The following is a 144,179-nucleotide window of genomic DNA, read 5'->3' as shown; positions in this document are numbered from 1 at the left end:
ACATAACAGTATGGTGCAAGATGCTAGCAGGCAAGGCATACATGGAACGCCATAACCAAGTGGCCGGCTTAGTGTACAGGAACATCTGTGCCGAGTATAACCTGGAAGTCCCGAGGTCAAAATGGGAGATGCCCCCAAGGGTGGTGGAGAATGACCGAGCTAAGATCCTGTGGGACTTCCAGATACAGATGGACAAAATGGTGGTGGCTAACCAACCGGACATAGTGGTGGTAGACAAACAGAAGAAGACGGCCGTAGTGATCGATGTAGCGGTTCCGAATGACAGCAATATCAGGAAGAAGGAACACGAGAAGCTGGAGAAATACCAAGGGCTCAGAGAAGAGCTCGAGAGGATGTGGAGGGTGAAGGTAACGGTGGTCCCCGTGGTAATCGGAGCACTAGGTGTGGTGACTCCCAAGCTAGGCGAGTGGCTCCAGCAGATCCCGGGAATAACATCGGAGATCTCTGTCCAGAAGAGCGCAGTCCTGGGAACAGCTAAGATACTGCGCAGGACCCTCAAGCTCCTAGGCCTCTGGCAAAGGACCCGAGCTTGAAGGATAAACCGCCCTCAGGGACGTGCTGGGTGTTTTTATTTATATATATATATGTGTGTGTGTATGTGTGTGTGTGTGTGTGTGTGTGTGTGTGTGTGTGTGTGTGTGTTTGTTTTGTTTTGGTCTTTTTCCATCAAAGACCATATTAATAAGCCCATTAAATATTTAGATTAAATTTTGCCAAGAGTTTAGGTAACAACAATAATTAAATCAAACAATAAATAATAGCATCATAAATAATTATAATAAAATAACCTTCTGAGAAAAGTTTTGAAGATAAGTGTGCTTAACAAGTAGTGTTAAATTATATGGACTGAAACTCAGATAGCAACTGATTATTATTTTAATTTATGATATTAATTCATTGATAGGAGGTTGTAGGTGCAGTAGGAGGTTGGTGAATAGTTTTAAAACTGTATTACTTTTTACATTTTTATCCTTTTTGTAGGCTGAGCTCTGTCAAGGAAAAGTCAAGGAAAGCAGCCAATGAAAAATCATATCAGTGGAAATGGTCTTCAGCCAATGTCTGTGTCTAATGTATTGTCAATCTAACTGAAACACACAGGCGCGTGGACAGACACTCAAGGAGAGAAAAAAGAGGCACACACGTACATGCTTTGGAGCGCTGTGCACACTGTGATGAGACTAATGACCATTTTGACGGACAACACAGCATAGTGATAAGGGGGCAGATTTCCATTTCTGTGGCTGTGTGTAATAACGTAATTTCAACTTTACAACTAATTACTAATAAAATCCCGTGGATCACAAATAATATATGATAAATTTTTATATTCTATATTTGACGATAAAAATGGGTCAGTGCTTTTTTAATGTTCTTTCCTGCCTTCAAGCTCAAAACATTTCTCTACCTCTTCCCTCCCTTTTCTTTCTCCTTCCTCTTTCATCTTTTACTTCCTCTTTCTCACTCATGTTTACACCTCCTGCCTGTAGTAAATCTTTATCCTGGCTGCGAGGCTCTTTAGAGAAGCAGATAGTCAGTGACACTCGCAGTCAGGTGGTCGGCCTGACACAGGCTGCTATTGTAAAGGAAACTAGAAAACAGTGTCATGCACACACTGCCACAAAATTTCCTTCTGATAACTGACTGCGTGCACTTGTTGTCAACCTGTTGGCACAAAAGGAAAAGAAGAAAACATTATCAAAGTCTTTAGGATTCACGCTGTGGGCATCAAGAATTTCATGGGAAATCGATCTAATGGTTGTTGAGACATTTCACTGGAAAACAAAATCAAACTCGGGATGCCACAAGAGGAAGAGATTGTAATTAGGTCATCAAAAGTCATTGGAATTCATCCTCTAGGTAAAGACTGTCCTCCCCAACAAAACAACCCCTTTGGTTGTTTGTGGAAGCTGCAGTTACGGTGTATAATTATGTTTTAAAGCGTCCTCTTGAGGTCGGGTGAATAAATGCATGTAAAATGTGCACAGGTGTTGTTATTTCCATGGGGAAGACGTTGGCACCCAGAAAACTGTGAACATTTAGGTTTAGACTGTGCTTTAGTTTGGATGTGCTCTTTTCCTAACCAAAGTCAAGTGGTTTTGTACCAAACAGCGAGTGAAACTCAATCTCATAAAATAGTCCCAAATAAGGATCAAACTGCAGTCTTCTTTTTTTTAATTAGTACTTTATTTATCCAGGTAAAAAATCTCATTGAGATTAAAAATCTCATTTCCAAGAGAGACCTGGCATCATGGCAACAAAAGTCACATACCACATAGGTATATAACATTTAAAACAAATACAATATCCCATACCAACATGTGTAAAATATACAATAACAGATCAAATTAAGAGTACATTAAAAACAATCACATTAAGTAAAAGAGAAGGTCGAGACGTGTGGCCTCAATTTCTGGTCGAAATTGGGGTATGTTAGTCGGTTCCAATCTGTCCGAAGGCCTTGTGTTCTCTGGGTTGTCTTTCTACCTAGCTACTCTAAATTTGATATGACAGATGCAGGGTCACTGCCTTCATTTATAATATAGGCAATGAAAAAGAGAACAAAAATCATGCCCCAATTACTGTCACTTCATGGGTGAGCTAGCTGTGTGCTAACCCTAGGCAGGCCTTAGGTAGCCCTAAATGCAATGATGATTCACTGACTTTGAGCCTATATGGGGACAGGAAGAAGCCTGTTTGTGTGTGTTTTCCTTATTCAGTGAGTAGGCTGATGCCATGCCAGAGGGACAAAACATTACCAGTGGGAATGTAGAAGGACACATTCAGAAAGAAGCAGTATACTGAGCAGAGATCAACTGCTTTGCACATGATGGTGTCCATGCTATATCATTTAGCTGTGTAAAGCTGCATTACTTGTGTCTTATTGTGGATTTGTCTCTATTTACCTTGGTAACTAAAACTATTAGACTATCTTCTTGGTCTTGAGCTGTACACACACCTTGTCATAATCGCAAACACACAGACAGATACAAAGGTATGTTGAAAAATGTACAGATGGCAGGTCTGTGAAATAGAAAAAATCAGCAGGAGAGATAAATGAAACTCAGATACATTCTAAATAGGATTCTTAAGGTTATCAGCTTGCTGGGTAACTCATCTGCAAAATGTTGTAAGCCCTTGAATTCTAATGCCCATCACTCTACCACAGAAATCCAGCATTTTAATCCCAGATCGGCTAAGTCCAGCCATCTGGAACAAATAGAATGTGATGGCTGACAAGAGGATGGGGAAAATGCCGAAAATCCATAGGAATTCTATATGCTTGGAGTGAAACCTGATAGCAACTGCCGATTAGCACTGCGCACGTAAAACACAGCAGATGCTGTGACAACATGAGTGGCCCTTGGATTAAAGTACATTTACAGCATAAGGAGTTACTCTTATTTTAGCTGGCAAACTTAGAGTAAAAAGATAGAGGGTATTGAGGGAGCTGGTGAAGTCCCATATGCATAATTCGCCTGCTTTAACCTCACCTGTTCTCTGAGGCTGAAATTTATCTAGCAGCTCCTGTGAGGAGGGGGGGGGATAATATTAGGAACGCTTGAGCTGAGGGTTTTATCTTAAGGTCAGGTTTTACATATCATATCCACACACACAGAAATTCCGCAAACACAGTTGTTGAGAGTTAAACACATAAATAGCGTACGTGTAAAAGTTGAGGGGGAAATTTTAAAGGGGTATTCATGTTCACACGCATATATGTGTTTGTATGGATGAGGCTTTGGAGCTAATCACGCACGCATACTCACATACACAGCACCTATCTGCCACCCACAGTAACTGACCTGGGTTAAATATGTAATGACTGCTTGTCCCACACTCAGGATTAATGGGCTGTGGAAAGTAGATAAAGGCACATCATTACCTCACACACACAGAGACACACACACACACCCTCAAGAAACTTCATTTAAAGTTGGAATGTTGTGATTTATCTTTGAGCTACACTACAGTGTCCATTAAGATATTTTACATCTCTGAGGGGATATTTTGTTTTTAGCAGATTATTGTACTGTGCTTTTGGTGGTTTGCCAGCAAAGTAAACAGTGTGTAAAAGATCGGAAAATCCAATAATGCGGTATAATACAAAAATAATTACAGAAAAACTGAAAGGTTATTCCGACTGTGGTCCCAGGGGAAAAGATAACAGCATACTTTAAAATCAATTAATTTCTGTCAGCAATACTAAAAAAATGAAAATTCTTCCTTTCTACACAATGAGCTGATGTAAAACCTAGATGAAAATCGGATGCATTTATTTTTTATTTATTGATATTACACAGCATGTTATCTGACAGTTTTCAAAAGAAATCTTGCCATGTAGATTCAATTATAAAATGATATTCAAAATGCCACCCTCATTTCATACCATCTGCCCAATTCACTGTCTTAACTTCAGTTCACGGCTTTCACCACTTGTCAACAGCAATTCCTCCATTATTGTGCAGTAAATGTGATTTTTACAACTACAACAAAAAGTTTGCTCTAGAGGGGGATAATGTTTAAAATATTATTATTATTAGTATTATTATTACTACTACAAATTGATAAGAAAAAAACTACTAATTAATAAAAAGAAGGTATGATGTAAAATATCTAACAGAGATTGGTATTGACCTCTCATGAATAGTCTATTCTAAATAAAGGCCTTGCCACAGCACAATGATTATATAAAAATGCTAAAAAAATGTTCAAATCAACTTACAGTTACTTTATGTGTACATTTTTACCTGGGTCTTTAGAATATACAGATGCTGTTAATAATAATCAATGATAAGCCTACATCCATGCCCTGTTTAGTATCTTTCCTCATTTGCCGGCTCACATCAGAGTTTGTAAAATGCATTTTATTCCTGAGTATGATAGTTCTATGGTTCCTGCCAGAAGGAAAAATGCACAGTTAACTACTCCTCTTATCTTAAATCTTTGATCTTCAGCCCACATTCATCACATTTCCATGCACACATGCACAAACACACACACACAGTCAGTAGGCTATGCACACACAGGTTTATTCTGTGCTGATTCATTTGTCCCTGTAGACGTGGTGTGTGCATAATCTCTTTTAATAATACATAACAGAAAGAAAGCTACTTCTTCCATTATTAACATTTGGGTGCTAGGGGATACCCATGGTTTATTGTACATCATAAGCTGATATGCGGCATGGTCTCCCATACGCACACAACTGCAGACTCTTGTGGAAATTCATTCTCAGATATGCGCATTGATATGCATATATATTCACAAACACTGATATGATTGCTGATATGAACAAAGAACACTGTCGTGACCGGGAGGTATTTGATTGCAGATGAGCATGTGTAATTAATTCAGGAGATGATGATGATGATGGCTGTCTCCTTGTACAACATCTTCTGATCATAAAGAGCGTGAGAAAAAGTGAGCGGAGGTGACAGTCTAAGAAATTTTAGAGGAGGACCTCGGAATATGGCCTTTCAACTGATTATACATCCCTGTGCTTTTTAAGCAGCCCATATTTATTTGATTAATTAACACAATTAGAGATGCATTATACAATGGATAATCTATATTGACTCTTAAATGTTTCTGTAGAATAAATCAGCCATAGCCTAAGCATATACTATTCACAACAGATTTTTCTATGCGGAATAAAGAAAAAGGAGGAAAGAGCAAAAGTTCTGCAAATGCTTTTCTGCATGATGAGCCAAAAAGTGAAGGCTAACGTGACAAATAAATACAACCTCTTGCCTGAGATATTCAAGAAGAACGTTATATATATATATATATATATATATATATATATATATATATATATATATATATATATATATATATATTAGGGGTGCAACGATACACAAAATTCACGGTTCGGTTCGATACTTTGGTGTCACGGTTCGATATTTTTTCGATACAAAAAAATGTTCAAGCATTTTTAATTTGTCATTTATTAAAATTATAAATATATATTTTAACTCAAAAGTACAGTTTTTAAATTTAACCCTAACCCTTGTGCGTGTTTTTTATTTTGACAGCGAATGCGCACCTGCGGACCACTTATGTGCAGCCCTGGTTATTTAGCTCGTCATATTGCAGCCACAGAAATTCTTTTGTCCATGAAACCATAAAGCTGCACTTTCTTTTTGCCTCATAGTCTGATTTGTCATAACTTCTCCGTTTTGTGGTAAGCTTTTCTTTGGCTGTCACTTCTTCACCCTGACCTGTCTTGTTTGGCTCAGCAGAACTGAAATGCTTTTACACACGCACTCACATAAGCTCAGCGATTCTCTGCGCGATCAACCTCTCACATGTTTAAGCTGCGGGAGATTTCACTTGTCATGTTTGCATAGTAAGCTAACGATTAATAAGACGATGTCAGAGGAATTGGTGCACAAATTATCATCACTCACAGATCAGTGCTGTCGCTCTCTATACACAGTTCGCACGATTGCAAAGTGAAAGCAAAAAAACAAGCGCAAATTCAAACGCGACTTCAATATGTCACATATTGACAGTGGCTCACCGATGCCAATGACATAATTACCCAGCTACATTTCTGAAAGAATGCAAAAGCATTGACATATATTTTTCCTACAATAGCCCGACGGGCAGGGAAGAGATAGATTTTGGTAGCCCGACTGAAAAAATCGCTAGCTCCGGGACGTCGGGCTAGCGATATTGCAAGCCCTGTATCTGATTGAGGAATCACTCATCTTTGGAAAAGAGAGTTTATTACAGAGAAATGTCTCTTTCCAAAATAAAAGCTATACTATCCGCTTCTTCTGGGCTATATTCTCAGCAGCATAAGGAGAATCATGTGCTAACAGCTGTCTAAATGACTCGGCTAAAGTTAGTAGCATGCTTGCTTTTTTTTGTCTGCTTCCACTTGTCTTTGCACTAGGATGATGTCGGCGTAAATGTGCAGTCATATTCGTTGTGTTCCCACTAGTGCTTTCAGGTTAATCTCGTTGAAATGACCTTAACGCCACAACACGGCAAATCTCCGTTAACGAGCTACCGCCAATCGCTCCGTGCATGGGGCTAGACGGCCAACACGTTAACGAGCTAACTGCGCTAACACACTAGTTCTCACCAATGTAATTGAGCATTGCATGGCACATCCAACATACTGTTTTACTTTAGTCCATGACTCGCTTACCTTCAGGGTCATACGTCACATGAAAACCAAAATAATTCCAAACGCCAGATCTGAATGAGAGTGGGGGAGGTCCATGTTAAAAGGAGAGCTTAACTTCTGTCTCGCTAGCTTGCCCTGCGCTCTTCCTTCTGACTATGCTGTCTGTGTTGAGCGCTCAGTGGATCTGCGCTGGACAGTGCAGCCTAGGCGGAGTAGTCGAACACAGATTCACTGAGCGCTCCACACAGACAGCATCGTCAGAAGGAAAATTGATAAAATAAATTACAAATGTTGTATTGTTCGATACATATGCGTACCGAACCGAAAGCACTGTATCGAACGGTTCAATATCGATACGAATATCGTTGCACCCCTAATATATATATATATATATATATATATATATATATATATATATATATATATATATATATATATATATATATATATAAATCAAGGTTTCAGTGCATATAATCTAGTTTTTGAGTGGTGGGTGGAGGAATTTTGCTTCCTCTTTTGCAAATGAAACATAAGAATTACATTCCAATATAATGCAATAATGTTATGGCATGCATTTTGTTGTATCTAACATTTTTATGAATTCACTGGATGCTATTATAGAAAAAATATCTAGAGAGAAGAAAATTGTAACAAATATTGATAATTTATTGGTTTTCTACACCAGCAGAAAGACTCCTTTATATGCCAGTAGTGTGTTATTCTTTAACTTTCAAAAAAGAACAACATATAAATTGTTAAATTTCTGAAGGTGATGATGGCCCTTACATAATTGTGAGATACATTTTTTAAACATAAATGAACTCATCAAATGTAGCAAATTTAAGCCATAGTCAATGGTTTGAGTTAAACCTACACAGAGGGAAAGTAAACATCATCGCCAACTTCCTGCTACAACAAGGCGCTTGGGAAATCTGCATGGTAGCACTGACAATGTGTTATTATTACTATTTTATTTATTATTACTGTTTGTGTATAACATGCAACTTATCTGCTGGTGTTTATCACAGCTCATTACCACGACAACGAAAAAGTCAAATCCTCTTATGCCAATGAGCTGCGTTTAGATTTACCCAAGTGCTCTTGAGAGAAGAACCTCATTCAAAGGCATGTGCGCATCAAAAAAAAAATACACATGCTGATAGGTTACACTGAGTGTTTAGATTCATCCCAATACTCTAGGGAGATTCTTACTCATTATGCTGTGGATATGTTGGCTGGTGAGTTGCTTAAACTGAGGCCAGTGCTGTGAAGCCACCAGAGAATTTATTCTTGGCTCCTTCATTACTTCTTATTTACCCAACTCAGGCAGGGACTGACTAAATCTGATAGCAGTCTGGCGACCTAGTCATTTTGGAGCTGCAAAATCAAACACATCAACATGTTTTATGCATAAACACATAAACAGAGCCACACAGGCAGCAGCCAGCACCCACACCCACACAATCCCATACACAGTCATCTGAATGATGAAAACACAGACTCAGGAGAGTAAAGGTGGACGAGATGAGATGAGTCTGTGCTGTCATCGCCCATGAGCCTGTCTTATGGCTAGACACGCACAGATATTGAAAAGTACACACATACACGCAGTTTTGGCTCAGATAAGCAAGAAGATGGCACCTCTCATTGAATTGATATCAATATTTGGCCAGAGAGATATTTACACTCCCCTTTAATCAGGGGGAACAGATGGCCCCAAGGTCTGTGAACTGTGTCCATCCCTTTAACCAAGCACCAAGTCCTGGCTGTGTTTACATGCAGTGAAAGAAGAGAAGGCAACAGACCGGGAAAGGGGAGATGAGTAAAGGCGAGAAAAACAATAGTGGTACCCCATTGTTTCAAGATAGACACGCTAACAATCTTAACAAGCTAATTAAGGGAACTAAGTGTAGATATGTTTCACTCAAAAATGTAATGCAAAATAACAGGCAAACTCATTAAAGTTCATCACAGTTTACAAGTGACATTTTTACAGATGACAACAAAAAAAAAATTTATGAAGGCAGTTAAAGGAATAGTGAGGTAGTAAAACAGCAGCAAAGGTCCCAGACACTATTGTATTCAGATAAATTGACTTGGTTATCGCTCTAGCTACTGCTACAGCACCTCTGGTAAAGTGTGGAGTTTTGATTTTTAGTGAATGTAGTGCTGTCATGCTTACAGGCTTAAAAGTTGTTCTAAAATAAAATAAAATTTAAAAAAAAAAAAAAAAATATATATATATATATATATATATATATATATATATATATATATATATATATATATATGTGAAGGATTTCTATCTCTGCGCCCCGCTATTTCTTAAACGTCAGACATTGCAGACTATTTGAATATAAAAGAAACGATAACACAAAAATGAAATAATCAGATACAAAATGGCTCAGCAATCGTTCCAGTGTTCTCAGAAGAGAGAAATATCTTTTATCATTTCAAGAAAAAACAGTTAAAACCATCATGACCAGTTTTTCTGAATCAGTTTATCAGCACATAGATTTGCATATAAAATTTCTTGGTAAAACATGAAAGATAGGAACATTACTTATCACAGACATTTGGCTTACACCTACACTTCCATGGTGGAAGCTTAAGCAAAATCCTGAGTTCATCATTACTATATTTGCCACCTGAAACTTTCTCATTTTTGACATACTGTAAGTGCACCACAGTATATAACAAGCTCTAAAAAAAAGAAGATATTTTAATGTCATTAGTACACAAGTAGAATTTATGGACGGAGATCATTCCTGATGATGAGACCCAAATGCCTAACTTTGGTCACCATATTTAAAACGTTTTGTCCCAAAACTGAATGAGGTAAGAGGCTGAAGATGTGGGCCAGATCGCTCTCTCGGGCTGACTCTGCTGGGTACAATGACGTTCTGTCAATGTTTGCTGTGCGGCAGGCAGGATGCAGGACCCAAACGCACGACTCATACACGGGAAATTTGATTGCAAGCAGCAGCTTTATTGCTCGAAATCACCACTACAAATACAAAATAAATCTTAAAACTAGAAACAAGAAAACCCAAACTAAAACACACCAGAAAATAAACCAGGAAAAGAGACCTAGGAATTATGGAGGGAAGAAACACGACATAGTGAGGGTATGACGCCACAGTGACACTGAGACATGACTGACTCGGGAACAGAGAGAGCATAGAGACAAGGGTGACTAGACATGAGTCGAGGGACCAGGACGGGCACCGAGAAAACATGGGAGCAGAGGCTAAACACAGGCTAAGAAAAATACAAAGAAAAGAAGAACTAAGATCACTAAGCACAAACGAAAGATAAGCAAAACCAGGAATATAAATAATCAAAGAATATTAAACCAAGATTTAAAACACAAATACTGGGTTGCAGACCCAGTACCGTGACACACCTGACTAATACTGTGATGGTCTCCCTTTTGCTGCCAAAACAGTCGTTACCCAGAAAGTTCGACACACCTGAAGGCATCCTCGGCACCAAGAAGTTGGCAACAACCCCCCTTAAGTCATCTAAGTTTCGAGTTGAGGTCACCATGGATCTGACTCGTTTGTTACATGCAGACTGCAGGACACAAGGTTTCCCAACAGCATATTGCCTAAACTACAACACTGACTCCACTGGCATGGGCTCTATAGTGTGTCCAGGTGCCAGGTGTTCCCCAGGTAAGTGACACACACACCTGGCCATCATGTGATGTAAAAAAAAAAAAAAGGGATTCGTCAGACCAGGTCATTGTCTCCATTGCTCCTATGTCCAGTTCTGATGCGTCCATTGTTGGTGCTTTCAGTGGTGGACAAGGGTCAACATGGGCCCCCTCTGTATGGTTTGTGGCTGTGCAACAAACTGCTAGATCTGAGGGTGTTTCTATCAGAACCAGCATTAGCTTTGTTGACTAAGTGAGAAACTAATCTACTGGATGGGTTCAAACCAGCCAGTCGTCTAGCTCTCACAATCTGGCTCTTGTAGGACTTGCACAAATTCTCACGCTTGCCCATATTTTCTACTTCTAACACATCAACTTTGAGGACAAAATGTTTACTTGCTCCCGACTAAATCCCACTAACAGGTACCATGATGAAGAGATGGTCATAATGTTATGCTTGATCGTTGTAAAGTCTTGTCTCCTGTTCTTGGAAACCTCTTTCAGAGCACTGATGCACAAATCATTGTTGTGCTTACTTTTAAAATCTAATTGCCATGGTTGTTATATATTATCAAAGCCAAACCCAAATAATTTGTTCTAATATTATTGACAGTATGTAAGCCAAAGCAACTGGCCTGTAAAAACACTTAGTTTTCAATGCTGAATATTTTACCAGTTTTGCCTTTGACTGGAGGCACCAACAGAGCATTTAACACAGTTCAATAGGATGCCATCTTTAATAATCCAGGAAAGCACAATGCAAGTGATACTGAGATTCTTCTCCAGGCAAATGGCAGACTTTTAACTGTTATTCCATAATGGCCACGTGTTTGGTTACTGCCAAGTTCTCAGCAGTGCAGCTCACTTCCTCCAGCCTAATAACAACACAGATATTGTTTGAAACCTGAACAACATTGAACTTATCGCTTAACACAGTTGAAAAGACCCCTGTAATGCTTTCTTCACCTTTAAACAATATTTTCAGCCTCAGTGACCCCATCGATACTGGATGGCAAAGGCATTGTTACGATTTGCTTCTTTCCAAAATTCATTAAAAAATGTCTGCAGCAGCTATTTGGCCATGGACTTAGCCCTCATGGTCTGCCCATTTCTTTTAATAAACCACACAGATTATTTAAATCTTGCATTCACATTTCTCTTGTTCTAATTCTGGTTCATGTCTAGCTTTACTGGATAAAACCCAGTTTTTAGAGGTTTTTTGGCTTGTATATAGAGTTCAAAAGCATATTTATTCCACTCTGGATTGGGATTAACTGTTTTACGGAAGAGTGCTTCATTGGCATTATTTAAACATTTTAAAATATAGATCATTATTATGGCTGGTTCTTACCATTAAAGTTTTCACACATAATATCTAATATCTATCTAATATCTAATGGTATATTGCTATTACTTAAGCTCTTATCAATCAGTAAATTGTAAAGCCATAGATCATTTTCTTGTAGAGATTTAATCTCTGGATGCCTTCATATTCTCTGTCTTTTTCTCTTTGCATGTACATATGTGCATGTGTGTGCCATCTGCCCTAAGGAGTTACACTCAAAGAAGGAATTTCATGTTTCCATCCTTTCTCAAAGCACCCGCTCACACTTGGTTGACAGTTGCTTTGAGGTATTTGCCGCTTCACACAAGCTCACAAGCCAGACCAGACCGATTTCCAGACCTCACACACATGAACACACGAATACACAAATGCACACAAATAGATGCCAACACACACTAATCCTAGCTGGGATGTTGAAATTGCAGTAATACAATTCTATAGAATTGCTCAAGATGGCAAAATTGCATAAATGCAACTTGGGAGAAAACCTTTTCACCGTTCCGGGGATTAAATCTTCCCTCTAAGCCCAGATCAAATATCTGATTGTTCAGCCTGCTGCTGCTTCAAGGTGAAGCCCAATACACATACACACATAAATGCATACACACATTTTGATGATATAGATTAATCCATTAGATTTTTTTTGGCCTCATATTCCATATTCTCAACTTCCATTGCAATATATTTCTCTCACTGCAACAAGAAAGCTTTAATTGCACCTGCAATTAAACGTAAGCCAATATCTCTGAACAAAATCCTCTTTAGTTGGTATAATACAGGTATCTTAATGCCTGTATAGAGGAGGAGGAGGTGGAGAAAAGTAGGATTTAATGAGGCAGAGATGATTAGAGTTATTTCTCATGAAAAAACCTCATAGATTTAACACTTGTCTCTTTGTCCGTCTCTCCAAGTCTCCCTTTTCATGGCTTCTTTTGTCTGTATTTCTATTGCTGATTTTTTTCTCCCCATATAATTGTATCTTTGCTTTCTGCATTGTCTAACTGCTACACAAATCCTTATATTTGGTATATAATAATGAACATTTATTGGAACAACAGACACTACCATTCTTGGGCAGGAGACAAAATGTGTAGTCTTCCTGTTCCATATTTTATTACCCTGAGAAGTTAATGCACTAACATACATGTGCCCTCCATAATAATGTTAAGTGTTCAGTTAATTCTACAAGACTAAGAAGAAGAAGAGTTCTGGCTAAGAAGGCTAGACAGCAATTTCCAATTCTGTAACTCTCATTATTCAGGCTTAATAGAAATATATATATATTTTTCCCATTTTCATATCAGCACCAAGCTAAATTACACCACAGATTAAACCCAGAACAGAGTATGAGGTCATAAGAAATAGGTCAGCTCTGTTTACCCTATTAAACCAATAGGCAATTGCATCATTGATTTTAGATTTTTAACTTCTGCTGGGGGGGATGTGACTGTCACAGGGCAATAAACTACTGTACTCAAAAAGGGACTAAATTAAATATTAGACAAAAATAACGCAAGTAAACACACAAAAAAAAAACTGTTTCTAAGTGAAGGTGTTTTTCTTATTAAGGGGGAAAAATCCAACCCTACATGTCCCTGTGTGAAAAAGCAATTGCCCTCTGGACCAACTGACTGGTTGGACCACCCTTAGCAGCAACAACTGCAATCAAGTATTTGCAATAACTGGCAATGATAAAAAATAAAAATTAAAATTAAAAAAATTAAAAAACAGCAGTACTGGAAGAGATTCAGGGTCCAGTAAAGCAGAAATTGGTGAAATGTAAATTAGTTACATGTAGTTACAATATGGGTGTCTAAAGGAGTCTATGCATTCAAAATCAATACAACTAAGTCTTACTAACAGCACGTATCCTCTAAGGTACACTTGTACTTGCACATATTTTTTCAAGTCATTAGCAGTTAGGTTTTTCAGAAATCTAAGAGAAGTTGCCTCTTTCTCTTTTTTTCTACAGGACTGAATTTGTCTCAGTCTTAATGTAAATCCACATCAATTTAGGTGAAGTCAAGTCTTTTTTTTTATCTCTTTCTAGACTAGTAATTCTCTTTTTCTCTGAAGATAGTTCTTCGAGTCCCTAGTTATATGTTTTGGGTCGGTGACTTTTTTGGGGAATGACTGGACATCATCTGCTTGTCAAACGATGCCATGTTGATAAGCTCCTATAGTGTGCATTAATCCTGTTGTATTTTTAAAGTGTCGCATTGCTGTGTATCTTGTTTTATTTCATATAAACAATCCCCTAAAATCCCCTAAAACTGATCATTATTGTATTCTCTATCTTTTTATTACCACTATTCCTCTGCAGCACACCTTTAAGCTTAGTTCTTAAATTCTTACAGTGTAGCTACAGCCCATGGGTTCATGGTTTGCCAGAAACCAAATATTTGAAAGGTTTAGAAAAGAGTCACTCCAAGGCTAACTAAGATCTCAATGGTAACATGAAGCTTGGGATCTGGAATTTCTTAAATTGAGTCATCCAAACCACAAAGCAGCATATTAATGACTAACCTTGTGTTTTGGATGAATCATCTCAGATTTCTCTTGATTGATGTTAAGTCCGTTGTCAGTGTCCTTTCCCTGCCATATGACTACATTTGTTTCTGCCCAGTCTCGTGTTGACTTTTATTAAGAGGAAAAAAGTTTATCCTTATCCTCCATCTTCGCTCTGCTAAAGTCTTTATATTAACCTAACCATAGCTCTGTAGGTAGCCATGGGGTTCCACACCATTATATGCCTACTGATCGTCTTTACCATGTTTCATTATTGTCCACAGACCACTTATTGTTGTTAAGTCCTTCAGCTAATACATTACCTTCCTTAAAGGGCAACCTGGATTTTATTCTGTTTTTTTTTTATTCATAATAATAATAATAATAATAATAATACATTTTATTTAAATAGCGCCTTTCAAAGCACCCAAGGACACTGTACAACAGATAAAAACTGGAAACATACACAATGATAAAAATAGAAGATAAAAGTTAAAACATACAGAAATTTAAGAATAGGCAATTTTAAACAGATGAGTTTTGAGGGTGGACTTAAAAAGAGAGAATGAACTAATATTTCTGAGGTCCGGGGGTAGGGAATTCCAAAGTCGAGGGGCAGAGCAGCTAAAGGCCCTCCCTCCCATTGTGATCAGACGAGCAGAGGGAACAGAGAGAGAAAGAGAAGATGAAGATCTGAGGCAGCGGGATGGGAGCTTCATCTGTAATAAGTCAGAGAGGTACGGCGGAGAGAGAGAATGAATAGCCTTGAATGTATACAGAATTATTTTAAAATGGATGCGAAATTTGACCGGGAGCCAGTGAAGTTGCTTCAGGATTGGGGAGATGTGGTGGGTAGAAGAAGTCCTAGTAATAATACGGGCAGCAGAGTTCTGGACACGTTGGAGCTTGTTGATAGATTTTTGTGTAAGGCCAAATAATAATGAGTTGCAGTAGTCAATTCTAGAGATAACAAGATTATGGATGAGAATGGCAGTGGCGTGAGGTGTGAGGAAGGGGCGGAGGCGATTAATGTTACGGAGTTGGAAATATGCTGCACGTGTAATATTGTTGATATGTGAGTTAAAGGATAATGTGCTATCGAGAATGACACCCAAGCTTTTCACAGAGGGAGAGATAGGGACCAGCGAGTTATTGATGGTGAGAGAGAAATTGTTAATTCTGGATAGCAGTCGTTTAGTGCCAACCAGAAGAAGTTCCGATTTATTGCTGTTGAGTTTAAGAAAGTTGGAGGAGAACCAAGAATTAAGTTCAGCTAGACAGAGGATGAGGGAGGGTGGAGGAAGAGTAGAGTCAGGTTTGGTAGAGAGATAGAGCTGGGTGTCATCGGCGTAGCAGTGGAACTGAATATTATATTTACGAAAAATATGTCCGAGTGGAATATATATATAATATTTCTTGGAAATGAATGTTTGAAAAGCTGATGGATGATTTATGTTTAAGAGAAGAAGGCTAAAATTCAGATGACAAATTGAATTGCGGCTCTCTTAAAAACACAATACACATCACACTGTGTTAAGTAACTGAGAAGACTCTATGCTCTCTGTCTCTGTCCAGTAGTAGATGGTAGTGAGTTTGAATCCTGTTTTCTTTTTTTTTCAAGTATCTGTAAGTAATTGTGAGTAATAATTCATCACAATGAATTACTGTGTGTCCCAGTAGCACAAACTTGGGCCTTACAGAGCATTAAGTCTACAGCTTTTCATGACAGGAAGAAGAAGTTTTTTTTTTTCATGCCCGGGTGAATTTTGTGCATGTGAGGTGATGGGACACTGCTGCATCTGCCACAAACAAAACATGCGTGGTGCTCATTTTAGAAAGAAGGATTATGTTAGAGATATGATTGAGTTCTGGATGGGATCTCGGAGCAAGGACTGTGCAGCATTGATAGCTGGTGCTGTTTCTTCTCCTTCACTCATAATTGTAAAGCTGTGTGTCGTATGCATACTGATTTTTCAATCATCTTCAAGGTCAAAGCTACTGTTTGCCTCTATATTTCTACTATGTAACATTGACCTTGCACAGTTTCACTTTCTTTATGTAACCAGGTTCTAGGTTTTTGAGCAGGGGCTTTAACTTTGTCAGAAATACAGCTTTTATCTTGTTTAGATTAGATTAAAAAGAAAAACTTAATTGAGGAAAATTCACTTAGGATCTAACTAACTAAGATCTAAATAACTCCAGATTTTGAATTTTCAGTCCAAAGCAGCTGGTCCCATTTTCCACAACACGATTTGTGTGTGTTTCTTGGTTTTGCTGCCGTTGGTTATTAGGCTGCACAAAAGTCCTTTGTTAACCTCACTTCTCCAGACTTTATATAGTCCTAAACTGGATTTCCACAATTTACCCAACTCCAAGGACCGCTATCTAGCAAGTGGCCTGTTATCTTGCTGCTTCTTCAACAACAGAGCATATTTCACGATTTGCAAACAACAGTGCAATCCAAAATATTTTTGCTTACTGACAGAAAAGGTATGCAAATAACACACATATAGCAACAAATTTAAATACATCTACACAGCCATGATGCACAGTACGAATGTGGGTGTAACAACATGGAGAGTGGCAGGAAACTAAGTTCCCTACTGAGAGAAATAATGAACAGGTGTCCAATGTACAAGCTTCAATTAGTGTGTGTGCATGCGTGTTGGCATGTCTGCTTGTGTCTCTTCATATGGATGCTTTTTTAGTGTCCCAGCATTTGCTAACAAATTCTCCTCTCAAGTCTGAGGGAGTGCAGGCCTGTTATATTGTTCTTGACAATGAGGCAGGGTGACCTAAACTTCCCATTCACATTCCAAACATGATTAGTATGCAGTCAAAACAAAGGCAAATAGACTATAAAGACTGTCACAGAGTCAGAATTAACAACCAGTATGACAGAGCAGTCACCTAACAGTGGAAAGATTGACAGCCTTTGATTGCATTATTATGCATCAATCACATATTCATCTCCATACACAACTTATTCCAATGAAAAAGAGAGATATACATTCATACAAACACAAATGCTACACAACCTGGCACATGCACATACAATAAAAAGGACACTAAGCATCCACGTAACGTCAAATGCAAACACAATTATGCAGACTCAGTTGCTTTCATACTTCTGTGTCTCTGCCTTCTGCCTCTTGTACCTCCACCTATATTCTGTGATCAGCTAAGTTCTGATGCCGGAGTACTAGTAGTGGATTGGCAAAGTTCCCCAGTGCATCAGGCTAGAATTTAGCCAAATACTGACACCTGACAAATTGTTGTTGGCACTGGTACCAAGAGACTAAAAGAGAAAACTAATAGTGTCTGTAAATCAGTTTTTTGTGGGCCATTTTTGTGTATACACTTCAGTTTCTGTTAAATCTGCCAATATATGGTCTTTGAATTTATATCTAAAGGTAAAAAACATGGAGGTGTATTTATGTAAGCCGTATAGGATGCAGGCATCATTATTACTGCTTCAGTCTGTATCTCTATAGCAATACATTTTTAATACCTATCCAGCTCTCAACAGGGATAAGATATGTAGGAAAGAGGATTATGAAATGGTGGTAAATTATAAATCAGGGATGTTCAAAGTCATCACATTACATTTTGTAATTACCTCTTTAATTATTTATTAAATCCAAGATTGTCCACACACACATGGACGAAAATGAACATGGGGGCGTTTTTGAAGTACTTAGCAAAGGGACAAATTGAGGTGACACGTTTTAAAAACACACTCAAACAGGCACATGGAGGCTCCTCTGGTCAAATTGAGATGTTGAACTATCTTGACAGAGAAAATAAATTGAAGAAGACTCAGAAATTATTTTGGAAAAAGTTTGTTGCAGGTCTCCATTTAATTACTCTCCCTTGGGATAATCTTGATAACCCATAACAAAATTAAATTACTTTTTCCAATTGACTTTGCCAGTTTGGATCTGGGGACTGATGTCCAGCAGTGAAAATGCATATTTAGTACAGAGTCTATTCAGTACCAGCTTAGGGGACTTCCTTGGTCTTGCTAAACTCCTGCAGTCGGCAGGTCTTCTTATATTAAAGGAAAGTTAATGTATGACTCTTTGCAACTGTGTGAACAGCTGTTCAGAGAGATTGCTTTTTTTGGCCTATATTGGACCTCGTGAAAAAATTCACTGAATTCCGATATAAAATGTATTATGATCCAAGTTACCGTGTACTCTGTGTCTGCTTCCCATTAAACCCACAAGTTTTATTCTTTTAACCACCAGGATCCGACATTTTACACATTTCACTGGTTTACTCCTCTCATTAAGTTTTATAGCAATCATTTCAGTTAATAAGCTGTAAATCATGAAGCAATTTTCTGCTCCAATAGAAGAAAAAACAGAAAAAGGAGTGTGTTCCTCTCGTATCACAATGACGTTATGGGTGATGTCAAATTATCCGCATTATGTAGGTGTGTTGGAACAGACTTGATGGACTTTCATGAACTTTTGATTAAGAGCTTGAAAGTTCAGGTTACTGTATCTCCTTTTCTGAGCTATAGAGCATATCACTAATTCAGATTTTCCAGATACATATAAGGCATGGAATAAATTAAGACATGGGTCGTTAAAGAGGTGGATGTACTGTAGTTGGAAAGAGTCAAAGGTTTAATGGGTAAAGCGCTTAAGAAATGATAAAGTAAACCCAGGCTGGCTTTAATACATCCCAAAATGGAAGGCATCAAAAATGATAAAAATGTCACTTAATCAAGGTTTTCAGATGTTGCTCACCTTTAAGTTTTTCTTAAATCTTACTCCATTTATGGGGAATTAAAGAGTAAAAGTAACTGAGTATGTTAAAAGAGAAAAAAAACTGTATGAAACCATTTGGATTTCTAAAGGAAGCTGCACAAATTCCAACAAATTGCCGGCCCCTAGGGAGTCACGGTTGGTTGAGACTGAAGAATACAAGTTGAAAAATGAATGAGAAATTTGGATGTGGAGTGAGAAAGAGGTGAGCTTACAAGCACACTCCAGCCTACTCCTCAGCTCTGCTTGAGGCCAACAGCTTCAGGCAACATTAGCCGCTACAAGCAGAAAAGCCCCAAATCTCTGACTCAAGTAGGATTGTGGGTAATGTACGTGGGATGTTTAGACAAGAAAAAATAATTAATGGTATGAAAAGATTTTTTATTTTATTTTGTCAGTCAGTTTTGATTTTTTATGCACAGTGTCACTGCTTCTTACACTACATCTGGCACTGATATAGAGCAATGCAAAATATTTTGTAATACACTGAATGAAATAGTTACAAAAGCACAATACAAAAACAATTCTGATTTCCAGTCTACTTAGTAAAGGTCTATATCTCCTATTTATTGATAACAACAGCATCACTAGTAGATGTACATTTACGTTTAAATAAAAAACAGGCATTACTTCTGCACACACAAAATAGTACTTTTGTTATTGGAGGGCAAATAGAGAAAAAACCCTAATAAGGAAAAAATACTATATGTTTTGCTATTGCAGCTAAAGTAGAATTACTAAAACAAGTCCAGAAGGACTTGAACAGCACTTTTCTTTTTTGTTGTTTTTAATACCAATTCCTAATGCAGTGCAGTACATTATTAGTTGGGCTATCATATTATCATGTTATGGGCGATCTGGCAGCATCCAAAATCCCATTTAATTTAATGAATTATGAGACAGATAACAACGTAACCAGTAGCTTCAAAACATCGTTAAAAATACCCTCAAATCAGTTATTATTCAAAACAGTCTCTAACATATTTATTCATCTTCCTCTCTTGCCTCCTTTTTTACTGTCAATTTCTAGGAGTGAAATTATCTTTCCCATGTTGCTGTCTGTGTTTATTGTGCTATGGTGTGTTGATATCTGTGCATTCCCGTATTATCCTTCTGTGTTACACATTTCGATGTTTGTTTTTTTTCCTCGCTAGCCTGACCTGTCTCCCCAATGTGATGTTTGTGTATTGTATGTACGGTCGGCAAGGTCTGTCATCTCGGTTGTGGGCAAAAGACCTGCAACTGACAAATAAAGGCCATCTCATCTCATCTCATCATCCATTAACACATTCAATAATATACTCTACAGAAATACTGTACTTTGAAATGGCATCAGGTAAGCAGAAGTGTAGCACATGTTGGCACATGAAACCTAAACAAGAGCGTGAAGAATCTGCAACCGATGTCTCGAAGCATTCACTTCCAGAGAATAGACCCAGTTATTACTATCTTACAGTCTGAGGCTCATTTTCACCTCATTTTGTTTCAGCTTGTCACTCCACATGTACAGTCAAAACATAGGGTTTTCGGAGCTCATAATTTGTGGCAGATAACAGCTAGTGGCAGGTGGCTATTAGTCCTAATAAATTATGAATCAGCTTTATCACACTTACTGTCTGTCTCCCGCAGGAAATATTTCATTCTTGGGTGGCTGCGCCTTTAGACTGTACACATTTGTGTATGTAAAAGGTAATTTTTTATTCACTGAGTGATGGTATAATTGTGCATGTTTTTCCTGTCTGTTTGAATTCCTTTAAATCTTAAAGTGTGTTTGAAAAGTTGTCATTGTGAATGTTGGTGTTACACGTGTCATGAATCTAAACTGAAGGTTGCAGCTCGACCCGGCTGAAATTGCACGTGTATATCTGCATGCCTTTGTTAGGCTGAGAACCTAGACGGCAATGGCTGTCTCCTTGAGGGAAATTCTGATTGTGTATGATAAAGACAAATGAGCTGACAGCAAAGAGCTTTTCTCAAACCACTAGACAATATACACGCCTCCATCTATTCTCTAATACAGACACACACATTATATATACACAAACACACACAAATGACACATTTACCTTGTGCTAACCAGAGTCCATGAGAGAAGAGCAAGGTGGGCTCATATAAAGGTCTAATTAGAAGACACAGTTAAAAGCACGGGGGGAAAGTACTAGCACTGAATGTTAAACTTGTTTTCCACTGAGACCTTACTCCGTTTACTTTGTTTTTTTCCCTCAATGCCATTTTCATTTTTAATCAAAGTCAAAACAATATTTGTGGCATTGCAAATGCAGTGAAATGGTCTGTACAGATGTTTGTGCCTGCTGCATTTAATCTCAGAGACCTGACTTTGATATGTTCCATCAAATTTCATTTCGATGATCTGATACTTGCTCACATTCAGAAAACCACAGATGAACAAACAGGACAAGAAATATAATAACCAAAATGGGCATCAGCATGTTGGCATACACAGTGGAATTGCTGTATTATTAGAACAAAGTCAAAAGCATTAGTCAGATTCAAACACTGGCATAGGTGCCTCTACCTTTTTCTCCTCGATTCTACAATTTAATTTTTGAATAGATGTATTCTTTTCACCATCAAAGGTATTCTGGGGGTCCACAGGCCCACAGCTGTATTTTCACAGCTACAGTAGTTGGATAGAGGCTATTATGAGCTGAGAAAGAGGCAAATGGGAATTATGGAGATACATAAGAGTTCCCTCATGTAGGATGGAGCACATATGATGGCAGCAACAAAAAAAAGGCAATAGTGAAAGAGAGACAATGGCATCCCAGTCTTCTAAATATGCAGTCAGATTTTCTCTGGTACTGACTACGCTCAGCAGCGCTCAAACCTATGTCCATCACTCCTCTGTCCATTTGCCCGTTTGCCATTCTGTTTATTTTCTGATACACTGTGGGGAAAAATGTAGGTATCGAGTGGCATCAGATGATAATTCTACAGTTCAATGGCAAATGCTATCTGTCGGCTAAATTGATATCATCACTGGGGGGAAATTGCTATGGGAAGGTAGATACAGCTGCACAAAAATCGCCTCACAGAAATACGCACACACACATGGATTGAAGTGATTGCTCACTCAGCTCAACCCTGACCTCCGCAGTAATATCTGGTCCTCCTGCCGCCCACTTTCTCACCATGGAGACGTCAATCACAGGGTTGCATGGCGAGAAGGTTAGAGACTGTCTGTCAGTTCCACAACTTTAACTGCCTACAGGCACCAAGCGTGTACAGACATGCAATGTCGCTCACACCACCCAGCATGCTCACGTTGGCTTTTCCAGGGCCCAAATGCAAAATGTGCAGATTCCCAACTAAGACAGTGTATACAGTGCATGATTTTAACTCGCTACACCACCGTAGTGGCTTTCACATTAAACATTTATTGTATGGTTGAGTGCAGATTTTCAGCTTTAATTCAAGGGCTTTAACAAAAACATTTTATTTTGCTGTTTAGGAGTTAAAGCAGCAGGTTCAAAATTAATAAAACGAATAATATAATTTTATTGTATGGTTAAGTATGGTTTTTAATACATGGATGAAAATCCTTTGCAGTCAACGATTGCCTGAATATCACATTTCTTTATCTTGAGAAATTCTTGGGTTGCTTTTGCTGTATCCTTTGGGTCATTAACCCAATTGTGCAGCATTTGCCTGAATCTGAAAAGAGAGTATAGCCCTGTGTACATCAGATTTCTATCTGGAGCCACGTCATGAGTAAATACTAATGATTCAGTTCCTCAGGCTATTCATGCCACAACATTGTCTCCATTTTTGACAGATAATGTTTTGTCTGTCATGAGCTGTTCCTTTCTATCTCCCTATTTTGTTTCCCTCACCAATCTGTTAATCTTGTTACAGTTACTCTTTTCATCTGTCCAAAAATTTTATTTTAAACTGGACACACTCCTTAGATGTTTTCTGACTTTTGGTAATGATATGCCTTCCTTCTTGAGAGTTTTCTTGACTTGGTTTTGTGTTGCGGAGGGTTTTTATTAAATACTTCTCAGTTATCCGTGCTAATTGTCTTGTATGGTCTTTGGTGCATTTTGGTGCTGCTGAGCTGCACAATGCATTGTTTCTTCTGACTTAAAAGAACTATATGTATACTTAGAACTAAGGATAATTAGTCTACCCGAGTATGAGCATTCTCATATTGCACGCTCTTCTGGTATAAATACCAGTTTATGTGTATAATGAATTCAGGCTTTTTGAGTGCACACATTATTTTTCTGTCTGGTGCTTGGTGTCCATGGTATGATTTTTCTGTCAGAAACAATTACAGAACTTCATAAAAAACTACATTACATACAAATAGCACTGAAACTACAAAACACTAAACTAAAGCTAAACATTTTCAAACTAAAAAAAAAGCTAAATTGAAACACGAAACTCCACTCTGGAAACCAACTGAAACTAAACTAAATTAACAACGTGCAAAAAAAGTCCAAAATAAAAAAAAAAATAATAATTACAAAATACAAAACTCTAAATACCCATACAAACAAATGGAGATATTTCCTAATGTACAGAAAACGTTTGGGGCATTAAAAACAATTTTTAACTTTGAGTAATAAAGATTTTTTGTTTTTGCTTATTAAAAAGACATTGCAGTAACAATAAATATCTCATATCACACTTTGGAGACAGTATGGGTTCTTCTAGGTACACTTGAGGTACTCTTGCACACAGGTTTTCAACTTAGTTTGGTAGGTGCTATAACCCCCCCCCCCCCCCCCCATATCCCTTTCTGGTATTAGGCCCTTGAGTTTACCTCTTTCCCTTCATAGAATCCCACACTGACTTCACAATGTTGAAATCAAGGCTTTTTGGAGACAGTATTTTACTTGTTTTGTTATGTTTTTTGCTGAACTCACTGACATGAGCTATATGACTCACCTCCCTCACTGTATTGCTGACTGATAAGAATTTAAACACCGACAAGGACAAATTCAACACAGCTGCATAAATACTTGAAATCATGCACACAGAGTTTCTTTAACCATTTTTTTTAAAAAAACTATTAGCATTTCTCTCAACCCCTCTGATATTTGCATGACTAACTAGTTATCCTCCCTCCACTTGTTCATTGTATCATGAGGATAATGGTGTTGTTATTATCTGCATCTTCACATCCTCTCATTTACTATGGACAGTCTTCTCTGTAGTTTGCACAGGAAAGTACTAAAATGGAAGAGAGCTTGCCAGAGGCAGTGTAGCTTTTGCAATTAACCCCCAGAACTGCAAAGTAAGTGAAATGAGACTTTACTTCAGCTTTAATTACAAAACAGCAGGAACTTCTGCATGCACGTGCTGATAATACACACATATTATACAAACAATGTGCACACATGGACAGGAAACACAAACGCTAATGCATTTATGCTGTGTTCATGTTGGCAAAAAAATAGTATGGCAAATATCCTATAAATAATTAAGCAGCTTTAATGCACAACATAGAAACACATTCCACCAAATCACTGTAATGTTTAATTTAAAATAATTTCTAAATTTTTTTTTCAACAAATTACTCAAAAATGGTGCTTCGGTGTAATTTGTCAAGTCATAAGTCCCAGATAAATTTGCACAGATACATAATATATTCATTCTGAAATATTTCAGCTCCAAATGAGACACTGCAGTTTTAACAAATATTGGTATGCATATTTCATGTTTTGATTAAGGTCTTGGCAAGCTATATCTCAGCATCTTTCAAAGTCCTAAAATGCATAAATATTAATAAATGTAAGCCCACTGTCTTCGCTTTGCTCTTTTTGCATTGTGAATGACATCACATAACATTAGGTTGCTGGGTAATGATAAGAGAACAGCGGTGCTGGTTTGATGAGTTATGCATGAAAGGACTTCTTTCAACCCTCCCTAGTTTCAGTCTCAGCAAAGCTCGTTTGCTTAAAGCTATTTTGATGTGTGCCTTTGTGAGACCTTTGTGTGGGCCTTTTTGACTTTCCAAACTTCAATCTCACAAATTTGGAATGCATTTACTTAGAGCTTATTTTTGCTTGTGCCACGTCACTTCTGCTTAAGGATGCCATTCAGTGGTTTTGCATAGTACAGTGTTTTGCTTTGTTTGTTCGTTTGTTATGAATCTGTGAATTGGCACTCACTATCTTACTACTTTATATACGAATACATTCATATGGTAATGCTGAAGATGCTGAACACAAAGAATAGGACAATGTGGCTGTTTATACTAAAAGCACGTGGTGATGTGTGTGGTTGTTTGCCGACAGTTTTATTTTTGGCAGTGTGAAAAAGAAAGGGTCTGAGGAAGCATTCAGTTCACCACATAAACACTACAATTAAAGCCTTATGCCTAAATGCATTGGCAAACCCATCATATTATCAATCAATAAAACTAATTCTGATATAATGCCATGTTCTCTACATGACAGTGCAATGATTCAAATTTTCAAATATGAATATTTGTGCCAAGAAACTATGAATGCTAAAATCTTAGCACAGAAGGTCTATTACAGTCCCCGCATTTGCAAGGCTGGCATCAGTGATTACTACTACTAAATTAGTATCTAAACTCATGTGGAATCCATTCACAAGATATTTCTGAATAAAGGTCCAAATTACATTATAAAACATTATGATAGTGCAGTAAAGATCATTTTTAACCTTTTAAATATAATCATGAATTTATTCTGTTAGACATTTCCATGATTATAAGGGCCTAGCATGCCTGTAACATGTTTTTCTTACAGAGAAAACAGCTACCTCGACGCTTGACTGCATGTTTGAATCCATAGGTGAATGTTGGTTTCAGCTGTATTACAGTATATTACCTTCAATTACGAGGGTAATTGTACTGTCAAAGTGTCAGGAATACACAGTAAATTGCAAAGCAAATGCAATATCTATAATGGAAGAATAAGCAGAAATAAAATATTCATTCAATTTTAGTAATATTTTAGTCATTTAATCTGTTCTCTGATTTGCTTCCCCCTGCTGTGTGCCATGTCTGAATTTGTTCTTCTTCACTCCAACTTAGTTAACTTCCTTTCAATACCCTAATTGATTTGATATACGCCACCATGAGTCATGAGGTAGTGATTCTGGATAAATGATATTCGTGGGGGAATCCATTTAAAGTGCCTGCATGTTTAGATAAATATTCTATCAATAACTGGTGCCAGTTTACCAATAATGTGTTACAAAAGGAAGCTCGCATGATATATTGTTGTGTTGATATTTCGCACCACCTGTAATCACAAAGAGTCGTTTCTCCAATTTCTTCATCAACAGAGGCCTTAATTCACATCCTTTTGACTAATTATTATGATAAAATTACTCTCCTGCGTTTATTAATTGAGTCACAAATTAGAAAACTGATGGCAGAGAAAAAAAGTGCCTGATCACAATGTAACAAAATGAACATGCAAACAAAGAACATCTAATAGTGTGTTAGAATGTTTTTGTCTTTTATATATTGACAAGGATTTGACAAAGTTCATTATACTGAGACAAAAATGCCATATCCTGAATTTGACATATCCTTCTTTAACCCTGTTTTAATTAAATTTGTATTATTATTATAGCAGTAGTAGCAGTCGTAGTAATACCAGTAGTGGTATCCTAGTAAAATAGTAATAATAATGGAAAGGCGGACTTTCTTGTGTCTATGAAATGCTGGTCCTCAGTCTCATGACCTTTAGATCACAATTTATTTCTGCCACCACAATAAGGGTCAACGTAGAGATTCTCTGTCTTCTCTAATTCACTCCTCTCTGTCTTCCTTCCTTCATTTACTACGACCTCAAATCCCAGACAGCTTATTCTATCCCTTTCTCTCTGTGTGCATCCGTCTGTCCTTCTCTTCTTCAGCCTTTCTTTCTGACCTCTGACCCTGACTTCTCAAAAGTTGTTAGAAGTTTCAACTCTCCACTTCCCTTGTCTTGTCAAAGAGAAGGACTCGGTGTAATTTTCTCTTAATCTCTTCATCCCATCCTCTCCGGAAAAGAGCTCTGTTACCTGCAGACGAAGAAGGAGAGGGGATGGAGGGAGTAGGAGGGGTGGGGGACGCGGAGAAGAAGGCAGGTAGAGGGACAGGAGGGTGGCCTGTGACTGCCCCTAATCAGGTTTCCCTTTCCGTTCTGTCTTTATGTTCTTTTTTCCATCCTTTGCTCTTTTGCTCCATCTTTCTCTTTTTATCTTGTTCACTGGATTTGGAGACTTTGCTTGGTCTTTGATTTGAAGTGCAGGGAAGATGCATTAGACATAAGAAACAGAAATTAAATGACATAAAACAGCCGCGGTTCATTAACGAGAGTCCTAGAAAGATTGATCTTCACCTTTTTAACTACATGTCAAATTAACTCCACTCTTTTCTTCTTCTTTTAACTTCAGATTAGCAACACTACCAAGTCTGACGAGGAGAAAATGAATATATATATAAGAACTGAGAGAGAAGAGAGAGTCAATATGATGGACATTAGCTGAAAAGTCTGGCCTTTCAGTAATTGTGCCTGCTGCGGAGCAGAGGTTAGAGGTAAATGCCACACATGAGTATGTCCTACTATAATGAGTGGAAGAGGGTATGACACATTCACAAACACATTACAGACACACACTCACACACGTGTCATTTTGTAGAGGTATTAGCATGCAAATGTATTCAACTACAAGCGCACAAACATGTTTTGCAACACACAGGACTGCCGAGGTTATTTTAGAGGTGCACACTATCACGGATACTAGTTACCTTATCAGGGCTGTAATCATTAATTTCCTCCAACACTGATAATATATTTTGATATCTGCCAGATATATATTGTGTATATTTGACTTTCTCTAATAAGTTCAAGTTATTGACTTACCTGAGCAATATGAAAGAGCAGTTTGTTATTAAAGACGGGATTTTTCTCAAATAGAGTAAACATGACAAAAGCAGGAATAGTTGTTCGTCTATGCGTATATGTTCTCATAAATTATCAGCACAGGTTCAAAAATGGAAAAAGAAAACAAAAAGTCGCAGGAATTATATCACTGGTTTACACAGAGCATTCATTTCTGCCAGATTTTCTAAATTGATCAGCTCATAAGCTTAAAGAATGAGTACCGTAAATGTCGGGCTATAAGCCGCTACTTTTTGCACAAGCTTTGAACCCTGCGGCTTTTAGTCAGGTGCGGCTTTTCTATGGATTTTCCATGATTTTTGTCATATCGTAAGACGATTTGTTTTGTGTGTTCCGCTGTTGTACGGCACTACGTTGCCTGGCGGAAGGATCGGGGTTCAAGAGTGGTATGTTAGTCACATGTCCGTCCGCCAGGCAACGTAGTGCCGTACGAAGTAGCGCGAAAAACAAACTTCAAAGTAGCGCTACGCATTCAGCGGGAGGCGTGGATGATCAGCGGCGATAAACTTGCAAGTTATGCCCAAAAAGCAAGTTATGCCCAACTCCACCGGTGGATTCTGACAGCGTGGAAAAGTGTGAAAACATCCACGATCACCAACGGATTTCGAAGGGCTGGACTGCTGCATGATGGAGAGGAGGACACCGCCACGGCCCTTCTGAGGGTGTTCGACTCTGACACTGACAATGAGGATTTCTTTGGTTTTGAAAGTGACAACGAAAGAGAGAAGAAGAGTGGATGACGAAGCCATCCTGAGCCTGTTTGTATCCGACACTGGAGAAGAGGACTTTGGTGGTTTTAGTGCGCAGGAAGAAGAGAAAGATGGTGGTGAATGACTGACTTTTCTTCTTGTTAAAGCTGTGTCACTGCACCTCAGCCTAAAAGGTAGGCCGAATCTATTTTTCTGGTGTGCTGTAGGCTACTGTTATGTACTACATGTGCAAATATGTACCCATAACTTGTTTTTCAAAATATTAATAAAAGTGATGTCTCCAAACAGCCATCTCTTTCCTGACAATTCGCTTTGTGCATATTCTCTTACATATGATAAGTCAACATTGAAACACCTGCGGCTTTTGGTCAGGTGCGGCTAATGTATGTACAAAACAGGATTTTCCCCTGATTTTAGCTTGTGCGGCTAATATTTAGGTGCGCTTTGTAGTCCGGGAAATACGGTAATTCTTGGTTTTGTCTTTGTCTATCATTTTACTATGTCATTCTTAGTTGACCTTTATGTTGCAGAAATACATTGTACAGAAATAAAAGTCAATTTCTCTTCAAAATAAAGTATATATTGTGACTGTGCAGGTCTAGGATATGATAAAGCCCAAAATCAACATGTTGTATTGGATTTTTAAGTATGGGACCAACAGCATATGCTTTAAATGTTTTCTCTCACACACGTCATGTGTTTACACATGCAGATTTTTTTTTTTTACTTCACATGATCACATTCCCAATTTCTCTGTATTTTTGTCTGTAATGATTAGAACAGAACACTTTTTTTTTTATTTGTTTGCTTTGCAGAACAAATAAATAAACATATAATGAAAAGCTGCATTCAGAGCACAGCAAGCATTACAGTGATGCAGAGTGATGCCTAATAATCTCTGACTTCCAAATGCAGCTGCACTTACTGCTACAGTATGTATATTATTCCATATTAATGAAGGTCAGATGAAAAAAATAATGCTGCTCACTGTCGATATTCATGCTGCACCACACATTCACCAACAATAAAGCTGGGAAATAACAGCAGACAAAATAAGGAAATTGTGTCTTTGACCACCAGACTGTTTAATAATGCATCCTGTCAATAGTAAGTCATATACATGCACTGATTCTTTATTTATGTGAGGAAGAATAATGTCAAAGAGGGTTAGCAGTGTTTATACACACACACACACACACACACACACACACACACACACACACACACACACACACACACACACACACACACACACACACACACACACTCGAGGGTGAAAAACAACTTTTTTGTATGAAAGTTAATCAAATAGAATATAGCAAGTGTTTATTTATTGTATTAATACCCCTGCCAGTGGAGAAGCAGTGTACATTTGCAGGTAAACATACTTTAAGTGTAAGTATCTAGGCAGCAAAAGGACACATGTTGGGTTATTCAATTCAGCTGAAAGACCCCAGAGACAAAGGCGGGTTTGCAAATTTTATTATCTGCAGCAAGGAACTCGAACACAAGAGCTTTGAGGCAGGCAAGTATTACTGTTGTAAGAGTGTCTTTTCAGGGACTGGGCAGCATTTCACCAGAGGACTGCCAGAGTGGAGAGGACAGGTTAGTAAAGAACTAATGTGATTTGCCGCTGTTATACAATTTGAGAGCAGATTTGTGTTCTTACTTGAATCTCTTCATGTAGCTGCTGATGGGGGAGACACGCAAGGATTTCCAGAGGGTGAGATTGGTGAAGAGTGGACTTGCAAGTAAGTAAAAGATTTCTTTGTTTGCAGGGTCCAACCAGGAATCGAGCCAGAAGAATAACTAGGAGATAGGCTGAGAGAACAGTCAGGGAACTGCAAAAGAGTGATGAGATCATAGTAACTGAGCCTGATTACTCCCACACAGGCGTCAACAATCTGGAGGAGAATGGAGGTTCCAGCCGGTCCTTAAATCCAGAGAAGTAATGAGTAGAGAGGAACAGGTGTACCCACTGGACCCATGAGGCAGGAGCAGCCTCACCCACTGTAAACCAGAGCCAGAGCCTCTCCCAAATGCCAACTGAAAAAAAGATAAAAAGTGAAAGAGACAGAGACAGAAAGATAAAAAAACAAGCGCAAGAGGGAGAGAGAAGCAACATCTGCCAGGACCATGACATGCTGACACGTTTTTTGATGAGGAAAAGCTAAATCACATCAGCAGTCTCTCTAGCCATGACTTTATTTTCAATTCCTCCTAATGCAAAATAACCGTCTTACAGTTCCTGTCGTCAACTCTGGTTGATGTAAACACTACTAGTATACAAACACATAGATGTAAACACAAATACCAGTTTAAACTGCAGCTGCAAAAGTCAGTAAGCTTAATCAGCATTTTGTTAGCTTGTCTGGCAAGCCACTGGCTGTAACAGACATTTATTGATATTTTTAAAAATTTCTTCAGTGCAGCGTAATAAAAAAAAAGAACTCGCACAGCAGTGACATGAACTGTTTGTCCACCCTCCAACTCTGAGTTTTTAGCTGACAGTCAAAAGCCCTCTCACTCTCTTTTCATGCTTTCTGCCTTTTATTGTGAAAATGCCAACTAGACTCAGGAGGTAGAGGTTGATGGGTCGAGTGACCCCAGTGGAAATGGCAGTTTCACAGATGCCAATGTGTTGTGGCAGGTTTAAAAATATGCATATTAGCATGCATGCGTGCCTGTCCACAGCATGTTTAGGGTTGCTTTGCCCCATTTTTGTTGTACCTATATAACTTCATATACAAATTTTAAAATCAGGTGCCAACATGAGCATTCATCTGTGCTTGGACTTTGTGTGTGGTCCAAACCCCCTGTTATTTTGCCAGATGCTACCTCCTCTTTATCCAATATGTTTCCTCCTTGGTGTCTTTTTTGTCACTCAGCTGCTACTTGTCATTTTTGTCTTTATATATATATGAAGACATTTATGAAAGCGATATATATATATATAGGCAACCGTTCTACCCACTGAACATGATTGACATATAGTATGGTTATTTTCCGGGTTTGTTTTATTTGTGATGCTCCCTGCACATTGTGTAATGTAAAGGATGGATGGGTGTGTGCTATAATCAATCAATCCATGAACCATGGTTTATATTGCAAACCCTCCTGTTTCTGTGTGTTTTCATGTCAGAGCTCAGTGTTGCATATCCCGATGTTAGTAATTTAATTATACCCTGTGCACAGTTCATTCAGCAAATATTTAATTCAGCAGCAAGTATATAGAAGCTGAAAGATTCATTTATGCAGGTCACAGCAAGTATATGTCATCTTTCTTCTGTTTCTTCAAATTAACATTTAATTCCTAAATGTTGGTTCTAGTCTGTATAAAGTAATTATAATTTTGTCACACTTATATCTATAAAATGTAGACTTCTCAGCTTAATATGGGCACATATGCACACAGACACACCTCCGTTACAGACTTTGGTCAGAACAGCAATTATTGTCTCACCATACCATTTCATAGTTGTAATGATTATGTAGTACCAACTGTTCTCTGGCCCACACGGACTGAATCTTTGTTGCTATCAGACACAAAATGGCTACTCTCATATGGAGGTCAACTGATATGAGGGTAAGCATTCAGGCACAAAATGACCACTGTTGAAATGTGGATAAGTAGGCTGACCTTAGATAAATTTGCTCCCGGGCACTAGCTTTCTTAGAATATTTATCTGAGGATTGTGGAGGACACAAAACCTTGGTACAAAAACTCAGAGGCACCCAGCATAAGTGAAAACATTCAAATACCCATCCTACTAAATGTGTATAGGATGTATTACAACTGCTATTGTTATTCTGCCTGGCTCAGTTGGTATTTTTCAGTCATCCGTGGCAGCAATAGTTGGGGTTGGTACCCCACTGAGGACAACCTCAGTTCTCCAACCTGAATGACAAAATAAGCTGTCATTTCCTTCCAAAATGACCCATATGACCCATAATAACCAGTGCTGTCAAGTTTATTGTGTCCTCACCTGGGGAGTTAAATTGTAACCTTACTAAACAAGTGTCAACAGCTGCAGTTTGACTCAGGGGGATTGCAAATAAGTGCGCTGATATACACTGGCAGGGAATTTATCCCCAGAACTAACTTGATCTGAGTCTGCATTTTTGTGCTGGCACACTTTTCCTGAAGTACTTCTTAGATTATGGTCCCGGAAGTCCACTTTTAATGAAATGACCTGAAATATGATGTCTTATTAGATGCCAAACCACTGCGGAATAAAGTTCACGTTACAAATATAACACAAGTGGTAGTTATATTTGATTGACCAACACAGCATGTTGGCAGATTACAGTGAATTTTGCAATGCACTGCTGCATGACAGACCAGATTCTACACAGCCAATGTGGTGGCTAATGAGAGGGCTGTGTCATGCAGTGCTGTTGTGTGAATCTAGCAAAAAACTGTTTTATTTATTTGGGTGTCAAAATAGTTTTTCTTGCCCTGGTGACAACAGTAGCTGGAGACATGTTTTTAGTTGGGTTGAGTCAGTGCTTCGAAGATTTCAGATTTTACTTTGAAAGTTGGGCGCTTGTTCAGTCAGTATTGCTACAGCTACTTTTCTTTTGGTTCACTGATGAAAGGCGGAAGGATACTGTTTTGTGAAAGTATGGGAATGTTTTGGTAAGTGACCATGCAGACAGGTGATAAAATTATAATAGTCGGCCATTAATTGTCAGGATATGCTGAAGTTTAAGGGTAAAAGCTAAAATGCTGTGCACCAGTTTTACTGCCAAAGGAAATACAAGCCTGGTTCCTGCAAAGATAAGACTGTGTCTGTCTTTGGTTCACCTTCATTACTACATAGTGAACCTAAACAGTAAAGGTTACTAATGAGCTAATGAGCAAGGCTAAGGAAGATTATGCAGAATTATGAAGTGTTGAAGAATTTTAGAAAGGTTACTGTAAATGCAAACTCTGTGAAGAAGTAGTAGATTATGATTCAACAACAACAAATAACAAATATTGAAAATTACTGAAAATGTGTAAGTTTAACAAATTTTTTTTGAGAATTGTATGAATCTCAGCTGATTTTTTAAAATTATTATTATATTATTTTTTAGCCTTTATCGAGAGAGGACAGTGTAGAAAGGAGAGTGAGAGAGAACAACAGGGGGAAGACATGCAGTAAAAAGCCTCAGGGCTGACTCAAACCCAGAACTTGTAATACAATATCCTACTCAATCCAGTACACTATACCATCACATTAGTGAAACTAACTTTCACATATATCAGCCCACATGCACTAAAGTGAGCCATGCTGTGTAGAGTTTGCATGTTCTCCCCATGTATGCATGGATTGTCTCCAGCTACTCCAGCTTCTTAACCCAGTCCAAATACATGCATGGGGTTAGATTAATAGCTGATTTTAAATTGGGTGTGAATTTGAGCATGAACCATTGTCACTTTGTGTTAGCACAATGATAGACTGGTAACCTGTCCAGGGTGGCCTGTGACTGATGGGATAGGTTCCAGCCCCCTTGCGACCTTGAGTTAGATAAGTGGATGAAGATGGTTGGATGAAAACGTGATATATGTGGTGTATACTACTGTATTGTGATCCACTGTGGAATTCCTACACCAGTTTATGAATTTGTTTCCCCCATGGTCATTAAAGTTGTTACATAAAGTGTAGAAATGAATCCTTGCTTTTTGAAATTTTTTTTAGATCTTACACTGATAATCTGTTAAACCTGTTTTACAACCTTTCATTCAGTTTCATCACTTAGTGAATGAGTCTTTCTGTATTCTCTCTTTTTGTTGGTTGGTTGATTGTTTGGCTGGTTTGCAGGAATGGAAAATAACTGGCATACATGTTGACGAAATGTGAGATAGATAGCATTTAATTTAATCTTCATCCGTTTTCTTCCGGTTAATTTTATCGATGCAATAAAATATCAGTTTCATCTAATTCCTAAGTTATCACTTGCGTCCAAATTAACCATTAAGCCTTATAAGTAAATATTTCATTTTTAGGCACGTGTATCGCCTTTGTTTGCAACATGATCAGATAAACTAACTGTGAAAAGAAGCAGACTTATTGATGTGAAAGAGTAATAAAGACTCTAAATGCCAATCATAGCTACAGATTACATCAACATCTGTTGTCTTTGGTCTGCTCTATAGTTGCACTCAATATAAGAAAAAACCTTCTGTTGCAACACTCTGAATGACCACTTCGTGTCATGTTCATAATCCAGTGAATTAGATTTAGCAAAAAGTATGTAAGATCAACCGGATAAAAGAGAAATATAAAATTAGAGTTTGGCTCAATAAATTAATTAAACAATAATAATAATAAATTGATCACTGATAAATCACAAATTGAATTTATAAATGTTACATGTTTTGTGTCACGTGTCCACAACAGGACCTCACTGTCACTCATGTGTATAGGAAAATAACGTCTACAATATCATCAATCCCATGTGCATTTTTTTCCCCGTTACTTTCAAGAAAAACAAAAGGAAGCACGTCTCTGACTTTCAATCAAATCAACTTTTAATGAAACTGTAAAGTTCAAAAGAAACAAGGGATTTTTTTTAAAGAGCAACTACATATCCATATCGTCTCGGAGCCGACTTAAACTCTATGCATGACTGCTCTTCTAAAATCTCAGAGGAGATATGGGTGAATGGGAACAAGTCTGGCTGACAGAATGGCGCAGTGTAAAGGAAAAGTGAAGTGTGTGTGTGTGTGTGTGACAGGGTAATGTAATTTGCTTTTGTTTAACCCTGAGCTGTAGGGTCTCTTGTTTTAATAGAGTAGTAGATTAGTTTTGCAAACTCACATAATTAGGTAAGTGATAAAGCATACTCTGGTATTTCTGTTCTGCCATTATAGTGCTGTCTCCCTCTCTCTGTCTTTCTCCCTCTCCCTCTCTCTGGCAGAAACACACAGATATTCATACTCTCGAAACACGTATATATTATATATATTCAGGAGATTATGGGAATAAATATATATTGTTCTTGCTTTGAGCCAAAATATCATCCTTTATCTCCCCCAGTATCCCATGATAAAGGCTGGGTGTTGTTTCTTGCTCATTAGTTTTCTTTGCTTCTTCCTGTACGTCCTTCTGCTCCATTCCTACATCAGTAAACAGTCTGGGCATAAATCCATCGTCCACAATGTCTACCGTTCACAGGCAGACAAATTCACATCTGCTTTTTTTAAAAGGAAATTGCAATTCTGAGAACATGCAAGTCTATCACACTTAAATTAAATACACATGCTATGCCTTGCATTAAATTCATTGAGGAGTAATGAGATTTGCCAAGTAATCAAATAAATGCTTATGTTGCAAATTTACCATAAGAAATGCACTCAAACAGACACAAATATGCTGTATGAGAGCGTTTAAGCATTTTATTCTACATTATTCATAGTACTGAAAAAGGTAATCACTTTAGAGAGAAAATAAAATAAAAGAAAATGAAAGAGAGAGAGAAACAGAGATAACATTGCTATGGTTATTGCTGGTATTGCCCACAAGCACCATCTGCTAGAACACAGGGTCACAGCACACCTCCGCTTAGGTAGGCTCCCAAGGTGAAGTGTGTGTGTGTGTTCCCTTATATATTCACCTTGTGCATGTTTGGGCATCAGGGTTTACTTTACAAATCACTATGAAATTCATAAATATTGAGTTATTTAGTGCAGTGTTTCTCCATAATAAACAAAAATTAGCCAATGTAACTCTTCTAAAAAGAAGACAGGTTAAGGTAAGGTTAATTTCCCTAAATAGACCCAGATAGACATTAGTTTGATAACAATCAGGGATAACTTCAGAACTTACATTTACCAGTACCACAGAAGAAATTTCACTTGAATTTGTTTCAGATACCAGTATGGCAAGGTCATTTGCTAGTGTCATTGGCCATGTCATTTCCAGGCTTGCAATGTTGTCTGAAGTCCAACATAGTATTGGTAGTTATGTGGCTGCATCCATGTACGGAGAACGGGTACCGAGTAGGAACAGTTATGAGTAGCACAAACGGTTAATACCATAAGAGGCAGACAGTGAGAAAAGAAGAAAAAACAAAAGAACACAGTTTTGTCTTGTTAATACATAACTGACCTCTTTTCTTCCTGTTTGTGGCTCCATGCAGAACGAGGGTAGAGGGAAAATAACGGAAGAGAAGCAATGTATGATTAAAAATGGAAGTACGATTTTTTTTTTTTTAAAACAGTGAAAAAAAGAACTGAGTGTGAAAAAGGGAGACCAACCAGGCTGGCAATCAGATAAAATGATGCAGGCTGCAAAATGACCGGTTTCAGATATATTCATAGTTCATCCAGTATATGGCATGCTTTCCAAGTTAAGTATAAACACAGCTGCAGAGATACGTATGTGTGCGCTTGTGTCTACATTTTTATGTGTCTGCGTGTCGCGTCGATATGACAAGGTAAGCTGGGACATGAGAGACATGAGAGTCAGCAAGCTCAGCGGGGGTGTGTCAAGACATCCCTTCTCAAAAATCAAACCTGTGTTTTAAAGGCATCAAGTACAAATGAGTTTGATGGAGGGGTCACAGCTGCATGAGCACATATGCATTCCTATACATGCCAGCACACAAAAACTGCACATTGATACAAACACACACATAGAGCTCATCTGCTGAAAGCTCGTGCAGCTGCACTCCAGACAGCAGTTTGCTGGAGAACAAGATCGGAGAAAACTTTATCTTATGTAAGTTGTCTGTGTTACTACACATTCATGGGCACACAAACCCTCGAGCTGAACTTGAAAATCATAAAATGCACTTGAAATGCTGTCAGTGTTAACAAAACAACATAATATCATAAAAAAGTTGGCTTTGGAAATTTGGCTTCAGAAAATCCCTAATCCATACTCTGCTGGCATTCTTTTCAAGTCATTTTAGAAGAGATATGCACCAGTGTGCCATGCCAACACATAGAAACGCAAGGACTTGGGGAAAAAAGCAACAACAAAGGAAAACAACCAATCCTATTTCTCACCTCATTTCTCACTATAATGCACCATGAAGATAACCTTGCAAGTTGCAAGCAATTGATGTTCATGTGAATAAGAGTGCCGTTCAAAGAGCAATTAATTTTCTCATGAGAAAATGGTTCTTAATTAGACTAGCAGTGTGTAGGCTTGGGTTATATAAAATTAACTTCACAAATATATTTCACTTTGCTAAAATAAAGTACTTTTAGCTAAACTATTGCTGAAGTATACTAAAGTAGGCCAGTGTTTCTTAGTCTACTTCTTGTCTCTTTTAGCCTCTAACTAGCTGTCTACCCATTTCTTATAAGGCTGTTATGTAGTTTTTCACTCTGGTTTCATTTCTTTCTCAGTTTGCTGAAGTAGCTAAAAAAAAGCACTTAAAGTTTTCACTGAGTGAAAATAGCCACTTATTGACAATTTCATCCAGCTAGCTGCTGCCTCGTGTCTTTCACATCCTTTTTAACAAATCCATGTTATTTTATTTCTGCTTCTCCTTAATGCATTGTCTTTTTCTTTTCTTTCACCGTCCGCATTGAACAGGAAACATGACTGTCCAGTGTTTCCAGAATTTCTTTCACGGTATTACAAGAGCGGCGTACCCTGACTTCAGTGTTAAATCCAGCTGAAAAAGAAGCGTAATCATATCAGTGCTGAGCAGCAAAGTGGGTTATTTGACAGCAGAAAGAGAGACTGAAAGGGACAAGAGCCAGTCTCATTGCTGCTACAGGGAAAAGCTAATTCTGCTCTTTCAAAGGGCATGAAAAGAACGACACAGGAGAAGAGAAGAGAGTCGGTGAACAGATCTGTTCAATTCCATCTTACAGTCTACACCGGACATGTGCAAGAGGGATTAACCAGGATAATAAAGGGTTGTAATGATGGAAATTTTAGAGAATCAAAGCATGGGGCTGAGTGTGCCACAGAGGACAAATAGACTGAAAGGACAGGGAAGACAGACGGTTAAGAGTTTGACTATCCAGCTCGATCTTCTCTGCAACTCTTATTAAAAAGCTTGAGTAGGAAAGATTCTGGAGAGTAGAGCCCATTCTTCATTTTGCTGCAGTCTCAACTGAACGGCCTTCAGTACAACTGTGCCTCTAAGCCCTGATCCTTTGGTGAATAGACTGAATTTACAACAGCAGACATAATTAATACCCAGTTGAACTGACAGGAAAATAATAAAGGTAAGTAGAACGACATGAAGGATATAAGGTTGAAAAGTTGCATTCCAGTATGTTCTGCTGAGTTGCACACAGTCAGTGCAGTCTATTGATGGAAGGAGGAACGCTAACTAGCTCCATATCATCACTTTTTTAAATTTGAGGTCAGATACCTAGAGTTTGGGAAAATTGAGAAAAAAAAGTTGAACTACTGATTAGTGAGTCATATGTATAATTGAAAAAAAAAACATGAGAATCCCAGTTCTAATTAATAGCATTAGCTGAAAATGTAAATAGATAGAACTAATCAATGGACAGAAAAATAGTTTAAAACAGCCTTGCATTGCGAATTTGGGAGCACAGATTGTTTATAAAAAATGGATGTTGCCTCAGGGCCTTGGAAGTAAAGCCAATGTGAAAAGTGTTGAATTGTATAAAACCCTATGAGAAAATTACTCTACTATTCAATTGATCTATGGCCCAGGTAACTTTTTGCTGATAAGTTTCAATTTTTTGTTTACTAGTTTGAACACAACTTATCCTTTGTTCACTTATAAATTATCCCAATTGGAGTAAATTAGATAACAAAGCAGGAAATGATTATGACTGACAACCTTTTGGCATCCTGTTGTAACAGTAAAACAGGTGACACTCCAGACCTGTCACACACAAACACTGTGTCAACAGATTTTTAAAAAATTAATATGCACCTTTTTTTCTGTTTTACTGTAGTAAGAAACACTACAAGAAGATATTTGACACCGTCAAAATTATTTTTTAATCACTTTTAACCTTTGTTTTAACAACATTTCACCAAATTTACCTGTAAAGTAAGCACTCCTTAGATAATATATATCGTGTAATTGGATTCAGCGCTGTTAAATTTTCTGCCCCAACAGAACCCCTGAGCTGGGAAGAACTTGATGGGAAAGGCTGGAAGGGTTTCAGGGTTTGATATAATAAATCTACCACAAATTATCATTAGGGCTGGAAGGTTTTGCTTCAACACATGTTTTATTTACAAACACAGATGATGTAAATGAGCACATCTGCCAATGAATTAATTTGACTGACTGCAGACTGCCAATTAAGTCCTGATGGTGGACTATGTAAAACATTGCACATGTCTGGAAAGCCAAAGACTTCTTGGGATATATATATTTTTTTACTTGTTTTGTGGTTCTGTGTAGCTAAACTGTAAAGAGCATGTTTAATTCTTGCTCTCTGTGGTTTTAGTGTCATAACACTACAGAGGTTTCTTAAATTTCAGTGCCTGAACTCTAACTCTTGCCTTCTCTGTCTTTTTGTCTGATATAATGAAACAGTTATGTATACACAAACAGCTCCCCCCCCCCCCCACTAAAATCTCTTGGATTTCTGTCAGATAGTGTTGGCAACCCTAACTCCACCACACTAACAATGTCTGCTATGAATAGAAATAATTGCCATGCCTACAACAGTGCCACAAATTCTACACCTGCTTCTCCCACACCTTAAATCACAGATGCAATTACCTGTGCTACGGTGGTCGGTCAGCAAAGATATATCACTTTTAGCAGCCATGCATGCAAGTTTTGGTTTTCTTCTTCTATTTTTCACACAGGCACATCTAAAGCTAAAATGTTATGCATCTTTTGTTGGTTGTCTGTCATTTTTGGGTAATGTTTAACTTCACTATTAGGCTGCTATTTAATCAGATTTTATCATTTTATAGCTAGGCCTGAATCTACAGCAAAAAGAGATCAATAGATTTTTTTTTCATCTTCAAAGCAGGCAGGAGAATCTTTACAATGGTGTATCATCAACTTTTCAAAATATGACTATATGAAACTTGCATCATTTCATACTCATTACTGTTGAAAGAAGATATGAGAAGATGGATAGACTAAATTGTACAGGACACAAAGAAGATGTGATTTTTAACTATATTAGAAGTGACTTCAGAATAAATCTGAAACAAAAGGGGGAACTAATGCTATTTCTCAAAGAAGTCAACAGCGGGATGGATATTTCAGTAGTAATTATTTTACACATCTTTGCAGCTGATTCAGACACACAGAACAGAACACCATTACTGCACAAAATCTTTCACAAACCTGGGACAGAAGTTAATGACTTGCTTCTGGAAGAAGAGAGGGTTGGGTCTTTTCCTGAGACGGAGACATAAAGTGAGGAATGAGAATTATTAGGAAGGACAGATTGAGCGAAACTGAAATGGCAGCAAGAAGGTGAAGCAGGGACACGAAAAAAGAAGAGGAACAGTGATAAACACATGAATTGTGGGAAAGAGACAGGAGAGACAGTCAAAGAGAATGATTATATATAGATGCAGTGAAGGGGCAGACAGGTTGGCAAAGGAAAAGACAAGAAAAGGAGACACAGTGAATGAGCGGTATGCCTTCTCCATGACAGAAACAAATATGTGGTGAAGAAAGCAGATGAACAGCAGACATCAAAAAGCTAGTTATGCAGGTGAAGATCTCTACTAATCATTAGAGTGCAGTCACTCTCACACACACAAAACAGCATCTCTATAACAAGCCCTGTATCTACAAATCATTAGCATGTGTAAAATGGAAGAGAACGGGCGTTTAGGACAGAGAGAAAATACAGACGTGCATGTCAGGTCAGCTGTTTCATCATGCTCAGTGTTTAGTTTGAAAGCAAAAGAAACTAAAACTAAAACATTTGTTTTTATTACAGACAAAAGGACTGTACAGTAGCAGTCCCAATCTCACATGCTAGAACTTACTATTATTTATTTTTCATTTTGTTTTGTAGGCTTATATTTTCTTTGAATGTTGAACATTTAACTCGTAAAAAAATGACAAGGCTAATGCAGTGCTTATGTTATACTTTTGTGAGCTATTTGCAATGTTGTCCTTTCTGTTCTATTAGGTTCTCTGTTAAGCTCACGTGGAAAGTGCCCCCTAGTGTTACCAGTCAGTTTTCAGAGAACCATTTTGAGGACGCTCCTCATTTGGTTAAATCAAATAAATGAATAGATGAATAAATAGGGTCTATAGAACAAACTATTTTTATCTTTCCTATGGGATTGTTAAAAAAGAGTGGGACATAACTTTAATTTTAAGGAATGGAGGCAGTATGTTTTCATATTTATATCCTGTATATGATAGTTGATTAGCATTCTGCAGTTTAATTATCCATTATCATTTATGTAATACATCAGACATCAATTCAATTCAGTTCAGTTCAATTTTATTTATATAGCACCAAGTCACAACAACAGTTGCCAAAAAGTGCACATCAATACACACAGACATATTTGCCACAAGACAAATGAGTACAGCATGTCTCAAAGCCATATGAATCTTGTCTTTTGACCATGAGACAAGGCCTTGGCACTTGTTCACAAAAGTTAATGAGCTTTAACCCACACTTCGTCAGGGCTTCATCAGCTAAATTTGTCTGTATTTTCAGGCTGTTTTTCTTCTCTAGCACCAAGGCTGACCTGTTCAAATAATTACTTAAGTGGTCATAGCACACCGACAGTCCAAAGACAATTCCCTTTTCAATTGTAAGAACAAAAGCTACAGGGACACACCAGAAAAAGTGTACAGTCTGGAATAGCCAAGCAATATAATCTTGTGATTAGTTTGATAATGTACTGTAGATGAATGAATTTTAAACTTTCCTAACAGTCCAATTCTGCAACAGAAACATATGTGAAATAGAAATAATTTCATTTTATATTAAAAAACAAATGATTAAAATTTAACTAAAACAGTTCGCATGAAATTCTCTCCAGTACTTGTCAGAGTTAGTACATGCACTACTCTTGTGGATGTTTGCATCAGACTGTATATGACTGTTTAATCAACATATTCCTACTGGTTTGCTTTCTAGACATGAATCATAATGTTTTTAAGTGACCTGGATTAAGGATTTTAGTTAGAAGGAATGATTTTAATTAATGCTAGTAAGAACTTCTGAACTTCTATAACAAGTGATAAGATTGATGAAGATCCTAAAAGAGTATGAATGTTGAAAATCCGGTTGCAACTACAACTAAGGAGAAACAAATATACAAATAGCTCAAACTGAGTGTTCATTCCAGTACCACTATTTCAGCCTCACTGTCTTGCCTGATTGTAACTCCATGCTCTACTTACCCATACAATTAAATCAGGATCAGTTCTCACCATTAAAAGCAAATAAACCTAAACCTAATTTAGTTTATCCTGCACAGACAGTCTCCAGCAATTTAAATGTAACTGTACTGGACTGAAGCAGTGTGCAGGTTTAAAAATGTCACTGTAAAATATATCTACATTGTTAAGGCTCAAGGTCATTGCACAGACTACCACGTGTCTATTTTGCAATCTAATTATTCTGTGTAGCCTGTTGCCTCAATTGACGCCTGTACTTGTCCTTCACCCTGAATTTCACCCCTGGATTGCTCCTCCTTTGCCCCACCGCTAGATACAATCAGTTGGACACATCTCCAGTTGTTTGCACCAACCAGCGTGCAACATTTTTTACCACAGCTGTTATGGTGATGAATGTCAATTTATTATTTTTAGAATGACCAGCTCCCTGCTGTTTCTCTTCCTTGTGTTTTTCTGCCTAAAAGAAATAGCATTAATTGTGTTTGGCCTGTGACCTGGCTGGTTCACTCATGTTCATTTATTTAGACTTTGGTATTCTAATCGTGTAACAAACCTGTGACAAACAAGAGGTGCTTGTCTAAGTCTGGAGGCAAGTATAACTCACTGCACACACCGACTTTTGCAAAAACTTTAGGCTGTGACTAGATTTAGTAGCGCTACTCTTCTTTTCTTTGTTTTCTTTTTTTCTTATTTTCATGAAACATCAAAAAGTAATATTTCTAACTCTAATGGCATGTTTTATGTAATGTGTTTACTGGCTATGACTTCCAAAAAATAATCAGCATCCGCCCTTGACATGTGAAGTAAAAGTTCTTGTATTTATAACATATTTATTAATGTGGTGTAGCTACAAAATCCCCTGGGGGTTGCTTTAGGATGGACATTCATTGAAAAAAGCTACCAAATCAAACATACAGAGCTACCCACTGTGGGGACGCTTTTGGAATAAGTGACCAGCTAAAAGCACCTTACTTTTTTCATTTAAGTTTTGTTAAGTTTTACAATTGTTCAGTTTCTGTTATTTTACATGATTACTAACTAAATGCTTGCACGATCTATACTGTTTCAAAATAGTCAATTTACATGAAGTCAAAACGAGTGAGCTCTCCCATCTACTTTACATTTGTACAAACTACACATTAATTAGTATGAGGAACCAAACCCTTTAAATGCTTTTAGATTCTACATACAGGGGCTACATTCATTAAGTTTCATAAGAAACAGTAAATCATAATTAATGTCAGGCTTATTTTGACTGCTTTATAACATATTCCTTAGTTCTGTTGGCAATATGCTGCACTAGGGATGGCACAAACGGTAGTAACCAGACCGAAAAGCAGCGCACATTTCGGTGCCTTATTTCGGTGCTTTTTTTTCCTGAGCTGTGATACACTTTAGATTCTAGCCAATCATTTTACGTTTCCGAGGATAGTAGGCGGGGCCAGGTACGTACGTTCTTTTAGAGCAGAGCTACAGATTAAAATGCCCCAGGCGAAGCGGTCAAAAGTCTGGCTGTACTTCACAGCAAAATATGCAAACTCAGCAGCCTGCAACAAGTGCTTTAAGCTGATACTGTGATTGTCACGGTTTGCCGGGGCAAGCCGTGTGGAGGTGGAGAAAGGACCCAAAAGGCGGCAGCTCTGGTGCAGGTGAGTATTTATTTACAGGAGTGGGTACAAACAGCAACGGGGTGTGAACATGAAACCGAAAACCTAAACTGGGTAAACTAACAACACAAACCAGGAATGACGGTGCAGGGAGATCCGGGGAAATACACATGAAGAGACGCAGGGAGACCGAGGGGAAACAACACAGACGAACCAGCAACTACCATGACAGAAGACAAACTTAAATACACTCAGAGAACACAGGGAGATTACACACAGGTGAGGAACACAGCTGAGAGTGATTACGTGACGAGAGTAGGGAGACAAACTGAAAACACTCACATAAGACGCAGACCTTCACAATAAAACAGGAAACACATACTAGCAATGACATAACACACCAACTTAACACAGACTGGGGGACACAGAACATATGAACATGAACTATGAAACAGAAGAGTATAAACACCCAAGGTGACCAAAACCACAGAATACTAATAAACTAAACATAAACACGGAGTCGCAGACTCCGGATCATGACAGTGATACTGTCAAAGGAGGTAACACCTCAAATCCGATGAAACACCTGGCGACGTATAGCATTTTTTTTAAAAGCCAAGAAATGCGCCGTATTTGATAGCTTGCTGTGAGACCTCACACCGAGCGCATCTACTGCGGGTGGGTTGCCTGTTATCGGACCCGGAGTTAGCAACATCCCCAAAAACCCGAAGAATAGAGTCCTGGCCCCTAGCCCTGCCAGTGTAGCAGAAATGATGACGGATGATGATGGCAGCAGCAGCCATTCTTCTCTGTGTGAGTAGCTTAATGTTGTTCGTGTGTAATTTACGTTGAGTAGGCTCACCACGTTATTACATTAATGCATGTAAGGTGAACTAGCAAACATCATCATAGCTACATGCGGCTGTCTTCTTGTTTGATGGCAGATGCTCCCTTCACTCTGGCCAAAAAGGCTAAAATGACCAAAGAAAAAGTGGAAAACAGTTAAACATGAGAGGTTTTTGGACAAAGTTTGTGTTTTTTCCATTGTTTAAGCACTGCTTCCAGCCAAGAGTGATACCATATATGCCCCATAGCGGCAGAAAAGGCTAACATTGTTATCTTTTTACAAAAAAACAGCTGAACATGAGAGGTTTTTGGACCAATTTTGTGTTCTCCATTCTTTAATCACCGGTTTGAGCACCGTTTAAGCACCGGCACCGTTTCAAAAGTACCGGTTTGGCACCGGTATCGGATAAAACCTAAACGATACCCATCCCTATGCTGCACTGATTACAATGAGAGAAAAACTGAAACAGTATCCCAGTACTGTGCTTTAATCAGTGCTAACTGCTCCAAATCTGACCCTGTTGACACTAAAACAATTCATCAACTTATTAACAGATGTATTTATAACCAGTAAGAAGGAAAATACAGTTTTCTCACATGACCTTAAAAACATACCATTATACAATATATGCTACCTCTAGTCCTCCTTTAAAACTGATTGTCAGTTGATCCGTGATGGACTGGCGACCTGCTTAGTGTGTCCTCTGCCTTTGGCCCGCTGTCAGTCCCCATGTAACTTTAACTGGATAAGCAGAAAATCCAGTTCAGAAAAGAAATTGATGGATGGGCGACTACTACTCTCAATATATGTATAGTATGTGTGGGTGTGTGAAGGTTCATGTGCATACGGACGATTCTAGAAGTATTTTATGGGCTTCATCCAACACAGCGAGTTCACTGTATAGGTTACTGAGGTTCAAGCTTATATCCTTGTTAAATGTTTTATGAGAAAGGCCAAGAAGTCACGCGTATCACCTTCACAATTCTGTGAGTAAGAAAGACTTAGCCATCTATTCAGCTGAAGATGGGTTCCAGTTTCTCTGGCTGCTTCTTCATTAGCCAGAATAACCTAAAAGACTATGCATTATTTGACTTTGCTTGTATCCATATTTTTTCATGTTTCAATTAATTGATAGGTTTGATAAAAAAAACAAAACAATCTTTTTATACCATTTTATCTACAGTTTCTACCGTAACAGAAAATACTGCACAAATGCATCAGCTGTAATGTTGGTAGTCCATCCATCCAGCCATCGTCCAGTATTCTGAATGCATAAATATAATGAATGTACTTGTTACTTTTTTAATTTTTTTAATTTAAATTTTTGTAAAACTTTTTTTGGGTTAGGGTGCTTTCTGTTCCATTAGCCCTGTGGGAGCCTAAGAGTTCAAATGCTTCTTTTATGTCCTGAAGAGTATAAATTTATTTTATTTCAAATTAAGGAAAAGTTGGAAAAAAGAAATTTTATTTTGATATTTTATTTAAAATGTATGAATTTTACTTTATTGTTTACAGAGACCCCAAGGTCCAGCAGGAGTTATACTGATCATGCCTCAAGTCTGCTGCAATTAAAATACCACCAAACCATTTACACAGTGAACATCACATGACTGCCCGTGCGCTTCTGCTAGTGACTCTGCTTACTCTTAAAGCACAGTGAGTGTTTTAGTATGCCAGATGCAGCCTATAGTCAGGCCACAGCCCTACAAACCTTTAAAACAAGTGAATGGCAAAAGAGCAAAAAGGAAATGGTTTTGTGAACAGTGAAATAGACCAGTATGAACAGAGTACTTGTCCCTCTCCCTGAAAGCTAACAAACACTGGTGTTGCTGTGTACCCAAACAGAGTCAAGTATACAGACATCAGTGCTCTTTTCCAAATCAGAAGAAATGTGATGCATCTCTTTGTGCAATTTTGACAGAAACTTAGTGAATCCTGATGAAGTTGGATTAAATAGATATCAAACAGCATTTACTGACTGTAACTAAAATTACTGCCTTGCATGAAACTGAAAAAAACATTCAGAACCAACTAAGTCTAAACAGAGAAAATGTACACAAAAAATTAAAGACTTGTACATATTATACTTCGTTTAGAAAAGAAATCAAGAATCAATATCCCTTGGATATATTGATTTGTGTGTTTTCACTGCATTCTGCTACCAAGCTGGCCATTTACACTTGTTGTGGTCTACAGTGCACCATTTAGTAACACTCCTGGAGAGGTGCACGTCAGGCTAATTTGATTGGCACAGAATCAAATACATCTGAGACTGATTGATCTGCCACCGGTCATGGCCAATCACCTGAAAGCTGTCGGAGTGCAGTCACAAGCCAATTGATCTATATATGTCAATTTTATTTATTTATTTATTAGCATGGCTTCAATCCAGCTAACCCCGCAAAACATAAGCTAAACGATTATAAACACAAAGTAACATTATATAAAATAAGAATAAAATGATGACAATAAAAGTTAATGTATATGGATACATCCACAATGAAATGGAGAAAATGATGTGAAACATTTAAAGCGGAACATAAGAGAGAGTGAGACGGCTAGATTTTTAATTTTTTTTTTTGCAATAAGACCCATATGAGAAATTTCTTTTCTTGCCCTGTGTCCTTGGCTCATTAAAACATATCACTACTCTTGTCGTGGCGACCCAGTAGGAACACGTCTGTGGCCTATTCAGGTTAGTGACCATTAAAAATGTTAAGCTAGAAGAAACGGGGGGATAAAGATTAGATGGATCAGAAAGGACAGAAGAGGCAGAAGGGATGTTGAGGCAGACATGCATTGGATGAGAAAGAAGTCTGCATTTTATTGCCGAGCCTCATCTATCTGCCTCCTTCAGTCTCCTCGATTCTTCTCCTCGTTTGCTGCCATAGGGGGTAATGTAGCATGAAATATGTACTTAAAGCCAAGCTCAGGTGCTGCCATAAAAAGAATAAGAGACTGTCTGGGTCCACGTGTCTGTGTCTGTGTGCGTGTGTGTGTGTGTAAGCAACTCTACTGTGTGTGTATATGCATATGTGTAAGCACTGTAGCATGTATCTAATTTCCTCACATGATTTGCATAAAGCCTGTGTGAACGTACTGCAGAGGATTCAGATGTAAGAAACAGCAGCAGTAGTTTTGCGTCTGTGTTTGCATATGCGCATGTATGTGTCCGAAAGCATATGAGAAAAAGACTCCCCCACCATTTCTCATCCACACGTTACTCCTCTGTGTTAACGAAAGATGTGAAGGCATTAACATAAACTGAAACACACATACTCGGGTGTGAAATTACCTGTTTTTATTGCAATTCAGTGAGGAAGGTGAAGACAGGCATTGGCACAAATTTATGTTCTGTCACCTTCTGTGAATAAATTGAATAAAGGTTTTTGCACTGCAATTGCAGCAAGTGTCAACCTTCTAAAATTAAGCCAAAATGGGTGTGCCAAAAACTGTAGTTCCTCAAACGGCCACTTGAGGCTGAGTGTAAAAGTGAGCAATCTACAAAGACACCAGTGTTAAAATGTAGTCATTATTTGGTACAAAAAGGTCTCTACATCTATTTTTTTTCTATTGTTAACTCTACTACCTTATTTTGTTTTTCTTTCTGAATACTTCTTCTTTCAGCGACTCCCTTTAGAGGATGCCACAGAGGATCAACTGTCTCCATCTTTCTATCCTTAGCATCCTCATCTGTCACACCGCCCCTGTACATGTGTTCTCTGTGGTCTTCATGTTTTCCTCCTGCTTGGTAGCTCCATATTCAACACCTTTTGTCCAATATATCCTCTGCAAGTGTTCAAATAACCTAAGCCTTTCCTTTCCAACTTTGTCTCCAAGCTGCTCAACCTGAGCTATCTCGCTGATGAACTTTTTTCTAATGCTGTCCCTCTTGGTCACTCCCGATGAAATTCTTACCGTCTTCACCTCTTCCTACTCTTTTTGTTAGTGCCACTTTCTCTAAACCATGTATAACCATCTTATAAACGTTCCTTTTCACTCTTGATGCTATCCTTCAGTCTACAATAACTCCTAACACTTGTCTCCACCTGCTTCACCTGTCCTCTCTTTGTCACTGCACTGCACTGTCCGCTGTCTTGGATGATCCCAGGTATTTAAATTTATTTGTTTTTAACTAACTCACCTATTTAAGGTTTGCATTATTATATTCATTGACACTTTGACTGACAAACAGATGCTGACATAGGCAGTTATAGCCAGGATATCTCTGTTAAGGGGCGTCCACAGAGGAAGTGATTCCCTCAGATGTATTTATTTACACCACTGTAATGTATCAGCACCTTTCACTCTCATTGATCACATTCCTTCCTGTTGAGAATAGTGTAACTCGGGACCTACCCACTTTGCATCGCCAGTCTGTCGTCACTTGAAATTGCTGAATGTTATTGACTTTCTAGACTTTGCCTCAAGCTTACTGGAGCCACTAAACTGAACCTTTTAACTTTTGGAGAATCCATCCATCTAGGGAGTTTAGAAACCATTGAATCTTACAACACGCCTTTGAAGTGCAGGAAAAAGTCAGATTACCTGAAGGAAGGAGACACGGAGAGAACAAATTCTACACAGAAAGGCCTTTGGTATGAGGTGACAGCACTCTATTTTTGGTACATTCATCTTTACTTTATATTTGAACAAATATTTGCAGCTATCTGTGTCTGCCCATGCACACATAGAGTCTATATATCTGCCTTGTTAACCAAGCATGCTAACGTTAGCTGATAATTTGACAATCCACCCCTTTGTCCAGATTCAGTTATTTCTACTGTACATTACAAAAAAAGATGGCAGTGGTTAAAATGATGATGGTTTGAGGCTTCAAAAACACACCATTACAAACGTGTGGGTGATGTCACGGCGACACACTAAACCTGAATGATCACTTTTAGCATCTTAACATTCACTCTGGATTGTGTTCCAATTTATATTTGACTTAAACAGATTTGTGAAAACAAAATTTTACCTTTTGTGGGGGGTTACATGTAACTATTATTGCTTGGCAACTACACTGTAATGACAAGATTTCCTAGTATTTCTGTTGGTTGCCTGGCAACTTCATAGAGGTAACTAGCTCCAGGATGTCAGTAGACATAGAGTGAAGAAAATATAGCACATAACTCCAGATAAAACCACAACATGTCATTTTCAGAGGTTTAGAGCTGCTTGCAGGCATATTTTTTTAGCTCTGCTGTGAGCCAGACTAGTTGTTTGTAACTGCTTTAAGACTGAAGCAAACTTAAGCTAATGATCTGCTAGTTCCACAAACATAACAGCGGTAAGCTTATTTATGTTCTCGTCTGTCTGGGCCAAAACAAGAAAGACTTATTGCCAAAAAAATATCAAAGTTTACTTCACAAAAGAGTGTTCAGATACCTATACATAATCTAAAATAATCTTAGACGTGACAAATGTTTTTTTTTTTTAATGTCCTCCTTTGGAAAGGCAAACAACCCATTCTTATGTAGAAATAACAGCACCTGTTGCAGCAAAACCATGCTCTGTGAAACTTTCTGTGAGAAAGTAAAGACTGACTCAGAATGACCCTAATTGAAGGTCAAATTCTCCAAGACATAGGTACACCTCCAATTCGCCCATCACCTTCCCACACCGCCACCCTACTTTGTCCTCCTCCCACATCCAGTTCCAGGAACTTCCTTTTAATAAACTGCTGCTGTCATTTATCTTTTCAGTTATCCATCCATCTATCCACTAATTTATCCAGTCCTCTTCTCCATCCTTGCCTCGTCTTCTCCATCCTTGCTATCTGATTTCCAGATAGCCTACCTCTTAGATTGCTCAGACTTGACTCATTCCAGCTACAAAGAGAAAAATCCAAATCACTATTGATTCCACTCTCATGAAAAATACATTTTGCGCATTAGGATTCAGTCTCGGCCCCCTCTTTCTGTATGCCCACTGCGTCTAGTCATATCCTAATCTCCACCCTCTATTCCTCTGCCCCTCCTATGCCCTCTTCACAGTAGGTGAGAGGTATATTTTCCTTCCATACATCTGCCGAGACTTCTGTCTTCTGATCGATCTCTAGCTTCAGCTCTCCAGGTCCATTAGGACGAGTGTTTATGCTGGAAATATCAATACTTTTACTCCTCTGTCTCCGTCTCTGTCTATCCCCCTATCCTTTTTATACTCAACTCTTTCCCTCCCACTTCTAAGTTCCCTACCCTCCCTGGTTATACCCCTCACCATCATGATTTAATTTTCCCACTTTGACACTCAGAATTTTATTTCGTCAAAATAGCTTTGCCTCTATTTCCCTATTTTTTCTTAATATTACTGTCTGTTTGTTTTCTCTGCTCTCATTCAGCCTAAATTGTCTAAAACTGTTAGTACTGAAATTGCTTTTCCCCACAAGGGGCTGAAAAAATAGATAGTGTAGCTTTTGTCACAAACTTTAACTCTTTCTATTGTAATCGAAGACTGACCAAACATTCATAAAAACACAAGCACAATACATATGCAGTTTTCTGTATCCCAGCAGCTGTTTAGGATGTATTTAGCCTGTCATTTCCATTGGATAAGCTTGTTTCTGTTTGCTAGCCAATTTGTCCTGGCTTTTGGTAGCTACATCCTGTCTCTATATCTTTATGACACTTCAATTTGCAGTGTTTTTCCAATTCCTGCATGACTCCTTCCAGAATACAGTCATACTGACTATTGCCTTTATAAATTCCACCTGCAAGCTCACCTATGACGAAGTAAAATCACATATTAAACATGAGAAGGAAGAGCAGTATAAGGAAAGAATACATATGAGCTCATATTAGAAATCTGCACATCCACACACAAAATTGCTGTCCACCAGTTTTTCATCGTCAGCATGTTCTTCCTCTAACATTCAGCTACTATTGCAGTCTTCAGGGTATAAAAAAGCAGTTTGTTAAGATAAAGATAGCTCCAAAAAAGACACAGAAAAAGAGCTACCAAAAAATTACAATAAATAAATAAAAATGGATGAATAGTACCTGAAAGTAATTTTGTAAAACTGTTCACTGAAGCCTCATCAGATATGGTCTCAGTGGTAGGATGGCTGTCAAGAAGCCATTCTTAAGGAAGGATAACAGAAAAGGCTGAGATGTGCGTAAAAACTGGACTGTCTTGGTTGGGGCTGCATTTCAGCCAGTTATATTGGAGATCTTGTTATAATTGATGGAATTATAAACTCAGAAAACTACTGTCAGATTTTGATCCACCATGCAGTACCATCTAAAAAACATCTGACTGGCAACAGCTTCATTTTTCAGCATGACAATAATTAGAAACACACTCCCAGTGCAGTAAAAGCGTGCCATATACAAACACACGATGGACTAGACTCCCCAGAGCCCGGACCTCAACATTACTGAAGCAGCGTGGCATCATCTTGTGAAATTGTTCCTTTATACGCTTTGTAGATTTATCCAAATTCTGTTTGCACATTTTCAATAAATCACTGCATCCATTTCCCATTTTCCAAGAAAAACATAAAGACATGGGGATGGCTCAAAACTTTTGCACAGTGCTATAAATTGCAGTATGAAAACAATGATTAGTACAGTTTGCTCTAAATGTGGTTTAGGTAATAAATGTGACTTTTATGAAGCGACTATAATATCGCGTAAGAGCCAAGACGGAAAACATTAACAGAAACGTTCCTCAGTGTGTAAAGAGGTTCTTGTGGGATGTACTTGAAAGAAACTTTTGTTTGTTTGTTTGCTTGATTGTTTGTATATTTGTTTCTTTAGTTTGAGCCCTTGTAGCCTGCAATTTAAGGATAAGTGATAAGTGCCACAGATGGTTTAGACATGCACGTATTCTCCCAAACATACAATGGCCAACAACATTTATCTCTGTCAGAGTTTCTAATTGCAGTATTTATCATCTAATCACAGCAGGACATCAGGAAGTGACAGGGCTAGAAGCACAACAAAAAGCCCTCTTCTTTTGGCTCTCTGTGTTTGTTTGCAGTCACACGTGATTTTGTTTGTACCCAGTGAGCAAATGCCGTAACAGCGCCTTCATTAAATATAATCGAAATGATCAGAGAACAGATTGAAAAAATTTACATGCAACCATAGGTGCCAAATATCATCTGAATGTAGATCATCTGGAGCTGTGGTGATGGAAAGGTTAAGAAGCCTGCTGGAATATCTAATCCAGCCCTTCCATTTTCTACCTATAAGTTTATGTTTCCAGTGCTTATCATGACATACATAAGGCTCCCCAATCCATCTATCGCTGCTGATATCGGCACACCATTTTACTATACAGAGATAGGATCAAGTCTTTTCTTTATATGTGTCCACATGTGCACAGACATGTGTTTTTGTGTTTTCCTGTTTACAACACATTTGGCTCCTCCAGTGTCAGACCTGTCCTTATCACTGACTGGAAAAACAACTCTACAATCCTTACAGTGTAATAGAAAGACAGACATCAGGCAATGCACAGGGAATAGTAAAGGGAAAAGACAAAGACTGAGAAGTAAAGAGACAAAATGAAGTTATTTCATTATGTCTCTGAAAGATTGCAGGGTATTTTTTTTTCTTGTTTCTTTTCTGTTTTTGTTTTGTTTGCCATTATCCTTTTCCTATCTAGCTCGCTGTGGATATTAAGGGCGGCTCTAAACCCCTGGACATGAATAAGGACATAATGTAACCCTGCTGTGGAAAATACATATTCTGTTGTAAATTGGCTATATATGAACATTTTCATGGAAACATAGCTGCACAGGGAGCAAGTAAGAGAATGTGTGTTCTGCTGGCTGTGTGTGTGTGTGTGTGTGTGTGTGTGTGTGTGTGTGTGTGTGTGTGTGTGTGTGTGTGTGTGACTTCAGAAAAAGAGCGAGAGAGAAAAAGAGAGATATAGAGTAGCTTTGTGACAAGGACAAATGCATCTGACTTTTTTCACCTTTTTCTCGTTCCATTTATGACAATACAATACAATTTTATTTATATAGCACATTTAAAAAAACACAGGTATGCCAAAGTGCTTCACAGAACGCTGTGCATTGCCTGATGTCTGTCTGGTTTATATTGTTGATTGTCATTTATGCTTAGAAATATCTACTCATATATGCTTAGAAGTATATAATCATTTGTAGATTGAAAGAATGTCTCATCCTAGGAGGTCTATAACAACCCTGTGTAGCATGAAGAGGGGGGTGCGTTCACTCCTCTCCAGAGTGTTCTGGCATAGATCACACACCTCTTGGGATCATGAGCAAGGTTGTATCTTTTCTTGCTGATATATGGTAAAGCAAACACATCTATATCTATTTTACGCTAAGTGCCATTTGTTTAGATGAACTGCTGGACTCCCCCCCCCACACACACACACACACATACTTACACAACGCACAGGCAAGGTACTCTTTGTGTGTATGTATACGTCATATGTTAATGAACCTATGTATATTCATGTAACCTCAATAAAAGAGCAGTGTTACGGGGGAGCGGACGAGAGCAACTGGGGTCAAGCGAAGGAACGGCGTTTGTCCAGTTCTCTCCCGTGCACGAGAAACATAAAGAACTTTGCCTACTCGTGTCTTGCTTTGCTGTGTTGTTAAATTGTCTTGAACGTTCCAACAAATAGGTTTATGATACAAACCTATCAATAATATTCAATATCTATAAATTTAATGGGAAACGTCATTTTTGTCTCTATTTCCTAAGATCTCACAATCCTCCCCCCAGCTCCCTCCAAGGTTCTCTATCAAAATTCATCACCGACTACCGTCTACCTTTTCTACCTTCTCCCTGTAGATCTCCTTCTCCCTCCCCACAATCTGTTCTTGTGCTCTGTATCCACTCCCCCTCCCCTTCTGTTCTCCCAGTCTATAAGGCATAACCAGCCTCTTGTGTCAGGGTTGGCTTGGCTTTGGTGTTCTGCTACTTGTTTCTCCTCTTCCTTCTCCCACCGCCTGGGTTTTGTTCCCTCAGCCTCTAATCGGCTTTTCTGGGTTTGGGTTTGTCTCTTCCTAACTTTACCCTCTCTCGTTGCCACAGGATTATCCCTGTCAAAGTGGCTGGAGTTCCTGGCTTGACGAGTGAGTCTATCTGCGTGTGAGGGATATTCCTGCATGTGTATGTCCACACGCATATGCATCTTTGTTCTTCTTTTTTGTTGTTCTTGTTTGTGGGGGGATTCCCCCCCCCCCCTTTTGCAACCCTGATCCTCTGTAATCACTGTGAGACAATCCTGTAATACCCCATAGGTTCAAAGGCTCATCTGTAAGTGTGTGAGAAATAGACTATGTGTGACAGAGATGTTTACTCTTTTAACTCTTTTGACTTTGAAGCACCCTTCAAACATATATTCCATTAAAAAGAAAGTATGCAGCCATGCTAGTGGCATCATGTCATAACCATCCTCATGTGGCGATGCTTTGAGATAAACTCAGTTTACTAAGTTGGCTTACTATTTCCAAATTAGCACTGAACATAAAGTAAAGCTGGAGAGATAGAATGTCTACAGCCTTGCCGTCATTTAGGCATAAAACACAGCTTTAATTAAAACACTGACTTAGTGATGGCTGTAGATGAGAAGTTGGAGGATCATCAAATTTATTCCAATTAATCATCCAGGGAACAAGGCAACCATGATGCCCCTGCACTGTTGACACCATAATCAAAAGGTAATGCTTAAACTGAACAGACAAAGGGGTGGTCAAATAATTGTAGCAGTTTGATCTATGCAGCTGATCAACCACATGGCACTACAACTCTGAGCCGGAAGAAAACAGAAGGGTTGGCAGCCATTTGGGGACTGGCATTTAGTCTCCGCGTCTCCCTTCTTCTTTTGTTCCTCTCTTTCAGCTCATTTCCATCCCTCCATCCCCTCTTTATTTAACTGGCTGTCTGTAAAGGTCCTGCTGTCAGCCTCCACCTGTCCCTGTCACCATAAACAAAGACAACCAAGAGACACAGCACTCTCCCTGTTCTCTCTGGTGTCTGCTACCTTTTCTTCCCTGTCTTCTTCTCTAACTTTTATTTTCTCCTCTCTTGATTTTCTCTTCCCCTTCTCCCCTTCTTTGCCTTGCACCGCCCCTTACTCTTTATTACTGTCCCCTTGTTTCTCACTCATAAAAATATCATTTTTGGTTTTTCCTTCATCTTGGCCTTATGACAAATATATATATATATATATATATATATATATATATATATATATATATATATATATATACACACACACACACCCTGTCAACTGGCTGCTTTCAATATATAGGAAAAGCCGTTTCTGTTCACCTCCTTCTGTCCTGTTTATCTGTCTCTATTTGCAGTTACCAGACCCCCTGAATAATTCAACAAGTCCTTTTCTGTCCTTATAAGTTGTGAAACTGACCAAAAATATAATGAGCTTATATGTGCATAAAAGAAGACAACAGTGCATTCATCTCAGTCGTGCCCTTTTTCTGCTGTTAAGTCCAGATTTTTATATTCTGGCCTCCTTTACCACGTACAGAGCCTCAGCAGACTGCAAATGTCTGCATTATGCAAATCACTTCCTGCCCGCACAAACAAGCCGGGACCAATCAATGTCAATCCCCATTCCCTCGGCCAATCAATGTCATTCCCTCTCCTACAAAACTGGGTCTAATCGAAAGGCATTGTTCCTCAGGTCCTGCATGCTAAATTAGGAGGGCCAGCGTGTCTAAAATTCTCACATTCCACACTGTACCACATAACTTCAAGAGCCATCAGTGTATAACAGGAGCAGATGAGGGAGAACATGATGCCTTAAGACTCTGAGACAAGAGACAGCAATCCAGTTTTGGAACCTTTTTCAAATACTGGCAAGTAGGAAATTATACAAGGACATCCAGGGGACAACCTTTTTCCCTAGGGTGTTAATGACACTAGCACTGGTGTCAATCAAATCTATACTCCCAGCTCTATTGCATATATCACACAACTTTTGTAGTCAGGTGTTGATTTTGTGTATCAAAGTGCATTACGATTCATTACAGGCAATTCGTGTCTTACTCATCATTGCATCTTCTGTTTAAAGGTGTATCCTTCCAATTGAATCAAAGAGAGAAGACATATATGGTGTCTATTTACAAAACTCTACCACAAAGATTGCTTACTAACTTACAGTGTCAGGTCACCGGACATATTAACATTAGCTGTACCTCGTTATTCACACTCGACTTGAAAAAAACTGTATATAAGTACACTGCTGCCAATGAAAGAGAATGAAAAAGAGATCTCAATGTCAGTGAGATTACCTGTTTAGATTATGGATGTAATGTGATAATAAAAACTAATCATAATAACAAAAACAACCAAACATAATTTCTCCTTAAGCACAGATCCAGAAAATGCTGCTCAGACCCAAAGACACTATCAAAGAAGTAGGGAGAAATTATTAAATAAATTATTTTATGTATTATTGTTTCCCCTTGAACGTCCCATTTTTTTGTTTGTTTGCTTGCTTTGTTGTTAATGCCAGAAGGAAATTACGCAAAGGTTATGACAAACAAGGTCACCTTTGCTAAAAGTCCAGCAAGGACATCCAAATAATGTTCATAATGAATATCCAGACGTTAAGAAAGTTGGAAATACTTTAATCTTTACTTTTATTTATCATCCGTATCTGTAACCGGAAGGTCGCCGGTTCGATTCCCAGGCTCTCTGTCCTGGTCGTTGTGTCCTTGGGCAAGACACTTTACCCTGCCGCCTACTGGTGTGGGCCAGAGGGGGCCGATATGGCAGCCTCGCTTCTGTCAGTCTGCCCCAGGGCAGCTGTGGCTACAACCGTAGCTGCCTCCACCAGTGTGTGAATGTGAGAGTGAATGAATAGTGGCATTGTAAAACGCTTTGGGTGACTTGAAAAGCGCTATATAAATGCAATCCATTATTATTATTATTATTATTATTATTATTATCTTCTTTTCTGCTTTTAATCAAAAAATATAGAACTGGATAAGATGAGTTTTCTTTAGACACTTAACTCTGAGGGTAAGACAGTGTATTAGACCATCCAAAGAGCAGCTACGTATATTAATTTAGAACATCTCTACTGGATTTTTTGACGGGCACAACTTTACTGGGAACACAAGCCATTGCCATGTCACACACATATGTCTTACTAAGGCACTAATATTCCAACAACGGACAACATGGAAGTGACAAACACCGCAGTTCCTTAAATAGTTAGAAACAATCTTGAGAAATACCCACAGGCCCCTGTGCTAAATTGCCCAAATGTACAGCAGGAACATGTTTACAGCTTGGTACAAGAAACAGCTCTGGGCCCCATAGTTAGTTTCATTTGCAGTGCATTGCTTAAGTTTCTGCCTATCTTGTAACAGCATATAATGAAGTATATTGCACAAGAACACTATTATATCCTTTTCCTTTCAATCAACCCAAGCATGGCTTTGCTCTAATTGGCTTCACGTTACGCAGTGTGCACAGACAATACATTATTTTGCAAGAAACATACCACCAAGCATGTACTGTACTCACCCTCAAAGCTCTCTCCCTTCTAAAACCTCATCTCACTTTCCATATTTTCTTTAATAGTCTTGGGGTCCTTTTATCTTGTAAAGTGGTGGAGCTCATGCAGTCTGTGTGGCGTCATTAAAGTCAGTGAAGCTGGTCTTAATTGTTGGCGAATTGGTCTTTTATGACTAATGAAACCTCTAGTATAGGCTGCTTGTACTATTTAATCAGTCATCATGTACTCTGTACCACCTACACACTCTGCACTGAGATAATGGGAGTGAGGGAGAAAGTGTGAACTGAAGTATGGGAAGGGGGATGGAGAGAGAGAAGCAGACAGAAGATAGATAGACAGACATCCTTTGGTACCTCTGACACACAGAGCTGCAGATTCACTCTGTTTCAGTGCAACTTACATTTTTAGCTTCAGAGGCTTATAAAAAGCTACTGAGACTCTCTGGCACCATGTTGTACCAGGTGTTGTGAATAAATAAGTTCCTAATACAGAAGAAAATAAAACAGTGTATATTCTTTTAACTGCATTGCATAGATGATCATTAATGACATAAAAATGTGTCGATCTCCTGGCCCACTGGCATAGTTCTTGTCCGAAAGGGGACTTTTTCCACTAAGGCATTTGTTTGTTTGTGTTTTAACTTATAATAATAATTTGAATTATTTCCTACCAAAGCTGTACATAAAATAACTGTTATTTTTTTTTATTTTATTATTAGGTGATGCAAAACTCACATACTGATTTCTTTTAGTGTAAACTCTCCAGCAAAACAACTAGTAACAATTCACTTCTTGCTTACAGTGTGTGTCGCTTTTTTGTCTTTATTTTCCATATTTTCCATCTCCATCTGCTGCATAATATACAGGAAAATGGAAATGTCATAAAAATGATTTTACAGTTTCAAATGAATAAAATTCAAAACTCTTGGGGCAGACGGTCACCTATATGGCAGTTCAGCATTTGCAGATCACTTCAGTGCACTTTATTGTTCTTATGGGAAGATACGATTACAGCAGTAATATAACTTCTGATTTTATAATTGCCTAACAAAAGTCAGGTCTTATTTGTTGAAAGTGTATCTCACATATTTTATAGTGAATGAAAAGTAGTCTGTTTTCACTCCTTGTGCACCCTAATTTGGTTTTGTTAAAGTCAATGGTGTCCTTTAGGCTGAGTTCTGTAATGGCCTGTATGCCACAGTAAGTCACTCCCAGCTCATCATATAAAAGTATGAAGACCTTTTTCAGCCGGCTGCTTTGCCAGCCGTGGACAGCTGGCAAGCTTCTACTGCAGTTTGCCTACAAACATTTGTGTACACACTACATTTTAATGTATTTGAACACTCAACAATAAATAAGGCATAAAAAATTGATATGTGGCTGCTTATTTCGCAGTATTTTACCTTCTTATCTCTGAGTCACCTCATCTATCCTAAGTGTAAACTGTCAGTCTGCTGTTTACCTCACCTGTCAAAGTGCCAGATGTGAAGCATCCATGTGTATTTATTCTTGAAGAGGCTGTAAAAATTTGTGAAAGGGGTCTCATAGAGGTTGTTGAGTCAATGAAGCTCACTTCTGTGTGCTGACGGTGATCGTAATGTGACTTGTTGAGGATATCCTGAACTTTTCTGTCAATAAGCAGTGTTGTTTTTACAAGCAGACAATGGCACACATTAAACCATGTGATAGTTCATGCTGACAAAGTGATGACGATTATTCCGACATAGGAAGTGCTTTGATTAGCTGATTAGGTTGACGAAGCATGTGTCTGGATTATAACGTTTTTGTTGTTGCATGTGCTTTGTACATGACTTCTGCAAACCCTTTACTGAAAGGAAACTGCGGACTGGGACCTGTTCAATACATTATATGCAAGTGGATCTCCTTCTTTGCAAAACTAATTATTGATATAAGTTATTAGGTTGCAATCCTACAGGGATTTAAAAACACAAACTGCAAAGGGACTGCATTCAGGCCTAGTTGGATGAATATTAGAAATATCCTGTCTCAGAGTGACGCTGAAAAACTAGTTCATGCATTTATTACTTCCAGGCTGGACTACTGTAATTCATTATTATCAGGATGTCCAAAAAACTCACTGAAAAGCCTTCAGCTAATCCAAAATGCTGCAGCAAGAGTCCTGACAGGGACTAGAAAGAGAGAGCATATTTCTCCTGTTTTGGCTTCCCTTCATTGGCTTCCTGTTAAATCCAGAATTGAATTCAAAATCCTGCTCCTCACATACAAGGTCTTAAATAATCAGGCCCCATCTTATCTTAATGACCTTGTAGTACCATATCACCCTATTAGAGCACTTCGCTCTCGCACTGCATGCCTACTTGTTGTTCCTAGAGTATTTAAAAGTAGAATGGGAGGGAGAGCCTTCAGTTTTCAGGCCCCTCTTCTGTGGAACCAGCTTCCAGTTTGGATTCGGGAGACAGACACTATCTCTGCTTTTAAGATTAGGCTTAAAACTTTCCTTTTTGCTAAAGCATATAGTTAGGGCTGGACCAGGTGACCCTGAATCCTCCCTTAGTTATGCTGCAATAGACATAGGCTGCCGGGGGATTCCCATGATGCATTGAGTTTTTCCTTTCCAGTCACCTTTCTCACTCACTATGTATTAACAGACCTCTCTGCATTGAATCATATCTGTTATTAACCTGTCTCTCTTCCACAGCATGTCTTTTATCCTGTCTTCCCAACCGGTCGCAGCAGATGGCCGCCCCTCCCTGAGCCTGGTTCTGCCAGAGGTTTCCTCCTGTTAAAAGGGAGTTTTTCCTTCCCACTGTTGCCAAAGTGCTTGCTCATAGGGGGTCATATGATTGTTGGGTTTTTTTCTCTGTATCTATGAAGCGCCTTGAGGCGACTTATGTTGTGATTTGGCGCTATATAAATAAAATTGAATTGACTATGGACTATTTTGGATTTGGATTCAGAGTCATACAGCACTACCTGTACATCCATCCATTATTCCAGACCTTCCCAAAGTGTGGTGCCCGCCCCCATTGCAGGGGGGCGTGGTATGAAAAGGGGGGGGGGGGGGGACAAAACGTTTGGACACTGCTAGCACAGGGCGCCCACAGAAATGCAAAGCAGGAGATGAAGCATAGCTGAATATGTTTCCAAACCAACTTCATTCTAAGCCAAAGACTAGAAAATATGGTGAAGCATATCTTCCCTTTGGCTTCACCTGCACAAGTGCCAAGGTAGGTCTCCCCTGCAGAATTGGTTTTCGCTGGGCTCTTCAAATCACGGACAAACAGTATCCCACATTCTTGATTTTTAGTTCAAACACTTGTTTAATGACTAACTACTCCTGACATTTTGGAGATGTTAGCTCTTTATACAGTAAAGTTACAGTGGGATACAAATAACATCAGGCTGATCCTGCCATGATTTGTTCCCCCTGTCTAAATCACGGACTAACAGTATCTCACAGTTGTTTATGTTTTTAAACCTATTTTGCACAGAGAGGCATTTTTTGAAAATGAATTGATAGCAATGCTGAATATTATTACACAGGAAAAAAACAAACAACTACACGTAAAATAATCGCACCGTGACGCCTCAGCCTTTCTAGAGGGACAGTAGCTGCGTGTGTGTATGTAAGCCTGTAAAAACCGTAGATAGTCAGATTAACAGTATTTTGTCTCTATCTGCCATTCTGCAATTCATCTCATGTAAACAATAATGTGGCAGACAGCGTGACATGGAAAAAGGCACATACCTTTGACGTTGCATGACGAACTCTGTATTCCTCGTCCACACGTAAACGTAAAAAAGGAGTTTTAAAAAATCTCTGTTTTTGGTGATTCGAAACACCGTTTACGTGTGGACGAAACAGCTGCGTTGTCAAAAATACTTGTGTAGATGTGGATGTAGCATAAAAGAGTTAGTAGTTTATTTTATTACTACCTGTAATTTATTGCAGATTACTTGCATTTGCTTAATTGTATACTAAATGTTTGAGTTGTGAAATAAACAGCAATGGAGCAAAATAAGGGTGTGTGTGGTTGGAGGATGTGTTTGTGCGTGTGCATGTGTGCGTGCACGTGGGGGGGGGGGGGGGGGGGGGGGCATTTTTCTTGTAAAACAAAGGGGGCCTAGCAAAAAAAGTTTGGGAACCACTGCATTAATCCATCTTCTATTGCTTATCCAGGGCCGAGTTGCTGGAGCAGTGGCCTAAACAGAGAAGCCCAGCCCTCCCTCTCCCTAACCAATTACTTCAGCTCATACACGAGAATACAGAGGTATTCCCAGTCAGCTGAGAGACATAATCTCTCTAGCGTGTACAGGGTTTACCCTAGGGCCTCCTCCTAGTAGGATATGCTCAGAACACCTTGCCCAGGAGGCTCCCTAATCAGATTCCTGAACCCTGTTAACTGGCTGCTTTCAATGCAGGAGAGTAGCAGCTCTACTCTGAGTCCCTCTGAATGACTGAACTTCTCATTGTGTATTGAGGCTGTCCTTCTCCCTGGAGTGGGCACTCCACGCTTTTCCTACTAAGAACCATTATCTCAGATTTGGAGGTGCTTATTCTCATTCCTGCTGCTTCACACTCATATATGAACCACTTCAGTTCAAGCTGGTGACCACCACCATGTGTAAAAAGCAGAGACAAGATCCTGAGGACACCTACTTACACCACCTGCCTCTAGTTAGAAATTCTGTCCATAAATATTATAAACAGAATTAATGACAGGGAAACTCTTGCGAAATTCAACACAATAAGCCAGATACCCCATGACATTGTAGAGGTGTGTCAACCAAGACAGCCCTACAACTTCTAAAGCAAATCATCCACCCAAGGGGGCCTGTCACTGAGAAGTTTTAAGTACCTGACCTCATTCCCAGTGATGGCCGAGTTATCCCCTTCATCACCAGACTCTGAAAGGCATATAAGTGGGATTGAAGAGATCCTCAAAGTATTGAAGAGATTCCCAAAGGATGTGAGCTTCCCCTACAGTTCCACAAGCTAACCAAGCCCAATAGGACTCCTTCTTCAGCTACATGGCTCCCTTCATTTCCAGTGTCCATCATTCGGTTCGGTGCAACCACCTTGCAGTTCTGTGCAGCTGGTTCAACAATGACGGTGCATAACATGGTCCATTCATCGTCAGCGTCCTCAGAATGCTGTCAAAGACCTACTGGAGGTGGAAATGGATGATCTCACAGACTGGGGCAGCCCACTATCACTATACGTTTGGATGTTCCAGGCCTGTCCAGTGTCTTTCCCACCACCCAATCTAACTACCAGGTAATAGTCAGTGGACTCTTCTTCACCCAAGTATCCAAAACATATGACCAAAGATTTGATGATACAACTACAAAATGGATCAGCTTGCTACATAGGTTGTCTCAGTGCCAGGAGCCCAAAAGAACTCACTTATGCTTGAAGAAGGTGTTCTTTATGGATAGACTGTGGTTGACACAAAAGTCCAAAAACAGAACACCACTCAGATTAAGATCAGGTAGGCCATTCCTACTGATGACGCCACTCCAGGTCTCACTGCCATTGCCCATGTTGAAGTCTCCGACCAGTGACAATGGAGTCACAAGGTGGGGCACCCTCCAGCACCATAAGTAGTGACTCCAAGAAAGCTTAGTACTCTGAACTTTCATCTGGCACAAAAGTGCAGACAACCCTCTTGCCCAGTGGAAGAAACCCCAACGTATAGGCAGTGACTGTGGGAATACAACAATCCACAGAAGGGTGGACCCATGTCACTTCTGGTTTGACCCCAGGCTGGCTCCCTCAAGCTAGAGCTCAGCAAACTGACACTCTCCCTCAAGCACTCTCCTGAAGCCAAGTTCAGTGGCAGGGCATAAGTAACTGTCCTGGGCAGAGTAAAAATGGTCTCTAGATGTTTTTCATTTTCCCATACGTGTAATGTGAATTGCCCTTTGTCTGGCTTATCACCACTTTGCCTTGTGAAACCCTACCTGAGGCATAAGCCCCCAGCAACATAACCCCAGGGATTATTGGGACACACACAAAAAAAACATGACAAGGTGGTGATTCACAGAAGGAAGCTCACAGACAGAAGGTGCCAGTTATTAGTTGCCACTTAAAACATCACAGCAAATAATGATGAACATGAGGTGTATCGAGGGCCATTAATGTCAGTAATGTCAAGGGTACATAGAATGGTGAAATGTATGTCTGGGGATTATGAGATTAAACCAAACCAAAGTGCAGAAATATTGATCCCAGGAGGGAGAGAAGGACTTGTTTGACCAGCTTTGCTTAAATTTATAGTAAAGTCATATGTAGGTGTGCACAAATCAAACTAGAAATTCATCTGGACTTATCATCACACAAAACAGCATGCTGTAAGGAGTTAAACCCATTCTTATTTTAACCAATTAAAATATTTCCTTGGAACATTTTATAAATGTCACATGTACAGAACTGCTTAATGAAAGCAAGACTTATAGGCAAGCCCTTTATACAACATTTTATAATTGTATAATGAATACCCTGTATAAATGGCATTTACTTTGAGCTGGTAAGTTAAAGAAAAAAGAAAAAGTTACCATGTTAGTTATAGAGTTTTTTGGCCACTTGGGGCTCAGCACATTACCCCATTACAACAACATATGACACGTGTGTCATCATCAGTTGTCATCGTGAAATTACAGTAATCTTCAGGGTAACAAATACAGGTGTTTAATTTGCACTGACCTTTTGTGTATGTGCATACACCATCATCGCCTACCTGTGTTCATACTGCTTCAAAGTACACATTGATGGATTCACCTCTTCTCATAGAAAATCAATCAGTTACTGAGTGGAACCTAAACAAATAGAGCTGTTATGACTGAGTTTCCCATTACGGTCCTGTCTACAAATTCTAGCCTTGCTACACCTTGTTACACCTACACACAAAGACACACAGTAAACCATGACTGGTGAACCAACTAGGAAGTGGTTTCTACATTTGATAGAATGGGATAAAAAAGCAGAGCAAGGTCAAAGGGGAAGCTGAACACTAAAGCTGGTTACAGACCAATATAATTTCAGGTTAATTAACAGTAAGGTGTCACACACACACAGACACGCACACACGCATACTCAAACACTATGATGCTGAACATTAAAGGGAAAAAAAAGCCTTAAAAAAGCACAAGTTAATTTTGCTCAGATAGTTAATCTCTTTCTTTCTCCTTCTCTGAGACACACACACACACACAGTAGGCTCTCATACAGAAACCGTAAGACACTCTATCACAAGTCTCTCATCTTAGTAGGTACCGCTGTGTCTTTTTTCCATCTTGGTGTCCCTGCCTGTCTCTGTATTGCTCTCTTTGCCTCCCTTTCTGTTTCTCAGCAATTTCTGCTGTATCCTCTTTCACACCTTCATCCTCTCCCACTCACTCTGCACCTCTTTTTTTGCCTCTCATTCCCTCTAAGCAGTCTTTCCTAAAAACCCCTTTCATGCTTTCACCGCTCTCTCTCTCTGCACATTTTCCTCACTCTCTAAAGCCCGTTTTGATTCCCTCTCTCTCTCCCTCTCTCTCTCCCACCCCCCCCTATCTCTGTCATATTCTTTTCTCTGCACCTGGCCATGACTCTTCCCCCATCACTGTGGTTTCCCCTCTCCACCTCTCTGACAGCTTCACATTAATCATTCCTATATCCCCAGGAAGACTCGCCTTCTTCAACTCTAGCTCTTTCTCTCCTTTTTCTTCTGCATGTATCTTTGTCTCACTCGCTCTCCCGCTGTCACGTTTTCCCTACAAACTGCTTCTTTCATTCTTTTTTATCACTTCTCATCAAATCCCTATTTATGTACGTGCAACAAAAACGCTAGCACCCATCTCCCAGTTGTATTAACTTATCACATGTGGAATACGCTTCCCAAGTTTTGCATTCGCTGAAGCAGCAGCGGAATGGCAGTGTGTGTGTGGCAGAATGATTTATTCGAAGTAAGAGAATATTATGGGAAAGTCTTCAGACCAAAAATAGCACTGAGTTTAAAAAAAACAAAAAGAGAACACAAGTGGCTGCTTTGGTGTGGGTGTGTTGCCTCAAGTATTGGTGAGACAATGAAATATTATCCTTTTTAACTGGTGTGAGTGAAACATCCACAAGTTTTATGGCTCTTTGAGATGGCAGGACACTACACAGCTCTTTTTAAGACTCTGAAGACATAACAAGAGAACTTGTTACTGCGTTTCAAGATGGCACCTCATTAATTTCCAGTAAAAGTTGCTCAGCCAGCACATGCTGGCTTTCAGGCATTTTAACCCACTTAGCATGTGCAATGTTGTTCCTCTCCACCTGAGACAGTTGAGAACTGGTGTTTGGCATTCATGTGTTTTTAAGAAAAGTGTATCATTTGACTTTGCCAGTACCAAGTTGGGCTACTGTGCAAAAAATATTTGAAACATTTTTTCGTGAATGCATTTTAAAGACTATACTCAATCATTCTTGTTGCAAAGTAATTCACTGGAAATTTTCACTTGCTTGTAGCTGATTGACCGTTGCAGTTGGTTGCTTTACTACAATTTCATGTACACTACTTTTTTGACTTTAAACTGTGCTCTCATAAAAATGGATACAGCAGCCATACTGATAAAACAGCAGATACCATTCTCTGAAGCCAGTTCTCAATGCTGTGAACCCATTTATTGAATCAGTCGCTCCCTTTGGCAAACCTTGACAGCTTTCATCTAGTTAGATGCAATTTGCAGATCTAATTTACTCTTTCTGCAAAACTTTAAACAAAGTCTCACTCGCTAAAACACATTTTCACTGTGCCACACTTGTGATGCACATTGGTAGCCACAGGTGGCATAAGTTAAACACAATTACAGCACAGCTGTCACTGCTTACACAAAATGATGCAAAAGTGTTCACACCTGTTGGCAATGATGCAATTAAACCAATATATACTAGTTCAGAGTGCACAGGCAGCACCAGAAAGTTGAAGTTTAGTACAAAAATGGATGGAAACCATCTGGGGGACAGGAGGATGATGAGATTAATATAAGCATGTAGGAGTGCATGTGAATTTTGATGAGGAGAAAGAGGGCAACAAGAAGAGCAAGACCAATAATAGTAATTGCAGATAAAATTCAAGCAACTGTGATAGATAACGATCTCATCCATGGAATGGCAATGAGGTAAGAAGGACAAAGAGTACAACCCAGTCACAGCACACTCTCTGCGGCTACCATAATCAGAAGATTGAGAGAGAAAAAAACCTTTCTGTGTTCTTCTAACAGCAAATCAGTTGATGAAATAGTTACTGAGGACAATGTTAGTTTTGGAGGACTCGACAGTTCACTACGCAACAACACTGACTACCCTTGAGGAAGAGTCAAATAAAAGTTTACGTTATCCATTTAAATCAATTGAGGTAAATGCTTTTCATTTGCATTATATCTGTGCAATGCGTTATTTCTTACAATAATTAAAGTGTGCATTGTCTAATTGCCACTGTCAGTTTTTCAAGCAGTCTCTAATAAATGGCAGTATTGTTTTTCTTTAAGTTTCTTTGATCTGATGACATTGTTTGATGTTCATAAACATGTAGTTTAAAAAAAGGTGAGAGTTATCAAAAAAATTCTTTGCTTTACTATTTTCTTTTTCGTTTGTTTCAAAACACTTATGCAACGTTTCTGATGGTCACTGGCTGAAACGAATAGTCAAAATGGAAATGAAACTCGTAATAACTGAGAAATTGCAGGAAATCAAACACTGGCACTATCAAATGCCTAAGACAAAACATCAGACAGCCATTCATTTCCTTTCCTCATCGGCGTTTTCAACAGTCTCTTTCACACACTCATTTGTTTTATGGTTCTCTCTTATGCTCTTTAACACTGTCTAATCCCTGATTAGTAGAGGAAGAGGGCGTTTAATGCTTGTCTCCACTTGTCTGCTGCTGAACTGTGACACATAAAAATGCTTACAACTGCACAGGCATACACTCGACACACAGACTTGCTCTTGCACAAAAGGAAAACCAGGTTCACACGCACACAAACCTACTCTGCTCCTCACTAATGTTTCACGTCTCTTTCTCTCTTTTTGCCAAAACAGGTACTTGAAAAGAATTTAACAGTATCCAGTGAGTGCAACCCAACATTCAAACAATGCGTTTACCCAAGAGAGAAAACGCATGTTAAAAGAGAAGTCATCCCAACATAATTGTACTAATTCTTCCAGGGATGCTTTTGTCAAAGTTAAAATACGCTATAAACAAGCAGTGTAATTATGTTTAGTAGAATTACTGTGATGTGGAAATTCCCTCACCATGGGAGAAAATGGGATGAAGAAAGGCAGGGAGCAAGGCTATTGCCCAGAGCCTGAATTTGGCAAGGGATCATGCTTATAGAGTAGTGGCGCTTACGTTTTTTTTGCCCAACCTCACAGTCTTGCTTCACTTCCTAAAAATGTTCAAAAATTTGCAGCTGATCTTTCCTGAGAGGAGCGATAGAGTTCTTCCCAACTTGCTGGGGAAGAGCCAAGTCTAAAACAATCTGCTGGTAAATGGTCTACCATCAGGGAAGACAGAACAGAGACAGTGCCAGTTGGACTCAATTAAGGGTTGTTTTCACTGAGGAGGCCAACTATTTAGAGGAAAAGTGGGGGATTAACCCATGAAAAATCACTTCTCTCAGCATTTAGTCTGTTCTGAAACTGCATGACAGGCAGGCAGAACACATTAGCAATAAACGTGGTACATATACAGCAAAAACGGATTGTTGAGAAGTACCAAACTGACATACAAAAAAAAGTTACACGTATTGAGCAAAGTAAAAACAGCGCTTGAAATGTCACTTGATGAGCAGTGATATTTTTCATTTCCCATATTGAATAAAGTAATTATAGTGGCGTCCAATCAGCAGAAGTGGTGGAGCACTGGAGAGCTGACAGATTGCTATCTGTTTGACAGAGGCAAGTCAACAACACCTCTATCTTCACTCACATTTCCCCTGATGCCACAACACTTTATCTCTTCATTAACAACTGATAGGAGATGGGCCATGACAGTTAATTGCATCACTGGGATATGTGAGTGTGCACGCGTATGTGTGTGAGTGTGTGTGCTTGAACAGGTCATCACCATCAACTGCTGTGGCGTGCAATTTTGTGCTACTGTATACATTTGGGATTTAGGATCAGATGTGCACGTTGCATGTGCAGGGCTTACCTGTGAGGATGAAATGTTTCTACCGGACTGTCTCCTCTCTTTTTCCTTTTATCAGTCCTCTTCCTCCCCTCATTATATCATTTCCACACCTCTCTCCTCCCCTCCAGTCCCTTTCGTCACTGCTATCGTAACCTGAGGGTGTCTACGTCCCACGATGCATTGCAATCCGTCGGCTCGCCTGGTGGGTGATGGAACTGCAGTGACATCTACTGAGAGGAGAGAAGAGGAGAGGAGAAAAGAGGAGAGGTAAAAATGGACAGATGAGCCACTGTATTATTGAAAATCCAAGAGAAGTCACAACTAAGCAACTCCCCCTTGAACCTTTACTGCCAAGTATTCAACTCGGTTATTTAATATCAGCACCTTTCTAAAAAAGGGGGGGAAACCAATTGAAATTTCCCCTCCTTTTTCCAGATTTTTGTTCCTCAGCCTACTTTTGTGTGCAGATAATTGCTTCTCTTTAGTAACAGCAGCTCAGAGATGATTTTTATTCTAGTCAGCACGCTTTGATACAGGCTGTCTGTGTGTTGTGTAATTATTGTCTTAGCCACTGGCTGTCAAACCCCATTACGTGAGGTCAAGCTTAAATGACTATCCTGAGCTGATGACAATAATTTGATGACAGACACACACACATTAGTGAGCAATGTACTTACCAAAGCACGCACAGATATGTTTATGCACAAAAACACACACTGACCAAATTCACGCTGAGCAACACAGACAAATGAACATGTACTCATGTGTGCTCGTTAATACAAATGAATGCACAGTGGGAAATTTACCTTTTGACAGGAACCTATACCATGAATAATTCAAGATGTAGTTTAAATAAACTATTTTATTGTCTACTGAGTCATACGTGAATTTGAAATACATTTGTATGTGCAGGCAGCCATCATGTAATTATAAGGGCAGAGTGCTATCCATACAAAGATACAGCTTGGGTGAAGTCTGTTTTAATTCTCATCCCCTTTTTGCAGATTAAATCCCAAAGGTTTTATGCAGTTTAAAACACGAAGTCAAAGGAGCTTGCAAAGAAAAGCGTCTGGACTTCTTTAAGTTACTTGAAGACGTTTCACCTCTCATTCGAGAAGCTTCTTCAGTTCTAAGGTCAAATGGTGGAGAGTCCCAGATATAAACCTAGTGGGAGTAACCCCCCACAGAGGGACAAAAGGACCCCTGATGATCCTCTAATCGCCTGAGCCAAGGTGTGAAACTGGGTGTGGGTCCCAATCAGCCAGAGTTTCGGGTGTGTTCATTGTGAAACCTGGCCCCACCTTATCATGCGAATTCCTGAGGTCAGATGGTCCAGGATGTGAGTGGGCGTTAAGGCGTCTGGGAAGGGATCTCAAAACTGGATTATAGATGGCAGAGAGTTGGTGTCGTAAACCACCGCCTCTGTTCAAAGATGGTCGCTCACAGTGGAGATAGATGGCTTCTTTCACTCCTCTTTCAAACCATCTGTCCTCTCTGTCCAAAATGTGAACATTGGCATCCTCGAAAGAGTGTCCTTTATCCTTAAGATGCAGATGGACTGCTGAGTCTTGTCCTGTGGAGGTGGCTCTTCTGTGTTGTGCCATGCGCTTGTGAAGTGGCTGTTTGGTCTCTCCAATGTAGAGGTCTGGGCATTCCTCGCTGCACTGTACAGGATACACTGTACAGCATACACCACATTGTTAAGTCTGTGTTTTGGCGTTTTGTCTTTCGGGTGAACCAGTTTTTGTCTGAGCGTGTTGCTGGGTCTGAAATGCACCGGGATGTCATGCTTGGAGAAGCTTCTCGGATGAGAGGTGAAACGTCTTCAAGTAACTTAAAGAAGTCCAGACGCTTTTCTTTGCAAGCTCCTTTAACTACGATGACCTGGATGACTGAGAACCTTCACAGACATATTTAAAACACGAAACACTTTCTTGTCACTGTCTTGTCCTTTTGTGTGGCATGTGAGACTCTTAACTCCGTATTCAAGAGCAATCAGAAACATAAATGGTGAGAAGAAAAATGAAACAAAAATGTGTACTAATTAGAGATGGACCGATCCGATATTACGTATCGGTATCGGTCCGATACTGACCTAAATTACTGGATCGGATATCGGAGAAAAATAAAAAATGTAATCCGATCCATTAAATATCACGAAAGCACCTCACAAAACTTGCAACACGCCGTAACTCACCTCAGAACGTTAGCATGTCGGAGCAGTATGCATCACGTGATAGAGCGGCTGTGGCATGCGGGACCTGTCGGTGGTCTGGATAGCATTTGGAGCTTCGCTAGCAACCCGGCATTTCATCTCCGACAAAGTTATCCCCGAGAGAAGTAAAGCAAGTGTGTAAGTCCATCTCTGAATGTTTGTAAAGCATTCCTGCGTTAAGCTTAACAAACGACTGCCTCTTCTTGCTGCTACTTCAATCATGAAACCGCTTAACGATCAGCTGATCGGCTTTTCTGTCGGGAGTACGTCTCTCTTGTTTGTTTTTGGCCCACTTTGCACCAGAAAGAGGAAACCAGCGGCTGAACAACAGCAGCACGTTTAAGCTCTATAAGCTGTTGTTAGAATTTATTTAATATTACTTTCTACTCCAGGATCTTTTTCTACGTAGCTGACGCTGGTAACTGTGCAGGGGCGGATCTAGCAAAGTTTAGCCAGGGGGGCCGATAGGGCATTAACAGGGAAAAGGGGGCACAAAGACATACTTTTCTTTCTTATTCTCATTTAAAATGTCTAGCTTTTAATAAATAATTATCTGACAGCCAAAGTTTTAATTTGATGCAAAATGAATAGAAGTCCATTACTGTATATAGTAACTATTAAGTCTAATATATATACCCTAGTAAGCTATAGTACTTTTTCCTTTGTGAAGGTACCATCTGTGCAGTCTGCAATTTTGTTGAAGAAAGATGTTGAATCTATTTAATATTTCTTGAAAAATAATTGATTTCTGTGCATTTTTTTTTCCACACTGCATCAAATTAAGGTTGATTACGTCGATTAAGCATCATGAGGTGGAGCGTGAGGGGTGGTTCCCTATTTTTTATTTATTTATTTTTGTTGTTGCTGGGAGTTGGAACCCTATTAGTTAGGTTGCTTAATATATATGCTAAGTACTCTTTAAAATACCAGAATAGGGAGGATGGTGTAGGTCTAAGTTTATTAGATTGATCAGTATTGCTGAACTATGAAATATTTTTTTTGGATACAGGTATAACAGAATAGCTTTAGTGTAGTTGTTGTTTTAAACTTGAGTATGAACTTATACAAAATGCAGCAAGATATTTAAAAAACAGTTTTGTTGATTAAAAAACACTATATCGGATTCATATCGGTATCGGCAGATATCCAAATTTATGATATCGGTATCGGTATCGGACATAAAAAAGTGGTATCGTGCCATCTCTAGTACTAATAGGTTAAAGATAAAAAAAAAAAAGCAAAAAAAAAAAAAAAAAGCAAATTGTCGAAGACATCAGCGGGAAGTACTGAATCTTGTGAATTCAACTATTTAAACTAACAGGTTTAGCGTAGTGAGACATATTAAATAAATACAAATCACAGTCAGTATAAAATGATCTGGCAATGAGCACTTAACATCAGAAAACACACACATCCTGAAAGAGACTGAAGTCGCCAGAATAGTCAACAGGTTTTGAAATTTTAATTTTTTTTTTTCCCCAAAACTGCTTTGTTAAAAAATTTCATATGCAAAGCAAAAATTCCATATGAGTCTCACAAATAATTTCTTTGCTGATTAACTGAATGTATAAAGAAGTGTAACATACATCCAGGTCCATTTCTGGACAATGACCATTTTCATATATTGCCTTAGTGGATCCACATGAGTGGATTTTAAATTACCCAAGATGTGATGTCAAGCACAGACTTTAAGATTTAATTCAAGGAGGTTAACAAAAATACTGCATTAAGATTTTAGGAATTAAAGCCATTCTTATTCATAGTCCCACATTTCCAGAGCCTTAATTTTTATTGAAAAATTGACTGAGCAAAAGGTGCAAGGCCAGGTAAGGTCTGTTCATTCACTATTCCACTTGGGAATAAGCAGAGAAAAGATCTGTAGATGTGTTAAACTGGCATTTGGTAGCTGTTTACTGGAACTCTCAATATGAGGTCTAAAGAGAAGTCAGTGCAAGCGAAGGAGGCCATCATTAGGCTGACAAACCAAAATAAACCTATCAGAGGGAGAAAGTGAAAATACAGTACTTTCGGAGGGGCCAAATCAACAATCTGGTAAATTCTTAAAAAAGAAGAATGCACTGGGCAACTCAGCAACACTAAAAGGTCTAAAAGACCACAGAAAACAACCGAAGTGGATCATTACAAATTCATAACAAGAACACTTGAGGAGGTTGTCAGAATGTACAATCAAGAGCCACCTTCATGAAAAAGAGTAAGTAGGCCAGATTACACTTTAGCAGTAAACAATGAATCTGCAGTATTCTTTAAAACATATATTTTGACAAATTTAACCACGATTAATTTGCACTAGATTGATGGGAAGAGAAAAGTATTGAAAGGAGAGAAACAGCTTATGACCTGTATCACAGCACCACATCATCTGTCAAACATTGTGCAGGCAATGGGGATGCATGGTTGTCAGTAGAATCGGGTCAACATATTTATTGATGATGTGACAGCTGATAGAAGCAGCAGGATGGATTTTGGCGTTTACAAGGCTGTTCTCTCTGTTTAGTGAAATACTGCAAAATTGATTAGACAGCAATTCACTGTGCAAATTGATAATTACCCAAAGCCAACTGCGAAAAGCACTCAAGAGTTTCTCAAGGCAAATAAATGCATATTCTTTAATGGGCAACCAATTTACCTGACCTAAACCCGACAGACCATGCTTTTCAGATACTGCAAAAAAAACTGAATGCAGAGAGACCCATAAACAAGCAGCAATAGAAGGAAGCTCCAGTAAAGGGCTTGCAGAGTATCTCAAGGGAGAAAACACAGCATTTGGTGATGGCATTGGTTCTTGACTTCAGGCAGGCATTGACTGCAATCCCTAAACAGTTAATGAAATATTTAAAAAAACAAAACAAAAAACTAAATAACAGCAAAAGAAAAAGGGAAAATTCAAAAGCTTTACTAGGAGGTGAATCTCCAAAATGCTATACTAATCCTCATTAACAATATTAATATGTAAACATTGAAGCAGAAAGAATGCAGTTTTGCCATGATTTTCACGCAGTCTAAGTTATAGCTAGCATGCCTATTCAATCTCGCATTTGCCACCAGGTTAAGATCCATAGAAACCTTAGCTGTGGTGAGTAACATTTCCATAGTACAAATGCTATTCTGAGTGCATCCACACCTATAGTACTCTGTGCATTAGGAGTTTATAGCATGCAATATAACAACAGTCTGATCTATATGTTAATATCTATTTCCGTCCTGAGGGGCCTGTTCATTTTACAAAGTGTCTGTAGCAGGTGTAGCCCTGTCTATCTGTGACCAATGACACCAGGACACATGTCAAATAAAACTATATTACCTTTGATATATTGGCAGGATTATAAGACACGGAGCAGAGATGGACAACCATGTCAGAGGTGGAATAAAAGGTAGGAAAGAGAGAGTCAGAGAGGAACATGTTGGTGTTGCACTGAGAAGGGAACAAAAAGGCATGACAGGAGAGGGGCAAACACAACAGTGGCAGTTGTAAAAGGGGAATGTCTTAATTTAAAAAGAATACTGATGGATAATAGAGGACAATGTTGAGGTAGAATGAGAAGCAAAAAATTACATAGGAGATGTGAGAGAAAAACAACTTAGAAAGGGAAGAGTGTTTTTCATATAACAGAGAAGAGTGGACAGTAGCTGTTGGACCAGAATAGTCCATCATGTTGCCTTTTTATTCAGACACACACACACACACACACACACACACACACACACACACACACACAGGAAAACACCCTGAGTACTTAAGGTCAAAGACTAAGTTAGACTTCTTGCATATACAATTATTTATGATTATGTCTTTAAAGAAAAGAAAAAAAAGGTATTGTCCAGCAATATATTAATTCCAATTTCAGAAAGTCGGAAGGAAAAACTCCTTTTTAACAGGAAGAAACCTACAGCAGAACCAGGCTCAGGGAGGGGCACCCATTTGCATATTATATTCATTATATTCAGCAAAATGAGTGTCAGAAAAAGTAAATCTATTCTCTCAGTGGTCTTCAGTCTTTTTTTCCAAGTAACGAGTAAAGTAAGGGGTTGCAAAAACGGTAATTAGATTACCGTTACTTTCCCGTAAGCACACTGCGTTACCGCGTTACTAAAACCGTGAATTTTTTTGCGAGAATGTCTCACGACAGTGACGTAAGCGAGTGCGATTTTAGTGACAAGAGCTGTGTGCAGATCAACAATGGATCAACAATATCGAGTGCGGGAGAGAGTATGAGCCTGCAGCGTTTAAAGCGTGGAAGTACTGACCTTACTTTGAGTTTGATTCCATAAAAAGTGACAAAAACATTAGTGTCCGTTGTGCGTGGGAAGAAAACTTCTTTTTACAGCAAAAAAACCCCTAAACTTCCAAGCAAGCACCGAGTGCGCTATGACCTAATGGAAAATTCACCTAGAAACTCCCGGATTCTTCCACTGACCACTAGTGATGGGTCGTTCGCGAACGAAATGGCTCTTAGAGCCGACTCTTTGACGTGAACGACGCGAGCCGGCTCCTTATCGCGAGCCGTCACGTGGGGTTTTTCTTTTCTTTTCTTTCTCTCAGCCTCTCTCTCGCACTTTTTTTCCGCTTCACTCTGCACGCGAGCCTTGTGCTTTACGCTGGGCAGAGGGGGGAGGGGCGGTAGTTACACTCAGTAGCACAGGAACAGAGCCAGAGAGAGAGAAAGAGAGGCAGGGACAACAACATTAGAAAGGTATAGTAATCATCCACAACTATTTTCGGTTGCAGATGATAAAGGATTGAGAAAGTTTATTCATGCAGGTCCATATGACAGAGAATGTGCATCTTCTGTTTGTTTTCATATTATAATTTATATTTAATTGTGTTGTGGTTTGCAGTGTTTTGTGTTCTTTTCACTTTAAATTTGTGAAAGGAAAAAGCTGAAAATTTAAATAGCTAAAACTTGAAATGTGAATAGTTTATTTTTGTATTATATGATTTATTTATTACATTTTATGTGGAGTGAATAAATAAAAGTATATTTACGGTGGCCCCTAGAGACAAAGCACATACAAACTTCAAATCACGTACGAACTCTGAAGCATGTACAAACTCCAAAACACGTAAAAACACGTAAAAACTCCAAAGCACGTAAAAACACGTACAAACTCAGAAGCACATAAAAACTCAAAACACGTACAAAAGACAACAGAAGTGCTCCAGGATGCTGGGCGCAGTGTTGAGCCTTTGTTATCTTGTGGCTACACAAGCCAGCAAGTACCAATGACTGGATTTGGTGTGTGGTAGTCACAGGTAAATGAACTTTTTTTTAAAATTATTTGAATATATATATGAGTGCCTGTGTATAAATATACAAACAATACACACATGCTTTCAATTGTGTAATTTAAGTGATCTAGTAGCTCTGCTTTGGAAGTTCAGTTCATGCTAGAAATGTGTTTTGGAGTTTGTACGTGTTTTGTCTCTAGGGGCCACCGCATATGTTTATATTTAAACATATATAAATAAAACCACTTTTTTTTTACGTTAGTAATTCCTTTTGTGCATAATTTTATATTATTGTTAATAATAAATTAATTAAAGCAACAAAACAACCCGAAGAGCCGGTTCGGAGCCGAAAGAGCCGGCTCTTTTTAGTGAGCCGAACCGAAAGAGCCGGATCTCTAAAAAGAGCCGGAAATCCCATCACTACTGACCACTGCGGCACACCTGCACCAGGGCAAACCTCCTATGGCGTTATTTTTGTGCCACTATTCTGAGCGCACGTAAAGAAAAATTGAGCGCACGTAAAAATAATTTGCAGTTGCAAGTGTTGCATTTTGAGGCGAAATTTATTTTGAGCAAAGAAAAGCTAAATTTGAGTGAACAAACTTCATTGCTGCGTGCAAAAAATGTATTTCAGTGTTTGCTATTATCCATACACACGCACAATAGCAGCCCCACTCGCTCAGTTTTTGCATTTGCGCTTGCTGGCAATGTGTTGCTTGCGCTCTCAACATTTCTGCCCGTGCGCGCTCAACTCTTTCTCTACACCGTTATATTTGTGCCACAAAACCAGCCAATCACAGACTTGGATTCAAAAAAATCTGATTGGCTGTTTTGGTCTCCAATCAGCTCGAAGTGACGAAATGCAATATTGCAGAATCTATTTCGTCCAAAACTCAAATGAGGCAGTGGCAGAGGAACACAGAGTGGCGGAGTTTGAAATATTACTCTTTCTGGGTCACAAAATAAACTTTTAAGATATTTTCATGCGTGAATGTTGCTTTGTAGTGATGGCCAAATGAAGCTTTCTGAAGCATTGAAGCTTGTATTGAAAAACGGTTCATTACTTGAAGCTTTTCAACACAGTCTTCTCTGGTGACATCTGGTGGCCAAAAATAAGAAGAGCAGCTTGAATCCACAATTAAAACCAACTGCTTCGTAATGATTGCCCACTCTACAGAATGGAATTCTGTCTGATATTGGGCCACCGTTGTGTTGCTTTAAACGTGTGTTTTTTGGGGTGACAAAAATGTTATTTATTTCTTTAATAAATAATTTTGACCAGTAAACTTTCCTTGTTTAAACATGCACCATGGTGTGGTCTTTCTTTGCTTGTGACGTCTTGATGTTGGTAAATACAATAAATGAAAAATACCACGTTACATATAATATACATATAATAATGTACAACACATTGGTAGTGTCCAAATTCATGGGCTGCATCCTACTGAGTCCGCATTTGTAGACCGATTACGTCACAGCAACGCGCCGAAGGCTGTCCAAATTCGTAGACTCCTCTGAATGCAGCCGACAAATGCGTCCTCCTTTTCCCCGAATTTGAAGGATGGGTTGGGTGTGTCCTTCGTGGCCTACCATATCCCAGAATTCATAGCGCGGCCCAGCCAAACTCCAGTTTCCAACAATGGCGGCCGCTACTAAGTTTTAAAATTACTCATACTAATTTTTCTGGGTCACAAAATAAACTTTTAACATATTTTCAGGCGAGAAAGTAGTTGTGTAAACATCAAATATCTGCTCGGTTTATCAAGATATCGCATATTTGCAAAAGTGCTTTGACGTTTTCGGAGACGTCTGCTACCCACCAGCTCCATAGCTAGCCGGGAGCTCGAGGATTACTGATGCGGCCAAGAACGGCACAACTCCCGGCACATCATTTTCAGATCACCGCGGACTGAGTTTATTAAACTCCACCGAGACAGCGGTGACGCTAATCAGAAGGCTAGACCGTCCAATTTCACGGTCGTTTACTTCCGGCCTACCCGACCTTCTGAGGTCCCGGCCCACGTAGACGGTGAAGGCCGGGTCCTCAGGAGGATGCAGCTCATGAATTTGGACACAACCATTATGGAGTATGCTTCTGCTGTGAGGTCCCGCCTCCATGTAGTTATGCAGTTAATCGCTAGATGGGTATTTTTATAAATAATATTACATTAGGGAAATTTTCCTATACATATTTTTGACCTGGGGGTAGAATTGATTGTGAACTGGAAAGGGAAAATGTTTATGAACTTGCAAATTAAAAACATGCATTTAAGGTAACCCTTTTCCATTTGTAGATTTTTGACATTTTAAGTTTTTCCCGTTGTCAGATAAAATAAACACGCACAAAACAAAAGCAAACAACAAGAACACAAAGCTGGAAAACCAAGCCGATTGACCAAAATCAACTCAAAATACTTCCACACAGCAGAAACTCCTCTATTCCTCGCTTGCTCCAAATCTCTTAGTAAAAATATCAGTAGTTTGCTATCTGTCACCATCAAACACTCCACAAATCCCGCGAATGATTCGCTTCCTTATAAACCATTGAATCAGATACCAAAGCAGTTAGGTTCTAAATGAAGCTTCGGACGTCACTGATCACCTGACTCTGGCCAAACGAATCAAGCTTCGACACAGTGCTTCTGAAGCAGTGTGTTGATATTTTTGACACACGCACCAGAGCGTCAGCTTCAAGCAGGCCATCACTATTGCTGTGTAAACTTCAAATATCTGCTTGATTCATCAAGACATCACATGTTTGCACAAGTGCTCTAAACATTTTCAGAGATGCCTGTTACCCACCAGCTGACCGGGTGGTCACTCGGGTTAAACATAATATATAGTATATAATATATATAAGGCTGAACTGACAAAAGATCACCGACTACACCACCAGGTATTATAGGAAAAACCATAAAGCCTTTGAACTAAAACAAACGCTGTTGTGACAGTGACGTACACTGGCTTTATGGTATATATGTATGATTTGTATCACCTTCATGTTTCCTTCTCACCTCATATCCAAACCGATATCATGAGCAGCAGCTTTTACAGCTGTGGCTCCAGCAAACATCAGCTGATACTAGAAATTAATTTTAAATAAATTATAACAACAGCTTATCAAGCTTAAACGTGCTGCTGTTGTTTAGCGCAACATCCACTGGTTTCCTCTTTCTGGCACAAAGTGGGCGATAAACAAACAAGAGAGATGATCAGCTGATCATTGATCAGTTTCATGATTGAAGTAGCAACAGGAGAGAGAGGGAGAGAAAGAGAAGAAGAGGCAGCTGTGCAGCAAAGACAGAATAACTCCAGTTTTGTGTCTTTTTCATTGTAGCTGAAGTACAGGACTAATCGCGTTCCTTTCCCCCTCAATACGGATGTATTGTAATTGGTCCAGCCCACAGTTGATCATGACCAATTGGCTAATCCACCACCTTTCATTGTTTATACCGTTGCAAAATCCAAAACACGTACAAAATTCAAAACACGTACAAAATCCAAAACCCATTCAAACTCCAAAACACGTACGAACTCCAAAACATGTACGAACTCCAAAACACGTACAAACTCCAAAACACGTACAAAATCCAAAACACATGCAAACTCCAAAACACATGAAAAATCCAAAACACGTACAAACTCCAAAACACATGCAAACTCCAAAACACATGCAAATTCCAAAACACATGCAAAATCCAAACACGTACAAAATCCAAAACACATGCAAACTCCAAAACACGTGCAGAATCCAAAACACATGCAAACTCCAAAACACATGCAAAATCCAAAACACATGCAAACTCCAAATCACAACGGAAGTGCTCCAGGACGCTAGGGGCAGTGTTGAGCTCGATTTGCAAAATAAACGGCAAGTTTGTTGCAAACACATGGGCTGTATGGGACAGTCTAGTCTCCATCGCGCTTCCCAGGTTGCCTAGCAACCATGATACTAACCGCTGGAAACGTGTCATACAACTTTGTTTGACAGAAATGAAGAAGAACATATTTTGTTCATTTGTTTGTTTGTTTCTACAAGAGCTTTGTGAGATTTAATAAGTATCTGAGGCTGAGACCACAGGACAGTAAAACATGATTGTTGGGCTTCATTTCTGTACTGAACAGTCATTTAAGATTAGCTAGTAAATAACAATTAGCTAATGTTTTTCATGAGACTAAAGTCATATCACTTTGGTAATGTAATGTAATGTAATGCTTCTTCCCGCAGGCGATACGGTCTCTCAATCACACCACCACACAGTACTGACCCACACATACAGTTCTTACACACACTGGACATTCTGGACATTGTTTTCACTTCATTACTTAAATCACGCTGCTGTTATTGTGTATATGCTGCTGTTATTGTGTATATATTTATTTATATTTCTTCATACATTCTTATATAGTTCTATATTGTGTATTTTGTTGTACAGTTATTTTATTTTCAACTTTAATTTATATATTTTACCTTATTCTCCCAGTCAAATTTACCCTTCATTCTAATTTGTGTTGTACAGTTATTTCATTTTTAACCTTAATTTATATTTTATTCCTTCCTAGTTAAATTTACCTTTTAATTTTTCATATTTATTTCCTATCTTATTCATAGCCTTTTCCTTTTTTGTTTTCTTTAGGTCACGAGCAGTTGTCCAAGCATTTCACTACATATCGTACTGTGTATGACTGTGTACGTGACAAATAAAATTTGAATTTGAATTTTTAAATATAATATGGCCAATATTATAGTTAATACATGAACATGAACTCTGTGTCAAATACTGAGCCTCAGTACAGATTCAAGTTGCAGTTATTTACATGTCTTCTCACCTAATTAAGTGTGCCTCTTGGCAGAGGCGCACTTAGTTAACTTTTGGCCCCCTAAAAACAGATTTCAAACTTCATTTGTGGTGTGTTGGCTCTCTCTAGTGGTATGTCGGGAGTGGTATGGCCTGTCTACCCGTATTTGGATTACCGTAATGACGAGAATATCAACGGCGCGCACAGCGTCGCTGCTTTAAGGAACCATTGGAATTTTTAAGGTTGCGCGAACCGTTGAATAGTTACGGTAACCGCAAGGGTGTATGCTTGGTGGAACACTCCATATCCCACAAGTCATGGCACGCCTCTACCGACTCAAACAATGGCGGCCACCATTTCGTTTTAATATGTATTTTATTAGTGTTTCTAGGTCGCAAAATAAACTTTTAAGATATTTTCAGGCGAGGATGTAGGTGTGTAAACTTCAAATATCTGCTCGTTTTATCAAGAGATCCCATATTAGCAACAGTTCTCAATTGTGGATCAGGGAAACCGAAGGCAGGAGAAGCAGGCGGCTGCCGGTCAGAGCGTGAGGTGAACTGAATTTCAGGTAAGAAGTTATGAACTGCGCACTCTATTTGTGTCAGATATAAACCGAGTTTAGGTGTAGTTTATTTTCGTTGTGTTGACTTTTTACAATAACTCGTACTGCGTGCTAGCTAGCACGACGGAGTTTCTATACAGCTGTGTGCGCGCTAAGTTACTGATGTTGAACTTTATGACATGCTCCCATGTCATTCTCTCGCCTGTTGAAACTTCAATCATGAAACCGATCAATGATCGGCTTTTCTCTCGTTTGTTTATTGTGCTAAACAACAGCAGCACGTTTAAGCTTGATCAGCTGTTGTTAGAATTCATTTGATTTTAATTTCTAGTATCAGCTGATGTTTGCTGGAGCCACAGCTGTAAAAAAGGGCTGGTCGAAACCAGGAGATGTCCTTACTGAATCATCAGAGCTGAACTGGTGATGGAGAAACAGGTTTACCTTTTAGGTGACATGAATGAGTTGAAGGGAAGTTATGAACTGTTTCTGAGAGACAAATAACACCAAGCTCCTTTTTTTGTGTAGCTGACAGCTGGTAACTGTGCAGGGGCGGATCTAGCAAAGCTTTTGCCAGGGGGCCAGGTAGGGCATTAACAGGGAAAGGGGGACACGAAGATATACTTTTCTTTCTTGCTCTCATATAAAATATTTAGCTTTTATTAAATAGTTATCTGAATCTTACAACCAAAGCTTGTATAATAATACACAAGATTGGCTGTAGACCATTGTTAATCATTCAGAACACTGTGTAAAATAACAAAAAACAAAAAGTGAATATAAAAGTGCATAAATATTTATTTTACCTGTTTGATGTGTGTGGCAGGGCGTGGTCTGCAGTGCTGCTGCAGGGGAGGTGGACCCACGGGCGTAAAGTCTGTGCTCTCTCGGCTGTTTTTTTGGTGTGTGTTGGGCTGTGCGTTGAAAAGCTACAGCTGGCTGTGTGGGTACACCAACCATGTGTGAAAAGTGGTCCATAACGTAATGCTTCAAAGCATGTTCATGCAAACATTGTCGGGTCTGCCGTGGTACAATGCGACTTCTGCTCATGAACCTCTGTGCACAGCGTCTGCAAATCGGGGCTGTACGAAGTCCCCTCATCGTTACACAAAACTGTAAGCTGTCATCTGTGAGGCGCGAGCGGTGTTTGTTTTTACCATAGTTCATGGTGGAGAATGGCTGCTCTGCTGAGTTTTGCTCTCTGTAGCCGTATGAAAGGCAAACTACACTGATTAGCAGCGGCATAGGCACTAGTGATGGGTCGTTCGCGAACGAAATGGCTCTTAGAGCCGACTCTTTGACGTGAACGACGCGAGCCGGCTCCTTATCGCGAGCCGTCACGTGGGGTTTTTTTTCTTTTTCTTTCTCTCAGCCTCTCTCTCTCGCCTGCACGTGAGCCTTGTGCTTTACGCTGGGCAGAGGGGGGAGGGGCGGTAGTTACACTCAGTAGCAGGAACAGAGCCAGAGGGAGAGAGAGAGAGAGAGAAAGAGAGCCAGGGACAAAAACGTGACATTAGAAAGGTATAGTAATCATCCACAACTATTTTCAGTTGCAGATGATAAAGGATTCAGAAAGTTTATTCATCCAGGCCCATATGACAGAGAATATGCATGTTCTTTTTGTTTTGATATTTTAATTTATATTTAATTGGGTTGTGGTTTGCAGTGTTTTGTGTTGTTTTCACTTTAAATTTGTAAAAGGAAAAAGCTGAAAATTTAAATAGTTAAAAGTTGAAATGTGAATAGTTGATTTTTGTATTATATGATTTATTTATTACATTTTATGTGGAGTGAATAAATAAAAGTATATTTACGGTGGCCCCTACAGACAAAGCACATACAAACTTCAAATCACGTACGAACTCTGATGCATGTGCAAACTCCAAAACACGTACAAACTCCGAAGCATGTAAAAACTCAGAAGCACATAAAAACTCAAAACACGTACAAAAGACAACAGAAGTGCTCCAGGATGCTGGGCGCAGTGTGGAGCTTTTGGTATCTTGTGGCTACACAAGCCAGCAAGTACCAACAACCGGATTTGGTGTGTGGTAGTAACAGGTAAATGAACTTTTTTTTAAATTATTTGAATATATATGAGTGCCTGTGTATAAATACACAAACAATACACACATGCTTTCAATTGTGTAATTTAAGTGATCTAGTAGCTCTGCTTTGGAAGTTCAGTTCATGCTAGAAATGTTTTTCGGAGTTTGTACGTGTTTTGTCTCTAGGGGCCACCGCATATATTTATATATAAACATACCGGTATATAAATAAAACCACTTTGTTTTACATTAGTAATTCTTTTTGTGCATAATTTTATATTATTGTTAATAATAAATTAATTAAAGCAACAAAACAACCTGAAGAGCCTGTTCGGAGCCGAAAGAGCCGGCTCTTTTTAGTGAGCCGAACCGAAAGAGCCGGATCTCTAAAAAGAGCCGGAAATCCCATCACTAATAGGCACACTTAAAATTTCTTCTGAAATTTTCGCTTTCTAGTATATATATATACACACACACAATTTAACACATATTATACATGATTCTTTAAGAAAGGAAATAAAGGCCGTGTGCCCTGTGCTTCTGTCAGGGCTCTGTGTGCGGGCAGGCGGAGAGGAGGATCCAAACGCAGGACTCAGACACTAACGTGAAACTCAAAAACCTCAGCTTTATTGCTGGTATGAAAACAAAACATGAAGTGACCACTGAAATCGGAGAACAGGAACACAGGCATAATCTGAGGGTACGACGCGACACCGAGCATGGGAAAACACAGGGCTTATATACACAGGGTAGTAACGGGGGAATCGGCAATAGCAGTTTCACGTACTTTGATAACGAGTCGGCATGCAAAGTAGAACAGTGCAACCACCCTGCCCCAGTTAAATATTCCATCTGAAAAGATCTCAGAGGCCACTCTCATAAAAACCTTTCTTGTGGGACAAAGCGAAGAGTTATTTATCATTCTAGGGAAAAAGATTGAATAATGGTAAGCAAATAATTTAGTTATTACAGTTATAGTTGAACAAACATGCATATCATAATACTCCACGCCTTTAAAGTTGCCTGAAGAGGCACACAGACAAGTTACCAACCTTTGGAGCTCTACATTTCCATCCAGCTCGTCTCCAATATGCTGCAGGCACTGAGCAAGCTTCTTATGTTTTGGGTCAGTCAGCTGGCTTCCATCAAGCTGTTCTCTCGTCACTGCACTATTGCCATCTCTTTGCCTCTGAACTCGCTCATAGATGAAACTATACAGCACAAATACACAACAGTAAGCCATCTTACACTTTCTCTAGTTCAACAGCAAGAAACCAAAGTGAAGGGGTTAAGATGATCTGGTTACCTAAGCTGGTTGTCATCATTGAACCTTGGCACATTAGCACTTTCAAAATGGACTGTTACTTATATATAGCACTTTACTACTCTCTTTGAGTGTCGAATGTGTTTTCTTACAACAAGCCTCGTTCACATATGATACATATTTTCTCTGTGCCAAAGCACTTTTAACCCAGCATTAGGACACTAGCACTCTGACGGATGTGCCAAGGTCAACATGAGATTCACTATTTATGTTGACATGCAACCTAGAAGATCAAACAAACAGCTTTGCAATTGGTAGGCGATCAGCTCTTCCTTCTGAAACAAGTCAACAAAGGCACTCAAACTCCTTACACCCAACCCCTTATATCAAGTTGATTTCCTTCACAAAAATGATATATTCCACATATAACTGCTACCCAAGAGTGTAGTGTGTACTCACTCCTGTAACAAAATAGTTCCGACTTCCAGTATCTGATCTCCGGAATTCCATGAAAGACAAAGGTAGACACTCATTAGATGACTCAAATGCTGATAAATAAGCATTGCGCCAAATTATTATGAGATCACTTTAGATGACAGAAAAATTATACGTCAATTCTCAGTTTCATCGTACGTATTTTTTTTCGTAACAATTAGTTTAAACACGTTTTTAAAACTATTGTTTTTGTAAATTATTTATATCTCCTGTTGAACTCAACTCTAGACACCTGTTTGTCCGTAACATATACAAAGGCAATACATCAAATTTGGTGTTAGTTATTTAGTTGATAGTATTAATTTAAGTTAATTCACGTTAAAAACTGCCGTAACTGCCCAGTCAACACACATATGTGGGGCCCAAATAGGGAGCAGCAGGGCTAATATTTGGGGCCCACTTGGGAAACCCAACTGGGGTCCAGCTAATTTTGTCCTCAGTTTCCATGGTGGCCCCAAATGTGTTTGCCCACATAGGTTAATGACGGGCCCTGGATGGGCCCCAAATCCGGCCCAGCGAATAAACAAGTGTGGGACCCAGATGGGTAGAAGTGGGTCTGATAGTTGGGGCCCACTTGGGTTACCCACCTGGGACCCAGCTACTTTTTCCTCAGTTTTCATGGTGGCCCCAAGTGTGTTTGCCCAGATGGGTTAATGATGGGCCCCGGATGGGTCCCAAATCAGGCCCAGCCAACAAACGAGTGTGAGGCCCAGATGGGTAGAAGCGGGTCTGATATTTGGGGCCCACCTGGGTTACCCACCTGGGACCCAGCTACTTTTGTCCTCAGTTTCCATGGCGGCCCCAAGTGTGTTTGCCCAGATGGGTTAATGGCGGGCCCTGGATGGGCCCCAAATCAGGCCCAGCCAATAAACAAGTGTGGGACCCAGATGGGTAGAAGCGGGTCTGATATTTGGGGCCCACCTGGGTTACCCACCTGGGACCCAGCTACTTTTTCCTCAGTTTCCATGGTGGCCCCAAATGTGTTTGCCCAGATGGGTTAATGATGGGCCCCAAATCAGATCCAACCAAAAAAACATGTGTGGGGCCCATATGCATAGAAGCGGGTCTGATATTTGGGGCCCACCTGGGACCCAGCTACCTTTGTCCTCAGCTTCCATGGTGGCCCCAAATGTGTTTGCCCAGATGGGTTAATGATGGGCCCCAAATCAGATCCAACCAAAAAAACATGTGTGGGGCCCATATGCATAGAAGCGGGTCTGATATTTGGGGCCCCCCTGGGTTACCCACCTGGGACCCAGCTACTTTTGTCCTCAGTTTCCATGGTGACCCCAAATGTGTTTGCCCAGATGGGTTAATAATGGGCCCCAAACCAGATCCAATCAAAAAAACATGTGTGGGGCCCATATGCATAGAAGCGGGTCTGATATTTGGGGCCCACACGGGTTACCCACCTGGGACCCAGCTATTTTTGTCCTCCATTTCCATGGTGGCCCCAAGTGTGCTTGCCCAGATGGGATTTTGGATAATACAGTAAGCTAAAATTTAAATCACCTGTACAACAAAGTCAGTTTATCTTTTTTATTAATACTGATTAATATGAAATTTTAAAACAGTATGCAGTATAACAGTAATTTTTTATATACTATACAAATATTTTTTTTTGTTTAGAGAACATTTTGACAAAAAAGGTCCCTAGTATACACAAAACAATAACAAATCAATGTTATACAGTTTAAAAGAAAAAGAAATGCACTGAAACACAGCTTCTCACTCATTCACTGATCCATTGGTCCTGAAAAAAAGTGCACTTTTTCACAAATAACATCAGATTTGCAATACTACTGGAGTTGTTTTGAAAGTTGTGCTGAACAAGTTGTTTGACCTCCTACATTGAACTCTTTGAAGACCATGAGTATCCATGGTAACAGAAAAGCTATTTACAAAAGGATTAACCAAGTAGGCACTCAAAAATCAAATTAAAAGACATCTACATAGTTACATTGATAAGTGTTGTGGGGTGTCTCAGTGATGGACAAAGCTTAGAACAGGCACGTGGTTAACCAGTTGCATGGTGCAGAAACAATCACCTCATAGTAAACACAAAACAGAATGGATGATTGTGGATTTCAGGGGGAACAGGAGTAAACAAAGCACGGTTTACATGCTGAGAGACGAGGGAGAAGACTGGAAATGTAACAACGACTACATCTACCAAGGAGAGAACAGATTCTACTTCTTGAGGTGTGTGCTGGATGGGCACCGAAGATTTTCATGTAAAACAAAAATAGGGCCATCAGATAAAGTTTGGGAACTACTACTTTAATGTCTGCACCAAGATGTGGAATATCTTCTACAAGTCTCTTGTGGAAATTCCAATCTGCTTCCCAGCCATTTGTTAGGGCAGCAGTATCAGAGTCTGTGAGTTTGAAGTCACACTGGTGACACACTGGTAAAGAAGGCTGGCGCTGGAGTTCCTGGAGCTGATTGTGCAAAGAAGAATATTGCACAAACTGCTAAACATAACTGGAAATTGTTCACATACCGTAACACAGTGAGGAACCAAAAAATGGTTTAGTGAGAGCCGTCTTCAAGTATGCTGCAAACCAGAGAGAAATATGTGGTCATTCCTGGCAGCAGCCATCACCCTCCAGAACAACCTGAGCTGATGAGCCCCCCCCCTCCAAAAAAAACAACCCAAACATAATTTCCCTCAATAATAAAGTATTTCTAATTAATTTCATCTCCACAGTCTATCTAAACCGAGTCACTAAGGTATACCTCTCTTGCACGCGACACTGTGCCCTTGCTAGGGCTGCTCGATTATGGCAAAAATGATAATCACGATTATTTTCACTGGAATTGAGATCTCGATTATTTGACGATATTTATTTAACCCTTTAAGACCTACTATAGAACCAAGTCCGCCAGAGCTTATATTATTTTTTTACATGTTGTAGTGCCATTTGTGGGAGCATTTTAATTTGCTATGCAACTGTTATAGCCCATATTTTAATAATATGTATGCATTAAGTCCATAGTAACTACATTAATTGCAAAAAAGTGCAATAAACTACAAAAAAAATTGAAAATCATTTTTGTTTTTTTTTACATATATTTCTACTTGGAGAAATTTAAGAGGCTTATCCCTCAAAACTTTAAATACAAAAAAGTTGCAAAAAATAGTTTACAACAACAGGAAATTTATTTTGAGTGTCTTCATAGTTTTATTTTGGAGATACAGCAATTTTTATATACTGCAGGAAAAACGAAAAAACAATCCTATGATGCAAATTTGCAAAGAAAACAGCATGTGCATCAAAATAAACTATTTCCAGCAGTGCAATTCGAGTTCTAAGCATCTCAGAAACTATTCAGAAAAGTCAAACATGACCAGTATAAGCTTTTAAGGCCTACGAGTAAAAAATGACGTCACTTCCGGTTTCGGGCAGGAAATGGCGGATATGCGGTAGTTCGCGCTGACCTCTGTTTCAATGTGGGAAGTGTTACGAATAGCTGATCGGATCGGCAAAGCGTGTTTCTGGAATATTGTGTTTTTGTTGCTGCAAGCGCTTTTTATGCAGTTTTTGCAAAGCTTTATGTGGAAGGAAACCGTGACCGAGGACAAGCTGATGGCATCAGATGTAAGTACAACTCCTCCGGGTTATTGCGCTAGCTTACACGGTTCCGGTCCTACAGGGATTTAAAAATAGTTACACAAAACGGAGCGTGCTGCTCGACCGGCTTTAAAGGGTTAACAATGACTTTAAAAAATAATATAAAATAGTGTGCAACACCACTGAAGTTTTTTTTTTACCTCTCTTTTCAGCCAACGGCAGTCACTCTCTCCTCTCCAAATAACTTCTGCTTAGCTTTCCGAGCTTCCCTCGGGTCCTCTTAATCAGCGGTCTCCAACCTTTTTTGCGCCACGGACCAGTTTATGCCCGACAATATTTTCACGGACCGGCCTTTAAGGTGTCGCGGATAAATGAGGGAGGGGCTAATAATCGGCTCCGTCATTTTTAATGATCGTTGAAAGCCCAGATCGTAATCGTGATTAAAATTCGATTAATTGAGCAGCCCTAGCCCTTGCCATGCGATTTCCTCCTCTATCTCTTGTACCAATAAACCACTTAGATGCTGCCTTTTCTGCCTCTTTTCTGGTAATCTGGCTTGTAAGAGCATTTTTTTTCAAGCTGCCTGTAAAGCACAGATATTGACCACAAGAAAGTGAGACTTTATTACTGAATCTAGACACAGCTGTAATTCTCTTTTTTTTGTTACATACTTATATTTATACTGTGACACAGCATAAGATGTCACATAAATGTTGAACCAAAGTATAAAAACCTTAAGTCAGTGATTAAATTGATTGGAAGACTGACTACAGCTGAAGTGAGCATCTGTTATTCAAACATCAACAAAATATCTTACAAACTAATGAGCTTACCATATAGCACTTCAAAAATTTTAAGCCCTCGAAATTCCCGCTTTCCATGGTGCCCAACGAAGTTATATTGCCTGGATAGAGCATTGTCCATAATGAAAGCCATCATTCTTCTGGTGGCTTCATCAACAGTGCTCCCTCCGATCTCTGCCACAACAGCAACCTTAGGACACACAAGGACAATAATTTTACTGACAGTAGTACCATCAGTCACACCTAAAAGAAAACCTGCATAGCTACACAGTAATTAGGCTTAAATGCAAAGAGCTAAATGACTGATCCACCAAAAGTATTTTCTTAAGGTTTGGCGTGGCACAACTTGTAAAGTACAACTTATTTTATTTTCAAAAACAGCAACTTTTGTGAAGCTCACCTTCCACTACTTCATTGAACTGACCATGTTTGAACAAACACCAACTTTCCTTGATCATGGTAAATGGCCTGTATTTATATAGCGCTTTACTAGTCCCTAAGGACCCCAAAGCGCTTTACATATCCAGTCATCCACCCATTCACACACGCATTCACACACTGGTGATGGCAAGCTACATTGTAGCCACAGCCACCCTGGGGCGCACTGACAGAGGCGAGGCTGCCGGACACTGGCGCCACTGGGCCCTCTGACCACCACCAGTAGGCAACGGGTTAAGTGTCTTACCCAAGGACACAATGACCGAGACTGTCCAAGACGGGGCTCGAACCGGCAACCTTCCGATTACAAGGCGAACTCCCAACTCTTGAGCCACGATCGCCCGTCATAACTGCTAGCATAAAACGCAGATTGAGGCATTAATCAATGACTATTGTTATTACATCATTATTATTTACCACTTCTTTCAGGAAGACAGGGTCTATCAGTTTTTGCTCCACTACTTCCACGTCTGCGACTGTCCGGAGAGGAAAAACAGCACCCTCGGGTAATACTGCAGCAACTGGTCCATCACGTTGTTTGAGGAGAGACTGTAGCATTCGACTTTGGATCCTCTGAGTCTCCTTAATGTCTTCCAGGAGGGTTAGAACACGTACAAACATGCTGGTATTGGTGGCTTGTACAAGTTGTCTTGGAACTGGTTGTGAAACCACAGGTGAAGGAGTTGAGGGTGGTGGTAGCTGAACAAATGGATGAGTGATGTTCTGGTGGGGAGTTTCACTTGAATGTCTATTCTCCATTGCTGATGGTGATGAGGTCTCTGGCTGTTCCGCAGCGTTGTCCCAATCCTCATCCGAGCTTGACTGGATCACTGGCCTTAAAATGAATTTTAAAAAATATTAAAAAACCCCACAAACAATTTAGTTACTGGTTAGTCCTACAAACTAAAAACATTAATGTATAGTCCGGCATCAAAAGGAGTCTAAAACTGATTTTTAAAAGTCAAAAAGTTACAAAGTGCTATTTTAAGATCATATCTAAATCTGGTGAGCAGCAATGGTCTGCTAAAGACACTGTCAATTTTTTTTTGTTTTTCTTATAATCACCACGATAAATTGTTGCTTTTAAGGCGTTTTTAAGAAACATAATTACCTCCTTTTCCGCTTCCCTTTTCCCAATCTGCTTCCAGAATCCGACTCAGTCTGCAGATCAGAGGTTGCTTCAGACCTCCGCAGTTTCACCCTGGCATTTTCATAGTTTTCTGTAAATTTTTGACATACATCAACAAAATGTTGTTAGTGAAATTACAGGGAAATTTTTTGTTCTGTCTTTAATGACAGAATATTTGGTAGCAATAAATAAAAATGCTTCTTACCAGCTTTCCCCAAGATGTGAACTCTGTACTGTGACCAGTTTGTATCTGGAGTAACTCCATCCTTTACAGCCTTATTGATATTGACTCTCCCTGGTGGCCAGAAACAAGAATCTTCCGCTGGTCCTGTAAACCACTTGCAAGGAATTATGGATACACCTCCACCATCCAGAAAATCAACAACTGCAAATGGTAGCATGCTGGTGAGAAAGCAAAAAGAAGCCAACTAGTACAGCAGTGGCAATGCCATATATCCAGACTTCACTGGCAAAAGCACCATTTTCTGTTTTAATTCATCAAGTAATACAAGATGCATTTGTTTAGACAGATGTAAAACAAAGTAAATTCCAAGGCATGTTGAGTCCAATGGATAGCTGAAAAAGGCATTACAGTTTTCAAAGATAGATATTTTTCTTTAGATATTTAGAAGTCAATGTGGGCAAAGATCTACTTCTATATAATAAGCTCTAGTACATCAATCTTTATTATTTTCAGCTCATGATTTATTTCCATTTTTCAGCAAAGCAGCCTTTGAACTATACACAGCACCTGCAAAGGGAGTTTTTCCTTCCCATTGTCACCAAAGTGCTTGCTCATAGGGGGTCATATGATTGTTGGATTTTTCTCTGTATGTATTATTGTAGGGTCTACCTTACAGTATAAAACACCTTGAGGCGACTGATGTTGTGATTTAGTGCCATATAAATAAAACTGAATTGAATTGAACCATCTCACAAGCTTACTCACAATTAGGGGTAGGTTTCAATAACTGATTTTCCGATTAAAATCGATTTTAGTTTGAATTAAGTGCTATGGATTCATTAAAATCCTGAATTGACTTTTAAATTTAAATGTACTTTGCCAGAAACGCCAGAATCTCAGGCTACGTCCACACGAACATGGGTATTTTTGAAAACGCAGATAGTTTCTATGCGTTTGGGCCTTTCCTCCACATGTAAACGGCGTTTTGGGTCACTGAAAACAGAGATTTTTAAAAACTCCTGCCAGGGTGGAGATTTTCGAAAACTCAGTTTTTGTGTTTAAGTATGGATGAGGAAAACGCAGATTTAGTCACGCAACGTCAAAGATGTGTGCCGTTTTTGACGTCACGCTGTACGCCACGTTATTGTTTACATGAGATTAATTTCTACAATAAATAAATACTGTTGCTGTTAATCTTACCATCTGCAGTGTTTACACGCTTACATATACACATGCAGTTACTGTCCCTGCATTTAGAAAGACAGAGGCGTCAGAGTGAACTTCTACATTGAACACAGACGCTCTCACAACCCAAAATCCCGACATCAGTTTTGAATAAATGTTTTTTTTTTTTTTAATTAAACTACTTATGCTGTATGCATTTTGTTCATTCCTAAGTTGCAAGTCTACATCAGCCAAAATATTGTCTTTAGCTAATAACATTTGAAATGATGAAGGCACTTGAAAAGTAACACAAAATTAGCTGCCTTTTCAGAAAAATACAAAAACTTTTCAGAAGTACTTAAAGTTTTGTGAGGGCACAAAACCCTGTTTACTCTTTCCCTCCTAGGCTTCTAGACTTCTGATTGGCCAACATTTAGTTTTTAGCGTTTACATGTGGACGGAGATATTTGTTCAAAACTGCACGTGTGGACTGGACTTTTTGTTTGTTTGTTTGTTTTTAAACAAAAAGGTAAAATCTCTGTTTTCAAAAAGACCCCTGTACGTGTGGACATACAGTGGGGTAAAAAAGTATTTAGTCAGCCACCGATTGTGCAAGTTCCCCCACTTAAAATGATGACAGAGGTCAGTAATTTGCACCAGAGGTACACTTCAACTGTGAGAGACAGAATGTGGAAAAAAAAATCCATGAATCCACATGGTAGGATTTGTAAAGAATTTATTCGTAAATCAGGGTGGAAAATAAGTATTTGGTCAATAATAAAAATACAACTCAATACTTTGTAACATAACCTTTGTTGGCAATAACAGAGGTCAAATGTTTACTATAGGTCTTTACCAGGTTTGCACACACAGTAGCTGGTATTTTGGCCCATTCCTCCATGCAGATCTTCCCGAGAGCAGTGATGTTTTGGGGCTGTCGCCGAGCAACACGGACTTTCAACTCCCACCACAGATTTTCTATGGGGTTGAGGTCTGGAGACTGGCTAGGCCACTCCAGGACTTTCAAATGCTTCTTATGGAGCCACTCCTTTGTTGCCTGGGCGGTGTGTTTTGGATCATTGTCATGTTGGAAGACCCAGCCTCGTTTCATCTTCAAAGTTCTCACTGATGGAAGGAGGTTTTGGCTCAAAATCTCACGATACATGGCCCCATTCATTCTGTCCTTAACACGGATCAGTCGTCCTGTCCCCTTGGCAGAAAAACAGCCCCATATCATGATGTGTCCACCCCCATGCTTCACAGTAGGTATGGTGTTCTTGGGATGCAACTCAGTATTCTTCTTCCTCCAAACACGACGAGTTGAGTTTATACCAAAAAGTTCTACTTTGGTTTCATCTGACCACATGACATTCTCCCAATCCTCTGCTGTATCATCCATGTGCTCTCTGGCAAACTTCAGACGGGCCTGGACATGCACTGGCTTCAGCAGCGGAACACGTCTGGCACTGCGGGATTTGATTCCCTGCCGTTGTAGTGTGTTACTGATGGTGACCTTTGTTACTTTGGTCCCAGCTCTCTGCAGGTCATTCACCAGGTCCCCCCGTGTGGTTCTGGGATCTTTGCTCACCGTTCTCATGATCATTTTGACCCCACGGGATGAGATCTTGCGTGGAGCCCCAGATCGAGGGAGATTATCAGTGGTCTTTCTGATGATTGCTCCCACAGTTGATTTTTTCACACCAAGCTGCTTGCCTATTGTAGATTCACTCTTCCCAGTCTGGAACAAATCAACAACACCTCAAATCAAGAACACCTATATTTTATTTGCTTTTTCTGGAAAAATGAGAACAATGGCAAGAAAAATGATGATGTCTTCTACAGAAATAGAGTGCTCACTGATCTGCCTCTCTGACTGCTGTGCATGCTCCTAACACAGGGACAAAAGCTGAGGAATGGAGCTAATAAAGACAACACCAAAGCAGTTTTGGTTGCTCTGATAGTGAAAATACCCTCCCGTATTCCTCTTAAAAAATTTGAACTTCGTTAATTTGGTCTAATACAGTCCTTTATTAATACTAATCATAGAGAAAAACCAAGATAATGTTTAAGTACAACTTGATGTTAAGTACACGCAGTAATTAATTTTGGTGCTAGTTAAGCAGTATACAGGACACCAGACAATGCTTTCAAACTGTGAAAATTGGCTAAATCCAACATTACGTAAAAATTTCAACTAGCTTAGCCTTGCTTGAGTGCTAGGAAAAAGTTCGCCAGCACTTGTGCCATACATTACTTTGCAGCATCATAACTTTGTAAACATTTCATTTATACTCATTCAAATTAAGTCAAAAAAGTTCTTACCCTTAGTGCAGATAAGTCCGTAGCTCAAAGATTAGTGATGTGCGATACCACTGATTTCCTTTCCGATCCGATACCAAGTAATATTCAGGGTGGTATCGACGATACTGATCCGATACCGAAATTATAGCATCATAATGATTACAGGACATCAGATTACTTGTTCTTATCACTTAATACATTCATAATACATTCATAATCTTCATACATTCTTATATATTTCTATACTGTGTATTTTGTTGTACAGTTATTTTATTTTCAACTTTAATTTATATATTTTATCTTGTTCTTTCCCAGTTAAATTTACCCTTCATTCTAATTTGTTGTTGTACAGTTATTTCATTTTTAACTTTCATTTTTATATTTTTTTTTATTCCTTCCTAGTTAAATTGACCCTTTTTAATTTTCATATTTATTTCCTATCTTATTCATAGCCTTTTTTTTTTCTTTAGGTCACGAGCAGTTGTGTAAGCATTTCACTGCATATCATACTGTGTATGACTGTGTATGTGACAAATAAAATTTGAATTTGAATTTAATAATGTAGGGTTCATCATATAGAAATAAAAAAAAAAATGAAGTTGTGTGCTATTTGAAATGTTGCCTGCCTGCAGCACTAAAGGACCCGTGAGAGACGTCTGTCTCGCCCTAGCAGCACCTGTCCCTCTCCTCCTCTTCAGTTCATCTCAACATACTGTAACAGCCGTTATGGTGTGGTGTCCCTTTAAGACACCCAAGTCGAGGGTTGATGGTGTTATCAGTGTGTGCCACTGCTCTCTCGCTCTCTCTCTCTGTGATTATGAGGACACATGCCTTCACGCTCGTGCTTAACGAGGGACGGACTTATGTTTTCTTTTCGAGACCCTTTTTTTTGTTTTGTTTGCAGCGCTTGGGTTGTATGAACGCTGGGCATTTTGTTGTTGAGCCGCAGCCGTTCAGCCGGGCTTTTATACGGTTGCTGAAGAATGCGTATTAAAGAACCACCGTGGATTACTGATACCAGTGTGGGTGTGTATCCTTCCGCCTAGCCTGCTAGGTGTTTTGCCGCCTCTTCTCAACCACACAACACAACCCAACGTTACAATACGCTCGTCATATTCTGTGATATGGTTTACTCTGAGGTGTTTGACAAGGTTAGTGATTTTGCCACAATTGTGGCATACATGCCAACCCTCCCAATTTTTCCGGGAGAATCCCAAATTTCAGTGCCCCTCCCGAAAATCTCCCTTAGCCACCATTCTCCCGGATTTCTCCCGATTTTCCACCCGGACAACAAAATTGAAAAACCATATCGCAGAATTCATAGCGCGGCCCAGCCAATTCCAGTTTCCAACAACGGCGGCAGCGACTTAGTTTTAATATTACTCTTATTTGTCTTTCTCGGTCGCAAAAAAACTTTTAACATGTTTTCAGGTGAGAATGTAGCTGTGTAAACTTCAAATATCTGAGCTGACTCACACATTGTTTTCAAACCCCCGCGGTCTTTCACTACTCGGGTTAAACATAAGTCACTTTGATAACTTAAAAATGTTATTGTTTGGCTTTTTCAGTGTTTTATTTGTTCGTGAGTAAATCGGTTTGGATGAGATTAAAGTTATTAGATTAGATTAAATAAAATGTAACTTTATTAATCCCTCGGGAGGGTTCCTCCGGGGTTTTCACACAGCTGAATAAACGCCAAACAGAAAACTAATTAAACAAAGTGAAACGGTCGAGAGTTTACGTCAGTGCCCAGTTATATTTTAGATAGCAAGGAGCAGACGGCAGAGTTTCACTCCACCGAGGGAGCTCGTGACCTACTACCCAGCTTTCTTTAGACCGCGAAGGCCGGGTCCTCAGGTAGAAGCAGCCTCTGAATTTGGACACCCCGCTGTTTCCGGACATTTAACGTATTTTATCCGATAAATAAACACTGTAAAATGTATTTATCCCCCCCCAACAGCCCTTTTGAATATCTCCATAGTGTGGCCACAACACCTCATGTTTTTGCCACATGTATCGCAAACCACGTCTCAGCTTTTGTGGAGGTAAAATACGTTCGCACATGACTCCAATTATGCTCAGCCATTATTGTGAGTGGGCGCTCCAAGGGGCTGCGAGACATTTATACAGCCGTATTACGCACATGACTATGAAAGGTGGAAGAGAAAGTAGTTCTTTTGAATGTAGACAATCCGAATGTTATAGTTTCTTTCCACTGTGTTCCTGTTAATGATAAACTACAAATTTACTCTAAATTACTAAAATATCGATATTCTAATGTGAGAATCGATTCTAGAACATAAATGATTGGTATCGGAGGAATCGATATTTCAGGATCGATCCGCACATCACTATCAAAGATGCACTTAATCCAAAAATTGCCAGCTTAACTGTCAGCTTTGTCCAAGGGCGCGAAATGAAGAATGTTCCAGAATGGGGGTGACGGGTTTAAGAAAACCTCGTGATATTTCATTAAATAACGCGAGATTTCGAAAAGCACTCCTACATAGAGTGAATTTTTTTTCCCATTTAAATGTAAAACCATTTATTTTATTTTATTAAGCGTCTTTATTAAGTCACATCTGTTCTTTGTGTTTCACTTATATTAATATGTTTTATATGTATATTTTGTTATTAATTAAATATACATATGCTGCCTCTGGCATAATTTATTATCAGTTATTTCATCTTAATTCATGTTTATATTTACACATGACTAATAATTATACTTACCTAAGGTCGTTAAACTCAGTTGCCTGTTCATGCAACTTCCCATATATTACCCATATGGTGCCCATAGAACATAGCCCATCTGGGCTGTCTCAGATGGGTCCTACTTGGTTAACCCAGGTGGGTCCCAGATGGATGCCCATTGTAAGCCCATCCCCACTTGGAACCCCCATAGCCCATGTGGGGCCCACATACTGGTGTTTACTGGGTGAGGAAATTTGCCATTTTTTTAATGTCAAACGGATGCTGTTTCCAAATGTGTACCTTTCGCTTTTGGTCAAACGCGTTTGCTTACTCTTTGTAACGCGAACATCTACACAACGCAGTGCTAACGCAAAGCTAACGTTTAGCTACTTTTGCTAAGCTAAGCCCTATCCATGTTAACGATACACTTAACATTCAGTTTGCTGCTTTATTGCTTGCTAACTGTTAAAGCGCCACATTATCTGTGTCTATTGGACTCCCACCGACTCTGTCAGAGTCGAAATATATGTATTTTATTTGTTGACGATAGCTGCTACTACCTTGATCACATCCTCCTGGGTGTGATGCCATCTTGTTTTCTGTTTGGGTCGTTTCTGGTTCCCGTGCAATCACGTGATAACAGTTATTTGTTCGTACCAGTGGGCGGCACTTGTCACCCTCACTTTTTCACCCTCTAGTTTAATTTACAAATATACAAATAGAACTATAGGCAACAGAAATAGGGAAAAACTATAATGTCCCCTACCGAACGTAAAGTGGTACGATAACTCTGTAATTTTAGTCCAAAAAAAGTCTGTTATATCTTTTTTTAGCCTCGCCTAAATGAACGTCATTTCCCGTACCTCGGTGTCTTCCGTCCGTCGCGCGCATACACAGGCCTCTTTACGACTCGGCTGGCAAAGATGGCGGATGCACAAGTATGTTCAGCAAAACGGCGTGGTGACTTTAAATCGACATATTTACACTTTAATAAACCTTTTACTCATCTAGAATTAAGTATATGTCATTATAGTGTTCTTATATTTGTTCCTGAGTCACTTCAAACTACATTTACGCGCTTATAGTCAACATTTTTTGCTCCTCTGTACTCCCTCATGCAGCACTCAAGTAGCCGGAATGGTAGCTTGGTTAGCTTAGCGTGCTATTACTTACCATTCCCTGTTGATACGGCTTCCACTCTTTGCATGTTGTGCGTGTTAAGTCTTAGCGTGTAGGCACGTCTTCTGTAACTTGTTAGGCTGCATGTCATATTAACCACATATGTTTATATATAAACATATATAAATAAAACCACTTTTTTTTTACGTTAGTAATTCCTTTTGTGCATAATTTTATATTACTGTTAACAATAAATTAATTAAAGCAACAAAACAACCTGAAGAGCCGGTTCGGAGCAGAAAGAGCCGGCTCTTTTTAGTGAGCCGAACCGAAAGAGCCGGATCTCTAAAAAGAGCCGGAAATCCCATCACTAGTCCTAAGCATCCCAGAAACAATACAGAAAGTCATAAAGTCAAACATAACTTTTATAAACACCAGTGTAGGCTCATGAGGCCCTGATGGTAAAAAACTACATTTCCACGAAAATGACGTCACTTCCGGTTTCGGGCAGGTCATGGTGGACATGCGAGAGTTCGCGCTGACGTCTATTCCAACGTAGGAAGTGTTATGAACAGCTGATCGGATCGGCAAAGCGTGTTTCTGGAATATTATGTTTTTGTTATTTTTGAAATACACCAATTTTTATATACTGCAGGAAAAACGAAAATAAATATTATAATGCAAATTTGCACAAAAAACAACATATGCATCAAAATAAACTATTTCCAACAGTGCAATATGAGTCCTAAGCATCCCAGAAACGACACAGAAAGTCATAAACTCAAACATAACTTTTAAAAACACCACTATAGGCTCATAAGGCCCTGATGGTAAAATACTATATTTCCGCAAAATGACGTCACTTCCGGTTTCGGGCAGGACATGGAGGACATGCGATAGTTCGCGCTGATGGACGTAGGAAGTGTTACAAACAGCTGATCGGATCGGCAAAGCGCGTTTCTGGAATATTATGTTTTTGTTGCTGCAAGTGCTTTTTATCCAGTTTTTGCAAAGCTATATGTGGAAGGAAACTGTGACTTAGGACAAGCTGATGGCATAAGATGTAAGTACAACTCCTCTGGTTTCATATGCAAAAAAAATTATTGCGCTAGCTTACGTGGTTGCAGTGCTACCGGGATTTAAAAATAGTTGCGCAAAACAGAGCGTGCCTGCTCCCACCGGCTTTAAAGGGTTAAAGTCCGTTTGGCTCGACACCACCGAACAGAGGCAGCAATATAACATATCTAACATTAACAGTGCAGTGAATCCTGCTTGTGCCGTGATATTCAGGACTGCAAACCGAGCAGCATCACTGACTTTCAGTTTGTTGTGTTTGTGAAATATATGACTGACTTTAATTATTCACAAAATCATCACATTCTCTGTAAGATTAAAGTCAACTATTGAACGGGCGTATATTTTGAAGTAAAGGCCTTAAAACCAAGTTAGTACAAACATCACTAATGTCACATAACTTTCCCGACATGTGGCCAACAGTAATGTTTTAATATTCTTCATTATAAAAACATTTGCGCATAAATAAGTGACATAATATTCAGTACTTACTTCTGAAAGTTTACTCTTCGTCCGCTCCACTTCCGCCGTTTTTTTTGGGGTTTTTTCGACAAAATTATCCACACCACTGCTGCGCTATGAAGTCTGGGATATGTCGGGCCATGAAGGCTACACCGACCCATCCTTAAAATTCAGGGAAATTAAGGACGCATTTGAGGGACGCATTTCGAGCAGCCTTTGAATTGGGACAGCCTTTGTTGTATCGCTGTGACGTAATTGGCTTAAAATGAAGACCCCAAATCCGGTCATTGGTACTTCCTGGCTTGTGTAGTTACTGGGTAACAAAAGCTCAACACTGCCCCTAATGTCCTGGAGCACTTCTGTTGTGTTTTGGAATTTGCATGTGTTTCGGATTTTGCACGTGTTTTGGAGTTTGCATGTGTTTTGGAATTTGCACGTGTTTTGGGGTTTGCACGTGTTTTGGATTTTGCACGTGTTTTGGAGTTTGCACGTGTTTTGGATTTTGTACGTGTTTTGGATTTTGCATGTGTTTTGGAGTTTGTACGTGCTTTGTCTCTAGGGGCCACCGTAAATATGTGACGTCTTGATGAATCGAGCAGATATTTGAAGTTTACACAGCACCATTCACGCATGAAAATATCTTAAAAGTTTATTTTGTGACCCAGAAAGAGTAATATTTCAAACTCCACCACTCTGTGTTCCTCCACCACTGCCTCCTTTAGTGATGCGCGAATCATGAACGAATCGTTCAATACTCGAGAATCACTTTACTGACTCATGAATCACGATTCACGAGCCCAACTGACTCACTGACTCATCCCTGTTGATAATATATCTAGCTAATAATTAAAATTGTGGAGAAAAACACAACATCCAGTATCTTAACAAAAACATTTCTGCTCTGAACTGGAAGAAAAAACCCTGAGTAGAAGCTCACATCAAGACAATAGCTCCTCAGTTCACAGTAGCATCGATCTGCTAACATGCTAACAGCACATTTCAGACCGCTAGTCTTTGATTTTATTTATTTTCTGCTGTGTTTTACTTGCATCTATTTGAAGGAGTGAGTGTAAACACAAAATATTTTTTTATTTTATGTGCTGGAATGTGCAGGTTTAAATAGGTTTAAATGTTAAACAAATTTCTTCCAGTCAGAGAATGTTGCATATAATTACATTTTTTAAAAGATTAAAACTAATAAAACAAGTTTTATCACCTATTCAGGTTGTAATTCGTGTTTTTAAAAAGTAACTAAGTAATTAATTACTTTTGAAAATAAGTAATCAGTAAAGTAACTGGATTACTTTTTGGGGGAAGTAATTAGTTACTGATTACTTTTTTCAAGTAACTTGACCAACACTGGTGGTCTTAATGCATCATACACAAGTATAGATGAAAGTATACTTTGGAACTGACAGAAGAACAGACGTTGATCTTATAAGCACAAGAACATTTGTGGCTGGAACTTTGTACATGTCTGATGCTAGTTTACAGACATTAAAGAAAATCGTATTTTCACATTTTTATCCAAGTGGATTGATAAGTAAGCATGAAGGAAATAATACATTGAATCCATTTGCTTTGTTTTCAGTTGTGAAAAAATAGCCTGAAGTGCAGCTGCTGAGACACTCCTTCATATCAAAGCCTTGCCAAGTTCACATTTGGCTATTTTGACCCCATTTAGCCTATACATTGATTATTTTCTTCCCAAGGATAGATAATCCCAGAATCAATTCACTGCACCTTCACTAAGAAGAATACTGTATACCTTAAGAGGTCACATGCATTAAAAAATAAACTAAGAATGCATTATCCTTCTAGCATGTAAATGTTATTATTTCCCATAGCCTTGCCCCTTGGAGTGATTGAGGTGTTTACTCCGGTGCATATGTTTTATAAATCAGCAGTGGGTGAGCACCTGCTTAGTGTCCCATTCTTCCTTATTATGCCTGGCAGGGTGATAGAGCACATAGCAATAGATCAATATTCACCCTCACACACGCACACACACACCAAACAGGACACTCAGGCTCAAACAATGTGGATGCCACACCTTCCCACAGCTATGCATGGGGGGATGCACGTGAACATTAATAAACATGCACAAATAAATGCACAAGCACATTTGCATAAGGGGTTGTGCCTATTTGCCCATTTTCCAGGTTATGAGATGATTACCATCCCATTAACAACAGTTTTCCTGCCCTGCACAAACCCTCTTTATGCCATAGGTGCTATGGGGATGATGAAGCATTGTTATCAGGGGCCATGAATCATCCTCTTCCACAAATTAAACATGCAACGTCATAAACACATTATGGCAAACCTGCAGTTCAGGATAGATGTGTAGACAGGATTATGTGTGAAGGTGTCTGGGTGTATGTGTGAGTGTGGGTGTGTTTGACTGAGTGCCTAGTGTCCCAGTTAAGTGTAATAAAGCACAGGGCTAAAATAATGTGATGAGTTAAATGAGCAGACCATCCATGCATTCAAATCCCTCAATTCCCCACCCGCCATCCACCGTCTCCCTCTGTCTCTGGCTCACGGACCCTCTCTCTCGCTCTCACTTTCTCTCACACATGTATGTGTGTGTTGGGCGGGGAGTTTGGAGTTGGGCTTGGAGGTAATGTGATTCGACTGGAACGATTAATCTTGCTCAGGTGAGAGTGCGTTGGGAGAAACAGGGAGGGCAATAGGGAAAAGAGAGATGGGCAGCGATGGTAGTTTAAATATAAGTGGGGAAAGAAAAGAGAAGAGAGGGAAGCAGATGACGTATGGCTGGTGATTTCTTGTCTCCCACTCCCTTTCTGCCTCTATCTTTCTTCATAAGTTTACTACTCTTTTTTTACTCAGATCTAATCATTTCCTCCATCCTTTGGTTCCATGTTACCTTTTTTCATATGCTTTTGTACAAAGGCCTGCAGTAATCAGTAGACCAACCAAATGGCAGCAACAAAATCATTTCACCTGGTAGACCTGCATACAATGCGCAGGCTTGTGCAAATACTGTAAAAGCACATTCAGGTGCACTTTATTCAAACTTTGAAGAATTTATGTGTTCAAATGCACAAAGACGCGCCATACATAGGTTTGTAAAGGCCACACTAATGTAGGGAAAGTAGAGATGTTTCAATAGGTTTAACAATGAAATCAAAAAGAGGCATTTTTATTGCTTTTCTGATTTTATTCAAGGGCAGTTTCAGTCTGTGATTTTAATTCATTTTCAGTCAAACAAGAACTTTAATTATGGCTGCTGCAAGCATTGCAAGTCCATCACTATGCATTCACCCTTTATTATTAAAGCAGGACTTCCAAAACAATTAGTATTTGAGGTTGAATAGAGAGGGGGGGAAATTAGAACACAAAAGGGAAGAGGCACTGACACACTGACCAGTTTAACAAGATTCTTTAGGTAAAAGTTGTTGTTTTTTTTTTTTATTTAATCAAAACTTAAGAGTTTACTTACATTTGGCAAAGTTAAGGTAATCCATAAGTATTAGAATTCCTGAGCTTAGTGGATGGAATGAAGATGAAATCTAAACTAAGAGCTAATGGTATTACTGGCTAGGGTACAGTGTTGGATCTGTGCTAATTTCTTAATTTGATTTCCCTCCTCAAATAGAGCGAGTAATTTGTTTAGGCGACCAGAATTTGCCTAATTTAGCTGGTAAGCTCCTTGGCAGCAGTAATGGGGATAAACAGCTAGAAGAAACTGCAGCCTAATCATAGTGCGTCTGTCTAAATCTTTCATTTGCACACACACATACACACACCGACACACACAAATAAACTCATGTATATTTTTTTAGTTCCTCCCCTGTCTCTACATTCCACCATAATTATCTAGTTTAAAAATTACAGCTTCATAAGGCTCAATAGCTTGCCAACTAACCTGTTAGCCAAGTCAATTTGTACAGACAAACTCACACTATGGAATTATTGGCTTTTCAAGTTTTGCAACCCATACCAATACGATATCAGTTTGATATAATGAAATCATGTAGTAGTGCTCAATCAGCCAGATAGAGTTCTTCTAGAAAAGTACAGAAAAAAAAATCTCTTTCCTCACATAAGACAATGGCCGTTATCCAACAGCTATAATAACTTTGGTGTGTCAAGAGATAATCTCTATTAATACTGTAGCCGATGCTTTCTAAGAGGGCAAGTACACAGAGTGCACGGCATCCAATTTCGGAGCAAAGCCAGGCGATTTGAAATTGAAAGAGAAGCGGTATGTACTTTATAATGGAATACAAATGAAGGCGAATGGAAACAAGCTACAGATATAGTCCTCATAGTGATTTTATAGTTGGGATAGTACAAACACACACACACACACACACACCTATACGCCCACATCACTTACTCGTGTGTGGATTGATTATACACTTACAATGGGTGAAAACATATGTAGCTATATGATGAGGCAGTTTAATGTGAGTGCAGAAACATTTAATGCATTCCAGCCTCATAAACACACAAGGGTTTCTAACTGGTTGCTTGGACTCTACACACAAACACACACAGACACACAAACTCTCTCCTGTACTGCACCAGAATGTTTCTGAGCATGTTTCCCAAGATAGAGATGTGTTATATAAATACAGGCATGCTGCTAAAATCAACATTCAATAGCGCACACACGCATGCACACACTCCAACCTGCTCTCCACATTTGTGTACACATTTGCACAAACAATCAATCCCTGTATCCAGGGAGAGGAAATGCGTGTATTAAATTTAGAGATCTCCCATATGGAAAAGAAATAGTAAAAACTTATATGTGATTACTCATGAAAGTGGCCACTTTCACATTACTTTCATACATTGTTTTAGTAAGTATCCAAAACATACAAGTTTCATTATATAATTTTTCAAGGGATCTTATATCTGTTTTCACTCTTATATGCTTTTCATACAAGTTTCACACAAGACAGATACAAACTTTATAAGATTTATATATATCTTTTCCATATGGGCTGCATCAAGGCAGTATATGGTTAATAAGCTAGTTCCCCATTACAATGTGTAAGTAAAGCACTTTGAGGCATCTCTTGTTGTAATTTGGTACTGTATAAAATAAAACTTGATTGAATTGCATTGAACTGATTGTCTAAATGTGTGTTTATACTCGCTCTGCTCTGTGCTCAGGTGCTTATGTTTTCTTAGGGGAATGCCGAGCTTTCTCTCAATTACCATCCTATATCTTTCTCATCCCTCTGCTCTTCTCTGCTTCCTACCCCAATGGATTCTCCCTTTTCCTGAAGCTCCTCCATCCTTCTCTCTAGCTCCTAATACTTTTCAATAAGTGCGCTATTTTAGCTGTTAGCACGCTGATTCACCTTCATCTATACAAGCAACATGCCCAGCAGGATGTTCACACACGTATGTGGCACTTCGTGTTTTGCATCTCACAGACAAAAAGTGTGGGCGGGATGACTGACATCTAAGTTTGATTGACATATACTGTAGCCCCAAGACAGAGCAAGCCAAAGAATCCTTTCATCCTTGGTAGGCCATTCTCAGAGTTTCTGCTTTTTATCTCCATGTTCACTCTGTGCTTTCATCAAATAATGAACTCTTTCACGTTCCCTTCACTTCTCTCTCAACTGCCTGTTATTTATAGCCTTTTGTTATCTGACTTGGTGCTCTCATTTACTCTCACATATGATTTTGCTCTACACAAACTTTTCCGTCACTGTTTTAGCCTCACACACACACACACACTCACACACACTTTCCCTCCTACGCCAGGTTCACGACCATACTGTTCCTCTCGAACGTTCCCTCTGTCATCTATTCATCATTATCACAAGTGATGGGTAAGCTGCAGCGGTACAATTCATAGTTGCAGAGCTGAGTGACAGCGTGTTGGCACTATTTGTGACATTCACGCGTGCAAGCGGTTGATAACACGTTGCCTACCCCTTTATTTAACTGGCCACGGTTGAATGAGAAGTGGGGTTTCATTTTCACAGCGGTAACACTAAGTGGAGTTGTGGAGGAGGGAGGGCGTGTACACAAACACACACACATTACACACACGTGCGCAAACATAAATGCATGCATGAGCGAAAACTCACACATTCAATTAAACTTACATGTGCACATTTCTGGGGAGCTGTGACGCACCTGTCTTCTAGTGAGTGTATTAGTGCACACTACCTCAAAGTTAAAGGAGAGATTGCTGCTGAAAAGAATGAAACTGAACAAAGCTGGGATTTTAACAGCATTGTTCTTGTCTGAACCCCCCTAAAGAAACCTCTGGCTCTTCCTGACATGGATTTTGCTTAAAGCAAAAAGTCAAATGTTTTTGAACTCCGGTTGAACTTTGGAACTGAGTTTCCCTTAGCTTCCGTAACCCCAAAGGTAAGGAAAATAGCTCTGTGTTGCTTTAATGTCATAAATATTCAATGAGTCTTTTTTTTTCCTTCATCTGCAGATCTCTGACTTTCATGTGACTTTTTCCTTTGTGTATTTCACAGGGGAGAGTTTTCAATTCTCAGCCAAAACCCGTTTGCTAAGGACATTTCTAGTGTAGAGGAAGATCAGCACCATGGATAGTTCCACACTCGCAAACAACTACAAGTACTCGATTTGCTTCATGGTTTGCGACTCGTTTCTGGCACCTGACATATTGGGAATGAAAGAATTTTGCATCACATGGATTTCATTTTTTTAGACCTCTTACAGGTGATTATTTGAAGTGAGTTTGTCTGCATACTTTGTTTTATTGGTCATATATTTTCTCCTGCTGTCTTTTGTTTTCATGCCCCTTTTTCAGACCTCTCCTGCCTATTAATTTACCTTCCAGCATTTGAGCTCAATGTTGCCCCTGTGTTTCATCACTGATTTGATTAAAGTTTTTAGGCAGGTATAAAGAAGAGCTTATGCTTCAGTCACACTGAGTAAAAACAGGACGGCACCTCTTTGCAGCTAGGAAAAACCAGCGGTTGCTCCGTGATTACACTGATTTTTTTCATGCTTGATGACAAATTGCAAGTAGCTGCGACATCCAGTTCGTCACCCAGAGGTTGAGCATGGAAACACTATCTACCTCTGGGTGAACATTTTCAGTCGCAAGGGAACTGCACAGGTTGCCTGGTGGGAGGCAACGTGTCTCCAACAATCTCCTACTTGGACTGACTGAAGTCACTCTCAGACAGAACCTGCCCACGGTGTGTCCCTTTGCAGCTCAGCTGTTTGGTATCTGGCTGTGTTCTGGTTATATTCCTGCATAAAAGCAGAGCTGGCAAGCCCCTATGTTACAGTGGGGCAAAAAAGTATTTAGTCAGCCACCGATTGTGCAAGTTCCCCCACTTAAAATGATGACAGAGGTCAGTAATTTGCACCAGAGGTACACTTCAACTGTGAGAGACAGAATGTGAAAAAAAAATCCATGAATTCACATGGTAGGATTTGTAAAGAATTTATTCGTAAATCAGGGTGGAAAATAAGTATTTGGTCACCTCAAACATGGAAAATCTCTGGCTCTCACAGACCTGTAACGTCTTCTGTAAGAAGCTTTTCTGTCCCCCACTCGTTACCTGTATGAATAGCACCTGTGTGAACTCATCATCTGTATAAAAGACACCTGTCCACAGCCTCAAACAGTCAGACTCCAAACTCCGCCATGGCCAAGACCAAAGAGCTTTCGAAGGACACCAGGAAAAGTATTGTAGACCTGCACCAGACTGGGAAGAGTGAATCTACAATAGGCAAGCAGCTTGGTGTGAAAAAATCAACTGTGGGAGCAATCATCAGAAAATGGAAGACATACAAGACCACTGATAATCTCCCTCGATCTGGGGCTCCACGCAAGATTTCATCCCGTGGGGTCAAAATGATCATGAGAACGGTGAGCAAAGATCCCAGAACCACACGGGGGGACCTGGTGAATGACCTGCAGAGAGCTGGGACCAAAGTAACAAAGGTCACCATCAATAACACACTACAACGGCAGGGAATCAAATCCCGCAGTGCCAGACGTGTTCCGCTGCTGAAGCCAGTGCATGTCCAGGCCCGTCTGAAGTTTGCCAGAGAGCACATGGATGATACAGCAGAGGATTGGGAGAATGTCATGTGGTCAGATGAAACCAAAGTAGAACTTTTTGGTATAAACTCAACTCGTCGTGTTTGGAGGAAGAAGAATACTGAGTTGCATCCCAAGAACACCATACCTACTGTGAAGCATGGGGGTGGAAACATCATGCTATGGGGCTGTTTTTCTGCCAAGGGGACAGGACGACTGATCCGTGTTAAGGACAGAATGAATGGGGCCATGTATCGTGAGATTCTGAGCCAAAACCTCCTTCCATCAGTGAGAACTTTGAAGATGAAACGAGGCTGGGTCTTCCAACATGACAATGATCCAAAACACACCGCCCGGGCAACAAAGGAGTGGCTCCGTAAGAAGCATTTGAAAGTCCTGGAGTGGCCTAGCCAGTCTCCAGACCTCAACCCCATAGAAAATCTGTGGCGGGAGTTGAAAGTCCATGTTGCTCGGCGACAGCCCCAAAACATCACTGCTCTCGAGAAGATCTGCATGGAGGAATGGGCCAAAATACCAGCTACTGTGTGTGCAAACCTGGTAAAGACCTATAGTAAACGTTTGACCTCTGTTATTGCCAACAAAGGTTATGTTACAAAGTATTGAGTTGTATTTTTGTTATTGACCAAATACTTATTTTCCACCCTGATTTGCGAATAAATTCTTTACAAATCCTACCATGTGGATTCATGGATATTTTTTTCACATTCTGTCTCTCACAGTTGAAGTGTACCTCTGGTGCAAATTACTGACCTCTGTCTTCATTTTAGGTGGGGGAACTTGCACAATCGGTGGCTGACTAAATACTTTTTTGCCCCACTGTATGTTAAACTGTCATCCTACAGCAATTACGTGACTGTTTATGGGGGTCAGAATTTCTAATTCAAACCTATGAGGTTCTGACTGGAGTCTGGTCCCCATCTTCGAAGCAATAAAGGGAATGAGATCGCAAATTCAGTGCACACGGTTGCTGTCTCCAACCACTGTTTTCCCTAGTGAGACTGTAGCTTTATACAAACCTTTGTGCATGTGCATGACTAGCACAGCTGTGTGTGTTCGTGTGTAAATGTGACACCAGAAGAGGTTTTTATGGCTTCAAATGATTAATTTGAAAAGCCCCCACCCACCCCCACCCTCCATCAATTCAGAGCCCATGTCACAAGTGAAAATGATACAAATTAACGGATGAAAAGGACCTTGACAAAAGCGCTACAGTTGGTGGCCATATTTTTCTATGCGTGATGTAGACTGATTGAGGTGAAAAAGAGCAACAGCGATTGATGAGGGATGACAAGAAATGACAGATGTTGAGCTACTTGTTTATTTTTGTCATTTTATTTTGGGGCTTAATTTAAAGGTCTGTGTCAATGCAGCATTATAATATTTGGGGGGTTTTTTTCTTTTCAAAAGACGAAGTTTTACCCAACTCCTAAAACATCACACGATGTGTTTTAGGACTAATGTTACTTGGGTGCACAAACTCACTGCCATCTGATTCACTGAGCACCCGACGGATATGTTTATGTGTGTAAGAGTAAGAAGCTAAGCAGTTTCAGTATGATTTATGATAAGGCAGGGACTTGAGTTTCCCCTGATTTGTTTACTTTCTAACATGCCCGATCTGCCAAAACACACACACACGGTCGGACACACATGCAAATTAACACTGTCACTTTCAGAAATGAGATTGATGCGCAAGTAAACTTATTCTGAGTTGCCAACTAAATACTCTCACTGAGGATTTCAGTTAGTCTGTGGAGAAATGGAATTTATGGCTTCTTGTTAAATGCTACATGTATGAACACATGCACACTATGACTAGGCACCCTCTAACTGTAATCTTTCACCCTTTAACCTTTGAACTCAGCCAAAGTTCTCATTAGACTCAGGCAATGTTACTTTTATTAGCTCCTCTTTTCCACATATCCTCGTGAGTCATGGTGAATGCACATGAATTCTAAGAGTGAAAAAAGATCAGCGGCGAGGAAACACACACACACACAGCGAGACATCATGTTTAAAGCCATCTGGTTGCGCCAGCAGGACACAGAAGCCGCTCCTGTGTTTTCTCTCAAAGACAGACTATCTGTTTACAAGATAATATCTCTGTGTGTCCCCGTGCTATACATGCAATTCATGTACAATGGTTTAGTCTGTTTTTAAACCAGGCAATTGCCGGTCATTATTGACAACTGCGTTATATCTTTCTAGTGTGTCTCAAATTCTCAGTAGGCATCCTTGTCTTCAATGACTTGCGTTAACCCTTTAAAACATATATGTAAAAAATATTTTAAAAAATACAGAAAAGACTAACAGCAGGAACTAGTAGAATGAGATTTCACTGATGTTTATTCACACTTTTCAAGGTATTTCTGCTTTATTCGTTTCTATAGCTTGAAAGATAGTAAAAACCAGAGGAGAGATGATGGATTGCACAATATTAATTATCGACTGCAACAATAATAGGAGTAATAAACATAAAATGTGGCTACTAAAGTCACAGGTCTTCCTGTAAAATGAAAGATATTGACTTAATTTTTATTGCTTTTCATGCGTGTGCACTATTTTGTTACTAAGCACCACGTATAGGACAGGTTTTAGTTATTCAGCTGCATCTGTATTGGGCCCTAACACTCCTCCTTTACCACCTGCTCGCCTTAATCCAAACTGCTGCTACTCTGCTGCTGAACTGCTCCACATATTGTAAATCATTCTGGATCTGAGCACCTGCTAAATTTCCCCTGTGTTATTGTTAAACAGGTTGTGAAAGACAATGCCAAGTCTTATTTTTGTGCATCTCATATACTTGAAGTTGTGCAGTCGGTGAAAAACTTTGGAGAGTCACTCTGACAGATCTTCTAAAGAAATGATTACATTCGACACCAGAGCCCCTGTAAGATTATTATCATGAATAAATCATTTGAAAATATAAAATATTACACTATGTTAATCATTTTTGGGGGGATAGAAAAGACAGAAAAGCCAGAGTACATGGAACACAAAGGATTTAATGTTACAATCCTTTGTGCAATCATCCAGACACTGCATTCACATACTGAATCCTAATTCAGATTTTCAGGGAATGATGTACTTACTCCCAGATGGTGACTATAGAGGACATCACACAGCCACTATAAATCCACAAGACCATCAGGAAGCCCTATTCACCAGACGTCTTATCTGAATGTTACAGCACTGAGTGTGTTAAGTCCCACACTTAAGCTCCTACACACCAGGGTTATAGGGCTGGCACTTCCCGTCACATGTTGTGTTAAATTAGACCCATGACACCTGCAGGAGGTTCTGCAGTGGCTTCTGGCATCCCAGACCGAAACTTACAGTTAAAGGGTAAAAACTGGTCAGGGTATTTCAGGAAGATTAAATTTTATTTTAAGCCTTAAAATGTTTTGTGATTTATTTTAGGTCTGAATCTACAGTACTAATAATTATAATAAAGAGGTTTATGGATTATATTGCGTGGGTGTGTAAAAATATGAAGATGATTATGACAGGGTAATACTGCTTCAAAGTTAACCTCTTCTGTTAACTCTTTTATATTCCTGTCCCTGTAGATACATCTTGATTTAGATAGCATATATACCAGTGAATAAAAGGTGTCAGAAGATATATAGTGAAAGAGAATGATGAGAAGCAACAGCGGAGCTTTTTATTTCTGGCTTAAATGTTATGTTTATAGTTCTGTCAGGACCACTTTATTCAAAACAGGAGCGTGAGTTCATCTACAGTAATTTTATATTTGACTGTTTAGCTCTGATTTGGGATCTACCAATGCACTAAAAGGCAGCAAGACCCCTTGTACAGAGCAGAGCAGGCCTCAATACAAACTGTGGTAGAGGTAGTTTTGCAGAGGGGCTTGCAGAGTCAGCTGTAGCTGTTCTGAGGCTAGACTGTGCCCCATGCAGCATTTGTCAATAGGATGTGCACAAGGTTATCAGCTGATGTGGCACTGACATGAGCTTGGATCGACTTTATGGACTGCTTTAACAGTGTGCTCAATTCGTTTAGAGAAATCATACAGTCATGGTCATTGTTTTATGATGTTATGTTAATTCCTCCTTCAAACTTTGCTCTTAAAAGCTAACTTTAAGGTCATGATATCGTCCAGTTGTCTAACAGTATTGGTTCCAAGAAATGCCCCTCTTACCTAAAGGATAATGACAGACAACATAAACATAAGGGAAGCACCCGTCACAATATAACCTTGGAGATATCACCTCTCATCTGGGCATGCTCCATCAGATCCAATTACAGAGACCAGGGATTAGACAGTCGGTGTGTCCTAGCTTAACATATGACGCCGAAAAGGACGCGTACAACCTGTGGCAAAGAAAAAAGGGGCAGAGGGTGAAATGTAAGGAAACAACTATTAGAAGAAGAACAAGCAGTAGCTCGGCTGAGCAAAGAGCCTCTAAAAGTCGAGTGGGTCACAAAAATAAAGAATAATTTATTTCAAGACATTTAGAGGACATTTGTGTTTAAAAAAAAACAGTTTTACAAGTTGGATTCAGGTGGGAATGAGAAGCTGAGTGAGTTTTTCTTCAGGTAAGAAATCATAATTAATGGATCTACTCATTGTTGAATTATTCTTAAAATGCTTTATTAATTGTCCTCTCTGCTAAAGACAAAAATAATTTAAAATAAATCAACTATGGTTTTATTTAAGTTCCATTTTTTATGAATCATTCTTCGTCAGGAGTTAGCTTCTTTGATGTCCCCAGATGGCCCGACTGTATTAATATTACACTGGTCTCAACTAAAAATCTGAGGACAGGCTGTGCAGCTTGTTTCCACTCTCATTCCACTCCAGTCACAGTTACGTTCATACTCGAGTGTGATTGTGGCAACTGAGATTGTGAAAAATAGCAGGCCCACACTCTCTGAACCAGTTTTCCTTTCTGTGTTTACTTCTCCTTCATGCCATCTTTTTCAACCTCTTTTCATTCACTAAACATCCCTATATTTCTCCAATCTGTCCTCATTCCCTTGCCTCCTTCTTTCCTGCTTTCACATTACCCCCCTTTCTACCATCTAGCCATCCATCTTCCCTCTGCCTTTGCACCTACCTCTATACTTTACACCCCACCCCCCAAAATGTCCTCGGTCTAGCTGTTTACCAAGCATCCACTCTGTCATCTGCACTGTGACTGATGCTGTTCCAGTGCAATCTCTCTGCACAGTGTCACCACTCTGCTTTCAAAATTCAATCATTTAGTGAAACTGCAGTCGTGAACCATCTCTCATCTCCACCATTCTGGCTCTGACTGAGAGGCACCATTGGCAGTGCCCACTGATGCCCTGCCTAGATATTAAACTCTTTGGACACTTCAAGCATTTTAACTCTGATGTGTTTTGATGGCTTCCACTGGTCTCTTGGGGATGATAGCAGTCACAGTCCTATTTTGGGATATGGTGGGGGGAAGTTTTCCGTTGGGCCAAACTCAAGCAGATCTAGGCCAAGCTGTGACACCTGCGACTAGACATTTACTACTTCCTGAGCTGTTGAATGGATAATGGTATGAACAGATCGCAGTATATTTAAAGGGGATTTGGCCAGTGGCAGATACACATAACACACAAACTCAAGGTCTAGAATTGACAGCAAAGACATGGTAAAGTCTGGGAGGTCTGGGCCTCTTTGCTTAGGCTGCTGCCCCCGCGACCCGGCCCCGGACAAAGCGGATGAAGATGGATGGATGGACATGGTAAAGTCTTCACTGTCTAAAATGTACATGTTGGCATTTATGATTACTTTATGAATACTGGTCAATTATTTATCTAAGGTAAACTCATTTATAGTTAACAGATTTCTTTCTTTCCTGCTGCATGAGGATTCACGCTCCAGATCCTGCATGCCTATTTTCCTACTAAACTTACCTGCTGGTGTTTCTTCCCCTCCTGGTGATCGGTCAGTCCTCACATTCCTTCCTAATTTTTATCATTTTCTCTCTGAATTTTTCAAACCCACCTGCCAACCAGATTCTCTCATTTTCCTTTCCTCAACTTTTGCCATCGGCATTGGGTAACACTTCAGTTGTCTTCTTTTTCTTTTTTTAGGATGATTGTGTTTTATGCCAGAGCACATTAGCAATCCCTGGACTCAAGCAAGCCAGCCCACATGCGAGATGATCCACCCTGGCTAATACTGGGCTCAGATGTTCATTTGGGCGTAGTGCAGACAAACCGCTTGTTTCATCGGCAAAGCCCCACTCCAGAGTTTAATCCAGACTTTTTTGCATCAACAGTGTCAGATGCAGATTGCTTTTTTAAATGATAAGAGACACCATAAAAACATAGTTTTTCTTTTCTGTAGTGGTTGACAAGCTTTTCTGAAACCTCTCTCTTCCTTTCTTTCTTTGCCTTATTCTAGACATCTTAGATCCAGATCACAAGAGACCAGACAGGAACAGTTCGTCTGTGTTTGTATAGTCTGGCCTCCTGCTATCTCTGTGCTTTATATTGATATTCTAATTTGAGACTTTCCTCTTTCGGGATGTGTGCTAACCTTTAGTTACATTTTAAAGCTAAGGGACCTCAGCACCACAGTAAAGCAGTTTTTAAAGCGGCTTTCATGGGTAATTTTAGATGGTAGAAACAAATTTCCAATGTGATCATTTCCTTAGAGCACTTCTTGTTGTGACTCTTCCCTAATTTGGACAGCCTTCCTGAACTGTACATCAGACCTGCTTGGAGATGGATGAAGCTCAGGGGCACAGTTAGAAGGGTAAGGATTTTAGAAGTCATTTTACTCTCAATCCATCCAGTAGATTTCATGTAAACCTCTTACAGTCAGTTTAACAAAGAGAATGCATTATAGCCAAAAGTTCAAGCACAACTGAGTTAACTGAGCTGTATTTGTAAAAGCCGTCAGATATACCAGTTTATCAGTTTACAAGTTACTTAAAGTCAATCTCATTCTGTCTTTCGCACATCAGATTTTTTTATCATGCTCTGATTAAATCCATCCATCCTCATCTATCGTCTTTGCCCCTTTAGCCCTACCTCTCTGCATGCCTATGTCAAGACTGCACAGTACAACAACCTGACATTGCTTATACACTGCTATCCAAGCAAAGCAAAGCAAATCATATTGCCTCCTCGAGCATTTGTCCCATAGCTCTCTCTAATGTAGATAGCGGCAAACACAGATAGGAGCAATCTGCAGAAAGCACTGGGTTCCCCCCCTCCACTTCTCTAATCCACAATCTGTCAATAATAGGCTGATGCCTGACAAGATGTGGCAGAAAGAAATAGGAAGCCCATTGAAATGTTACAAAGGTTTGATGTGTGATGTCAGGTAGTCCCCCCCCTTAAACATGACACCCTCTTCAAGCTCGGACTGCCGAGCGGGGAAATGCAATCTCTTATCTTGTCACTCTTATTGCGGGTGAGGTGGGGGCCGTGGGAGCCTAGTAAAACGAGAGAGAAGGGGAGCAGACACAGGAGGACAGAATGCATGAAGATGGAGTTTTATAAGATAAGTGTATTGTGGAAGCAGAAATAAAGGCAAGAAGGATGGCAAAACTAGGAGAGATGAAGTCAAGAAAGGTGGAAGGTGAAGGAAGTGAAGAGCGATTTTTTTAGTAAATCTGACAGGAGCAAAAATCCTATTCTACACAGTTCAGTGTGAACATCTAGAGCACTGGAGCAGGACGAGAAGGAAGGCGGTCGAGATGATGCATAATATAGAAGGATGGGGAGGAGAAGGGGTGTAGGTTTAGGAGAGGGATGAAAGCAGTGAATAGGAGCCCATACAGACTGAGGTGGAAATAAATGAAGAGGGGGGGAAAAAAACACAAGCGCTTGACATACACAAGTTTTGCTTCCTGGCCAGAAAGGCTTCTTGTCACAGACAAGAAAAAATGAGAGAGAAAGAGAGAGAGAGGGAGATAATATAGGGAATTTAATCCTAAACCCGCACCGTGCCGCATCTCATAACTCATAATGTGCTACACATTCAATGCTGGCCTGGCTGACGCTGCTCCAGGTCTAGATCCAAATTGGGAAACAGGCAAGAAAAGCAATATGTTTTAATGAGCTTGGGAAACTACAGGGAGAGACTACATTTCAGTCCCCAGCTGAAAATATTTACAAACCCCTGCTAACAGCCCTCGTCTGACACTTGAATTACATGGAGCCCTCAGAAATTAATGCGCTAAGCAAACAGACACCGTGTTACCTATTGCTCAGTATTTCCATGGTGGGAAGCTGCGGCGCGAACATAAAGCCTTTGGCAGGCAGCTCCGAATGATGCACTGCCTTGTAATGAATTTGATTTCATCCTGCCATTTCAGGCAATAAACATACAAGCTTAAGATGCACGGGGTTGTAAATTTTAGCTGGAACACTCTTTTTTTGTTTGGGGTGTGAAGATTGGTTAGCGAGCAGTCTGACAGGGTTGGACAAGAGATTTGCTGTATATTAACATAAGGCAATGCATATTTGAAATTATAAAATGGGAGAGGATCTCTTAAAAACCTAAAGGCTAACTTACAGACTTGAGGTGAAGGGCTTATATTATGACGCTAAACTGAATTTCTTTAATGAACAGGCGTTTGGTATAGTAGAGATGTTAGCAAATTGAAAAGGAGGAAGGAAGATGACAAAATAGAGAAGAAGACGAAGGTGTAGCGCGGAGAAAAGTGGATTAACGATGTCACTCACTGGAACAGGTTCTGAAGAAAGGCAAATGTGCACGTGAGCGTGTGTGGAGGTTCGTTACGTAGGGCGCAGCAACAGAGGCTAACCTGTCCTGTCAATTCCGAAATTAGCAGCACTCTTCTTGGGTCTCAAAGAGTCGGCGGGAAGATTTTCCAATCAAATTCAATAATTTCTACGTCAAATAATAAAATCCTTTTTCATGCAGCATTTTATAACTTTGGTGGATTTTCCAGCATCTATAAATTATTCACACACAGCAGTTGCACTAAGCCAGACTTTTACGACTCCAATTCAAAAGAAATCCATATTAGTCTCACTGCACTGCACACATTTTTTTCTATTTTAGTGAATAACCATAAAACAAAGGCGCAAACTAAATTGCTGCTGATCCCTGGTCTTGTTTCACTGTTTCAGAATTTAAAAATCACTTAGCAGACCTGTTACGGCAGATGATACATAAAAGCCCAAAAGCTGGCTGTAGATCTTCTACTGATGCAGATGAGAGTGAACATGAACAAGAGACAACATCATAAATTAGCAGGATAGATTATAGATCAGTATAAATGTGATGCCTATTTGTGTTGTTTTATTTTTTTTAACATAGCTATATAGAGGAAACAACAACACAGCTTTAAGCGATGCCGTGTGCCAGTTGTCCACATATACTGCAGCTACAACACTGCTAGGGGTGTGTATGTATCTGTTCAACAGAAGACTAAATCTGCTCTCTTTTTGTACTTGCTTGCCAGCTGAAGGTGTTATGAGTTGATAAGATTAGGATTTCACTCAAGGATTCTTACTTTAACTCTCTAGCCAAGGTTAACATGTGCACCTGAATGTGTGTTTCCCACAGACAAGTGTATTAGTGTGTGTTTAGCTCCTTGTAATTGCCAGTAAGTTGAAACGTGCATGTGAATTTTGAGCATCTCTGCACAACTGTGTGTATTTTCTACAGTGTCTACTACAATTTTCTAGTAGGTGTGTTTTAAATTTTCATAGCCTCGGGGTCCTTGCTCTCTGATTAAATGTCTGTCCTTCGTATCCGTTAATGCTTTGCTCTGTGTTCACTTAAACACATACAGGGAGAGCAGAATTATTAGGCAAGTTGTATTTTTGAGGAATAATTTTATTATTGAACAACAACCATGTTCTCAATGAACCCAAAAAACTCATTAATATCAAAGCTGAATGTTTTTGGAAGTAGTTTTTAGTTTGTTTTTAGTTTTAGCTATTTTAGGGGGATATCTGTGTGTGCAGGTGACTATTACTGTGCATAATTATTAGGCAACTTAACAAAAAACAAATATATACCCATTTCAATTATTTATTTTTACCAGTGAAACCAATATAACATCTCCACATTCACAAATATACATTTCTGACATTCAAAAACAAAACAAAAACAAATCAGCGACCAATATAGCCACCTTTCTTTGCAAGGACACTCAAAAGCCTGCCATCCATGGATTCTGTCAGTGTTTTGATCTGTTCACCATCAACATTGCGTGCAGCAGCAACCACAGCCTCCCAGACACTGTTCAGAGAGGTGTACTGTTTTCCCTCCTTGTAAATCTCACATTTGATGATGGACCACAGGTTCTCAATGGGGTTCAGATCAGGTGAACAAGGAGGCCATGTCATTAGTTTTTCTTCTTTTATACCCTTTCTTGCCAGCCACGCTGTGGAGTACTTGGACGCGTGTGATGGAGCATTGTCCTGCATGAAAATCATGTTTTTCTTGAAGGATGCAGACTTCTTCCTGTACCACTGCTTGAAGAAGGTGTCTTCCAGAAACTGGCAGTAGGACTGGGAGTTGAGCTTGACTCCATCCTCAACCCGAAAAGGCCCCACAAGCTCGTCTTTGATGATACCAGCCCAAACCAGTACTCCACCTCCACCTTGCTGGCGTCTGAGTCGGACTGGAGCTCTCTGCCCTTTACCAATCCAGCCACGGGCCCATCCATCTGGCCCATCAAGACTCACTCTCATTTCATCAGTCCATAAAACCTTAGAAAAATCAGTCTTGAGATATTTCTTGGCCCAGTCTTGACGTTTCAGCTTGTGTGTCTTGTTCAGTGGTGGTCGTCTTTCAGCCTTTCTTACCTTGGCCATGTTTTTCCACACGCTTCTTGCGACCCTGTTGACTATTTTGAATGAAACGCTTGATTGTTCGATGATCACGCTTCAGAAGCTTTGCAATTTTGAGACTGCTGCATCCCTCTGCAAGATATCTCACTATTTTTGACTTTTCCGAGCCTGTCAAGTCCTTCTTTTGACCCATTTTGCCAAAGGAAAGGATGTTGCCTAATAATTATGCACACCTGATATAGGGTGTTGATGTCATTAGACCACACCCCTTCTCATTACAGAGATGCGCATCAGCTAATATGCTTAATTGGTAGTAGGCTTTCGAGCCTATACAGCTTGGAGTAAGACAACATGCATGAAGAGGATGATGTGGGCAAAATACTCATTTGCCTAATAATTCTGCACTCCCTGTACTGTATTACAGGAGCAGCCATAATCAAATCTGCATGAAGGCACTAGAATATATACAAATGTGCTATCACACACCAGCATCTGAGCTCACTGATGCACATCCCTATGTGCAAATGCATCTCCACTCAGAGAGACACATACAAACATGTTCAAAATTAAAAAAAACAAACAAACAAAAAATTACCCATCCAGACCGAGTGAGCTAAATCCAAAAGGAACTTTACTATGTAATTTTGGTTGAATAGCAGCAAGCCTCTGTGGTATAATGGCCACAATTCGGCTGAAGGCTGCTTCATTTCAGTATCAAAGTGGCTGTAATGAAGGCTGAATGACACTGGGGAAGGGCACAATAGCTCAGATATTGCTTCCAATTAATGTAGCTGATGTTAGAAGAAACATGAATTAGATCTTTCTAAGCTGAGCAATAGATGTAATTAAGTCCAATGACTGCTACATACTCTGTTTCTTTCCTTTTTAACCTGTCTTTCTTTGCACATTTCTGTTTTATGCCATCTGTTATTATATATCTCTCTGTCATCTACCCTCATCTTGCCATCTCCCCATACAGATAATACCACAGTATCTGTCTTGTTATGAGGATTTTAATATTCTGCTCATTTTCCTCTCCCTAGTTCAATCCGTGCCTTTGCCCATCACTTGGCATGCCTCTCTAACGATGAGCATAATGATCTACCTGTCTATCTTTGCTTCTTGTGAGGAAGTCTGTCCATCTGACTCGCTCCTTCTTGTCTCCTCTTGACTTCAGAAAATAAAAGCTTAGCCTGTTTGACACCAACAGGATTACCTAAGCAGACATGATCCTCTCACCTTTGTTCTCTGCAGCACCAACACTCCATATTAACATTCCAAAGGAAGTGGAGGAAGGCCTCTGATTTATGAACTAGGCTGTGTGTAAAAAAAGAAGGAAAGAAAAACAGTGGAACAGCAGGCACATATTAATTCTGCCTGCCAGAAGCAAAACCTACCACTGTCCAAAGGTACCCGCAGCTTTGTTCTTAATATGCTCTTCTGCATGTGCCATTTGTTTAAAAATGAAAGAATCAAAAGTCTAAAATAAACACACATTTTATGGACGGCTACATGCCTGGGAGCAATGACTTCCTGTGGTCTCTTTTTGTTGCTTGGCAACCTCATGACGACAAAGGTCAAGAAGTTACAGTAAAACGACCTGTACTTCATTCTGGGTGAGAGAAATTCTAATATTTTCATTTCTGTGTTAACTCTAAGTATCTGTGTGTGAGTGTTACACCCAAGCAGTGTGTGGATGCACCTTGCTGACCTTGCTTACTATGATTAGCTGTGTTTATTTTATTTTAATGGTTAGCCACAGTTCTGTGTTCTCGAATAGTCCAGAACACAACACCTTTTTTGTATTTGCTTTTGTTGCAATTAGAAACAAGAAATACAATACAATAAAATATAACTTTATTTATATAGCACATTTAAAAACCAACAGTATACCAAAGTGCTTCACAATAAAACAGCAGGTTAAAACATGAATAATATAAGACCATTAACAAACTACTGAATATGCTAACAGGTCAATGGCACTAATTACACAAAAATAAAAGTGAATATCAAATCAAGCTTGCTAAAAACAAAGGTTTTAAGTAGAAGATATATAATAAAGGCGTTAACTAACCGGGAAAGAAAGATTAAATAAGTGAGTTTTTAATCGTGATTTAAATAATTGGATGGAGTCACGCGAATAGTAATGGGAAGGTTGTTCCACGGGTTGGGTGCAACCAGGTCAAACGCACAGTCACCTCTGGTCTTAAGCCGAGATCTAGGCTGCACCAAGAGTAACTGGTCAGAAAAAACAGAGAATAATCCTTCTGACTTAAATACATAAAACAAATTCCTATTTCTCCCGAAGAAAGTCATTTTTATAGTGTAGCATCTATGTGCCAACACAGAGGGTTGTAGCTGAAGTGCAGACTTTAATTTAAGGGATTTAGCTGCTGAAAATCGATTACCAGCAGGGGGAGATAATATATTTAAAGCCACAAAGTCAGTAGTGAGCAAAAACCGCATTGAGTACATTCCAGGGTCCTTAATCGCCGATTAAGTTGGCGGATAATATTTATATACATGTAAATGTGTTAATAATGTCTGTTTAAACACTTTCCTGTGATTATTTTCATGTTAGCTTGAAATAAAATATCTGCTCCCTCTGTTGTTAATGCAGCTTACTGCAACTTCGGTGTACTTTTTTTTTTTGGAGAAGCAAAGTGTGAAATGGACACGGTGCACCGGCGTGTTCATTACAAGCTTTGCCGTGATATTGGGTTGCTAGAAACTATAGGCATTCCTATATAGTGCATTTTCTTTGAGGCTTTTGGACAAATCTTTCAGAAGAAGCTTCAAACTGATCAGGAGTCTGAGGGACTATTGGGATATTGATTGGATTGAACTCAGTTACTCTGCCATCTATTTTTATCTTCGTTGCTTGTGGGCATGCTCCATGGTCACGGTCAAGAACATACAGGCTCATTTTTGTACTAAAAACTTGGCCTTCTCAAATGAACATAAACAGATGGTATTTGCTGTTGCAAATGTAATATATCTTTGATACGAATTGATGGCCATAATGTGTAGTTTGTAAGCTCCTGTGAGAACCTCCCTGGAAAAATTGCCTTAAATATTTAAAATTTCGCCAAAGTAATGTTGTACTTTCAGAAGCAGTCTAAATTATTGAACATATATGATACACAAACTGAAATGTGATGGAGTACCAGTTTATCAGTTCCTGGAACCAGGAGCTCAGAAAAATCACTTTTTATTGTTTTAACACATTCACATTATATTTATTTGAATGAAGTTTTGGATCAGTTTTTACCTAATGTATGATACTATATTAACAGTTTCAAAAAATACACATCCAGTATTTGGTCAGACAATGTTAAACGTTTTCAGTTGACTTTCCTGTGCTTCAACAGTTTTATAAGCATCTTCTTTAATAAGTCAGTTAGCCTGCACTCCCTCCCCCCTTTAACTAACTAGGTGGTATATTGCCAGCACATACGCTGCAACAAATCTAGATAAACTGCTGTGTTCAGTAACATTATTTACATATTTGTTGGGTAATGAGAATTTCTATCATCGTGGACATCATGGTGTGTTCCAGTAAACAATATAGTGCAGAGAAACAAACGAAGGAAGCCATTTGGAGCTCTTGAATTTCATCATATCATCTGATAATTAGATTTCTTAATATAGTTTTTACCTTTAATTACTTGTTTACTGCCATGGGTGGTAGTTTCTACATATAGTGTATGGCAATAGGGCGAGTAATAGTCATAGAAGCCTGTTAAAACTAATTTAATATTTTATGATGCAATTTGGTGTGTGCTTGTATTTTATGCATGGGAAGAGTGCTTGTTCCAAGCCACATTGTTCTTTTTAAAATAAAAGTGTACTTTGAACAAAGGTAAAGGAGTACTTTTCAAAAAACACAAAAGTCTGGGTTACTGTATTTGGTACCCCAAAAAGTTGATTCTGTTCACTTGGACGTAGCATTTTCAGTGGTAGAAACATTTTGTCGCTCACCTGAGTGACTTCTACAGAATTCATGACATACAGTTATGATCCCCCACTACTCCCACACCAACATTCACAACACTGAAACTAAGAATCTGAAGTTGATTAAATGTTAATATTATACAGATGAACACAACATTTGAACACCCCATTCACTATTGCAAGTGATGATAAGCCAATTTATGCATTCAATTTGTTAATAAGCCATAGTCAAGTTTGTCTGACTATGGCTTATTAACAACATCTGTTTTGCTCTTAATAACACATAATGCTGCTCAGTAGTGCGTGGTCCAGTGAGTTGTGATCCAGAGAGAAAAGCTAGAAATGAAGAAATACGTGTGACAGGTCAAACAGAAAAGCTTCCAACATGAGATAGGACATCAAAAACAAGCCATGTGAATTGAATGAGGGGATTAAAGTTGTTTACCAGGGATGCATACATGTCATGGTGCTAAGTGCAATGCTGAAGGTCAACAGTGACCCCTGATGCATGCCCCCTCGCCAGATAGTCTTATCATGGCCAGCACCATGTTTTCACAGCCATCTTTGTGGACGACTTCTTCACTAGCCCGGAGACGGTAACCGCAAGGTACATGGGAATAGCCAGGCACGTGAGAATACGCCAACTTCTACTCAGAAGTCACAAATGATGATTGGACAAAATACTAATTCTACCAGTTCTGCTATGAAACCAAGAGGAAGGTTCAAGTGAGCTGCCCTCTTGTCATCAGGTTGTTTCTCCTACAGTCTAATTTACTTTATGTTTATTAATGATGTCACAGTGGGATTTAATGATGTACTAAACTGCATTAAAGTTGTTCCTATTTTGTCAGACCACTGAAATTCACGAGGGAGCAGAGTATTAGAAGTTTTCAGATATTTAAATGTACAAAGCACAATGACCTCAGGGTTAAAGATAAGTAGCACTGTCATCATTTTGACAATGCCAAAAACAACAGAAAATGTAGCAGCTTTGTAAAGCAAAAATCGACAAGAAAGCTCTATTAGGTTTCACAAGTACTGGATTAGATTTAACACAGCACATCAAGCGGTATATACTGATTTTAATACATGAGACAAAATGGGAAATCTGCCCTCATTTTCTTGTTCTTACATCACAACTGTCTGCATAGTTTCCGTACAAAAATACAGACTTTATTAGCAGAAAGTATCATTTGTTTCAGTGTTTTCTTCAAAGCATCCACCCACTTGTTGTTCTGTAGTCATGTCTAGTTCTGTTTGAAATCTTTTAATCAGCAGGCAGCACATGTACCCGTGCTTGACTATTTAGAGGACAAATTGAAAGGACACAGCTCTGCAAAGGCAAATCTGAATATCATGAGCTCATCATGCCATTTTGGTATTAAAAATGAATCATGAAAGCATTTTTAAAATGATCAATAGATACCGATTTGGGTGTGCATGGTTAAGATTTAATGGAAATAAGTTTGCCGTGGCAAACGTAGGCATAGTTTTTAGAATATTTCAGTTTATTGTGAAATAAAACACTTTATACATTGATTCAGATACCAGCTAAGGGAAGGTGCAAAGACAATAACACTGTTAATATAACTCATCACAAAACTTAATATTGAATATTGAGGTTTTGCCATATTTTCCATTCTTGTTTATAGTCATAGACATGTGACATATGATTTTACCAGGTTTCTGGTCTCATACTCAAGTTAGAAAGAGAAAAATATATACGCAACGTAAATCGACTTAGGCTCTCTGTGGACCTCTGGGGTCAAATTTCTATTTATGGAGCCATCAACCGCCTATACAAATCACCTGCACATATACTGAAACGTAGCTTGTGTTTTGTCCAAAGGTAAAAGCACTGCTTAATGGATGATTGCATGAATGTCGTGGTACGCACTTCTTTCACATACACTGATGTTTAAATAAAGGAAGGATCAGACAGGTCACTTACAGAAACCACTCCATCCATTAGTGCTATTGTTTATGCTCTTAAGGGGTTTAGGCAGCTGCAATTGAATCCACTGGGGAAGAGATCTACACCCTGAAACAGTCAAATACACGGTGGACACAGAGAGCGATAACCATTAATGCTGACATTCATAATTAGGAAAGTTAACCTCTCCTGCATGTCTTCAGATGGTGCAAAGAAACCTGATATAGCATAACAAAACAAGGTCTGCTCCATTGCAGGAGGGGGGTGTGGCGCCATTGCTGTTCCTGGCTGCTGCAATGTTTAATATCCAGTTCATTATCTTAATCGGGTGTGTTGGAGCAGGGATTTAAGTCCCCAGGAGAACCTGTATAGATTAACATTTCAAGACCACTGACTGCTGGGGTATTAGATAAACAGAAAAGGATGGATGGAATATATAAATAATCAAACCTTCCACTCACGTGAACTTGTACTAACTTCCAGGAAATGGACAAAAAACTTTTAGGAAGAAAGAACATGATTGGACCATAAGGATGTTCTGTTTTTGCCCAGAATCTGGTCCGAGGAACATTTAGGAGTCAAGAGGTCAGTTCAGGGTCAAAAATATTGGATATGTGTTTATGTAAGTGTTCATATCTGTCCACGTGCATGCTTGTGTGCATGTATCTCGGGAGCATGGAGAGTACTTTGAGACATTCTAATGGAGTAACCGGATGAAATAGCAGTCCAAAATTTGAATGCCAGAAATGTGATGTCCTCCTCTGTTTCACATTCATGTTAGAACTGTACACACCTTGTTTCTACCTTGCATATTGTATTTCCATGTATGTTTGCACATGCTTCAATAAATCACTGCATTTCGCATTTTCTGAGCAAAACATGCAGCAGGGCAGTGGTTCATAACATTTTCACAGAAAATCATGTAATTTTGGTATTCTTGTAGCACATTGTTGACTTGAGGCAACAATCCCATTTCTGGTGGTGATGTTGGTGTTGGTGAGGGTTCACTGCTGACAGGGAGGCCCAAACTCCAACGCTGCCGGGTGATTTTTTTTTTTTTTTCAAAAACTAAAAATTCATGTCCCTGAGGACTCTCAGTAAGAAATGAAACAGTCATCAGAGGCTTCCAGCAAAGAATATGGGACAAAGGGAAAATACTAATACTAGCCCTAAAAGAGGTACATTAGGTGGGTTGAGAGAAAGTGAGACAAAAGACAAACAAACCGGTGGAATAAAAGTGTAAAACAAAAACAGCTGGTGAAAAAGGTGGACCTAGTGAAGTTTAGTCGGCACTGCTGAAATAGAAAGGGTATCATAAAGAAGTACAGTGAGATGAGGAAATATGAGAGGAGACAAAGTGACAAAGTGAAAGAGAATTGTGGCCGTAAAAATGTTTTTATATCTGTCTTCACTAGTATAGGAAGATGAATAAAATACCTTAAAAACATTTTTCCAAGGTTGATTGATTTAAAAGACAGTGGTTGGGCTGGAGCATGAGATCAAATGAGGCTTAGGAAAGAATAGGATGTATTGGTTCTACACATAGGTGACCTGCAAGAAGATGCCGATTGCCTCTTTCATCATATTAGTTAATTTTCAGTATATGTCTATGTGGCGGGCAGTGTTGGGGAGTAACGGAATACATGGACCGCCGTTACGTATTTAAAATACAAAATATGAATAACTGTATTCCGTTACAGTTACCGTTTAAAAAGGTGGTGTTCAGAATACAGAATAATAATAACCACTGCAGCCAAAAAGAGTGCCTGACGAGCCCAGTTGTAAGTAAGCTATTAAGACTCGACTGTACACCGTGTTCGTGTTTTCCTCTGAAACAATATGTTCCGTTGGAGCAGCCTTTCAACGCCTCTCTCTGTCTCTCGCTAGCAAAGTTGACCCAGACAACAAAGTAAAGCTAGTTTTCGGCTACCAGCCCGACACAGAACATAACATATTGGCCAGAGGTCCCTTTACTACGGTTCGGAGCCGCGGACCTGTTTTATATACGCGCGGAATAGTTTTCTATATGAGATCGCTGCAAAAAGTGCAGCCTAATGTCTACCCTACCTACTGTTACTCATTTTATATTAAGATGTAAACATCTAGTTGGTATTGGCATGCACAGCAAAATCTCCAGTGTTAATTCAACTCCTATAGTGTTAAAGTTAACACTTTTCCAGTGTTTATATAATTCTCACTGGTTTAGAGTTAAAGTAACACTTTGCAAAGTGTTATTATTTTAACTCCATTGTAGTGTTAAAAATATAACACCCATAGTGTTAAAATTTCACTCTGTATGGTGTGAAGTGTCTTCACTCAGAGTGTAACTACCTAACATTTATAGTATTGTTTTAGGACACTGATAAGTGTTCACTTTTACACTGGCTTGGGTTAACTCTTTTCACTGAGGGTGTTACTACACAACAACTATGGTGTTATTTATGACACTTTTAAGTGTTTATTTTCACACTGGATTGTGTTGACTGTTTTCACTTAGAGTGTTATTCTGTAACTTTTACAGTGTTATTTTGGCACTTTAAAGTGACATATATGAGCTTTTAAATACTAGTCTGTATTAATTGTCTGAATACAAAAATGCATTAAAGTGCAATTACTGTATGACTACTGTGTTACATTCAGTGAAAGTCCTTGTTAAGTCCCTTTACAGGATAAAAGGAGAAAACATAAAATTGGTCACATAAGCATTTTAATAAATATTAAATTCCAAGCACCATACAGCATACGTTCACAACAAAAATAATGGCACAATGTACAGACCATCATCATCACCATAAGCACTTTGCAAATCAAAGGGCTTGTATATTTCAATACAGTCTGCTTTAACAACATCTTTTTCATCCGTTTCAAACACTTTATAAGCATGGCAATGTTCACTGAAATTTTCAACCACAAGCTTCTGAACTATGAAGTAGGTGTGACTATTGACCAAAACTATTGTTTTTATTCTGCAAAACACCGGCATCTCATGTTCAGAACCACAACAAATGACCAATCCTGTTCTGTACTCAGTCCCATTAATGTTAACCCAATTAGCAGCGAAAGCCTCTTCTGCAACAGCAGGCAAGCCTAGGGAGATCATTTCACTATTTTCCTCACTATCAACATCAAATGATTTCAAGGGCCCATACTCAACATGGCTTAAAGGACATGTCTCCCACTTGTATGCTATGGATGTTTGATGTTTTTTGGCAAGTGACACTGTGATGTTCTTAAAGTTCTTAAGGGTGTCTTTGAACACCCTATGTTTAGCCTCACCTCTCATGCTCCATACATGCAATAATGGCCCAATTTTTCTGATGCAAGTTGGGTAGTGCAACATAAAGTGGTGTTTGGGAATCATGTTCCTACCTGGATACAACAATTTGAACAAGTCATTAAATTTGGTGCTTGGATAAAAACTGTGACCTAGTCGCAAATGACTTATCAAAGCCTGACTGGTGCTATGCAGAGTTTGACAGATAAAACATTTAAACATGGTTCTCATTCAACATTTTGGCACGCAACTCACGAACACGTGGTGACTCATCTGTTGAGGTGGCATCAATGTTGAATATGGTGGTCTGCACAAAACTGTAGAGATGAACCAGTGACTCGTCGTAAGATAAGTTGAACACGTAGTGGGATTTGAAAAGTTCATCAAAAGCACTGAGTGAGCTGGTGGCTTGGCAGGGGATGAGCTGTTTGTCCACTGCGATGTAGAAGGTGTCAATGCTGTTCTGGGTTCGACCAACAGCGAGGATGTATGGTTGTTTACCATCTCTTGCTTGCAAGTGTTCATCAATGCTGCAGCATGACTAAAAACAAATGAGATATTGACATATAGGCCTAGCTTATACTTGCTGAGTATGAACCATTCATTCAGTTTGACATTATGTGCCTTGCTAACTTATTACAAAATACTAAGACACATACTTCATGGAGAGGAAAACTAAAAAGTGCAAAAACTGAAAAAGTGTTTTGTAGGATTTTAAAAAGTGAGACAACATATTTACCTTGTGAAAGTGCACCATTTTGTGTGCTGCATCAGTTGGACTTATTTTGGTTCTCCTCTTTCGTCCAGCTGTGGGTGGCAAAAGTTGAAGGAGTAGCAGCAGAGAGGCCATGTCACTGTCCCAGTCTGTGTATGGTTGAATTTATAAAACAATTTCAAAATGACAGGTAAAAATAAATATTATTAAAATCAAACAAGCATGGTGCGACGCCTACCATTTACATCACTCTCTGTTGGTTTCTCAGCAGCTTTTATCAAACGACACAGGTCAGTTGACTGAGTCAGCTGTTTGGCTTCTTTAATAACCTTTGGCTTGAATGACATGTCCCACTTCTCAAGCAACTTGGTGGCTGTTTCAGCACCAAACAGCAGCAGGAAGTCTTGATTGACCTGTTCATCATACACACAGGACATAAAGACAGTGCTCAACATTGTTTACATTGCAATGTGATTTTGACCAATATGGGATATAGCCTGACTGGGATGACCAATGATCACATCTTTTACTGTTGCCATCCACATCAGCAAAACAAAAAAAAAAGGATTAACAGTTGAAAATATCAAGTGATTTGACTTACTAGTCCTTTGACATCCAAAAAGCGTGGGAATGTTTTGAAGACATCTGCAGTTCTTTGTGGATCATGCACCAGATCCTGGCGATGTTGGAACGTCATTTTCATCTTCTGAAATACACTTGCTTCATCAGGAGAGTGAACAAGAAATGAGATGGCCTCCTTGCAGGCATCTCCATCAAGTTGCTGAGGCAATGTGGTTGCTAATCTTCTGCGCTTAGGCCCTTGTTCTTGATGCACTGGGACTTCCTTCACTGGCCGTTTGGTTGTAGACCTGGACATGGTTTTGAGGCGCCACGCTACATATCCAGTGCCTTTCACTCCGTCGTAGAAATGCTCCTGTCACATTTAAACATAGATGAAAAATAAACATCAAATGCGATCTTACAGACTTTGCAGATTCAGCAAAAAGAAACCCAAGGACTATTATCATGTAACAGGTGCAATACATGTTAAACAACATCCACAATTTCAATACAGTTTTATGACAATAGTTATTACGAAAGAGGAATTAAGATTTTTCTTTTAAATCATTTAGCTGATGTAATTATTCCATGATGAAAACTAAATAATGTGCTGTTTTACAATCACTGCATGACTTACATAGCCGTTTGGAGAAAATGGATCCTTCAATGAGGGAAAGAGTGTAATTATTCCAAGGGCATATTTCTCCTTTTGCTTACGGGAGGGAATTCTGCTATAGAGGAAATACAATTGACAATGTTAAATCAGAAGTATGTGTCTTTACTGCAGTATACATTACAAGAATATTCCATATGGCCCATCTTTACTTTTTTATTAGGTACTATTACTCTTACCCATGTCTCTCAGTCATATCACTTGCCAATATGTTAACAAGCTGCCGCCGGGTGCGGTGGCTCAGTGAATTTTCGGCATTGTATTCTTCAAGAATTTCCTCTCCACCAGGTTTCCTAGTCAAGGCATTTTTAACCATCTGCTCATATAAAAGGGAAAATAATAACAATAAAAACTTGTTTGTCAGTAAAGGTGAAAGTTTAGAGGAATGTCAACAAACCTGTGAAAGACATATCTAGCAAGAAGCACTAACTTCTACTAACATTTTTTCATACAGGGCAAGTTGGGAACCACCATGTTTTGAATTTCAATTTGTATAACAATCTACAGTATAAATGGTGTCAACTCAAAAATACAAAAGACATTTTCTGTTCTCAATTACCTCTTTTGCAGCCTCTGACACAGAAACATTTGGTGCAGAACTGTCTTTGCTGGATCTACTGCAGCCTGCAGGAATGCCCTTTTCCCTGAGGTCACTGTCACTTGATGAAAGTGATATAGTGTCCGTGAGGGAAGATAATGTATCCGAGGAGGATGGTGTGGAATGAGCTAAAGGACAAAAATCTTTGGGAGAGATGATTTGGTTAACTTTCTTTAGGCTACTCCACAATGCCATTAATAACACAATTTCAATGTTCATGTTCAGACAACATTCTATACAAATATGACCCAGCCCTGTCCACTGTCATGTATATTGCATGAAGACAGGTCAATGTCATCTGCATCAAGAGCAAAAGAACTTGGCTCTACATTGAGTGGGCTATACTCTGAAAATTTAAGTTATGATAACATTTACCTTCATCTGAAATCTTTTCACGTATTGTCAGGCATAGGTCTGGTTGGGCCTCCAGTAACTCCAGAAAAATGTCTTCTTCGACAGCTGTGTCAGTTTCATCGAAAATATCAAGGTCAGCAGCATCCGGAAGTCCAAACTTGGTTTTGGCTTTACAAAAAGATAAGCATAATGTCACCTAAAACGCCTGAAAAACTTTTTTAAAAACTAATTTTGACTTTTTTATTTAGCTAATATTTATTAACAGCTGTTTTACCTGTCTTTAAAATGGTTAAATTAGACAAGTCTGCAGCAACAATATAGGCCTAGGCCTACTGCTCTGTACTGTTTTTAATGTCACACATTAAAATAAAATGTGTTAACATTTAATTCGTTTTTTAAATAGATGAGATGCAAACATGATGAACTGATACATGTGCAACAAATTTTGTTCTGCCAGGTTATCTTACCTTCACTGATGAATTCTAGATAAGTGAATCCTGCGTGCAATTTAATGTACTTCTTTACATTGAGGTATTTCACTTTCAGCAACATGTCTTACAACAGCACCTGGTGGAGAGAAGGGGGCACAGAATATTTTTTACCATATATTTAAACCATAGCTTAAGTGGCAACAAATCCGGACAACTTTAAGAAAATATTAGGCTATACATTGTGTGATGAGCTGTGAAGGGGTGACAGACCACTTCAACCTCAGGAACATAATTTGGCTTCCCCCTGCGCACTAAAATAGCTGAACTTGGGTACACAGAAATAGCATCCAATGAATTATCCACCCATCCACATGTTTATAAGACGACAACGGCGATCTTCTCGTCTGCACGCAGGCTAGATACTTAGTTCTGCTATGTTGCGAGTAAATCGCTGTAGCCTACTTGGGGAAAAGCATCTCTGTTTAAACCATGTCAGGATGATAATCCACATAAAATTACCTGTTGAACGCACACCTGCCTTCATCACGCTTTCACTTATGACAACAAATATCCCTTATACTGTAAATTAATGAGTGCAAGTCTTACATTTATATCGGGAGTTTCTGACACATGCACAGCCGTCTGGCTAGTTGCTACTTTGTGGTGGTTGTTTTGTGACACGACATGCTAGGATTATCAGTGGAGGCGACGTCAACGACCCTCAGTCGTTATACCGCTTTGTCTTAAACACTGGATGGTAGCCTATTTCACTAAAACTGTAGAAAAGGGGAAAATGTTCCCTTAGATTAGGCCTACTACAACATAGGGCTGCTCGATTATGGCAAAAATGATAATCACGATTATTTTCACTGAAATTGAGATCTCGATTATTTGACGATATTTATTTAACAATAACAATGCATTGAATAATGACTTTAAAGATTGTCAAAAAATAATATAAAATAGTGTGCAAATACTGATAACAGTGCAAATGTTTGCAATATAAAAAATAAATGAAAAATGTAAACATCTATGTTTAGTGAACGTTGCAGTGTTGCTCTGTGGTGCAGCTACAACACTGTAGCAAAGTTTACACACTATGTCTACTTGATCCACGTCTGACTCCGCGAACCCATAATGTTTCCACACCACTGAAGTTTTTTTTACCTCTCTTTTCAACCAACGGCAGTCACTCTCCTCTCCAAATAACTTCTGCTTAGCTTTCCGAGCTTCCCTCGGGTCCTCTTAATTGTTGTGACACGTGTTCGAAATGCAGAGAGGTGCGCTCGATTTGCCACACGGAGCAGCGCGAGAGTAAAGCACGAGGGAGGGGCTAATAATCGGCTCAGTCATTTTTAATGATCGTTGAAAGCCCAGATCGTAATCGTGATTAAAATTCGATTAATTGAGCAGCCCTACTACAACATGTATGATATATCCTAACCGTTAGCAAGCAATCCATGCACAAACGCAGCGCGCCTTGCTTGGTCACTAACATCTAACAGAATTCCATAACCCCCTGCCACTTCAAAGATTTGTAGGCTAGGCTACTGCTAAACTCGCTGGTAGCACGTGTAATTAGCCTATCTTGACGCTTTCCAAAACTTGACTTGAACGTCTCCATGTGATTGTTTAGTTCACTTTTAAATAGGATATTTCTGAGGCGAATGTTCGCTTCCCTTAAAAGCAGTGGGCTAAACGCATTTGTCTTAGCTGCCAGCTAGGCTACCACAAATTCAAATTTTAACATTACATTTAACATATCCAGAGGATAGCTAACTCCTCCCTCGTTTCATTTAATAAGCATTGAACACTGGAAAGCATTTCTCTTATGACATTAGAACTAACTAGAATTGAGAATTATATTAAGCACGCATTTATTTTCGCTGCAATATTAACTTGTTATAGAGGATAGTTTAGCTACCTAAGCTAACGAATCCCATCTCTTACCGCAGATGAATACACTCCACATTAGGAAAATATTGCATGCTTCTGATAAATAATGTTATAGGCTAGTTAGTTACAATATTTAATAATGATAAAATAACATAGGTCTTGTTGTATAGTTCTTACCTGAACAACCTCCTCGATCTTGACAGCAAACTTCTGGCGGACTCCTCATGCCCATGAGCGCGAAAAACCCGGATGTGGAAATCAACTCCAAATGAGTGTTATAGTATTGACTCTTTGAAATAACTCCGGCTACAGAGCTTTTTCAGCACCGTTAGTGTTACTGTAACTCTCAAACCAACACTTTTCAACTCGAAATTTTTAACACCAGTAATTTTAACTCACATCAACACTTCGGATTTTGCTGTGTGGCGAGTAGCCTTCAGTAATACTAATAAATCACACAGCAATAGTACATTCATGTAGTTGTAAAAAGCATGATAATATATTAAGTAATCCAAAGTATTCAGAATACGTTACTGTCACTGAGTAACGTAACGGAATACGTTCCAAAATACATTTTGGGGCATGTATTCTGTAATCTGTAGTGGAATACATTTTAAAAGTAACCTTCCCAACGCTGGTGGCGGGTGTGGTTGGTGACCCGGGGCTCACTGGTGGCTGGACAGGCGCCTGCCGTCCAGGACCACGCAGCACTTCAACGCTCTGTTACAAGGCTGGTTGGAGGCCGGTTTGGCCAGCACGCCGATCTCCGGCTTCACAGTACTGTCGCACGCCTCCTCCTCCCCCTCCGATTGGCGAGGTGCCTCGCACCCCATAGCCTACAGCTCCACCTCCGGGTGGCGAATTCCCTCAGGCGCCTCCACACCCACCTCCGGCTGGTGAGTTCTGTTGCGCGCTTAAATCTCCAGCAATGGCATGGCAGGTTCCTCCCACGTACTCTGCGCACTGACCTCCGGCTCGAGCTGAGCAGGTGAGTGGGCTGGTGGTGGGCCTGGCATTTGCTCCGCGGCCCTCCTTTGGGGAGCAGCACAGTCAGCACAGACAGACTTTTGATTGCGGTTGCCGCTCAGGTGCGTCGGCCTTCTCTGCAGTGGCACCGCAAACCATGCCCCTCTGCAGTGTCTCTACATGGATATTTAAGGGTTAGCACAGCAACAGCGCCTGAAATTTTAATCACTGCCATAGTTTCATTTTTTACATGAATCAGTTTGACTTTAAGTGAAGCTTTTCAGTTTGGTTTAATTCATAGTTCCAGTCATTCATTAATGTGACAGCTTTACAAGCTAAATTTATACCTGCTTGATAAGACATACATGATGATAAATCAGTGACGAGTACTCACATGTGAAATATAAGTTACTGTCCTTCTAGTAAATGGGGGGTAAAAGGAACACTTTCCACTTTCATTATACTGGCAGGGGTCTAAGCCATCAGACGTACGACAGGACTGTTGAAAGAAAGAATGAAATGAACTGAGTGGAGAGATAAGTGCAGAGAGATAGAGGTTAACCTTTTTAAATCTTCTCTTGCTCATTTCATGGTCTCGGCTCGCCGAATCTGCCTCATCCTTAAAATAAGGTTTCGGTTCTTGCTGATTTTCTTTTTGGCTGTCTTTTCCAAAAGCATTCTAAGAAAAAAAGTAGACAGAGCTTTGACCTTTACATTTTCAAAATGTTTATTAGTGAAAACAAAATAGATGAGTTTTCTGCAGCATCTGCAAAGCTAGAGCACACAAAAAAACATACTTGCAGCCTCACTGTAAGCTTCACTTATTATTTTAGGAAATTATTATTGTTCATAATGATTTTTCATTTATTGCCCAGTGATTTGGACCCAACAGTAAAAGCTGTCACCCTTAAATCTACAGAAAGCTAATGTATAAAAACTTTGCACATATAAAGAGAGCTGTAGGAAATTGTTTAAGTCCTGCTCTAAACAGAAATTAGAACATTTCCTCGTTGTGTGTGTCTGCATGTGTGCCAGTGTTTAGTGGATGCCTTTTTGACAGCTCGAACAGCTTTTGGCCTTTTGGCTGACCACTGCAATCTGACCTTAGTGGCAGTTAATCAAAGCCTCATGCATGCTACCATTCATCATACTAACACACACAAATTATCTGGATTACATCTGCAGTGACATGTTTGCAACAGCCTACACACATATAAAAAAATAAAAAATAAAACCAGATCGACTGTGCCTTTGGGTGTGCCTAACAGCAAAGCCCAGCCTCAGTGTACTAGGAGATTTATTAGAGGCTCCAAAACTACAGTATGTGGGGGTTACAGATATACATGAGTCAGCATATCTGTGTGTGTGTGTGTGTGTGTGTGTGTGTGTGTGTGTGTGTGTGTGTGTGTGTGTGTGTGTGTGTGTGTGTGTGTGTTATTTTTTTAATGGCTCAGTCACACAAGAGTGAAAATAGGATGGCAACCTGCTTGCAAGTAGGAAGGATCAGTGTTTCAATGTTTTGTTGTTGTTGTTGTCAGAGCAACTGCAAGTAGTTGTAGTAGTTGTGATACTCAACTGTTCAGCCAGAGGCTGAGTATACAACATCCTCAACCTCTGGGCATCCAACTTCATTTGTGGGGCACTCGCAACATGCAGTTTCCACAGATTTATCACAGTTAATCACTGTATTGTCACAAACAGATTGCATGTTATGGCCAACTCAGTTATGAATGCACAAATTGCTGATTATTTTCAGCGTGGTTTCACAAATGATGAAATCCTTGTGTTATTAGCTGAATCACATGGCCCTACTATCAGCAAACGTACTCTCGAAAGCGCCAATTGCTTAATGCCGTTTTGATGCATCAAAGTTGCTTTGAAAGTGACAGTCACAGACCTGGACCCCATCTTTGAAGCAATGATTACAAAGGCAGCAAGATCACAAGCTCATTGCATATGGTCATAGTATTTTTTTTTTCTGTGGTCTCCAGCTAGTAGTTCCGGTAGACAGTTTATTTAGTATGCATATATAGCTTGGAGTTTAAAACTTTAAAGTTTGAGAGGTGAAACGATAGAAGCAGGATGCACACTAGAGCATGGTCATATGTGTTCTGTGCAAGAATTTTGCTGTATTTTTGAAATGAACAGTAAATCAATTTGAAACATATTTTACTAACAGGTAAATCCATACCCCGCTTTCATTTACTCCTTTGTGCCATAAGGCTTCACTGGTGAAAAAACATATATACATCAATGAACCACACTGTTGCACAGGTTATACAGCTATACAGACTAATAGAGGATATCACTTGTAACAGTCTCTGGAGAGACTTTCCTGCGAGGGCCAGGTTTATGGTCCCTCAGAAGTAGTTCCTAAGATGTTGTGCAGACATCAAAAATCAAACGTGTTTATAGTTGTTTCAAAGAGCCACACAGGAAGGGAGCCACAGAGGAAAAAGGGACGATAAGTTCTTTAAAAAAAAAAAAAGGGATAACTGCACACATTTTCAGTAATTTCTTTAGGGAGTCACTGATAGTTTCACTTTGGATTATACACATGAAAAGTGTAGTTGAAGAACTATTGCAAGAAAGATATAGAAAGAGGACTAGAATTTCTTACAACCACCTTAACTCTGTAGAGCCAGCCAATCACAGCATGGAGTCTGTGCAAATGCCAGATCATATGTCTTTAAAAAAAAAAGTTAATACTCCTTAGCAGCACCATAACATTGTAGATCTGTATCTGTAACTGTTACACATTATTTTATCTCAAATTATTTTTATCTCAGATTGTGGTTTAAAAATATGATATCCGTGACATTTTTGTACACACTTTGTTTAATTCCCTGATGTAACAGATTCAGACCTCCTCGGGGAGAATAACCTTTGAAAATGGTCACGTTTTTTAGATGCATATTATGCTGTCATAGATAATAGTGGAACACTACTTAATATATTTAGATTATTAAAAGAGATCAAAATTATTGATAGTTATAAGTTATATTTGAATAATATTACAGGGCACAATGCAGAACCTTGCAGACTATGCAGCACTATGGGAGACACTATTTTATACTGAAAACAGTCTTATAGTCTATTTATCAACCTGGCATTATATCTTACTGTAAAAACAAGTAAAATAGATTTTCTTATAGTAATTCTGCACCATGTTGGCCTAACTGGAAAAGGTGTGGTTAAAAATACAAAGTGTATCACCACAAATGAATCTTTGGCAATTAAGATTAACAGCAAGCATGAAAGTCACCAAAAGTCACTGGCACTGGGATGATAACAAGCAGGAATCATGACAGAGGTGTTTGTATACATGTTAATCCTTTCTTCATCATGGTGTGGTTCGCTGATATTTTACTAATACTTTTGGGACAACAGCAAATATTCTAAACTGGTCTTTGGATACTCCAATTGTGACAGCGTGAGAATCACAGTGCTGTTATTTGAATTTAGGACAGGTGTTTGTTAGTTTACTCGTCTGTGGACAGATTTAGTCCAAATGATAGAATCACAACCACGAAGTAACAAAATTCAAAGAGAAGCAACTGACATCAAAGTGAAAAGATTAAAGGCAGTTGTGCTCTCTACAACTGCTCATCTGTTGGGTGTGCACTGAAATGTCTTTGGACAGCTTTAGCCCCTCTGTCGCTTGAAGGCAAAATCTCACCTGCACCATCGAAAAGCATCATGAACATTATTTATTTTTATTCAGTCAAATTTATTTCTTCCATTCATTAATTTTGGATTTCATTTTCATTCATTTGCTGTTGTATTTTATTATTGTTATCAAGTGATAACCAAAACCCAAGCATCTGGTAACAGGAAGAGACCTCTGGTAGAATCAAGCTTAGGGAAGGCCATGGATCTATTGTGATAATCTGGGGGAGGGGAAAGAGAAGAATTAAAAGGAATAAAAGGCGTAGAAAGATAAAAATAAAACACAAAATGTGGAGGAAAGAAGAACCACAGGTTAGCTTTCACTCTCAGAGCAAAATATGACAATATGATTGCAAAAATTTGTCGAAATTGGAGGTCCTAAATTTGTTATAACATAGTAGAGAGGCTCCTTTGCTGTCCACATTTAAAACACATCTTAAAACTCATGTTTATTCTTTGGCTTTTGGCCTAAATGAGACTCAGTTTTCTTTTAGTATTTCTCTTAGTTTTTATAAAAACATACTTTTTTGTTTTATTTGGTTTTTATTTATATTTTATGTGTTTTTATTATTTAATTCCAATGCACAGCACTTTGTGTCAGCTGTGGTTGTTTTAAAGTGCTTTATAAATAAAGATGATGATGATGATGATGATAGTTGGGAACTTAAGAGCCTAGAAAAACACTAATTTTCAAGGGGATAGGAGGGGGGCAATATTATTGTATTTTTTAAATGTTGCTGCAATTTAAAATGCAGTGTAAAAAATGACTAAACCCTTGTAGAGTTAATTTGCATTTTGCAGTGTGGGAAGTCACTTAATGATTCAACTCATGCACCTTGCATGAGTTGAAAATAAAGATTTGAAAATAAAGACACCAATAAAGAAAAAGTTTATCATTAAAGTGAAATTGTATTGGAACATGCTCGGAGCTCATAGTGGCAATCACTGAGGCAGAGAGATGATCATGGGTTCCAATGCAATTTCCTGTGTACCACACAGTTCTAAGAAACGATGCTGAGCAGCAACAAAGTACACAGGAAAATGCTATGTCTCCAAGGAGGGTTACTAACATAACTTTACTCTTACAGTGCAACATGCCTTCTTTCAGAAATATTGAATCATGACAGTGGATATCTGTGATGATCAAGAAAATTATTGACCTATTAAACCTATGTAAAAAGATACATAATGTACCTACATGCAAAATGTGGCCCTTGTATTCAATACAGGTATTACAATTAATTCATTAAATAAAATAACAACATAACTAACAATGTCAACTGCCACTGCAATTTCAATACATCTTTATCAAAGAACACATCTAAAAGTTACGTCGGAATATTAACCATTCTACAGTGTCAGCAATAAGGGGTGATTACGTCACAATTAATGAAATTTGAGCAAGGACAAAAAAGAACATAAATACAGTGGGGCAAAAAAGTATTTAGTCAGCCACCGATTGTGCAAGTTCCCCCACCTAAAATGATGACAGAGGTCAGTAATTTGCACCAGAGGTACACTTCAACTGTGAGAGACAGAATGTGAAAAAAAAATCCATGAATCCACATGGTAGGATTTGTAAAGAATTTATTCGTAAATTAGGGTGGAAAATAAGTATTGGCTGACTAAATACTTTTTTGCCCCACTGTATACTTAACAGAAATCATGCAAAATTTCAGGCCCCTAATAGCTTGAACCAAAATTTGAAGGTAAAGATAGAGGAAAAAAATGTCATCTAACTATTTGCCAGATATAACACCATGTACCCAATCTGACTTACTTTTAGGAAGAACAGGCTGCTGTTAATATATCCAAATGTTGTTTTAGTGTTCCCTCTTATTTTCCAAATATGACTTTTGAAATACTTAGCCAAAGATTGTTTTGGAGAGCAAGATGTTTTAATTTAGTTCATGCACCCTCATGAGCCAGGAGGATGTTTTTTTTAGACAAAAACAGACAATGTCTGCTGGGTGCAATTATACCACACACCCTTTGAAACCAAATTCTTTTAAAAGAGATTGGACATCCAGATATTTTAGGGCCACTTTCTCATTACTTTCATACATTGTTTTAGTAAGTATCCAAAACATACAAGTTTCATTATATAATTTTTCAAGGGATCTTATATCTGTTTTCACTCTTATATGCTTTTCATACAAGTTTCACAAAAGACAGATACAAAATTTATAAGATTTATATATGTCTTTTCCATATGGATATATTTATATAGACATAATATATATTACACCCTAAAAAACTTGGATCGCGCAAGTGTTTTGTTTGTATGTGTGTGTATATATATATATATATATACACACACACATACATACACACACACACATACACACACACACACATATATATATATATATATATATATATTAGGGGTGCAACGATATTTGTATCGATATTGAACCGTTCGAAACAGTGCTTTCGGTTCGGTACGCATATGTATCAGCAACATAGACATAGACAACATAGACCTGTAGCGTAATTCCTATTAAGAAATGTTTATTTTCAGATTCAAATCTGAGATGGTCAGGTATTTATTTGACTGACGTGGAAGGACGCTAATGACCTTTGTCTATCAGGATATGATGCTTTAGTTGCAGCTTTAGTTTCTCAGATGCGAAACTTACATGAATAGTCTTGTTTTGTATTTCATTTCCTTTAGCTAACATGCTGTCCTTAGCTTGTTTCAAGGGATCATTCCCTTAAAACAAGAGAATGATCTGTTATAATATTTTCAAGGTCTCTAAACAAAAAACAATAAAGACTGTATTTTGAATGTGTCACACTGTAAGGACTGCGGGAATATCCATCGGACATTCAATCATAGGTGACACAATCTGATCCCAATATTTTCCGTATACCCTTGCTGGTACTTTTCATTAACACACATATTATTGATACAGATGGAATTGAAGGTGTGAATAATAACATTCAGAACATGCTGGGTATTCAAAATCACTTGATTTTTTTTTTAAGCCTGAGCGGTGTCCGTCTTCTGTCAATCATCTGAGCTGGTCATGATGAATAATAGATTTTCTCAAAATATCTTAATTTGCCATTTGTGCAGTTTTCTATAATCCAAATTTTGCATTTGTACAAAATTGATCAACACAAAAATGATTACACACACCTACTTAGCTTGCATACAGATTTATATGCGGCACGAAGACATAACTGCAGAAACACACACATTTACTCAGTGTCTCAAATACTGTATATTAGGAAAGTACCAGTTTTTCTCGCCTAAAGGCACACTTCCTCTATTGACTGGGTCTAATTTAGACAAAAACCCCCAGTGTCTTTAAAACAACTTGAGGTAAAAGGGAGTGTGAAGCAGAGAGAGAAAGAGAGAGTGTAAAGCTGTGGAGAAAACAGGAGGGAGAGAGGAAAGAAAGAGACACACCAGGAAGAGAGAAAATTGAGTTAATGATGTTTTCATTTTGTTCAGATTTTATTTGGTGATAGACTGAATACTAAATGTCGTCAAAGAATGAAGTTTTGCAGCTGCTGAATTTTACTTCAAGAGATGGTATTTATTTATATAAAAAACCCAAAGAAATACGCCAAATGAAACAATTAATCATCAGTTTATTAATAGAATTTAGAAAGGTTTTTTTGCTCATTACATTTTTCAGCTAATTGCTTGGGCTACAGGAAGTGCAAAAAAACAGAGTTGTCTACTTAAGGTTTTTTTTGGTTTGTTTTATTTGTTAATATGGTCAGTTTTCACCAGTAGAGCTTTGGTATTTTTAAATATAAACATATTCCTGTTTGTCAGTTGTATTTTCATAAACTTATCAAACAGAGTCGTCAATACTGCAGACCGATCAACACACATCCCATTATCACTTGAACTGCAGTCTGAAAAATAATGTGTTTGCATTAAAAGCAAATAAACAGACATACATCCCCACATCTTTAGTCTGAGAATGGTGTGCTACACTTCACTATAATTTCCAGGCTGAATGAGTTTAAGTGAAATGGGTGTGAAATGGTGGTTAATGGGCTATATTTTGTATTTGGTGAGTGTGTCAGTAGTTTTAAGACGTTAAATTATACATTAGAACCCCATAAAGTGGTCAAATTAAGGTGCATACATTTTTCTCTTTTCAATGTTAAACGATATTAGAAAATTACATAGCAGACTAAATCAGGGCTGTATAAAAAGCACTTTTAAATGAATTTGTTTAGACACCTGTTAGCTGTGCTAACACATGTACCTGATACAGAAACATTAATTAACTCAGTCCATCAACACTAATGCGCTTCAGTTTGCAGTTGCACTGTTTAATGTATTATACTTCTATTTATGTGTACGACTTCCTCTTCATGTT

The 144,179-nt window shown here is 39.1% G+C and overlaps 2 protein-coding genes and 1 long non-coding RNA gene across 10 annotated transcripts; all 3 read right to left on the bottom strand.

Moving 5' to 3' along the window:
• Positions 1-30,517: 30,517 nt before the first annotated feature.
• LOC113036221 (uncharacterized) lies at positions 30,518-113,257 on the bottom strand. Of its 7 annotated transcripts, XM_080288543.1 has the most exons (13): positions 113,138-113,257; positions 93,200-93,396; positions 92,977-93,085; positions 92,283-92,700; positions 91,458-91,617; positions 89,553-89,606; positions 87,014-87,045; positions 86,343-86,501; positions 70,439-70,647; positions 41,302-41,355; positions 37,149-37,169; positions 30,722-31,098; positions 30,518-30,636 (listed from the first exon to the last, which is right to left on the bottom strand). In XM_080288543.1, exons 1-8 carry the CDS (start codon positions 113,191-113,193, stop codon positions 86,490-86,492), a joined length of 1,038 nt encoding a protein of 345 aa, XP_080144669.1. In that variant the 5' UTR covers positions 113,194-113,257; the 3' UTR covers positions 30,518-30,636; positions 30,722-31,098; positions 37,149-37,169; positions 41,302-41,355; positions 70,439-70,647; positions 86,343-86,489. The 7 variants fall into 7 exon arrangements, with proteins under 7 accessions (XP_080144669.1, XP_080144665.1, XP_080144670.1 ...); XM_080288539.1 differs by having other exon boundaries at positions 30,518-31,098; XM_080288544.1 differs by lacking the exon at positions 37,149-37,169.
• Positions 113,258-129,386: 16,129 nt separating this feature from the next.
• LOC113034341 (uncharacterized) lies at positions 129,387-132,534 on the bottom strand. Its single transcript, XM_080288704.1, has 7 exons — positions 132,479-132,534; positions 132,099-132,235; positions 131,884-131,977; positions 131,287-131,619; positions 130,924-131,098; positions 130,710-130,834; positions 129,387-130,511 (listed from the first exon to the last, which is right to left on the bottom strand). Exons 2-7 carry the CDS (start codon positions 132,233-132,235, stop codon positions 130,185-130,187), a joined length of 1,191 nt encoding a protein of 396 aa, XP_080144830.1. The 5' UTR covers positions 132,479-132,534; the 3' UTR covers positions 129,387-130,184.
• An 8-nt stretch (positions 132,535-132,542) lies between these two features.
• LOC145420014 (uncharacterized) lies at positions 132,543-135,620 on the bottom strand. Of its 2 annotated transcripts, none has more exons than XR_013901293.1 (4): positions 134,470-135,620; positions 133,339-133,438; positions 132,893-133,039; positions 132,543-132,660 (listed from the first exon to the last, which is right to left on the bottom strand). It is a non-coding gene; the product is annotated as an uncharacterized LOC145420014 (long non-coding RNA). The 2 variants fall into 2 exon arrangements; XR_013901292.1 differs by having other exon boundaries at positions 135,376-135,620.
• Positions 135,621-144,179: the final 8,559 nt, after the last annotated feature.

This window comes from Astatotilapia calliptera, chromosome 14, assembly GCF_964374335.1.
Source record: "Astatotilapia calliptera chromosome 14, fAstCal68.1, whole genome shotgun sequence".
NCBI classification, from domain to species: Eukaryota; Metazoa; Chordata; class Actinopteri; order Cichliformes; family Cichlidae; genus Astatotilapia; species Astatotilapia calliptera.
Note: the sequence above shows the minus strand (reverse complement) of the source record. Positions and strands in the feature narration are given on the sequence as shown.

Excerpts from the sequence above, each read along its gene's own strand:
- LOC113036221 (XM_080288538.1), bottom strand. The coding sequence starts at position 113,193 with ATGGTCTTGTGGATTTATAGTGGCTGTGTGATGTCCTCTATAGTCACC. Across the intron at positions 92,701-92,976 it reads AAAGGGAAGCGGAAAAGGAG|GCCAGTGATCCAGTCAAGCT; the intron begins GTAATTATGTTT and ends ATTCATTTTAAG. Across the intron at positions 89,607-91,457 it reads AATTTTTGAAGTGCTATATG|CATACTTGAAGACGGCTCTC; the intron begins GTAAGCTCATTA and ends TCTGGTTTGCAG.
- LOC113034341 (XM_080288704.1), bottom strand. The coding sequence starts at position 132,235 with ATGGTTAAAAATGCCTTGACTAGGAAACCTGGTGGAGAGGAAATTCTT. Across the intron at positions 131,099-131,286 it reads TTTTGGATGTCAAAGGACTA|GTCAATCAAGACTTCCTGCT; the intron begins GTAAGTCAAATC and ends TATGATGAACAG. Across the intron at positions 130,512-130,709 it reads AAATGGTGCACTTTCACAAG|TCATGCTGCAGCATTGATGA; the intron begins GTAAATATGTTG and ends ATTTGTTTTTAG.